At 38.2% G+C, this 121,896-nt stretch overlaps 2 protein-coding genes across 7 annotated transcripts; one reads left to right on the top strand and one right to left on the bottom strand.

The window, feature by feature from the left end:
- Window positions 1–554: 554 nt before the first annotated feature.
- Window positions 555–48,923, bottom strand: Kbtbd3 (kelch repeat and BTB domain containing 3). Of its 6 annotated transcripts, XM_057766702.1 has the most exons (6): window positions 48,704–48,923; window positions 48,212–48,321; window positions 24,737–24,822; window positions 21,261–21,405; window positions 17,581–17,822; window positions 555–7,070 (listed from the first exon to the last, which is right to left on the bottom strand). In XM_057766702.1, exons 5-6 carry the CDS (start codon window positions 17,796–17,798, stop codon window positions 5,468–5,470), a joined length of 1,821 nt encoding a protein of 606 aa, XP_057622685.1. In that variant the 5' UTR covers window positions 17,799–17,822; window positions 21,261–21,405; window positions 24,737–24,822; window positions 48,212–48,321; window positions 48,704–48,923; the 3' UTR covers window positions 555–5,467. The 6 variants fall into 6 exon arrangements, with proteins under 6 accessions (XP_057622685.1, XP_057622686.1, XP_057622689.1 ...); XM_057766703.1 differs by lacking the exon at window positions 48,212–48,321; XM_057766706.1 differs by lacking the exons at window positions 21,261–21,405; window positions 48,704–48,923 and adding an exon at window positions 17,134–17,236 and having other exon boundaries at window positions 17,581–17,775; window positions 48,212–48,693.
- Window positions 48,924–49,093: 170 nt separating this feature from the next.
- Window positions 49,094–60,871, top strand: Aasdhppt (aminoadipate-semialdehyde dehydrogenase-phosphopantetheinyl transferase). The gene is made up of 6 exons (XM_057768024.1): window positions 49,094–49,343; window positions 49,614–49,839; window positions 54,724–54,845; window positions 55,416–55,577; window positions 56,573–56,644; window positions 59,196–60,871. Exons 1-6 carry the CDS (start codon window positions 49,161–49,163, stop codon window positions 59,358–59,360), a joined length of 930 nt encoding a protein of 309 aa, XP_057624007.1. The 5' UTR covers window positions 49,094–49,160; the 3' UTR covers window positions 59,361–60,871.
- The last annotated feature ends 61,025 nt before the right edge of the window (window positions 60,872–121,896 follow it).

The following is a 121,896-nucleotide window of genomic DNA, read 5'->3' as shown; positions in this document are numbered from 1 at the left end:
AGTGCTGTCAGAAAGCAAATTATAGAAGCAAGAATAAAGATAACACTGTCCAAAGCTAGTAGAAAAAAAAAAAACAACAACAAAAAAAAAACAACAAAAAAAACCAACAAACTTCTTTGTAGTTCCATTTAGATGTTCAGGCTTTGGCTTTCTTTGCTAAGTCTATAGTATGAGTTTCTGGTATGAAGTACAATGGTCGCAATTAGAAGATGACTTGTGTGGGTCCCTGCAAATGTTTACTGCTGGTCAAGAAATGATCAATGAGAAGCAGGAAGGAAATCTAGTTCAACAAGACCTAGTTAGTTAGTACTGGTTCAAATATCTAGAGTGTGATATTGAACAGTTTGTTTTAGAAATATTTAAGTACAGTCTTGAAAAAAATCTTCTGCTTTCATCATCTCTGGCCCATAGATATTTGTTTTTTTTTCTCAAGCAAAGGCTGAGATTCTAACACCCTCCCCCTCAAATGCCATCATCTCAGTGGTCTGAGATCAGACTTGTTTACAGTCTAGACCATCTGGAAAAAGGTAAAAAAAGAGAAGAGTCTTGGCATCTACTTTTCTCTCTTTTATTTTTGATAACAATACAGAATTGTGACACATTTAAATAAATTAACACTTTATAGAACTGAGATATTTTACTACATTAATTATGAAGGTTAATACTAACCTGAAAAACGCTGATTTTATTTTTCATAGCATATGACAGAAGTCCCACATTTCACTAACAGACAAAATATACTACCCGTGAAATAGCATTGGGCATTACTTCCCCTAATTGGAAAAACCATCAGTGAAGCAATTGCACTGAGAAATGGGTTTTGCAGATATATTAATGGAATTTGTACTGAGTGTTTTACCCATTATCGCCACTTAAAGGAAATGAAGGATTAGCTGTTATAGTTACTATTATAGTTAAAATGTATGAAAATAAATAATTATCAACTACCTGAAAAATAGGGAGAGAATTACTTAGGGGTAATAACATCATCATCAGGAAAGAAGCTATAACATCACCTCCAAAAAAAATTATAAGAATTACTTAAAAGCTAGAACATCACCTTCAGGAAATAATTTGCCAAAGTTACAGAAGAATCACAGTCATGATATAACTAATAAATACATTTTGCTTTATATAAACACATTGCTCAATAGAATTAGGTTATTGGACAGATTTCTGTGACAGGCACTGAGCTAATTTCTGAGTTCTGAAATAAGTTATCTCTCAGTCTCTGAGCTACAGGTAGATGAGAAATATAAGGAAATATTTATTTAGTGTGATATTATTAATAGAAGGCTATACTCTGAGTTATTTCAGCCACTTCATTACCCTTAAGAACAATAGCACAAGTCGTTAAGCTAGTTAGACCTGTATGGTTGGGAAAATTCTCAAAGTTAGTGAGGTGAATAAAGTTTCATGGTTGAAAATTAGGGATTTGTGGCCTTGTTTTATCAAAATATCATGCTGTTATTATTATATGGCTAGTCTATATAGATCTATGAGTAAATTGTCCTCTGTTTAATAATGTAACTGTTATGATTTCTGTTTTGTATACTTTCTGGAGAACTCTTTTAAAGCATTTTTAAAATTTTGAAAATTGTATCTAATAACAAAAATTGTTATTAAAATTTTCCCTTAAATTTTTCCAGCAAAATATATGTTTATGATTATGTTGATGGGATGAGAGTTTACAGGATACACACCAAGGCTCTAGACCAGTGGTTCTAAACCTTCCCAATGCTATCACCTTTTAATATAGTTCCTTATGTTGTGGTGATCTCCAATCATAAAATTTTTGTTGCTACTTCATAACTGTAATTTTGCTACTATTATGAACTGACATGTAAATATTTGTGTTTTCTGATGGTCTTTGGTGACCCCTGTGAAATCGTCCCAATCCACAGTTTGGAAAGCTAGACTAGAATGAAATGCTTGAACCACCAAGTTCACTTGCACTAGACAGTAAAGTCCTCCTGTGAAAGATTCTAAAAAGGCTGTCAGGCTCAACCCAACAACATGGTACTACAATGAAGACAAATTCTCTGTGGCAATCTTACAAAGAGAAATCAAGCAACCTGGCCACAAACAGAAAAGCCAATATGTTAAGTTCTGCAACAAGAAGGAAAATAAGAATATACATTATACCAACAAGAGACATGGTGCTGCTCCAAGTACTTGGAATGACTGACAGGCAGAGACAACAACTTTAAGGCAAGAACTGAAGCTATTATTACAACTGTAAAAGATAATTTCACTGTTACAGCGCTTTCTAAGGTAACTGCTTGGAATCAGTACAGTACAGTAATTCTTTATCTCTGAAAGCACTGAACTATAAACTCTAAGACAAAATCATTTATCTGAAATGTTTGTTAGATTTTCCCCGTATTTTATTCCAAGATTATTTACACTTTGAATGTATAATTCTAACTTAGAAGAGTTAACATTTTGTAAACGAACAGTAGTATCACTCCTTGATTAAATTCTCAACTCTGTTATGAATTTGAGTAGGCATTAGGTCATCATATTTAATCTGTAAACATACTTTAAATTTTAAGATATAAAGGTAGGCAATCACCATTTCTGTTTATACAAGTTTTTAGAAGTACTGTGTCAGGGAAATAACTTGTAAAGTTTTGCTTCTTGTCTTTGTGTTTTTACTCAGTTTAATGTTTTTTTTTCTGTGTGGAAATAGGAAAGAAAAAATGGAAGAAACATGGAGGAGTGAGAGAAGGACAGAGAAAATTTCCCTTCCATAAAATCAAGTCCTATTTTTTAAAATTCTCAAGTATGTAAACAAGTTAAATCAGAATAGCTAAAATGTGTAGTAATAGTCTCAACCTTGGGACTTTATAAAGTGCAATTGCTGTTTCTTACAGTGAACAGAGGTCTGCTTTCCTATAGAGTCTAGCCCCTATTTTAAAGGGCTCACCTCTGAAGCTGCTTTCTTGGAGATGTTTTAAAAACTAATACTTTTAAATAATAATTTAAATATAATTTTATAATAATTTTAATAAAAATAATTTAAAATAACAATTTTAAATACAGCAGAAAAACTTCTAGAACAATAGACCCAATTAATCCGAGAACAATGATCCCAAAGTAATGTTCTGTATTCAAATATGCATGCAATCATTATAATATTTATTGCTTTCAAATATCAAAATACAAAACAGATCTATATTTCCGTCTTAGACTTTGGTTGTCAAATGTATCTTTGAGCCAAACACAATGACTCCATATTCAATTTTATATGAAATGATGGAATTTAGTTGCAATGTGTGGTTGCCCTCAAATAATCCAGCTTTCATGAGTAACGAATGCAATGAATGTTGCTCTGGTAAATATTTCTTTCCTTACCAATAGAGTTAAGTGTTATGAGATTTGTTAATTTTGGTTATGCAAATACTCTTCCTCAAGACTGTATATGAGGTACATTGCATTTTAACTTAAGTTCAAAGACCACAACAAGAATGTCCAATAATTCTAAATTTATTTCATATGTTAACCCTTTTCTGAATCTAACAATGCCATATACATGCTTTCAATTTTAAGAGATAATATTCAAATATTTCTGGATGCTTACTCCTAATGAGGTAAAGTAAGACAAAAATAATGGAGAAATGTTAAACCTTTTTTCCCCCACAAGAATGACAGCAGTCTGGATAGTGAGGTCAATTATTTAGCCATTACAATATACTCCTGGCTGAATGTCAACATGAAGGGAAGAGTGACTTTAAAAAGAAAGAAAAAAAAAGAGAACTAAAAGAAGACATCATAGAAGGGTGCTATATTCTGAGAATAGACTTCAGTGATCACAGAGATTTGCATATTAGAAAACCAGAATGAAGAAAGCCAGAGTGATACATTATGTTCTTAGGTTGCAAGGCCACAGTGCACTGGATGCACCAGTTTAGTCATGGAGCAAAGAATCCAGTATGGATAGAGTTCTAGAGATTCTGAACACAGGACCATTTTCGTCTTTGTGGCAGTTAGACGAAGTGAAAGCATGACAAGGAAACACAAAGTTAGGCGTTAGTTAGTAGAGCAAGCCTGCTGTGGTGATGATAAAGAAATGAAGAGCCTGGGTTTTATGACTGGACAAAGTATTTTCTTCATAATGAAAAATGGAAAAAAGCACAAGATGTAGATGTACAGAGATGGCAAGGAATGAACATATTTTTAAAAAAGGAAACACAGCAATATAACAAAGAACCCAAACCAGTACAAGGAAAAAACAAATACAAAGTAGACCAGTTGGGTCTTGATGTCAAGGACATTAACACAGAGAATAGCAGAAATAAAAAGGATTGGGGAATGTAACAGTGTTGGGAGGGGATTATTTTAATTTAGTTTCTCTCTCTCTCTCTCTCTCTCTCTCTCTCTCTCTATATATATATATATATATATATATATATATATATATATATATGTATATATATATGTATATATAAATGTGTGTGTGTATGGAAGAAATGAATAATTCCTAGATTTACTGATAACATTATTTAAGCATACTTTACTAAGAAATATGTAACAGCTCTGCATAGATTACTAATTGTTACCTGCTTTCTCAAAGAATGCCAGAGAAGCAACCCTTAAGTTTTTTTCTTAAGTAGACATGAAGGAAAATGGCAGAGCCAACCAGTCTGTTTGCTCAAAACTAGGTATTGATTGTTCTGAATACCCTGTAATTGATATCTGAGAGTCTGGTTTTGAAGCTGCATGCAAATATACTTTGAAAATACATCTGAAATTCGTGTGATAAAATCAAATAACTTTCATTTTGGATAATCTTAACTCTACACTTAGTACAAATTAATATTTATAATGTAGTGCAGGAAATCACACTAATTCTAAGTTGTTTGATCTACATAATGCCTGAGATATGAATCAGGTGTCTTAAAACCTAAACTGGCAGTATCTCTTAGGGCAATTAAACAAGCATGCCTCTTGCAAAACAGAATGACTTTGCTCAGGAACAAGGATGGTCATGCTCTGGTTGAAGTTGACAAAGACACAGATTTCTAAACTACTGATATCAGAAATTCTGTAATTTTTCGAATGATTCACTTAGAATTTACTAAGTTGTAAAACAACATGGTGCTTGATTAGAACCCATGGCAGGAAAATGGTAAGGTACTAATTAAATCCTGAAATTGTACTGAAGCTACCGGTTATATACAAAAATAATTCTCCATGAACATTTATGAACACCGACTTTTCTTTGCCAACTTTTACCTAAATCTGTAATTTTTATTTACATAAGAAAATACTAAGTATCCTGAACTATTCACATTCAATGTAACTTTGGTAAAATATACTTTATATTTTAATTTTCCGGAAACTGTCTACTTATAGACACCATACATCTATAGTCATTCTTCAATAGAAGGAATATTTTATTGTGCTAATTTGTTTTACTAATTCTCCTAGGTATCATTTTAGACTACTCAAGCAAATATTACTTTTAGAAATGATTAGAAAACCATGGGTCCCTATACTTGTTGAACTGAATAACTTGGCAGTAAAATTCAGTTAAGGCTCTTGGCATTGGTGACACCTCTTCCCACTCTGACTTGCTGCTGTGGTAAACTTGCACTTCATCTGTGATCTCATCTGGTGCATAATCTCCACCCAATATGTAAATCTTATCCTCAATCCCTATTGCACCTGCATTAAAGCCTGCACATTCAAAAGAGCCCTCTCCTTTCCAAACACAAGTATCCGGACAAAAACTGTATACTTTATAGGTGGAAAGGTCACATATATACAGGGTGCAGTTTACTGAGACAGCTTTAATTAAAGTAGCATGAAAGAACTGTCCAAACTCTGCTACTAGTTCAGACCACTGGTCAGTTGTAGCATTGTATTTAAAAAAACAATCAAGTGATGGGTTAAAAGCATCTGCAATCTCTACCTCGGATCCAAGAACATAAATGACATTCTGGCATGCACTGGCTTCTGGGTAATAGATACCTCTTGGTAAAGGGCTAACTGATATCCATTCTTTGGATAGTGGATCAAAAGATTCAACATCTAAAAGACTCTTAATGTCCCGGGATCCTCTAGTCTTTCCACCTATAACAAATAATCGACTAACAGCCATGACTGATGTATGCATGGTTCTTGGGGTTTTCATGGTTGAAACCAAGAAAAACTCATTTTTGACTGGACAGTAGCACCAGGTCTGGTCAGTGGCATCATGATAAGACTCAGCAATATGAAGTCGAATCTTCCTACAGCACTTCCCTTTGCAGCCACCCATCAAGAATATTTTCTCTCCATAGCTAGACAGACTAGATCCTGGCAAATCAATCAGATGTGATTGTGGCAGTATTTTCCATGAGTCGCTTTTAATGTTATAGCAAAATGTATGTTGATTTTCTCCATTTTCCTCAGTTTTATGGATGAATATATATTTTTCAGTTGTGGATGGTCGAGCATCAGTGAAGAGGCCACTAGAAACTTGCACACACTTAATGGCATCCACGATTATGTCAAAACAGTTTGTGCTTTTGAGTAAACACTCCTCATTCAGCAGATAGTCTTGAAGTGTGTCCTCGGATAACTGATGTAGCCTTACTTTTGTAATCAAGTGAGGCAGGTGCTTTCGCCTGGACTCTAAGTTGTATTTGATCCATGTAATGACAACCTTCAAGACCATTCCTTCTTCTGGCACATTTAACTCATCTGACTCCAGACACTTCTGCAGCACTCCAAAATTCATCTCTAAAAACTCTCTGGATTTAAATAACAAATGAAAGTGATGCTGTACAAAGCATAAAACCTGATTAAACAAATGTGTAGAGCCATAGTTGTCTGATAGAGATAACAAGTGCAAACAATTGACGAGACTGATGCTTTTTATTAAAAAGTCACTGCAAGCTTTTGATAAAAAGGGAACCTGAAGAAAGGAAGATAACTGAAAAAACATTTCTACATTATCATCTGTTATTCTTGCTTTTCCGGTATAGGCATAGTCAAGAAATGCCTTTATTGCTTTGGAGGACAAGTTAGTAATGGTAACACATCCATCATCTCTTTCTTTCATCTTTACTTCAAACATAGCCCTGAAAAAATAAAGAAGAAGCACTAGTGTTTTAGTCCACAATTATTAACAATATTACCATACAGATTTTTCTTTACCCTTTAGTTAACTTAAAATATGTTCATGAAATTACAATCAATGGCATCCTAATGAACTATTTTAGCATTTAAAATAATTATATGCCATAATAAACATCTGATATTGTATAACCTTCGTATTAAAAGCTTTACAATGTAGCTTAGACACAGTAAAAAATGAAAAAAGGCTATAAAGTGGTTCAAAGTTTTTGCATTGGTGAATTCTATAAAACTCAGTTTTCTTCAATGGCAAATTAATTACTATTGTGGTAATAACTAAAATTACATTTTTATCATAATTAAAGCTTATTTTATTTTTATTGTTTTTATTGAGCTATGTATTTTTTTCTGCTCCTCTCTCCTTCTCTCCACTCTACTTCTACCCTCTCCCATAATCCCCATGCTCCCAATTAACTCAGAAGATCTTGTCCTTTTCTACTTCCCATGTAGATTAGATCCATGTATGTCTCTCTGAGGGTCCTTGTCTAGATTCTCTGGGATTATGAACTGTAGGCTGGTTTTTCTTTGCTTTATGTAGAAAAGCCACTTATGAGTGAGTACATATGATATCAGTCTTGCTGGGTCTGGGTTGCCCCACTCAATATGATGTTTTCTAGATCCATGCATTTGCCCACAGATTTCAAGGTATCATGATTTTTATCTATTGTGTAGTACTCAACTGTGTAAATGTACCACATTTTCCTTATCCATTCTTTGATTGAAGGGCATTTAGGTTGTTTCTAGATTCTGGATATGACAAATAATGGTGCCATGAACATAGTTGAGCACATGTCTTTGGGTATGATTGAGCATCCTTTGGGTATATACCTAAAAGTGGTACTGCTGGGTCTTGAGGTAGGTTGTTTCCTAGTATTCTGAGAAATTGCCATACTGATGTTCAAAGGGGCTGTATCAGTTTGCACTCATACCAGCAATGGAGGAGTGTTCCTTTTACCCCACATTCTCTCCAGCATAAGTTGTCACCAGTGTTTTTATCTTAGCCATTCAGACAGGTGTAAAATGGCAGCTGAGTATTGTTTTAATTTGCATTTTTCTTGATGGCTAAGGATGTTGAACATTTCTTAAGTGTCTTTTAGTCATTTTTTGATTCCTTTGTTGAGTGTTCTCTCTTTAGGTCTGTACCCCATTTTTTTTTATAGGATTATTTGTTCTTTTGAAGACCAATTTCTTGAGTTCTTTGTATGTTTCGGAGATCGGCCCTCTGTCTGATGTGGGGCTGAAGATCTTTCCCCATTCTGTAAGCTGCCATTTTGTTGACTATTTCTTTTGCTTTAGAGAAGATTCTCAGTTTCAGGAGATCCCATTTTCTAATTGTTTCTCTCACTGTCTGTGCTATTGGGGTTCTATTTAGGAAGTAGTCCCCTGTGCCAACACATTCAAGTGTACTTCCCACTTTCTCTTCTATGAGGTTCAGTGTGGTTGGCTTTATTTATGTTCAGGTCTTTGATCCATTTGGACTTGACTCTTGGGCATGGTGATAAATACGCAACAATTTTTATTCTTCTACATGTTGATATCCAATTATTCCAGGACCATTTGTTGAATATGCTTCCTTATCTCCATTTTATATTTTTTGCTTCTTTGTCAAAAATCAGGTGTTCGTAGGTGTGTGTGGCTTGATATCTATATCTTCAATTCAGTTCTATTGGTCTTCCTGTTTGTTTTTATACCAACACTATGTTGTTTTCAGTACTGTATTCTATAATAGAGTTTGAAGTAAGGGGATTGTGATGCCTCCAGGAATTCCTTTATTGTATAGGACTGTTGTGGCTATCCTGGATTTTTTGCTATTTTATATGAAGTTGAGTATTGTTCTTTCGAGTTCTGTGAAATGCCAGAATTTTGCTGGGCATTGCATTGAATCTGGAGATTACTTTTGGTAGAATTACCATTATGTTAATTCTATGTTAATTCTAACTATCCAAGAGCATGGGAGATCTTTCCACTTCTTGGTGTCTTCTTCAACGATTTAAAGTTCTTGTCATACAGGTCTTCTACTTGTTAAACAAATATTTTATGCTATTTGTGGCTATTGTGAAGTGTGGTATTTCTCTGATTTCGTTCTCAGGCCACTTATCATTTGTGTAAAGGAAGGCTACCTTTTTTTTTTTTTTGAGTTAATCTTCTTTCCTGCTAAATTACTGAAAGGTTTTATGAGTTGTAGAAGTTCCTTGGTAGAAATTTGGGGTCGCTTGTGTAAACTATCATATCAGCAAATGGGGAAGAGTTTGACTTCTTTTCTGATTTGTATCCCCTTAATCTCCTTTTGTTGTTTTATTGCTCTAGATAGAACCTCAAGAACTATGTTGAATAGCTATGCAGAGAGTGGACAACCTTGTTTTGTTCCTGATTTCAGTGGGATTGCTGAGTTTCTCTCCATTTAGTTTGATGTTGGCTGTTGGACTGCTGTATATTGCCTTTATTATGTTTAGGTATGTTCCTTGTATCCCTGCTTTCTCCAAGACCCATATCATGAAGAGATGTATTTTTTTCAAAGGCTTTTTCAGTATCTAATGCGATTATCATGTTTTTTTTTTTTTTCAGTTTGTTTATATGGTGAATTACACTGACAGGTTTTCATTTGTTGAAACATCCCTGCATCTCTGGAATGAAGCTGACTTGATCATAGTGGATAATTTTTCTGATGTATTCTTGGATTCAATTTGCCAGTATTTTATTGAATATTTTTGTACCCATGTTCATGAGTGAGATTAGTTTGTAATCCTTTCTTAGTAATGTCTCTGTGTGGTTTTGGTATCAGGGTAATTGTAGCCTCTTAAAGAGTTTGGCAATGTTCCTTCTATTTCTATTGTGTGGAACAATTTGAGTATTGGCATTAGTTCTTTGAAAATCTTGTAGAATTCTGCGCTTAAACCATCTGGTCCTGGGCTTTTTTTTTTTTTTTTTTTTTTTTTTGGTTGGGGGACTTTTGATGACTGTTTCTATTTCTTTAGAGTTACAAGTCTATTTAATTTGCTTATCTGGTCTTTAACTTTGGTGATACTTATCCAGAAAATTGTCCACTTCCTTTATGCTTTCCAATTTTGTGGAATACAGGCTTCTGAAGTATGACCTGATGATTCTTTGGATTTCCTCCATGTCTGTTGTTATATCCTCCCCCTTTTTCCCCTAATTTTGTTAATTTGCATATTCTCTCTCTGCCTTTTGGTTAGTTTGGATAATGGCTTGTCTATTTTGTTGATTTTCTCGAAGAACCAACTCTTTGTCTCACTGATTCTTTGTATTGTTTTCTTTGTTTCTATTTTATTGATTTTGGCTCACAATTTGATTATTTCCTGCTGTCTAGCCCCCACTGGGTAAGTTTGCTTCTTTTTTTTTCTAGAGTTTTCAGGTGTTCTTTTAACTCATTAGTGTGAGATTTTTTTCAGCTTCTTTATTTAGGCATTTAGTGCTATGAACTTTCCTCTTAACACTGCTTTTATTTTGTCCCATAAATTTGGGTATGTTGTGTGGTCATTTTCATTGAATTTTAGGAAGCCTTTAATTTCTTATTTTATTTCTTCCTTGACCCACTGATGACTGAGGTGAGCATTGTTTAATTTCCTTGTGTTTGTGGGCTTTCTGAAATTAGTGTTGCTGTTGAATTCTAATTTTAAGTCATGGTGATCTGATAATATACATGGGGTTATCCCAATTATTATTATTTTTTATCTGTTAAGGTTTGCTTTGTTACCTAGTATGTTGTCAATTTTTGAGAAGGCTCCATGAGGTGCTGAGAAAGTATATTCTTTTATGTTTGGATCCATGTTCGATAGATGTCAGTTTAAGTCCATTTGAGTCATAACATGTGTTAGTTCCCTTATTTTTCTGTTAATTTTCTGTCTGAGAGACCTGTGAGTATTACGTGTTAAAGTCTCCTACTGTTATTATTGGGAGTTTAATGTGTGATTTAAGCTTTAGAAGTGTTTCTTTTACATATGAGGGTGTCCTTGTATTTGGGACATAGATGTTCAGTATTTTTTTTAAAAAAATTATTTATTCATTATATATATACAGTATTCTGCCTGCATGTATGCCTGTATGCCAGAAAAGGGCACCAGATATCATGACAGATGGTGATAAGTCACCATGTGGGTGCTGGGAATTGAACTCAGGACCTCTGGAAGAGTTGTCAGTGCTCTTAATAGCTGAGCCATCTCTTCTTGATGGATTTTTCCTGTGACTAATATGAGATTTCCTTCTTTGTCTCCTTTGATTGATTTTAGTTTGAAATCTATTTTGTTAGATATTAGGATAGGTATACCAGCTTGTTTCTTAGGCCCATTTGATTTGAATTTTTTTTCCCAATCCATTACTCTGAGGGATATCTGTCTTTGAGGTTGAGGTGTGTTTCTTGTATGAAGTAGAAGGATGGATTCTCTTTTCTTATCAAGTCTTTTAGCCTGTCTTTTTATAGGTGAGTTGAGTCCATTTATATTAAGGAATATTAATGACCAGTGATTGTGCTTCTGTTATTTTAGCTTTCATTTTTGGTGGTGATGTTATTTTATTGTGTGTGTTTTTCTCTTCTTTGGGACTTGCTGCTGTGAGATCATCTATTGTCTGTATTTTTGTGGATGTAGCCAACTTCCTTGGGTTGGAGTTTTACTTCTAGTACTTTGTGTAGAGCTGGGTTTGTTGCTAGGTATTGGTTAAATATGGTTCTGTTATGGAATATCATGTTTTGTCTGTCTATGGTGATTGAAAAGTTTGCTGAGTATAGTAATCTGGGGTGGCATCCAAGGTCTCTTAATGTCTGCATAACGCTTGACCAGGACCTTCTGACTTTTACTTTTCATTGAGAAGTCAGATGTAATTCTGATAGGTCTGGCTTTATAAGTTACTTGGCCTTTTTCCTTTTCAGCTCTTAAGATTCTTTTTTTATTCTGTATGTCTAGTGTTTTGATTATTATGTGGCAAGGGGACCTTTTTTTTTTGATTAGTGTTCTGTAAGCTTGTATCTTCATATGCATATCTTTCTTTAGGTTGGGTAAGTTTTCTACTATGATTTTGAGCTGGAATTCTTCTCTTTCTTCTATCCTTATTATTCCTAGGTTTGGTCTTTTCATGGTGTCCCATATTTCCTGGATATTTTGTGTTAATCTTTTGTTAAATTTAATGTCTATTTCCTCTATTGCATCTTCAGTTCTTGAGATTCTCTCTCCCATCTCTTGTATTCTGCTGTCCATGCTTCTATTTGTGGTTCTTGATCATTTTGTCATTATCTCTGTGTCAATAAAATAATTCCATTGGTTGTGTGTCCTTTATTGTTTCTATTTCTGTTTTCAAGTCTTGAATAGTTTCTTTCATCTGTTTGATTGCTTTTTCTTGGTTTTCTTTAAGGGATTTGTTGATTTCTTCCAATATTTTGTTTGTCTTCCATTTCTTTGAGGGAATTTTTCATTTCCTCTTTAAGGGCCTCAAACATTCTCCAAAAGTTATTATTTTCTTTTGCTTCATCAATATTTGGTTGTTCAAGTCTTGCTGTTTTAGGGTCACTAGTTTTTATTGGTGTCATGTTGCTCTTTGTGGTATTGTGTGTCTTCTTACCTTGTCTACCCATCTTTTCCTCTGGTGTGACTCTGGTGGTCAATCTTCCGGGTTCCAGTACATCTAAGGCTCAGATAGTTGTTCCTCGTGGTGCAGTCAGGACCATGGTTCCAGTCACCCTAGAGGATACTCCGTGTTCCTAGGGGTTTCTCAGAGCTCCTGGGGTTCCCTCTGCTCCAGTGGAGGTGGTTGCCTTGGGCTGGCTCTGGCAGAGGTCACTGACTCAATCCTGCTCCTACGGAGGACACTGCCTCAGGTTGTTTCCAGCTGATGTAGCTGGCTTAGGACTGCTCCCACAGATGTCCCTGGCTTGGGTATGCTCCCTCAGAGGTTCACAACTCGCACCCAGTCCTGTAGATGTCTCTTGCTTGGGCTTGTTCCCTCAGTGGTTGCTCCCTTGTACCTGCCCCTGCTTCTGGTAGTGGTCTCTGCCTTGGTCATGCTCCCATTGGGGTAGCGGCCTTGGGCCTGCTCCAATGAAAGTCACTGGCTCAGGCTGGCTCTGGCAGAGATTTCTATCTCAGGCCTTCTGCTGTAGTGGTCGCTGCCTTGGGCCTGCTCCTGTGGGAGATAGCTACCTTGGGCCTGCTCCAATGAAAGTCGCTGGCTCAGGCCTGCTCTGCAGACTTCGCTGCCTCAGGCCTGTTCCCACAGATGTCCCTTGCTTGGGTCTGTTCTCAAGGAGGTCCCTGACGCACCAATAACTGAAATTTTATAACATACAAATTCAAGGCTTTAGGTTTCAAAAATATACATTAAAAAACAGGGAACACAATAAGAGACCCACAGACACCAATGACTTTGTATGGCTGTGGAGAAATCTATAATATCAGACTCATGTTGTAAAAGGGACAAAAGAATATAATATCCAAAAACTGAGCTACACAAAGTCAAAAAAAGCCAAACCTACATTTGGGGGGTAACAATCACTAAGAGATAGATTGTTCTCTGAATTTAAATAATCAGGCCATCTTGGGGATAAAACTAAGAGATTGGGACTATTTTGAACTCAGGAAAGATAAAAAATAAAGGTTATTTGGAAGTGTCTGGTCAGAGAATGAAATGTACTTTACTGTTTATGTCGGTTTTATGAAAGCCTGCAGCTGTGCTGATAACATCAAAAAATTGTGGTGGTTTGAATTAGAATGATGCTCGTAGGCTCAAGTTTGTCTGCATAGTACCCAGATGGTGAAATAATCTGGGAGGGATTAAATGGGGTGGCCCTATGGAAATGTGTCATTGGGGACATCTGAGGTTTCAAAAGAGTGGTGGTCTCTGCCTCCTGCTTATGGACTAAGGTGTGACCTCTTAGCTAGCTGTTCTTAACACCATACTTTTGCTCTGCTATCATGGGACTCTAATCTTCTGACTTTAAGCCCAATTAAACACTTTCTTTTATAAGTTCGTTTGGTCATGGTGCCTCACAACAGCAACAGAAAAGCAACTAAGACAAATACTTTGTGTGCTATACCTGTGCTGTGCATATCTAAGTACTACTTGCTTGTACTTGGTAGTGTTGGGGTTGACTTTTTGTTTAGAGTCTGTCCCAGAGAGTAAATAAATCTATTAGTGAGCACAGGATCTACCTGAAGAATATGATGGGGTCTTTCAAATAAAGAAAGAAAAGAATGATAAAGAGACTTTTTATAAGGCTGCTCAATACTTCTTAATACGAAGGCAAGTAAATGTAGTAACAAAAATTATATACATGTTATATGTTACACAATGTATGCCAGCTTAGGAATAAAAAACAGCAATGATTATATTGTATACTATCTATGTACTATATTATTGGTTCAATGTAGTATTAAGTTCATGGTCCCTAGAGACAGCTATCTCAATGATACAGCTTCTTTACTTACTGGCTACATGACCAGCAGGAAGTTTCATTAATGATGAATATGAAAGTTATTCTATTAATGCTTACTGTTTTCCTGGATCACACATGAATAATATAAGAAGAGAAAAAAGCATGGCCAATGAATCTGAAAAAAATGAACTAGAATATTAATTTGTATTGTAATGGGAAGTTCTAAATAGATACATTATTTTACCTAAAGGATTATTAATATGCTACAAAATAACTCAGGTTACATACTCAAAAAAAAATCACCTCACTATCAACAAAATTACTTGAAAAATAAAGGGATTTAATGAGTTGTTTAGAAGAATAAATGACTTAATGTCTGCAAAGTATTAACTGCTACCACATTAAGAATTCAATAGCCCACCTCTCCCCACATCACTGTCTGTTTGTCTACCTACCTATCTATTAAGATTTTACTCATTTTATGTGTATGGGTGGTTTGACTGCATGTATATATGTGCAAAAGTATGTGCCTTTTACCTAAGAAAGACAGAAGAGGGAGTCAGATCCTCTGGAACTGAAGGTATAGATAGCTATAAGCTACCATATGGATGCTGGGAATTAAGGCTGGATCTTCTGGAAGAGCATGCACTTAACCACTGACCTATTTCTCCACTCCCAGGTTCTATATATTTTTAACTTGATCCTCACAGAAGGCACATATACAATCAAATTCCTATACGTTATCCTACTTTTTAAGTAATTGACATTTATCTCTGATTTGTCATGTTATCCTAAGTAGTTTTCTGTAAGACATATGATTCATTTTCAGTTCCTTGATTTTACATATTAATCATTTTTTGCTTTGTATTGCATGCTTTTCTGATATTTTCATCTTACATTATTCTTGCAATGTAGATGATTTTATCAAACTGCAAATAATAAGAATTAATGGTTTACCTTAAGAGTATAAATGATTAAATTTCTAGTCATATTTGTACACATCTGTACATATTTTCATGTGAGCTATGTATTCATTTATTAAAATCCAATAAAGAACTGTTGATATCTGCTATTTAAAACATTCTAAAATAAAAAAAATAACTATTATTCTATCTAATAGGAATTTTAAAGATGAAAAGCAGACTCAAAAAGCTTGGAGAGTACTTAGGTTCTTTCTGTGGTGCCATGTACTATTTACTAATACTACGAAAATTATTTAACTTTATAATTGATAACTGCCCACCCATCTGCAGAGCATTAAATCACTTGAGGAAAAAAAAGTTAAGAATAAACTGAACAAAAAACCGTATGTTAAAGCACTTAAATGCTCAATCCAGCAGTCACCAGCCCTTGTTAAACTAAATGGGTCACAAACAGTCACCACTGACAAGGGACAGGTTGGGAAGGGGCACTGATATAGGTAGAAAGAGAGACATTAAACAAGTAGAGAGCAAGCAGAATACATTATATACATGTCAAAAACTATCAACCAATTAACATACTAAAATAATGAATTAAAAATAAGTTTGATTAGAGAATAGGTTTGCAAATTCAAATGCTCACAAGAACTTTTTGTTGTATTAGCACAAAAACAATGCAGGGAAAACAAAATGTATGCTCAGAACAGGATTGTTCTGTTTTGTTACATTATGAAACAAAGAGTTTATTGACTAAGATGGACTGAATGTAAAATACAATATGCTAATCATTTATACATTATTTAATTTATAACCTCCTAAATGACCCTATGTATTAATTCTTATTTTTATTTTTCTAACTTCTTTGTCAATAGTGAAGAGACCTAGGTATGAAAAAGGTAAGTGAGTATCTAAGGTCACATGACTACTAAGCAGTAGATCTTGGATTTAGATTAGGGCATATATATTAAGAAACTAAGTATTTAGTCATTAATTGGACAGATGCCTATGAACAAAAAGTCACATTTATAAGGATAATGGTTACAAAAAGTTCTGGAAGGAAAGCTGTGTTCAAAAGGAGGCAAGACAAAGGTAGTTTGAAACTCTTAACACTGGGGTCTCCAACGGATGTAAAAGAATGCCTTAGAGGCTATGAAGAAACAAAAAGCAGAGAAGGAAAATTAGACATAACTAAGCAAACAGCTAATTCAAGACTGCTGGATCATCCCTGGCCAAGGACATTGCATACTGCGTTCCAAATTCAAAGCAAAACATCACACAGGCAGGTGTTCAGTCGGTAGCAAATTGCAAGAATTGCTTATTAAATAAAGTTTAGCCTATAAAATTTACTATAATGGCAGTACAAAAGGTCTTAAATTACATGTTCATAAAAAGCAGGTTTTGAATTAATGATTAAAATTGAAACAGAGCAAGGCCCTGGGTTCAGTTCCCAATTTAAAAATTATAAATGCAGTATAATTTCCACTTTGATTCATATATCATATCTTATCCAGTTGTTACCAAACTTGTTGAGAGATTAAAATCCTACTTAATTTTTACTCTAGAAGTGGACATAATGTTGAAGTGAGGATTTGAGTTTACTGCAGTATAACTAGGAGGCCTGACTACAGGATGACAGAAAAGATATCTATCTTTCTACTGGCCAGTAGACAATTGGCACAGTACTATGATAATACATCAGACCTTTACCTTATACATCAGAAACCCACTCTCATCACGACAATCCTTGTTCCTCATTCTCCTGGAGGTTGAGATTATAGGCATCAACCACTGGGATATGGCATGGACACAACTGAAATTATATTTTTCTTGGTCATTTTCTATAAATTCAGCTTCTATTTTTGTTCAACTTGTTATTTCAAACAATGCTGACCCCACATGTACCCCACCCCTACTCAGAAGAGCTCAAGGAAGTAATTTTAAGGAACTTTGGGAATAGTGTCCTGGGAAAACTTATTTTTTACAGCTGAAGCTTGAGATCCCTATTCAAACATTATTAACCAACTAGTTCTAATTAAGGCTTTTAATTAAAAACTAAAAATTACTATAGTATGTTCAGGGGGCAGTGAGTATATTTGTAAAATATAATGTAATTTTCCATATATAAAATCTAAAGTACAGATGGGGGTAGAGTACCTGAAAAAGTCGCTACAAGCCGCCAACACACACCGATGACATGGGATTATTTCTTCTTTCACAACTATGTTGAAATCATAAAAGATATTCTGTTCTCTAAAACTCTGTAGTACACTTAAAATTTTCTGTCCATGATCTTCTGATGCAAGGAAATTCTTCTTTTCAGATGAGATTCCATTCCATGAGTTTTGTTCACTGAAATCATATGAATTAGCCATATCCAATTCCACCTGTTCTTAAAACTGGAATAAAAAAAATTAATGCTGTAGAAAGCTAATGAATTTTTCAGACTTAATTTGCCCTCTTCAGGCTGGCAAAATAGTTTATCAGGTAAGAGCTCTTGCCTTGCAAGCATAGTGACCTAAATCAGGTTCACACAAAGACCCCACTTAAAAGTGGAAGAAGAGAACTGACTCCATAAAATTTTCTTCTGATATCCACATGCTTGTCACTCACACTTAATACTAAATAAAATGAATCATAAAAATGTACTCATGGTGTGATAATATTCAATAGCGCAATAACATAACAGTAAGCCTTACTTTAAACATGTTTTTATGAATTTCTTATTTGAATTGATAAATATATAATTAAGGCTTGATATCTATGGTAATAGGATTGACTGTACAGGCTGTATGAATGCCTACCCTTTTTAGGCCTTCACTACATGCCTCATCTTATTGTTATTAAACAAGTATTATTCCTGAAGTAGTTTTTCTTTTAGGGTACAGTATACAGTCTGTGTTCTTTTATGCATAATCTTTTGGGGAAAAAATCAGGACTAAAATGCTGAAGCTGACATGCCAGCTTCTTCCCTTAAAAACTCCTTCTCCCGGTCACTTGGGGTCGAACTCTTCCTCTGCGTGGGTTATGAGTCTCGGCCCCAGTGCACTGGTTCCCATCTCATCTCATCATTAAAGCCTCGTGTGATTGCAGCAAGGATGGTCTCTCATGAGTTACTGGGGGGTCGTGTTATCCCGAGACTTGAGTGAGAGTCTCCCCAGCACTAGGAATCTTTCAGCCTCAAATGTCTTGATAGAGTTTGTTGACTCCCCATGGGAGGCCTCACCCTCTCTGAGGAATGGGTGGGGTGGAGGGAAGGTGGGGGAGTCAGGGGGAGGGGAGGGAGAGGAACCTGGGATTGGTATTGTTTTTAAAAAAATTTTTTAAAAGGGAAAAAATTAGGAGAAGAAAACCCTTCAGAGACTGTAAGCTCCCCAGATCTTGAGAAGAGACAAAAGTTTTGGCTTGACAAAGGGTCTTTTCCTCTGTGTGTCTACTGCATACATGTGTTTCCTCACCCCCTATAAATGTCTTTACTCAACTACTGATGATTCTGTCTGCTCCTGTTTGAGCCCTGCATGAGATTTCTCAGCTGCTACCTGTTGCCCTTGAGATTTTCCCTGCCTTTTTATTTCTTTAATCCCTAGTCTGTATCATTAGGACTTTGGATAATCTCCATGGTTACCTCACTCAATGTTGATCATAACTTTTTAAAAAACATTTATTTTATTTATTATGTATACAATATTCTGTCTGTGTGCATGACTGCTGGCCAGAAGAGGGCACCAGACCTCATTACAGATGGTTGTAAGCCACCATGTGGTTGCTGGGAATTGAACTCAGGACCTTTGGAAGAGCAGGCAATGCTCTTAACCTCTGAGACATCTCTCCAGCCCCGATAATAACTCTTTAAGACTGTTATTGACAATGCTTTCTGCAAAACAATAAGCAAGTTGAGGTTCAGATTAAACAGTATTCCTAAGAATACAGAATGCACTCTGGTCTCTTAAAAAACGTTCTTTTCCCAAGGTCAGGCAAATTAGACAAAGGCCACCATTCCCTCAGAGGCTTAAAGAAAGGTCTAGATTGTTAAAAGGCAATCATTCTCCTTATCTCTGGCAAGAGGAACTTGTGTCTTTTCCTTTAACTTGTCAAGGTCACTGCTAGCCTCTAGGCACCTTCCTTCCTGTACACACAAGCCCCACCTCAGTTCACAAGCCTCATTTCTCTAGTTCCCATTTAACCCAGGAAATCTTTCTCCTGTCCTTTCACCTTGCTTTCTGGGAGACAATCTTGACGTGTTGAAATAACTCCCACCTCCCAGCAGCCCCAAAGAGTGGCTACTTTTTTTTTTCCTGCACCCATTTTCATTCAATATAGAAACAGGCTTGTTCACTTGAAGTTCATACTGTCTAGAACATTCCTACCCTCCAAAATCAATGCCAAACTTAAAGAGTAGCTCCTTTAATCCCAACACTTGGGAGGACAAGACAAGTGGATCTGAATGGGAGGCCAGCATGGTCTACAGTGCAAGTTACAGAACAGTCAAAGCTACACAGAGAAACCTTGTCTCTACAAATAAAACAAATAAACAAGCAAATAAACAAAGCAGTTTTACTTATAAGATCTTCATAAGGCAATGCTAAAAAAAAGTTGCTACAATAAATTGAGATCAATTTTGAGACAATGTTGGCTAGCTTTGAATTGAAGGAGGCTTCTACCTCTTCATATATTATAACATGATTGTCTGGTCTAAAGGAACTCCAATTTCCCAAACTATAAAAGGCAGTCCATAGTCCAGAAATGAGCTCAACCTGAGGATTTGTATTAGCTAGATAAAAGCCATCATCCATCATGAACTGCTAAGCCGGCTCCCATCTGTCATTTCCCTTACCTCTGGGAGAAGGAACATATGGCTACCTATCAGCATATCAAAATAACATGCTGGTCTCAGGTTCTTTCAATATCTCCTGTACCTTTCATATATTTCAAAGTCCACACTAGCATCTTAGTCCTTCTCATCTCCTCTACCCTAAACTCCCTCCAGCTCATGGGCTTCCCTTCCCTCAGAAACTCCTTGTAAGACACTTGAGGCACAGGAGAGGCCAGGCCCCTCCTCTGAAGACCTCCCACTGCCAGGTTCTACTCACAGAATACTCTAAATGTCCTAATGGCAGCACCCAAGAGAGTAAAAGGCCCAAACTCTACATGCAAAATCCTACCAATCTCCACCTTGGAAAGTTTCACCCTGAAAAGGTTCACTCCTCACCCAACCCAGAAGAAATTCTAGAAATTCTTTTTTTTTTAAATGTGTTTAGGCCTTTTCAAGAAAAGAATGAGAGATTCCAACAGGGTCACGAAAGTTAACTCAAGTAAAAAAATTTTTTAAAAAATCAAACATCATTTTGGCAGGATTTTTACACGGAATAATTCTATATACATGCTATACATTGTTTCTATAAAACACACTATCTACAATCTACTTACATTTAATTGTCCTGCTAGTTCTAGTTCACATGGGATTACCTGCAGTCACAAAGGAGGCGAGTCGGTTTCCCTGACTGTTCGACTGTGCCATCCCTTAACAAAGGCACTGGGTGAGCATAGACCTACCTTTTGCTCAGTTCTCTGCTGTTTCTCACCCAAGTAGAGGCAGCCCCCCCATTGGGTTTTTTCTCTCCCAATAAATCTCTTTTGTGAAGTTTGTTTTGTGCTGTGATATTGTGGTACTCTTTGGCTTCTCATTGCCAAGTCACCTTCCCATCAGAGATGTAATGCTTACATTTTTTTTTTTGCTGAAACCTGGGATAGGCTCTCCTAGTGCCTGCATTTCCCTTTTGGGTCTAAGGTGCACTGGGACCCTAGCTTCATCTCCAGTCCACCCACAACAGACTTACCTTCAGGCTCACCAATCTTTTGGCATCCCATTCACCAGTGGCAATTACATAAGTTTCCCCTTTGGTTGGTATAAACATTTCCCAATCTGAGGAAGTAACCATTGACCATCTGGTACTTCTCTGGCACTCTTGGAGGTAGAGGTACCTGTAATGGTAAAAGTAAAATGCTGCAGATCCCCGGCGGCAGCAGGCCATGAGCTATGTGATGGCAGACAGCAAGCAGGAGCGTCACAAGAAAAGACAGTCCCAGGCACAGATAGCACCTAAGACCACAAGGAAAGACAGACAAATGGGGTACACCACAAGAACACAGCGCAGATCTCCAAAGGCGGCTGGTTCTGGGCAGCGAGCCATGCGGCAGGCAAGAAACAGAGACATGGATTGGAATGCCATGAAGGGTGAGGTTGGATATTTATTTAGTGGGTTATGGAAGGAAGGGGAGACGAGAAGAAGAGCAGAGAGGCAGAGACAAAGAAGAGGGAATGGGGAGACGCTGCCTCTTCAAGAGAGAGATGGAAAAGGAAGGAACTCAAGCTGGAAGCTGAAGATCAGCTTGCTTGGCAGAAGGGAGATGGGAGTGGTCATGGCTTGTCTCTTAAAGGAACAGGACATATCATTACATTCCCATCTCTTTTTTATAATAAAAAGGCGGGAGGTTAGGTACCACAGGTTAAAGGAATTGGAACAGTGGATTCTCAAGACTGCTTCCTGTTTATTTGTGGGCATCGTCTTTGAGGGGGACCTGAGAAAGTTGGGTGCTGGTCACAACCTGGCATAGCTGGTTTCTTTGATCCTGTCTGGAAATTATGGTAACGAAATGTCTAGTGTTTCTTACACCTGTTTAAGGTATTGGCAGAAAAGAGGATAAAGTTAAGTTTTGGAAAATAAAATTATTAGGACAAGAGAATTGAGAGGGGTGTACCTGATCTGTTTAAGGTGGATCTTTCAATTCAGCTCCCTGGAATTCACAAAAATTCTTTGGGTTTGTGAAAACAGAAGTTTTAGATATATACATTGTATAAACAGTAGCATATTTATGTCAAAATGACTGTGACAGATATTTTTCCACAGTGAAAAGTATCTTTAAGACTATCAAAGGCAGTGGGAGAGAAATTTAATAGCATGCATTTGTCCTCATACCTTTATAACGTACAGGTACACATTTTAATAACTTGTATTTGTAATTTGCTGAAATTTGTTTGATGAGGTTGTCCTTTTAAACTGACAAAACCTCTCAGCTTTCAAACTGCATCAGAGATCTTTGAGGATAAAATTTTACTTGATTTATTGATTAAAAAACGACAGAGAACTTACTTGGTTGGCACCTAGAGCTACTCTTCAGGGTCCTCCATGGTCATGGAGGGTCGTATTTGCCTTTTGCTGTTTAGTGCAGGGCCTGTCAGGCTCCAGAAGATTTGGTGGGCTAAGAAATCTGTAGGAAGACAAGTCTACCTTGATCTGAGCAGCTAGGCTGTCAATTCCAGTGACTCTGTCCACTGTCTGGAGAGCTTCAGTTTAGATGAAAGGCAGTTTTTCCCAGTGGTAAGTGCTTGGCAGTTGAAGCAAATTGCGGATGCACATTGTTTTGTGCCCATTTGTCTTCTGTCTTCTTTGAAAGAGATGAGTGTTGCTGCTAAGGGCCAACCTGTCTCTTTTTGTTATAAAAAGTTTTTTAATAATTAAATATTTAAACACCACATTCCCTAGACTCTGAGCAGTTGAGGGCTGTTTATCAGGTAAAGCTACAGTATAGAATCTGCCTGGAGAGCTGGGCCCAAGCTTGACTGTACTGGCTTTCAACTTAACAGGTAAGACTTATAAAACAAGAAGAAAAAAGTGCTTGCAATAGAAGATTAACGGCAGAACTGACAATAATAGAGAATATCTTAATATATTTTAAATGAGGGTTGGATTAAATAGAAAGTATTTTTCTAAGAGACTTAAAAATAAATACCAATTTAAAATATGAGACCTATTGTTTTTGTAGTCTGAAATGAGATGCAATGAACAGACAATCTTAACATTCAACAGTAAACATAGGTGCATTTAAATTACATGTATGAACACATACACACAGAGTGAACAGAAATTGGATGAAGTGGATGCTCTTGATCGGCCCTACCAAAGGCATGTCACTGCACAAAACACACATGCAACAGAGTGAACAAGAGGAAATTTAGAGACAAAAACACAAGTAAATCGGGGGACAAGGCAGGGTACACTTCAGTAAAGATGGCAGGACTTGATCACCTAACCTGGCTCTCAGTTAAGATGGTGGTGAAGTCACCTGACCTCAGTTAAGATGCTGACAAGGTCACCTGACCTCAGTCAAAATGTTAGCAGTCACATGTCATATGGAAAAGCCACTCAGTTAAGATGGCAGTGAATTCAGCTAACCTCAGTCAAAATGGCAGTGGTCACATGTTGTATGAAAAAGCCACAATTTTTGAGCTGCAGAGATTTTAAGTATAATAATAAGAGAGAGGGACCTAGAGGTGTGATCTGTCCTGTTGCTGAGCCGCCATGCCACAAGCTATGGCAGAAAGCAAAAGGCTGGAACTGAAAACAGTCGCCTCATAGATCTGACCAATCTTGTTGGCAGCAGTAGCGGTGGCAGAGACAGTTTGAGGAAACTCTTTTCATTTGCCTGTGCGCTGGCAGTAGTTAGAAAGCTTCCATAAAAGTGGAGCGGGGCGGGGCTGGGGGGGGCAACATGGACACACACTGGCGAAGAAGTAAGGTCCCCTCCCTTCCACTTCCAGCCTGAGCCCCTTCCTTTCTGTCTCTCTTCCGAAGAGAAGAGGTAGCTTATCTTCTCTTCTCTCCTCTCTCCCCATTTCTCTCTCTGCTCTTTTCCCCACCTCTCCCCTTTCCCCTTCCATAACCCACTAAATAAACACCACTTTCTCTGCATGGCGTGCCTGTCCATCTCTGTCTCTCACCCATCATGGCTCCTCATGGGACTGGCTGACCCACCGAGATCCTTGCCTGGGACCTGCTGCTCCCCATGGCCCACTGTCGCTGGCCCTCAGGGAATGGCATTGTTTTATTTTTACCATTACATTTGGTGCCCATGACTCAGCCAGGTTCTCTCCACATTCCCTCCTGCCCGCAGGTGGGCCAGCTGAGGACACTTGGAACCATGAGCTTGGAAATCAGGTTTCTTTACAACAGCTCCCCTGTTCTATCTACCTGAACGCCGACCTCTACACACACCAGCAGCTTCACTGGTGAGTTTTCCTTTTAGTCAGCTTAACCATATTGCTCCCAACCACAGCCTTCATGGCTACGGTTGAGCCATTCACTGACATTCATCTATGGTTGCTTCCCACAGCTATGATTGGATGATCCAGGGTAGTCTACCCACACTAGCACTGCACATGCTGAACATTAAGTTCACTCTGGGGCCTGGGGTCCCTTGGATTATTCTTCCTTTCCTTTCCTTTTCCTTTGGACCACTCATAAGTAGTACCCACCATGAAAGACTACTTGGAGCGGCCTCTAGCGTCTCTGGATTCCGAGTAGCGTGGACGGGTGCCAGTCAGGTTCATCAACACCCAACCTGTAGAGAAAAGACATTTTCTCATAGGCTTTGTAGAGCCGTTGCTTTCTAGCCTCTGGCTTCCCAGTCGCCTGGACTGGGGCTAGTCAGCTTCATTAACACCCCTTCTGTAGATAGATGTTCGTCTACAGGCCTTGCAGTGTTCATTTGTTGTTTTCATGGGTTTTCACATTTTCAGCTATGGAATATAAACTCTGAAATTATCAGCCACCCACCTGTAAACACTGCTGGTGTCACGCTGGCTCTTCTTTTCCTCAAACTATCCCTGCCACCACTACCTCTGGTCCCGTGGAAACTGACAACACTAGTTGGGTCCTCCAGGCAGCTGTTTACAGTTCTAACCTTTGTTCCCCACCATAGGTTTTGGTGCATTGGCATGGCAACAGGATGAATCACATCTCTAGATCACTCTTGTTATTATGTTTAAAATTCCTGCGGCTCAAAAAATGTGGCTTTTCCATGCAACATGTGACCGCTGCCATTTTGACTGAGGTGAGGTGACCTTACTGCCATCTTAACTGAGGTCAGGTGACTTCACTGCTATTTTAACTGAAGGCCAGATCAGGTAACCAAGTCCTTCCAGCTTTACTGAGGTATTCCCTGCCTGATCCCCAGAGCTGACTCTGTTATATGTGTGTTTTGTGCAGTAGCATGCCCAATATTCTTCTTCGCCGAATTCCTGTTCGCTGTATGTGTGCATACATATAACTTAAATATACATACGTTTACTGTTAAATGTTATAATTGTCTGTTCATTGTATCTCATTTCAGACTATAAAAACAGTAAGTCTCATGTTTTAAATTGGTATATACTTTTAAGTCTCTTACAAAAATACAGTATAAAATATATTAAGCTGTTCTCTACTATTGTCAGTTCTACTGTTAACCTTCTATTGCAAGCAGCTTTTTCTTTCTGTGTTTTATAAGTGTAAATCTTACCTGTTAAGAGCCAGTACAGTCGAGCACAGACCCAGCTCTCTAGGCAGATTCTATACTATATTTAGAACTCATCTATATCCATTAAATAGCTCTCAACTGCTCAAAGATCTGGGGAATATGACATTTAAATATTTAACTATTAAAAGACTTTTCACAACAAAAAGAGACAGGCTGGCTCCTAGCAGCAGCACTCTATTTCCTCCAAAGAAGACAGAAGACAAATGGGCACAAAATAACATCCATCCGCTTCAACTGCAAAGCACTGACCACTGGGAAAAGCTGCCTTTCATCTAAACTGAAGATCTCCAGACAGTGGACAGAGTCACTGGAATTGACAGCCTAGCTGCTCAGGTCAAGGTAGGCTTGTCTTTCTACAGATTTCTTAGCCCACTGAATCTTCTGGAGCCTGGCAGACCCTGCACTAAACAGCAAAAGAAAAATTCAACCCTCAGTGACCATGGAGGACCCTAAGGAGTAGCTCTAGGTGCTAACCAAGTAAGTTCTCTGTCGTTTTTAAATCAATAACTCAAGTAAAATTTTATCCTTCTCAAAGATCTCTGATGTAGTCTGACAGCTAAAACTTGGTTTTTCACAAACCCAAAAAATTCTTGTGAGTTTCAGGGAGCCGAATTGAAGGATCCACCTTAAACAGGTCAGATATACCCCTCTCAATTCCCTGGTCCTAATTTTTTTCCCCTAAATGTAACTTTGTTCTCTGTTCTGCCAATACCTTAAATGGGTGTAAGAGTCCACCAAACACTGGACAGGAGCAAAGAGACCAGCTACGCCAGGATATGATCAGTCCCCAGCTTTCTTAGGTTCCCCTACCCCAAGATGATGCCCACAAATAAGCAGGAGGCAGTCTTGAGAATCCGCCGTCCCAATTCTTTTAACCTATTGTGCCTAACCTCCTGCCTTTTTATTATAAGAGGTGGGAATGTAATGGTTTGTCCTGTCCCTTTAAGAGACAAGCCCTGTCCACTTCCTTCCCTGCCCATCAAGGCAAGTGAATCTTCCTTCTGCTTTCAGCCTGAGCTCCTTCCTTTCTGTCTCTCTCCCAAAGCAGCTTCTTTTCTCCACTCTCCCCTCTTGTTTCTCTTCCTCTCTCTCTGCTCTTCCCCTTCTCCCTCCCTCTCCCCTTTTACCAACCCTTCCATAACCCACTAAATAAATACCCATTTTCTCTGCATAGTGTGTCTATCCGTTTCTGTCTCTCAGATACAGCAGCTCTTTGTGAAACTGGCTGAACCCCTGTGGTTTCCTACCTGCCACTGCCCTAAACTACCCACAGTTGCCTGCTGCCCCCCACCCGGGGAATGGAACCATTTTATAAAAATAAAACACCAGAGTTGGTAGTTAAAAAGCTATACATAGGTAATCTTAAAAGAAACATGTGGCTTGCTGTCATCTTAGCTGTTGTCCCCTCATTTGGGTGTCTGATAGTCATATTTTCTAGGGTTGGAAAGGATGATTTTGTCATGTCACTCATACCCAGCTTGATTAAAAGTGCCTACATGACATAAGCCAACCAAGAAAAAAAAAAAAAAAACTTCATCTAGCTGTGCGGCCTAAACCAGATGATGCCACTATTTTCAATCACACTAACAAGCCTCAGACCACAGTCCCTCATCTTCCTCTCCAGCCTAACATCCCCATCTCCCTCCTCAGCAACAGGCTGCCCACCCAGTCAGGACTGAGGATGTTTCCAACCAGCAACCTTGAATGGAATTACAGTAAAAAAAAAAATGGGGTATCCTTGCTATAGATTAATTTGCAACTTGCATCCTGGCTGGTCTTCACAAGGCCACCCTTAAACTGGTAAATCATGAAAAAATCCAAGAGGTCATCCAGGACAAACATGAAATCCCATCTCAATTCCTACACTGACTTACAAAGGTCCTCATAATATACCAACCTGGATCCTGAGACCTTAGATGAAAAACAACTCCTTATAATGTACTTCTCCCCAGAATTTTCCTACTATTTTAGGGCCTAATTTATACATCTAAAGAAAGTACCCATGACTCCACATGCAGAAGTCTTAGCAATGGCTTTCATGGGAGAGATGAAAAAGCCTGAAAGCAAAAATACCTGATTCTGGCTAAAGCCTTTCAAGGGGCCAATAACAACCACATAGGCTCCCTGATCTTCCAAACTCCTTGAACCTCAGGGTTCCTGTTTCAAAGGCAGTTAGGAAGGTCACAGAACCCAAGCCTGTCTGAACCCATGCCAATCACTTGAACTATCTTTAAGGTGCATCAAGAAGGGTACACGGGGTATTTACTGGTCTCATGTCCCTTGAGGCATGGGGGCATCAAGCCCAGGTGGCCCTTCAGATAACCTTCTAGATCTGGCAATGGACAACTGAGAGGCCTGTTGTTGGCTGACCACTGCCATCTCTGACTGGAAGCCTTGGCTAGATATAGTATCAGGGTGACTTAGCTCTCTCGTAGACACTGGGACCACCTACTTAGTGGAGTTTTAGGAACCCACCTCTCTTTCTTGTTCTTCTATTGCCAGAGTAGGGAAACAGTCTCACGAAACCACACCAAATATCACCAAGGGTCCATACCTACTCTCTCTGCACAGTCTCAGGGGACTTATGCCTCTTATTTTTGACCTCTAAGAAAGAATCTTCTGTAACCCATTTCTTCCTCCTTTCATATGTCCATATTCTTGGGACACGCGGTGGTGGTGGTGGGGAGATTATGACAATGGAACCTACCACTTGTTTCAGGATCTCTGACTAATCAACTCCACAGTGGTTCCCCTTTACCCCACAGTAGTAGCCCCTTATACTCTCCTCTCTACCATCCCCTCAGATACCTCCCACTTTTCTATCCTAGACCTCAAAGAACTCTTTTCCATTACCTCTTGTTCCCCAGTCAGAAATACCTTTGCCTTTACTTGGACTGATCTGGACACTCATCTTTCCATTCAACTTTCTGGACAGTCCTACCCTAGAGTTCTGGAATATTCCACATCTATTTGGTCAGGCTCGTGCCTCTGACTTATTCTCTCCAGGCTCTGTTCTGGAAGTCATAGATTCTCTATGCCCCTCTGCACAGAATTCTCTCTTGCCTTCCAGCTCCCACTTGGAGTTTATAGAAACTCCCTCCAGCAGAGTTTGTTTTGTGACCCTTCCTCTCTTCCCCCACATACTTCGGTTTATTAAAATCTCACTCTGATACTACAAACTTCTTGGTCTTAGAAAATTTGGTGGCCTAAATTGGCATGTTTAATTTTCAGTGGTGGCAACTTCTACCACTGCACTAACAAATGATCTGAAATTTTTTTATAACTAAAATTGCTCTCTTCTTTCTCTTCCTAACATATAGAAGGATAGCTCTTACATACAGATGTTTATTGTTCAACAGACCCCGCACCTTTAATCAAGAGCTTGTCCTAATAGGGTCAGAAATCTATATCAGGCTACCAAAGGCTGATTCAGTTCCCTATAACTTCCTTGTTTATCTCTCCTTTACCGGGACGTACCCCCATGCTTACTTTTTCTATATCTGTGTGATAATTCCTGTCCTGAAAATAAAAGTTAAAAAACCACATCAAACAGGGTTTATGATCAGATTTAAAAAACAATACTTGTTTAATAAAATATTAAAACTGTACCTCCATGTATTCATACAGGAATGTACTTCATACTGTAGCCAAACTTTGTAATATGAGTCAACTAGGTGGTAGTAGTTTTAAAAAGACATGAAGGGGTCATGGAGAGAAACTGAGACTTGGCACCATGTGGCAGGACTGAAGTTCCTAAAGAGAGCCCAAGGAAGCTACTAGTGAAAATGCACTCCATTTGCAATGAGGGTTGAAGACAGTGTTATGAATGTCTAAGAATACAAAAGCTTCAGTAAGTTCCAAGGGTCTAAGAAAGTGTATAAATGTCTGAGGATACAAAAGTTTAAGTTCTGAAGGTATAGGAAAGTATTTTAAGGCATGTAAATGAAGGTTCTGAAGGCACAGAAAGTGATTTAAGGTAACAAAAACTGTTGCAGATTTCTCCCCCACACCCCATGCTACTGTTATATTAATGTTTCAAAGGTTTAGGAAACCTATACTTAATTGTTCAAGAAGACCACTCACATGGTGGGGTATTGAGATTATTCACAAGCATCTTGCCAAAGGGAAATACTTGTCCCCATTGAAACCTAAATTGATGTCTAAAACACCTCTCCCCTGCGCTTGCTCTCTCTATGACCAAACTAGAGATTTTTGTGGATGTTGGCCAGAGACTTATGAAGGATGTCCTTATAGGTCCTGTAAGAGATATGATGCACAAAAGTATTCTACCTTTTATGCAAAAGAACCAATCTTTTATATTCTAATTAATGTTATTTATAACACTCCAGATGGGATACAGGAGTCTTGGTAAACTTTACTACACCATTTATCACAGGCATTCATTAAGTAAAATCAAAATATAGAGGGTACACATCCCATTCTCTTAACCCCTAAGTATAGACAGGTAGAAGAAGTGGTCCAAAGGTCCTCAGAGGTCCTTACATCCCTAATAACATCCCTCTTTGATGACACTAATCACACTTCCCTCGCATTTCAATCCTTAACCTCTACTTATCAGCTATTGAATAATGCTCTGCCTGACTGCTGTGGAGAATACTGGTTGTGTTCTCCTAGGTGACACTTATGACCATTTTTTGTGGCCGTAGTCATTATTAGACTTTCTCACCAATTCTTAACTGCTCTAAACCAAATATCATTACCATCCTTTATCCCCCATCTCTCTCCTTAGTATCACAGACTGCTTTAACTCTTTAGGAACATGGTTTGTGGGCACACTGGACTCTACAGACTGCAACAATTCCTTAATTCTTAGTACTATCACCCAGCCCCTAAGCCCAAACATTTACAGTGCCTCAATTCTCTGTGGCACCCACATTTATCACTGCCTGCCTGCTGGGTGGTCTGGGACTTGTGCCTTGAAGCTCCTGTTTCCAAACTAGAAGTGGTACCTTGTAGTACAATTAATAAAAACCCAGGGACAGAAATTGGGGTTCAATATGAAGGTCACAAAACAAAACAGCCACCGACTGTCTCTTACCTCTACCTCAGTCCAAAATGGTGATGCTGCCTCCAGGAATCTCAGAATAAGACTGTCTGTGAGAGCTGTCTCCTCCCATCTTATATTCATCGCTAGGGCTGGGATTAAAGGTGTGCATCACTACCACCTGGTGCTATGTCAAACTAGTGTGGCTACTGGGATTAAAGATGGAGTTCCTGTTCCTGCACTGAGGCTACCCACCCAGACGGGTGAGTGTGCACCCGCCCAGCCAGAGGGGAGTGCACAGCACCTCCACCTCCTGCTGCAGGGGCTTCTTGGCTCCGCACAACCCTCCCCTCGCCCCAAGTTCACTCTTTTGTCTGTGGGGTCCTTCGAACTCCAAGAGTCCTGTCCCTGGTTTCACTGAGCCTGCGAGCAGCAAGCTAGGCCTTACATCTGCGAGGTCCCTGGCCAGAAAGGGGCCCTGATCCTGTACTAGAAGATCCATCGGAGTGCATCTGATGGAAGAGATGGGCAGGTGTCAATACAAGAATTCTTCCAACAATCGGAAAAACAACATGGTAACACCAGAACCCAGCAAACATACAACAGGAAGACTTGAACACCCTAATCCAGAAGAAGTAGAAAAAAATTGACATTATGACAGCGATAGAGTCCCTTAAAAAGGATGTGAAAAACTCCCTTAAAGAAATGGATGAGAAGAATAACAAAAAGTATGAAGAACTGAGTAAATCCATAAAAGATACTCTAGGAAACCAAGAAAAAACAATCAAACAGATAATGGAAACGTTCAAGACTTGAAAATTGAAATGGAGGCAAGGAAGAAAACAAAAACCGAGGGCCAGCTGGATATGGAAAATCTAGGTAAAAGAACAGAGATGACAGAGACAAGCATAATCAACAGAATACAAGAGCTAGAAGAAAGAATCTCAGACTGAAGACACCATAGAGAAAATATATGCACTGATCAAAGAAAACAGCAAATCTAACAAATTCTCATCACAAAACATCCAGGAAATCTGGGACACAATAAAAAGACCAAACTTAAGAATAACAGGGGTAGAAGAAGGAGAAGAATTACAGCTCAACGGCCCAGAAAATATATTCAACAAAATTATAGAAGAAACTTTCCCAACCTAAAGAAGGATAATCCTATGAAGGTTCAAGAAGCATACAGAACACCGAACAGACTGGATCAAAAGAAAAACACACCCCCTCACCATATAATAATCAAAACGCAAAACATATAGAATAAAGAAAAAATATTAAGAGCTGCAAAGGAAAAAGGTCAAGTAACTTATAAAGGTAAACCGATCAGACTTACACCTGACTTCTCTATGGAAACCATGAATGTTAGGTCTTGGATAGATATGCTGCAGAAACTAAGAGACCAGGGATGCAAGGCCAGACTGCTGTACCCGGCCAAGCTTTCATTCACCATCAATGGAGAAAACAAAATATTCCAGGATAAAAACAAATTTAAACAATACGTAGCCACAAATCCAGCCTTACAGAAAGTAATAGATGGAAAATCACAAACCAAGAAATCCAGCAATGCCCACAATAACTCAGACATCTAGCGACCCTTCATCAGCACAACTAAAAGAAGGGAAACACACAAACTCTACTATCAAAAAAAAAAAAAATAACCAGAGAACCAGAGTTAACAACCATTGGTCATTAATATCACTTAATATCAATGGACTCAATTTACCTATAAAAAGACAAAAAGATTGGATACAAAATCAGGATCCAATATTCTGTTTACAAGAAACACACCTCAACCACAAAGACAGACATCTACTCAGAGTAAAGGGTTGGGAAAAGGTTTTTCAATCAAACGGACCTAAGAAACAAGCGGGTGTGGCTATACTAATTTCTAACAAAATTGACTTCAAGCTAAAATCAATCAGAAGAGATGGAGAAAGACAATTTATACTCATAACAGGAACAATCAATCAGGATGAAGTCTCAATCCTGAATATCTATGCCCCTAATAGAAAAGCACCCACGTATGTAAAAGTAACATTAATAGAACTCAAGGCAGACATCAAATCCCACACACTAATAGTAGGAGACTTCAACACTCCTCTCTCACCAATGGACAGGTCAATCAGACAGAAACCTAACAGAGAAATAAGAGAATAGAGGTAATGGATCAAATGGACTTAACAGACATCTATAGAACACTCCACCCAAATAGGAAAGAATATACCTTCTTCTCAGCATCTCACGGAACCTTCTCGAAAATTGACTACATACTTGGTAACAAAGCAAGCTTCCACAGATACAAAAAAATATTAGTAGCCACCTGTGTCTTATTGGATCACCATGGAATAAAGTTAGAATTTAACAATAATTCTACCCCCAGAAAGCCTACAAATTCATGGAAGCTGAATAGTCAACTACTGAACCACCCCTGGGTCAGGGAAGAAATAAAGGAAGAAATTAAAGTCTTCCTTGAATTCAATGAAAATGAAGACACAACATACCCAAACCTATGGGACACTATGAAAGCAGTGCTAAGTGGAAATTTCATAGCTCTAAGTGCCCACATTAAAAAAAAAAAAATGGAGAAAGCTCACATTGGAGACTTAACAGCACAGCTGAAAGCTCTAGGAAAAAAAGAAGCAGACGTACCCAGGAGGAGTAGAAGACTGGAAATAATCAAACTGAGGGCTGAAATCAACAAAATAGAAACACGGAAAACAATCCAAAGAATCAATGAAACAAAGAGCTGGTTCTTTGAGAAAGTCAACAAGACTGACAAACCTTTATCCAAACTAATCAAAAGGCAGAGAGAGAACATGGTAATTAACAAGATCAGAAATGAAAAGGGGGACATAACAACAGACACTGAGGAAATTCAGAGAATCATTAGGTCTTAACTACAAAAACTTATATGCCACAAAGTTGGAAAATGTAAAAGAAATGGACTTGTTTTTAGATAAGTACCACTTACCAAAATTAAATCAAGACCAGGTGAAAAATTTAAATAGACCTATAAGTCGTCAGGAAATAGAAGCTATCATAAAAAACCTCCCAACCATAAAAAGCCCAGGACCTGATGGTTTTAATGCAGAATTATATCAGAACTTTCAAGAAGAGCTGATACCTATATTTCTTAATGTGTTTCACATAATCAAAAGAGTCATTGCCAAACTCTTTTTATGAAGCGCCAGTCACCCTGATTCCAAAACCACACAAAGACTCAACCAAGAATGAGAATTACAGACCAATCTCACTCATGAACATCTATGCAAAAATTCTGAAGAAAATTCTGGCAAACAGAATCTAAGAACACATTTAAAAAATTATCCATTAGGGGTGGGAGTTCCTTTGTTTCACTGGCCTGCCTGCAACAAGCAAGGTAGGCACTTTGTTTACCAACTACCCAACCTGCACGGATCTGAGCTCGGTACCAGGAGAGCCATCATTGGGGTGAGCTTGTGACGCGGCAGCAGCCCCGGATAGGGAACTCAGAAGTTCCTCACACCCCCCCCCATCCCTCCTGGGCTCCCTGCAGAGACTCTACTCCCTGCAGACTGCCCCTCTGTTCCTATCCCACCCAGCTAGCATCCAGAACCCTTCTTCCTTCTGCCCCCTTCCTTCTTTGGGCACATAACACCACCTAGCTCAGCCTGTCTGGGCGCTGGGGGCGAATCCTCAGGGCAAACGGGCGGGCAAGAGTTCCTTTGCTTCACTGGCCTGCCTGCATCAAGCAAGGTAGGTGCTTTGTTTACGAACTACCCAACCAGCACGGAGATCTGAGCTGGGTACCAGGAGAGCCATCATTGGGGTGAGTTTGTAACCCACAGCAGCAGCCCCAGACAGGGATCTCAGAAGTTCCTCACACCCCCCCCCATCCCTCCTGGGCTCCCTGCAGAGACTCTACTCCCTGCAGACTGCCTCTCTGTTCCTATCCCACCCAGCTTGCATCCAGAACCCTTCTTCCTCCTGCCCCCTTCCTTCTTTGGGTACATAACACCACCTAGCTCAGCCTGTCTGGGCGCTGGGGGCGAATCCTCAGGGCAAACAGGCGGGAGGGAGTTCCTTTGTTTCACTGGCCTGTCTGGGCGCTGGGGGCGAATCCTCAGGGCAAGCAGGCGGGCGGGAGATCCTTTGTTTCACTGGCCTGCCTTCACCAAGCAAGGTAGGCGCTTTGTTTACGAACTACCCAACCAGCAAGGAGAGCTGATCTTGGCACCAGGAGAGCCATCATTGGGCACGGAGATCTGATATTGTCACCAGGAGAGACATCACTGGAGCACCAGGAGAACCATCACTGGGTAGTACCATCACTGGGAAGGTATATCAGTAGGCAAGGAGACCTGATCCTGTAAAAGAAGATCCATAGGAGAGCATTCGGAGGAAGAGATGGGCAGGCGCCAGTGCAAGAATTCACCCAATCTGAAAAATAATATGAAACCACCAGAACCCAGCAACCTCACAACAGGAGGACATGAACACCTTAATCATGAAGAAGTAGAAAAAATTGACTTTATGAAAGTGATTGACGCCCTTAAACAGCATGTAAAAAATGCCCTTATAGAAATGGATGAGAAGTATAACAGAAAGTTTGAAGAATTGAGTAAATCAGTGAATGATACCCTAGGAAACCAAGGAAAAACAATCAAACAGATAATGGAAACAGTTCAAATCTTGAAAACTGAATTGGAGGCAAAGAAGAAAACACAAACAGAAGGCTGGCTGGACATGGAAAATCTAGGTAAATGAACAGAGTCTACAGAAACAAGCATAAACAACAGAATACAAGAGATAGAAGAAAGAATCTCAGATTCTGAAGATACCATAGAGAAAATAAACACGCTGATCAAAGAAAACAGCAAGCCCAACAAACTCTCATCACAAAACATTCAGGAAATATGGGACACAATAAAAAGACCAAACCTAAGAATAATAGGAGTAGAAGAAGGGGAAGAAGTTCAGCTCAACAGTCCAGAAAATATATTTAATAAAATTATAGGAGAAAACTTTCCCAACCTAAAGAAAGATATACCTACGAAGGTTCAAGAAGCATACAGAACACCGAATAGGCTGGATCAAAAAAAAAAAACCATCCCCTGGCCATATAATAATCAAAACACAAAGCATACAGAACAAAGAAAGAATATTAAGAGCTGCAAAGGAAAAAGTCCAAGTTACTTATAAAGGTAAACCTATCAGACTTACACCTGACTTCTCTATGGAAACAATGAAAGCCAGAAGGTCCTGGATAGATGTACTGCAGAAAATAAGAGACTGTGGATGCAACCCCAGATTACTATACCCAGCCAAACTTCCGTTCACTATAAATGGAGAAAACAAAATTTTCCAGGATAATGAACTGGCTTTGTGGGAGCATAGCCTGTTTGGATGCTCACCTTCCTGGACCTAGATAGAAGTGGGAGGACCTTGGTCTTCCTGTAGAGCAGGGAATTTGGACTGCTCTTCAGTATCGAGAGGGAGGGGGAGTGGACTAGGGGGAGGAGAAGTGGAGTAGGGATAGGGGGAGGGGAGCGGGGGGAGGGGGCAATATGTGGGAGGAGGGGGAGGGAAATGGGAAACGGGGAGCAGTTGGAAATTTTAAGTAAAAAAGAAAAAAAAATTTAAACAATACGTAGCCACAAATCCAGCCTTACAGAAAGTAATAGAAGGAAAATCACTAAGCAAGGAGTCCAACAATGACCACAATATCTCAGACAACTAGAGACCCTTCACCAGCGCAAGACAAAGAAGGGAAACACACAAAATTTACTACTAAAAAATGACCGGAGTTAACAACCACTGGTCATTAATATCACTTAATGTCAATGGACTCAACTCACCTATAAAAAGGCACAGACTAAGAGATTGGATACGAAAACAGGATCCAACATTCTGCTGTTTACAAGAAATATACCTCAACTACAAAGACAGACACCTACTCAGAGAAAAGGGTTGGGAGAAGGCTTATCAAGTAAATGGACCTAAGAAACAAGCAGGTGTGGCCATACTAATTTCTAACAAAGTTGACTTCAAACTTAAATCAATCAGAAGAGATGGAGAGGGACATTTTCTACTCATAACAGGAACAATTCATCAGGATGAAGTCTCAATCCTGAATATCTATGCCCCTAATAGAAAAGCACCCACGTACGTAAAAGAAAGATTGCTAAAGCTCAAGGCAGCAATCAAACCACACACATTAATATTAGGAGACTTTAATACTCCTCTCTCACCAATGGACAAGTCAATTAGACAGAAACCTAACAGAGAAATAAGAGAATTAATGGAGGTAATGAATCAAATGGACTTAACAGACATCTATAGAATATTCCACCCAAATAGGAAAGAATATACCTTCTTCTCTGCAGCTCATGGAACCTTCTCGAAAATTGACCACATACTCGGTAACAAAGCAAACATCCACAGTTACAAAAAAATATCTGTAACCACCTGTATCTTATCAGATCACCATGGATTAAAGCTAGAATTCAACAATAATGCTACCCCGAAAAAGCCTACAAACTCATGGAAACTGAACAGTCAACTACTGAACCATACCTGGATTAAGGAAGAAATAAAGAAAGAAATTAAAGTCTTCCTTGAATTCAATGAAAATAAAGAAACAACATACTCAAACCTATGGGACACTATGAAAGCAGTCCTGAGAGGAAAGTTCATAGCACTAACTGCCCACTTAAAGAAAACAGAGAAAGCACACATTGGAGACTTAACAACCCACCTGAAAGCTCTAGAAAAAAAAGAAGCAGACTCACCTAGAAGGAGTAGAAGACTGGAAATAATCAAACTAAGGGCTGAAATCAACAAAATAGAAACACAGAAAACAATTGAAAGAATCAATGAAACAAAAAGCTGGTTCCTGGAGAAAATCACCAAGATTGATAAACCCCTATCCAAACTAGTCAAACGGCAGAGAGAGAATTTGCAAATTAATAAAATCAGAAATGAAAAGGGGGACATAAACACAGACACAGAGGAAATTCAGAGAATCATTAGATCTTACTACAAAAGCCTGTATGCCACAAAACTGGAAAATGTTAAAGAAATGGACACTTTTTTAGATGAATACCATATACCAAAGTTAAACCAGGACCAGGTAAACAACCTAAATAGACCTGTGAGTCGTGAAGAATTAGAAGCTGTTATCAAAAACCTCCCTTCCAAAAAAAGTCCAGGACCAGATGGTTTCAATGCAGAATTCTACCAGAACTTCCAAGAAGACCTAATACCTATACTCCTAAATGTATTTCACAATATAGAAACAGAAGAGTCATTGCCAAATTCCTTTTATGAAGCTACAGTAACTCTGATACCAAAACCACACAAAGACTCAACCAAGAAAGAGAATTACAGGCCAATCTCACTCATGAACATCGAGGCAAAAATCCTCAACAAAATACTGGCAAACCGAATCCAAGAACACATCAGAAAAAGTATCCATTATGATCAAGTAGGCTTCATCCCAGAGATGCAGGGCTGGTTTAACATACGCAAATATATCAATGTAATCAACCATATAAATAAACTGAAAGAAAAAAACCATATGATTGTTTCATTAGATGCTCAAAAAGCATTTGACAAAATTCAACATCCCTTTATGATAAAAGTCTTGGAGAGATTAGGGATACAAGGGTCATACCGCTATTTACAGCAAGCCGACAACTAACATCAAATTAAATGGAGAGAAACTTAAAGCCATCCCACTAAAATCAGGAACACGCCAAGGCTGTCCACTCTCCCCATACCTCTTCAATATAGTTCTTGAAGTCTTAGCAATAGCAATAAGACAACATAAGGGGATCAAGGGGATTCGAATTGGAAAGGAAGAAGTTAAACTTGCGTTATTTGTAGATGATAAGATAGTGTACTTAAGCAACCCCAAAAACTCCACCAAAGAACTTCTACAGCTGATAAATACCTTTAGTAATGTGGCAGGATACAAGATCAACTCCAAAAAATCAGTTGCCCTCTTATACACAAAGGATATGGAGGCAGAGAGGGAAATAAGAGAATCATCACCTTTCACGATAGCCACAAACAGCATAAAATATCTTGGGGTAACTCTAACCAAGGAAGTGAAAGATCTATTTGACAAGAACTTTAAGTCTTTGAAGAAAGAAATGAAGAGGATACCAGAAAATGGAAGGATCTCCCTTGCTCTTGGATTGGGAGGATCAACATAGTAAAAATGGCAATTCTACCAAAGGCAATTTATAGATTCAATGCAAACCCCATCAAGGTCCCATCAAAATTCTTCACAGATCTTGAGAGGACAATAATCAACTTTATATGGAAAAACAAAAAACCCAGGATAGCCAAAACAATCTTATACAATAAAGGAACTTCTGGAGGCATTACCATCCCTGACTTCAAACTCTATTACAGAGCTACAGTAATGAAAACAGCGTGGTACTGGCATAAAAGCAGAGAAGTCGACCAATGGAATCCTATAGAAGACCCGGATTTTAACCCACAAACCTATGAAAACCTCATTTTCGATAAAGGAGCTAAAAGTGTACAATGGAAGAAAGAAAGCATCTTCAACAAATGGTGCTGGCACAACTGGATGTCAACCTGTAGAAGAATGAAAATAACCCATATCTATCACCATGCACAAAACTCAAGTCCAAATGGATCAAAGACCTCAATATCAATCTGAACACACTCAACCTGATAGAAAAGAAAATGGGAAGTACCCTACAACATATGGGCACAGGAGATCGCTTCTAATGTATAACCCCAGCAGCACAGACATTAAGGGCAACATTGAATAAATGGGACCTCCTGAAACTGAGAAGCTTCTGTAAAGCAAAGGACACTGTCATTAAGACAAAAAAGCAACCTACTGACTGGGAGAAGATCTTCACCAACCCCGCAACAGACAAAGGTCTGATCTCCAAAATATATAAAGAACTCAAGAAACTAGACTTTAAAAGGATAATTAACCCAATTAAAAAATGGGGCACTGAACTGAACAGAGAATTCTCAACAGAAAAAGTTAAAATGGCCAAAAGATACTTAAGGTCATGCTCAACCTCCTTAGCGATCAGAGAAATGCAAATCAAAACAACTTTGAGATATCATCTTACACCTGTCAGAATGGCTAAAATCAAAAACACCAAGGATAGCCTTTGCTGGAGAGGTTGTGGAGAAAGGGGTACCCTCATCCATTGCTGGTGGGACTGCAAACTTGTGCAACCACTTTGGAAATCAGTGTGGCGGTTTCTCAGGAAATTGGGATCAACCTACCCCTGGACCCAGCAATACCACTCCTGCGAATATACCTAAGAGATTCCTTATTATATGACAAAAGCATTTGTTCAACTATGTTCATAGCAGCATTATTTGTAATAGCCAGAACCTGGAAGCATCCTAGGTGTCCTTCAATGGAAGAATGGATGAAGAAAGTGTGGAATATATACACATTAGAGTACTACTCTGCAGTAAAAAACAATGACTTCTCGAATTTTGCATGCAAATGGATGGAAATAGAAAATACTATCCTGAGTGAGGTAACCCAGACCCAAAAAGAAGATCATGGGATGTACTCACTCATAATTGGTTTCTAGCTATGGATAGGGGGCCTCTGAGTGTATAATATGTGGTCCTAAAGAAGCTAAACAAGAGGGCAAACCCAAGGAAAAACATATAGTTATCCTCCTGGCTATGGGAAGTAGACAAGATTGCTGGGCAAAAATTGGAATCTTGGGGGTAGGGTGGGATGGGGGTAAGGGGAGATGGAGAAAGAAAAGTGTGAAGGAGAGGATGAGGGGAACTTGGGGAAATGGGATGATTGGGGATATAGGAAGGTTGGATAGGGGAGCAGGGAAACTCATAGTTAAGGGAACCACCTAAGGGTTGGCAAGAGACTTGAACTTGGGGTGGCTACCAGATGCCCAGGGCAATGTCCCCAGTTAGTTCCTTGGGCACCGGAGGATAGGGCACCTGAAATGAACCTATCCTATAGCCATACTGATGAATATCTTGCATATCGCCATAGAACCTTCACCTAGTGATGGATGGAGATAGAGACAGAGACCCACACTGGAGCACCGGACTGAGCTCCCAAGGTCCTAATGAGGAGCAGAAGGAGGGAGAACATGTACAACGAAGTCAGGACCACGAGGGGTGCACCCACCCACTGAGACAGTCGGACCAATCTATTGGGAGCTCACCAAGGCCAGCTGGACTGTGACTGAAAAAGCATGGGATAAAACTGGACTCTCTGAACATGGCGGACAATGAGGGCTGATGAGAACCCAAGGACAATGGCACTGGGTTTTGATCCTATTTCATGTTCTGGCTTTGTGGGAGCCTAGGCAGTTTGGATGCTCACCTTCCTAGACCTGGATGGAGGGGGCAGGACCTTGGACTTTCCACAGGGCAGGGAACCCTGACTGCTCCTGGGACTGGAGAGGGAGGAGAAGAGGAGTGGGGGGAGGGGGAGAGGGGCGGGAGGAGGGGGAGGGAAATGGGAGGCGGGGAGGAGGCGGAAAATTTTTTTTCCAATAAAAAAAAATAAATAAATAAAAGAAAAAAATTATCCATTATGACCAAGTAGGCTTCATCTCAGAGATGCAGGGCTGGTTCAACATACGAAAATCTATCATTGTAATCCATCATATAACTGAAAGAAAAGAAACATATGATTATTTCATTAGATGCTGAAAAAGCATTTGACAAAATTCAACACCCCTTTATGATAAAGGTTTTGGAGAGGTTAGGGATACAAGGATCATACCTAAATATAATAAAAGCAATATATAGCAAGCCAACAGCTAACATCAAATTAAATGGAGAGAAACTCAAAGCTATTCTACTAAAATCAGGAACAAGACAAGAATGTCCACTCTTACCATATCTCTTCAACATAGTGCTTGAAGTTCTAGCAATAGCAATAAGACAACATAAGGAGATCAAGGGGATTTGAATCGGAAAGGAAGAAGTCAAACTTTCATTATTTGCAGATGATATGATAGTGTACATTAGTGACCCCCAAAACTCTACCAAAGAACTGCTACAGCTGATAAATAACTTCAGTGATGTGGCAGGTTACAAGATCAATTCAAAAAAATCAGTAGCCCTCCTATAGACAAAGGATAGAGAAGCAGAGAGGGAATTCAGAGAAACTTCACCTTTTATGATAGCCACAAATAGCATAAAGTATCTTGGGGTAATTCTAACCAAGGAAGAGAAAGATCTATTAAACAAGAACTTTAAGTCTTTGAAGAAAGAAATTGAAGAGGACACCAGAAAATGGAAGGATCTTCCATGCTCTTGGATGGGTAGAATCAACATAGTAAAAATGGCAATTCTACCAAAGGCAATCTATAAATTCAACGCAATCCCCATTAAAATACCAACATAATTCTTCACAGACCTTGAGAGAACAATAATCAACTTTATATGGAAAAACAAAAAACCCAGGATAGCCAAAACAATCTTATACAATAAAGGAACTTCTGGAGGCATTAAAGGTGTATGTCACCACTGCCTGGTCTGTAAGGGCGATCAGTGTGGCTGTTTTACTTTTTGAATTTCAGGCAAGCTTTATTTATTAAAAATACAAATGAAATGTCATTACAGTACATGATTAAGAACTTGCCAATTCCCATCACAGGGTTTATAGCTGCATGGGATGAAAATAAGCAGTTAAGGTCCTACCCTTTTTTACAGTTTTGTGTACAACCACTAGTGTCACCAATGGAACAGCAGGACTGACTACTTCCCTAGCTATTTACCATACATTTTCCTCTCAGTTCATCCAGGATATCCAATGGGTAGCTCTGATCATCTTTACTCTCCAGGGCCAAACAGACTAACTCGCCACCATAAGTGCTACAAAGTCAGCAAGGATGAGATTTACCAACAGCACAAAGAGGTGGTCCTTGTCTCTTCCTCAGGAGGAATGTTGTTTCTGTGTCAACCAATCAGGTATAGGAAGAGACATGCACTGACAACTCCAGATAGATCTCCAAAATATAACAGTTCGATGACTCTGGCCAGTGGATAACTGATAAGTATAATGTGGTCTTGGATACTACCGTTCTTAACCCCCCTTCTCCTCCTTTTCTTAATCATACTAGTCGAACCCTACCCTACAAAGTTCTTGTCTAGATTTCTTCAATAACAGATTCAAAAGATTTCTAACCAGACTTTTAATGTAGGGTTACAGGTCCCTAGCTACAGAGCGACAGGTCAATGACTCCCAATTATACCCTGATGGCTAAGATCAAGTTTGCCCAAAGGACTTCAATACCCCATCCAATAGGAAGTAGTGCACTGATAACATCACCCCTCTTTCCCGTAACCTGATTGTTTATCAATAATAAAAAATGGGGGGGGGGGGCATGTAAGCCACTTGAGGAACAGGAGTGGCCAGGCCACTCACCTAGGACCCCAACTGTCAGGTTCCACCCACAGAACACTCCAATTGTCCTAACAGTTGCACTGAGGCCCCACCCTACAGAGTAAAAAGCCCAAGTTCTAGACATGAAATCCCACCAATGCCACCAATGCCCACCTTGGAAAGCTTCATCCTGAAAAGGTCCCATCGCCCCCAAATACCTTCCCCAAAGAAAGTCTATAAGTCTTGCCTTCCTCTCAGTTCTCTGCTTTTTATTTTTGTCCTAGTAGAGGCAGCTACCCTCCTGGGTTTTTTCCTCCCAATAAATCTCTTGTGTGAGATTTGTTATGTGCTATGACTTTGTGGTATTCCTTAACTCCTGACTGCCAGGATAACCTTCCATCTGAGCTGTAACGCTTATATTCCTCACCCCTATAACCTGACTGTTCTCACTATTCTGGGCTTTGTCTATTCTCTGTCTCTGGTTAGTATCCCCTTTTTACTAGCCATGTCCAGTCTACTCCCTCCCCTCTCTGCTTTGAACTTTGGAAGATGCCTCTGTATATTTTCTCTCTTATGCACAATAAGAAACAAAAACACAGGCCGGGCGGTGGTGGCGCACATCTTTAATCCCAGCACTCGGGAGGCAGAGACAGGCGGATCTCTGTGAGTTCGAGACCAGCCTGGTCTACAAGAGCTAGTTCCAGGACAGGCTCCAAAACCACAGAGAAACCCTGTCTCAAAAAACCAAAAAAAAAAAAAAAGAAAGAAAGAAAAAGAAAAAGAAAGAAACAAAAACACACAAACAAAACAAAACAGACCAAAAAATCACTTTCCCCTTGAGCACACTGCAGAGTGCTTATGTCAGCAGTTTCTTTACTGCACCCCTTTCCGTATATCTGGTGTCAAACACTCATACATATCCCCAGTTTTCTGCACCAGATCCACTTGAGGGGGTGCAGTTAAAAAATTACCAACTTTACCACTCTACAATATGGTTTAGGTTTTTACTGTAATTAAGAGAGAGAGAACAGCCAGAGGCATCTGGAAGAACTCACTAAATATAGCAGCTGAGCTTCAATTGGCAATACTGTACATCAACCTCCAATATACAAGGATCACAGGAGTGATCTACTCTATGTTGCCTCTTAAAGCCAGATTCCAAATTCATACACTATGTGCTATTCCTTTATCATTAACTACTATGCGGAAGAACACATATTCTAAGTGGTTATGGAAGTAACTTTCAAACAGACTATACTGAAATTACAATAATCATTTTAAAAATTTAAAAGCTAAAGAATTAGGCTTAACAACAAATTCTTGTTATAAAGTAGTAACGTAAAAGCATTCAGGTGCTACCTGAAATAAACAAATTTAATTAAGGCTAAGCTGGGTTTAACCTCATTTGGGCTTTGTTTCATTAGAGCCTCCAGTCATTGAGATCTAAATATGGAATTTATCATAGAAGTTAGTTAACAAAAGTACTGTATTAGTCAGGGTTCTTTAGAATCACAGAACTTAGGGAATGAATCTCTCTCTCTCTAATATATGTAATGTGTACATATATAATATATTATCTACATAATATATACATTATATGTATGTTATATATTATATGTATAATATATACATGATGCATAACATTACATTTGCAATATATACATAAAATATATGTCATAACTGTCATTTATTGGATTGACTCACAGGCTGCAGTCCAGCTAATCCAACAATGGCTAGCTGTGAATGGGAAGTACAAATGTTAGAATTCAGGCATTACGCTGGCCTGGCCTGTCATCTGACAGGATGTACCCAGGCTCTATTCTGGCCAGCCCAAGGTCCTGGCTTGTGCTCAGGTGCAAAGATCCCTTTAGGAGTCAAGCTCTGCCCACTCCTGATCTTTTTCACTTCCTGATCATTCTTTTGAAGATGCAGATCTCTCTGCTTCTCACCTCCTCCCTCCTTGTCTCTCCTATTTTCTCTTCCCTTCCTTTTCCCTTTATCTCCACACTCAGGCTCTCTCTGCATGGTATATTCTATCACCTGTCACGGTCCTCACTCATCCCATTTTACAGTGTCAGTTGGTCTTCTGGATATGCTGGAATCCCCAAACAACTATTCTCCGATGCCAGTGAAGGAATGGATGTGCTAGTGAGGTGAAGGCAAGTGGGCAAAGAGCAAAAGCTTCCTTCTTCTATGTCCTTATATGAGCATCCAGAAGCAGGTATGAAGTATATTAAAGGGCTGTCTTCCCACCTTAAGACTAAAATTAAAGGCGTGCATCTTTCTGACTCAATATCTAGATCAAAGGTGCATGTCTTCCTACCTCAAACATCCTGACAAGAAGTCGATTCACTCACTTTAAACCAAGCAGAAAATGTCTCACAGGTGTGCCCTCCATTTCTGGGTTGTAGCTTAATCCAGATGTACTTAAGCTGACAACCAAGAACAACCATCACAAGTACTGAGTAGGAACTAGAGCTGTTTTGGAGAATATGGCAGATATAAAACTACACTTCCTGCATTTCCTTCCTTCCTTCCTTCCTTCCTTCCTTCCTTCCTTCCTTCCTTCCTTCCTTGCTCCCTCCCTCCCTCCCTCCCTCCCTTCTCTCCTTCCTTCCTTCCTTCCTTCCTTCCTTCCTTCCTTCCTTCCTTCCTTCCTTCCTTCCTTCCTTCCTTCCTTCCATCTTCCAGTGAGGATGTGCTGCCACTTGCTTTGCATGTCTTGTATCCTTTTTAACTCCTCTAGCTACTTATATAAAGCAAATACTATTATTATCCCTAACTTTATAGATGGGGAAATGAAGTTTTGCTAATTCAAGTATTAATCCAAGTCACATACAGTGAGTAAGTGGAAAGCCGGAATGTAAACCCAAATAGTAAGATTCTGGAGCCCTTGCTGTCATCAACTACACACTACAGCCTTTTTGTGGATGTGCTTGTTGAGACCTAAATGACGAAAAGTTAAATCACTGGTGGGAGAAAATATATAAAGCCCTCAAGTGAAAAGCGAGTTTTAGAAAATTATAGGTGGCCAGTACAATTGCCAGGAGACAGAGATGGCAGAAAGCAGGTAAAGTAGCTGTGATTCTAAAATCAAGAACCACTGACTTAAAACACGGTAGTATTTTGGTGCTATTGTCATTCTTAGAATATTTCTAGTTCATAAGTGACAGATAAGTTGAAGGAAGATTATTTGTTAGTATATTTACAGAGTAGTTATTATTGTGGAAGGCATTTTAAAAATGTATGACAACAAAGAGGTAGACATTTACTACTAAGCTGTATCTTTAGCCCAGGGACATGATAAAAAGCAACACTATCTACGACTCTAAAGTGATTGCCAGAATGGTAATCAGACCTCTAGCTCTACAGCACACACACAATTTTTCCTTCTCAGCTAGACACTGTGGTGAGTTTCTGCAGAGTTATGTAGCTGGTTTGATTCTGAAATATTAGTATTGGCCTTGATCTGTCTTTTGTGACTGCTACCTTTTGTCTGAAGTATGTAAATCTTATCTGAGAGTTTCTGAAGGGATTAAAGGCTATGCAAAATCTGGTTACAGGAGAATTCAGCAAACTGGGACTGTCCTGTGATTTTGGGAATTTGCATTGGCATTGTCTCTTTGGGGAGCATAGATAAGAGGTTTTAGTATATAGAAATTAACTTGCTTAAGGTGTGACTTGTATAACAATAAAAAAGCCCTTTGCAAAGCAGCAGGGGTAAGTTTGCCAGAGACCCACTTGCAGCTGGGAAGGCTGAAAATTCATTCCAGAGAGCCTCTATGTCTTCTTTATTTCACTGAGCTTGTGAACTCACACCCAATAAAAGACACTTTTCATAGCATGCATATTCCAGAACTCTCATCTTTAAAATCACATCAAACAAAATAAGAATAGTCCATACCTTGACTTCTTATTCTCCCTTAGGTACCACTGTATTTTTCTACTCCTTATCCAGAAAAACATGTTTGACAATACTCTAGTTCCATCATTTCCAGTCCTGATGAACCTAGTCATGTTCCTGTTTAGCCCTACTCAAGCTGCCCACACTATCATTAAAAACACATGCAATGATACACTGCAATACGATGCTTAATTACATAAGATGCAAAGCAGAAACCTGAATTATATTTACTGTCATGGGCTTTAGTACTTGCTTACTTATCTACTCATCCTCACATTGCTTACTGTAGCTTTTTCTGTATGCTGCACATACAGAAATTGTGAACTCTCTTCAATTCTTAAATACCATCCCATTCATGCTTTTAACAGGCAAGATGCTGTATCAAGATAGTACTGTCTGTAAGTACACACTCCAAAAAACCCAAGTCGAGGGGGCGTGTCGTATCACAAAAATGTTAATGTGAACAAGTAGGATCAGATTAAAGCCATCTTCAAGAGTACATAACTAATAGGCAGTGGTTGCGTAGATTAGAGTGCTGCTGGCCTTTCCAGATCCTTCCTGCAGTCTTAAGGGGGATGTTAGGAATATTTCTTAAGATGAGCCTCTCTGCCAATGCAAATAATTTCAATTAGACCAAACTAGACTGCGGGCTTTCTTGACCCTCCCTGGGGAGGGGTCACCTTTTGGCAGGCTTTCTTGGAGGTGGAGTATGGACTAAGGCAACTCCCAGGGGAGGGGGTTTGAAATGGAGTTTCCTGCCCAGTATTCCAAAGACGGATTCCAGGGCCTGGGATGAGGCTCCCACTATAACATTTACACAAATGTTTGGTCAAAAACATCACCTCAGTTCCCTAACATCCCTTTATACAAAGAGTCTGGAACATTATAGCCCACTTCTCCAGGGAAGGTCACGTCCACTCCCACAGGCTACTTAAACTGCCCACCAGAGAATGAAGATGTGGTCTCCTGGTTTCACGTGGTCACCTGTTTCCTCTCTTCCCCTCTCCATGCTTTCCCGGGGCCACCAAAAAACAATGCACTACACATGGGCATTCGGTCTAATTTGGTATGGTTGGAATTATTTGCGTCGGCGAGAGGCTTGTCTTAAGCAATAGTCCTAACAGGGGATAAGCTGAATCAGCATGGCACCTACCTACCATCAAATGCGGCGTCCATATTCATCTCCAGAGATCATCTTTTCCTTAAACTCTAACTCCGGGAAGTCTCTGCTCAAGTGTACGTTCACAGAAGAGCCGCCAACATCTATTTACAATAGTAACCAAGGAAACAGGAAAGCACCCCTGTGACTTTGTATCAAGTCTAAGAGCAGCCTGCGGACTTAAGGTGCACGGAGCCGTGACTTGAACTCTTGCGGGACTCGTGTGAAAGTAGAAGGGCCTGCACCCAAGCGGCTCTCGGAGGGCTTGGGGTAATAGGGAGGTACGGGGAGGGTCGTTTCGCAAATGGAGGAAAAGGATCACCTCCGAGTCGCGGCCACGCACAACTCCCGGGGCAGCAGATTCCTCACTGTAGACCCTCCCTTTTCGGAGCGCCCACGGGCTGCACCGAGGCCGGGGGTCGCAGGCCGCTTGCCCCGCCAGAAGACTCCACTGCCCTCTTTCTCAGACCCCCGCAGCTCACCCACCTGCAACCGCAGTGCGTGAAGTCTCCACCCAGGTCCAGCCTGAGAGCTCCGGCTGTGGTTGGCTCGTGCGACTGTCCCGTTAGCTCTTCCTCCACTGTGAGTGGCCTAACGGTACTGGGAGGCCTTGGTCCCGCTCTCCCCGAGGCTCCGGAGCCGCGTTCACCACACGTCACGCTGTGCGGCAGAACTCGGAGTCGCCTCTCCCCGACACCGCCCCCATCAGCCCGGCCCTCTTCCCGAGGCGACCTTCGGGCTGGGGGCGGAGCATCACAAGGCCACGCCCGGCGCCCATCTGCTCCAGGGGGAGGCTGTGGATACGTCACAATCAGGCGCCCAACTTCTTTGTGCGGACGCCAGAAAGGGGGTGGAGTCCCTCTGCGCAGACTCGGAAGCAGAGGCCTTGGTCACGCCAGCGCTCGCGCCATCGGCCTGGAGTGCGGCAGTTGCTGTGAGGCGCATGGTGTTCCCCGCCAAGAGGCTCTGCGTGGTGCCGTCCATGGAGGGCGTTCGCTGGGCCTTCTCCTGCGGCACCTGGCTGCCGAGTCGAGCCGAATGGCTGCTGGCGGTGCGGTCGATACAGCCCGAGGAGAAGGAGCGCATCGGCCAGTTCGTGTTTGCCCGTGACGCCAAGGCGGCCATGGTACTCGAGGCCTGCGGCTTTGGGGAGGCGGGCAGGGAGTCGCCAGCCGGGTGGGGGCTCTGGCGTGCGCGACCTGCTTCCGCCTTTGTCTCTGGGGCCTGGGCTCTCACAGCTGACTCCTCCCCCGGGATGTTGCCTGGGGAGGGCCCTCCACTTAAAACTGGAGTCCGTAGTAATCGTTTGTTTAGTAATACATATGCTTTAAAAGTTAAAAGCTTGGAAGTTACCAAATACACAGTATGTACCGTGGGTTTTTATGTCTTTTAACAGGCCGGTCGTTTGATGATAAGGAAATTAGTTGCAGAGAAATTGAATATCCCTTGGGATCATATTCGTCTGCAAAGAACTTCAAAAGGAAAGCCGGTTCTTGCAAAAGACTCTTTGAATCCCTATCCCAATTTCAACTTTAATATCTCTCATCAAGGGGACTTTGCAGTTCTTGCTGCAGAACCTGAGTTACAAGTTGGCATTGATATAATGAAGACTAGTTTCCCAGGTAATGGTTCATTTTTATATCGTAGTAAAGTGTGTCATGTCTCAGATCTTAACTATTAGACAATTGTACACCAGAATGCTTGTAAGTATAGACACTTGCCATACTTAATTTCTATAGTTACTGCACCATTTTAACCACCTACAGCTACATTTTCTCTATAGGCATGCACAAATTTTTCTTGGCATATTTCTTTTTTTCTTGCTGTTGCAGAATACCTGAGGCTGGTTTACAAAGAAAAAAATTTATTTAGGTTCATTTTTATGGGTTCAGGGAAATCCTGAGAACTGGGATAAAAATTGATTTATTCATGAAGGTGGTGCACCTATGGCCTTCCAATACTGTTGTATTTTGCAAGTAAATTTCAACATGAATTTTGAAGGTAACGCAACTCCAGAGAAATGACCTGGTATTATAGAAACCTTATTCAAAATTAACTGCTACTGCAAAGGAGTCAGGATAATAGAGGGGAAATCTTCACACTAGTTTTTCCTCTAACTAGAAGTTAGTGGAGAGGCCATTAACATTGAGAAGGAAGACAGCACAAGACAGTGTCTGCCTAGAAATAAACAGATTTTACAGCCAGTTTCATGCAGTGTTAACTGTGGTCAGTACTGAATAAGTCCTTACTAATAAACAGGGTCTGCCTGGAAACAAACAGATTTTACAACTGATTTCATCCAGTGTTAAGCCATTACTAATTGAAGTTTTTAATGGTGAGAAGGTAGTTCAGCAGAAGTTGAAAATTCTGCTAATGCTTTATTAAATCTTTGACCCCCAGCAAGTTTGATTAAAGCCTTTTTCTTCACGGGTTATTTGGCTCAAAGTTTATATGCCCATTATCACAAAGGAAGAAATAACATTCTGTTGGGACTAGGGTCATTACCATCCGACTGATTTTCAAATTGTGATTGAATCATCCTTTCTAAGTGAAGACGAAATAAACACCAGTTTGCTTCTCTGATTTATTAGACCAGAATAGGTGAAGCAGCTGATCAAGGAATGTTCTTCAGTCTTGTTAAAAGATGGAAGATGTAGTGTTGAATAGAAGGGAAACTACTCTTTACCAAGCATTGTTAACTCTTGAGATACAGTCACCATAGAGGAGTACCATTAGCATATCAAAAGAGACAATTCTATTATCCACATTTTGTGTCTATAATGTCAGATATAATGTGGGAAGTCATTTTCCGTATTACCTATGGTGGCTAAGTACAGCTCATTTCCTAAGTAGATTTAGACTTTGAGATCCTAGCACAAGTTGTGGAAATTCCAGTGCTTAGGGAGAATGTTGTTTGCCTGGTCAAGTTTTGTCCTCATTTCCTAATTTTAATTTACTGTTAAAAATGTTTGGAGGTTCAGGTGTAAAGAAGATAGTTTTATGAATTGTTCAGTTTGGCAGTATTTATAAAATAAAGTTTGGGAAGAAGAATTGTAATCGCATGGTTTTCATTTTCATGTATGAATTTATTATATAAAAATAAGTTAATATTTTGAGAAGCAATTCTAATTTTAAATAATTTAAATAATTAAAAATGACTGTTGCTAGTTGTACTAACACACATCTGTATTCTCTTACTCTGGAAGTAGAAGCAGACTGATTATGAGTTTAAGTCCATCCTGAACTACATTGCAAGACCTTGTCTGACACACATCCCAAAATAGATGTTGTTATAGGAATTGATCTCTAGAGGAGCTATTGGATTATAAGTATAAATTAATTGTAGTTGGTATAAAATAGGCCCGAATATTACTAAAGAGTCACAGCCTATTTCTTGTTTCCTCTCACATTCTTTCTTCCTCAGTATTAGTATACATTCCTAAGTGATTCTCCAGACAGAGCTGAGTGATTTTGAGATATGGACATCAGTTTTAAAATTTTGAAGTAAGTTCTCATTACACATATAATAGAATCAAAACTCCTGAACATAACCATGTTATCTTATTCTTTTCTGCTTTCTCTTCGTAGGCATCGACCATTTCTCATTTCTTTCTGTTTTCTCTGATCATCGTTTTCTGTCCATGCTGCTCTTTTATTGCTTCTAGTTAGATAGACATTGCTCATCCCTCCACCTTCCCTAAGTAGCTCCCATAGTCTTTGAGAAGTGTGAATAATTTTGTTTGAGGTTTTCTTTTTTTTTTTTTTGATTTTCGAGACAGGGTTTCTCTGTAGCTTTTTGGAGCCTGTCCTGGAACTAGCTCTTGTAGACCAGGCTGGCCTCGAACTCACAGGGATCCGCCTGCCTCTGCCTCCCGAGTACTGGGATTAAAGGCGTGCGCCATCACCGCCCAGCTTGTTTGAGTTTTTGTATATGTGTGCTTATGGTGCCAATATTATGTATGGAGGCCAGACAGCAACCCACAGCTGATGCTTCCCTCGGAAATGTCACCAGTCTTCTTTAAACAGAATCTTTTAAATCTGTAGCTCAGCAATGAAGTTTCATTGGTTCCTCCATTCTCCTCCTCAGCACTGGTACTCCAGGCCATACAGCCACACTTGGGATTTTCATGTGGGTTCTAATGGCTGAACTCAGTTTTCCATGATTTGGTGGTATGCACTTTGCTAATTTTGAACTTTCTTCATAGCTGAATGGTGAGTGTTAACTGAAATGCTAGTCTAATACATGGAGTACTGTACTGGAGATCCTGTTTGAGAGTGATGTAGATGGGCTCTGAGGTTCTGGTAGAACATTAGAATGTTTTTTAATAAGTCTAAGGGTTTTGTTGATGGTTTTTGTTTTGGGTTATTATGTTTACAACAATTTTTTAGTTGCGTGATCTTGATTACATAGAACAAGTTAGTAACTGACATTCTCCTTTAATAATTGCTCCTTTAATTAAACGCTTAAGAAGGATCAAGTTTTTCTAAACTTAACTGAGAGTTCACATGTTTTCCAGTCTTTCACCTTTCTTACATATGTTTTTAATATTCAGTAGGATGATTATTGTAGTAGATATCAGTATAGACAAGTAGTGTTAAGAATTTTCCTGCACGTATGCTCAGTAATTATGCTGATATTTTGAGGGACAAATTTGTATTTCTTTTGGGATTTTCTAATAGTTTTTCTTCTAATTTCCTATGTAAAGTGAAATAAAAAAAATACTTGGCTAATGTAAACCACAGGGTGGTGCTGCTGGCCGTTAGTTAAGTATTGCTTCCCATTGCTTGCTGTTTATCTTCTGCTTTAATATTTGGCAAACTATACTCATTGATATTTTTTCAGGCTTAAGTAATGATTTATATGATTGTTTGACTTCCTTGTATGTTAATAGTTTTTAAATATATTCCTATTTTTTATCTGATTGCCTTTATACTTAGGTAAAAATTAAAGGAATTCTTGTAGGTTCTAAGTGGAAAACTTAAAAAAAAAACAGACAAAATGACATGGTAAAAACAGGATTATCTTAAATTTATGAGTTTTGTTTATTACACCATTAAAACTAGTTTCATACAAAGAATGAAATATTCCAAATCCAAGTTAAAATGTTTCTCTCTTGATTTTATATATGCTACTTATGCCAGAGTTAATTAAAAAACAAATGTTTCTCTTTTTAATTTTGTGGTTTTGGATGGTGTGTGTGTGTGTGTGTGTGTGTGTGTGAGAGAGAGAGAGAGAGAGAGAGAGAGAGAGAGGAGAGAGAGAGAATTTGGAGGCCAGAGGTTGCCATCAGATGTGTTCTTTTGTCACTTTCCACCTTAATGTTTTTTGACATGGTCACTTGACTAAACCTGGAGACTGGTCATTGAGTTCCTGGGATCAGCTTCTTCTTACACCTTTACCGTGACAAGTGCTTTTTCCCCCAGCGTTGGGCTTACAGACACTGGTGACTTGCCTGTTTTTCACAGGGGCTGAGGATTGAAACTCAGGTTCCTATGCTTGCTAAGCAAGCTACCCATTGAGTCATCTCTGCTCCTTAACTTCTTTTTAAAGCTTTCTCTGGGATGGTATTTACGAAGCTAGTAAAGGCCAGAATCGGTGAATGAACTAGTTTTTATTGAAATGCTCTAGTAATTCTTAGTAAGGTGAAAATGAGCTTTAGGTTACTAAAAAGCTCCATCCACGTCCCCAAATGGTAATATTTCCCTGTTATAGGACTTTAAAGATCACATTATAATATTTCAGTGCTTGAAAATGAATGAGAATCATTGTTTCAATCTGAAGCACCACATATTTGTGGGTTAAGCAGAAAGGATCTATTTTTGAAGTGGGAGCACAGGGGATCCATAAACATCTTTACACAAGAACTGATTCGTAATGTTTTCTTCCCTGACTCACTATGGGAGAGATATTTGGTTAAATAGTGTGCATTGTTTAACTGACTTCTAGTTGCAAGCTATTATAAGACAGTTATTTTCTTTTCCCCCTAGTGATGTAATAGGTTAAAAATTTAAAAACCAAATATAGCATAGAAATTTTGTTTTGGTTTTCTGAAAAGTATTTGGTCAGATATAAGAAATTTTGTTTTACTTGTTTAATATTTATAACAAGTTTGACTGCCAAGTGTTAAGTTTTTGGGAGCATCTTTTGAAAAAATTGTTTTTTTTCTGCTTAATTACTTAATTCACAATTTCATGAACTCGTATTAAACTCTTCTAGGTTAACCCATGGTTGTCATGGTGAGTTATTTTTAATTCCTACCTAATTTTGATATGCTGATATTTTATGTAAGAGTATTTCTTATTGTTTTTGATGTTTATGGTAGTAGGAATTCATTTCAGGGTCTTGCATATGCCAGGCTTGCATTCTACCACTGGCCTGTATAAATTGACTTTCCTTTTTAAGTGCTCTTCAGTAGCTTCAGTGATAAACAGCTTATTAAATTCTGTTTTTATTTCCCTATTGAATAGAATGACTATTTTTATTTTTATATTCTCTGATTTGACAGGTCGTGGTTCTATTCCAGAATTCTTTCATATTATGAAAAGAAAGTTTACCAACAAGGAGTGGGAAACAATCAGAAGTTTTAGTAATGAATGGACTCAGCTGGATATGTTTTACCGGCACTGGGTATAATTTCTTTGTGATTTTAACAGTAATAATGTATAAAAATTTCCTTGTCTTCACTAGAAATAAGCATGAAAGACTTGGTTTCCTGATACTATTATACAATGCTTTATTTAAATGGACAAATTCCTTGAGAACTTTGGTATTTTTTATTATTTATATTATACTGTTATACCATTTATTTTGAGAAATTTTAACCTGTAATGTGCAATTAGAAGATAGCTTATTTTTAAAGCTAAAGTTTTATTTACTCATGATAATATGTTCTGCATTAAACCGATGCATATGAGCCTTACTTAACAGAAGATGTCACTTCAGTGTCTTTATAGTTTAGTTAATTCTTTTAGCAACCTGTTGAGGATGGCACTACTTGGTCATTATAGTTTACATTTGAGATATCATAAATAGTTTATCTGAATACTACTAACATTATTTGTTTCCAATTCTGTTATAATGAACAAAGCAAGGGAAAAATAAAAACATGGTTAGAAATGCAAATGTATTATATTTGTAAATGTTATGAAAAGTTTGTTATTGAATATTTCAAGGGAAAAGTGTCCATTTTCCTTGTAGGCACTAAAAGAAAGCTTCATAAAAGCTATTGGTGTTGGATTGGGATTTGAAATGCAGAGGCTTGAATTTGATATATCTCCATTAAACTTGGATATAGGCCAGGTTTATAAGGAAACACGTTTGTTCTTGGATGGGGAAGAAGAAAAAGAATGGGCTTTTGAGGTAAGAAATTTATTGTAATTATTATAGCTAAGACTTTGCATATTTATATGTGTGAGGAATCTATTATGTTCCTAATATTTACAAGAAGAATGTGAGCAGTTACGAGTGTATGTCTGTCTTGATTATGAATAGATTCAAAGTGTATAAAGTAAATCTAATTATTAAAACTCTTCTGTCCTAGCAAGGCATAGTAGTAGTGCTTGCTTTTAACCTAAGCATTTGGGATCTCTGTGAATTGGAGGCCAGCTCGTATACAGACCAGCCAGTTACTTGGTGAAACCTTGTCTCAAACAACAACAAAGAACCCAAAAAATGAGTATTAATATATTAATAAGAAGGATTGGGACTTGTGTTTTAAAATGTTACTGTCTGTCCTAGTTAGGGCTACTATTGCTATGATGAAACAGGGTGACCAAAAGCCAGCTGGGAAGAGAAAGGTTTGTTTGACTTACACTTCCATGTCTTAGTCCATTACTAAAAGAAGTCAGGATAGGGACTCAAGCAGAGGTCATGTAGGGGTGCTGCTTATTAGCTCCCCATGGCTTCCTCAGCCTGCTTTCTTAAAGAACCCAGAACCCTAACCCAGGGATGGCACCACCCACAATGGGCTGGGCCCTTTTATATCACTCATTAAGAATATGCCTTACAGGCTTACCTAAAGCTCAGTTTTATGGAGGTATTTTCTCGATTGTGGCACTCCCTCTACTCTGATGATTCTAGCTTGTGTCAAGTTCACAAAACTAGCCAGCACACTGTCACAATGGAGATTAACAAGGCATATACTTTGTTAGTGAATAAAGTACTTAATCTTGCTTACATGTTACATGGTTCCAAGAGAGGTGTGTGTGTGTGTGTGTGTGTGTGTGTGTGTGTGTGTTGGTATGTGTGTTGGAGGGAAGGTAGTAGAGGTATGTAGAAAGTAAATAAGATTTAGAAATGTAAAAAGAAGTCTTGATTTATGTTTTATAATTTGCATTTATCTTTTTTTTCTTTAGGAAAGTAAAATAGATGAGCACCATTTTGTTGCAGTGGCTGTTAGGAAACCTGATGGATCTAGACAACAGAATGTAAGCTTTTGTGGTCTTTTAAAAATCTTGCTAAAAATAAGAATGATTAAATGATGGTTTTGCTTTTATTGAAGAAAATTCTAATTTACTTAGTTGAGTTAGGGGGTCAGAAGTCTTGGGGTTTTGTTTGATTCACCAGCTTCTAGTTTACAAGGTTTTTTATTATCAAAATTTTTTAAATTATCTGGTATTTTATACACTCAAAAAAAACTTACAAGATCTTGTTAGCCTTACATTTAGATACCCTTAAACATTGCAAAGGAAAGTTTTTATAGTACTGTCAAATTTTCAGTAGAAATTCAGTATTATCACTATCCTAGTTATAACAAGAATTTATTTCTTGATGAATTGGGGGTGTATTGAATATGAAGGTCACCAGGTTGGTCGATAGTGGAATCATGTTACAAATTAAACTTACTCCTAGCATTATAAATTGTTTCCAGAGTTAATGTGAGACTTTGTATGATATTGGGACTTAAGTTGGTCTTCTGTATTTTCAGTCATAATCTGTATATTTCTAATGGTGAAAACTCCAAGACTAAATCTACATATAGGTGTAGTTGTGTGCAATTTCTTTGTGGAATAGTGTAACAAAATGTATGCCTTTGTTTTACATGCACACACACACGCCTTCATTATTACTTCTAGAAAAATGATGTAATCCACAGAGCATTTCTTTTATAAATAAATACTGAATTTTGTCTTGGACTGTCTTAAGAAGGCTAGAATGTTAGAATTGATACTTGATAGGAGCCAATGTGATTTGGGTTATTCATCTTATTCAGCTTCATGCTCCCTCTGAATACTTTTTTGAGTACATTTATATAGTTCTTTATTTTAATAATATGTTCTTTGAAAATGTGTATAGGATGTATTGTGATCATATCTATTACCTCTAATTTTCTCTTTGGTCCCCTACTCTGCCTTTTTTCCAGCTTCATGTGCTTTAGGGTAGGGTTTCTGTTGTTGCTGCCGTTATTGATAATCTCAAGTCCAGTTAGTGCTGCTCTATATAGGAATGGGGAGATCCACTGAGTATGAGCTATTTTACTGATAGCCATATCCCCAAAGTAGATTGTCTACCTCTCCCTGTAAGGATGGAGTTTCAGAGACCCTTATCTTACTCATGTAGGAATTTTGATGTGCTTGATTATGTGAAGGTCTTAAGAGTTGATGGGTGCAGTACCATATCGTGTCTTGAAGTCAGCATTTTACAGCTTTCTTCTTCATGTGCCAGCTTTTAATTTTTTTCTGTTCACTCTTTATGTTCCCTGAGCCTTAGATGAGGGGAGGTTATTGTAGAAGGCTTCATCCACAGCTGAGCACTCACTGTTATGTTTGGCACATGACCAGTTATGAGTCTGTTGGTTAACTGTTACCCATTACAGAAAAAAAGAAAAAAAAAAAAACTGATCAAAGGGGAAAGCAGTACTATGGGCATTAAAGTAATAGAAGGCAATTTCAGTACATGAGAGTTCAACATAACAATTGTAGGTCAGCCCCTAGGGCCTGTGCTGTCCCCAGTATGATCTTTTGACCCAGTTTTGCATTACCAGGTGTGAATTTCCTCCTGTGGATCAAGCCTCATATCTAGCAAGAAAGTGGTTGGTTACCACCATAATGATATGCCACTTTTGCAACATCAGTTAAATGTTTGTGCTTTCAGTACTTCTTCTTTCAGTAGAACCTCCTGCAGCAGTGCATAATGGGAAAACTAGGTTGTAAGTCAAAGTTTACCTTTTGACTTGTGTGGTCAGCTTTTCCTGACCCTCAGTTTCCCATCTGTAAAATTGAGATGACAATATTTTAGCATAGCCTAGAAACCATATAAATAAGTACTGAACTTTATTAATGTCTGAAGTTCAACTATTTAATATGAATTGAGAGCCCTCATTTGAAATGCTTTGTGCTGAAAGTGTTTTGGATTTTAAATTTTATCAGATTTTGTACTATTTTACTTATATATAATTATATTTTGGAGTTGACCCAATTTTAAATATGAACTTCATTTATGATTTTATATATACCACCTAGGTAATTCTATACAATGTTTTTAATGTTTCTGTGTTCTGATTAGCTTGTCACATGAAGTCAGGTGCCTTGTTGGTACTTAGTAATAATCTCTTGAATGAGTGTCATCCCTGTGTAGTTACAGCACATCTGTATAGCAGGCCTACACTTCAGTATTGTTTCAAAAATTTTGCCTGTGGCCCAATTCTTCTTCCCGAAATTACACATCTTCAGATTCCTTGTATGTATGTATGTCTGCTGGGTCAAACTTTGTGCATACAGATCTCATTATGTCTGTTTTAAGCAAATTTTGTAGGTGGTGGCTATATGTAACTTGAAAACCAAGTTCATATTTCACGTTTTTAAGTTGGTAACAATAGTATAAGGAGTAAAAACAATATTCTAGAAATTTTCCTAAGCCTTGATTTAATATTACTGAACTGAAATTATTTTATAATTATAAAACTAATCATTTAGTTAACATGAAGTATAAATAAAAACAAAGCAATCTATTTTTGTTTCTGTTTCTTTTCTCTCTTAGAGCTCATATCAAGATGATTCTAAACCATCCCAGAGGCAGTTTACCATTCTTAACTTTAATGATTTGATAGCATCTGCTATTCCTATGACACCTGAGGATCCTTCATTTTGGGACTGTTTCTGCTTTACAGAAGAAATTCTAGTACGAAATGGTACTAAGTCGTGATAGGTTCCCTGAGTAAGTGTCTGGGGGGGTGAAAATGGCAATCTGTGTTCATTAAAATAAAGTGCTAGATATGGTCAGATTTTATTAAAACATTTTTAAAGACCCAAAAGCTTTTTTAAGAGCAGATTTCCAGTTCAGTGGCTTCTTTGAATATGTTTACATCTTCCTTTCCAGAACTCTAATTGATAGAAATGATGACAGAATTTTCCAATGATAAATGTGTTTTATAGAAAGAAAACAGTAAAGTGTAAACATGCTGAAGTCAAGCATTTTTAGAGAATTACCCTAAAATGAGTTATTGTTCCAGAAACTATTATTTAAATAAATTCTATATTAACTTTTTAAAAAGTGATAACATGTTTTGTAGTTTTAAGAGAATACATCTGCTCTTCGTAACTATTGTTGCTGCATAAATTTGATTCTAAAATATTGTCTTCTGTGATATCTGTGTGGCATTAAGTTGTCATTAGTGTTACAGTACTAATTTTGCCTTAGCTGCAGTAACAGAAACTGCTGCTGGAGCTTCCAGGTTTATTTTTTATAAAGTTGTGACATTTGTTTTATTAAAGATGAATAACCCCCCCCAAAGATTTCATCAATCAAATGTGTTTGACATATTTTACCACTATTAAAAGGAAAAGCTAAGGCTGGCTTGGGAGAATTTCATTGAGGTAACACTACTGGGCTTAAGGAAGATGTACCATACTGTATTAATTTTCCTCTTAGAGGTTTTAATTGTATCATTAGTGTAAATGGTAGTGCAGTGAAAGCTCTGGCATTTTCTGTGACATGCTTAATTGTGTCTTGCAGATAGGTTTTAGAAATGGAATGATTGATTCAAAGGATTTAAACATATTGTTGATATGCGTTATTATAGTGCCCTTGAAAAATTGCAGTTTATACTTCAGTTAGTTGTGTATGCGTACCACATCTGTATACCCTCTGATCATCTGTAGATATTGCCTCAATTTTATTTTCTGAAGATTGGATGGGTTTTTTTGTTTTTTTATTCTTTCGTTTTGTTGGTCTGGATAACTGAAATTGATACCATATTTTAAGTTTGCATTTATGTCATTACAAATGAGGTTGATATGCTATCGTTACTTGTTATTTGTTTTTTTTTATGAACCTCTTGTTTATCTTCATCTGTTTTTACTTACTAAATAAACTTAAAGTGTGAACATATTAAGATGCCAAGACCATCATATTGATGAGAGAATCTACTATATGATTATAGTGCATGTCTTCAGGAATTAGTCTTATTACTGTTAAATATTAAGAAATAGAACAATGTTGTTGTTTTTATTACTAACATTAAAAATTGTGTAAGTTGTATAAAATTATTCAGTAAAAGTATTTTATACTTTTTATTTTATTGAGCATGCCTAATTTTACAAAACATAGAAAACCTTGTAGCATTTCTAATAGATGAAATATTGTTAACTCCTGCATGAGTATAATACTGAAATGAAAAATCATTTGTCTTATTAGAATAAAATGGCTTGATAGTGTGCCAGTAGTGTTAATAATTGGCCTGGCCAGATTCATGGACTACCTTCTGTGTAACTATACAGCTAGCATTGATACGGTCAATTTAAACTATCTTAAATAATGGTTCTTGAACAAATGGCTTTATTGTCTGGTCATTTTGCTTTCTGTGGCTGGTGTGCAGCAGAATTATGGTATCTCCCTCACTGTTAGCTTGGGGATTGTTTGCCTCTCTCCTGTGTTGACTTCCTTTGCCCAGTATGTATTCCATTATGTGACGTGTAATCTCAATTAACATCTTAATAACAAAGGCACTTGACAGAATGATAATTTGAAAGAAAAAGGGAAAGTTCCTTGAACAAAGTGATGTGAAGTTAGATGCTTTCATAAATAATTTACCTCTCTTTACTCCAAGCCCATCTTGTTTGTTAATAATTTTAATTTCCCCCTTTTTTTCCCAAGTATCCATGGTGTAGGAGGTTTTTCTGTTCATGTGTTGCTTTCATTGGCTAATGAATAAAGAAACTGCTTTGGGCCGAATAGGGCAGAACTTAGGTAGGCGGAGAAGACAGACGGAATGCTGGGAAGAAGGGCAGAGTGGGACACGCCATGGATCTTCTGACTGAGATTGACACTGGTTAGAATCTTGCCAGTAAGCCGCAGTTATGTGGTGATACACAGACTAATGGAAATGGGTTAAACTAATATGTGAGAGTTAGCTAATAAGATGTTAAAGCTAATGGGCCAGGCAGTGTTTAAAATAATACAGCTTCTGTGTGGTTATTTCAGGGGCTAAGCTAGCTGGGCTGGGCGGCAGGGATAAACAAGGGGCCCTGCTTCTTGAAACATATCCATGTCTCTTTGATCAAAAACCATTGTTTACATTGTACCATACTGCTCAATATATGCTTGATGGGTCTTCATTAACAATTTCTTACACAAGAATTTGGGTTAATTTAAGGGTGTATGTGTCTGTCTGTCTGTCCATCCAACCTTTGCAATTTTATACATTTGAGCAAATTTTCAGTTAAAAATTATCAAATTCTATTACTCAGTATTTAAAATCTGTTAAAGAATTAGGTTTACAAAACAGACTCGGTAGTTGAAATGTTGCCATCTAAACTTTGAGAACTAAACAGAAGAATGTACATAGAGCCAAAAAAAAATCCCTTAAAGCAATTCAGCTAATTATATTTTTAAATAAGAAGACATGAAGACAGCAAATGAAGTTCATCGGGGATAAGGGATAAATATACAACCATAGAATCTGTCAGTTTGAGTTTGGTAAAGATGGCTAGATAGATCTTCAGTTTATCAACTAAATATTAGCTGACTCTTGTATGTTTATGTAGATCACAGTTCCATATAACAGTTTATCATCAAAGGTTGTGAGGGAAGAACTCAAGGAGGACAAGAATCTGGAAGCAAGACCTGATGCTGAGGCCATGGAGGATTGCCACTTACTTCTTCTGTCTATGGCTTGCTACGCCTGGATTGTTTTGCTGCTGTTGTTTTATAGAATTTATGTCTACCAGCCCAGGGGTGGCTCTACTTATAATGGACTGGACTCTCCCACATCAGCCACTAATTAAGGAAATGCCCTACAGGCTTGCCTACAGTCTGACCTTATGAAAACATTTTCTTGAGATTTCCCTCTGATAACTCTAACTTGTGACAAGTTGACATAAAACTATCCAGTATAACCATACATCTATTGATTGGTGGGTAGATTTATTATTCAGGTTTGTTCAGTATATATGCCAATGCCTAAACTGAGCTACTATTGTAAACTTTGTGTTGTGTTGGTAAATAGTGAACAACCAACAATACTGGGGCAGACATGGTAGAATCTGGAAGACTCGTGTCCCATATGTAACCAACACATAATACCATATTTTTTTTAGATAGTGTTTTATTTTAGGAATAAAGAAGATACAGCCTGGTGGGCAATCGTGGTGCATACCTTTAATTCCAGTACTTGGGAGGCAGAGACATGCACATAGCCATGAGTTCGAGACCATCTTGGTCTATAGAGTGAGTTCCAGGACAGGCTCCAAACCTACTGAGAGAAACCCTGTCTAGGGGAGGAAAAGTAGCCAAGATCTGACTGATGTACAGGCAAAACACATTTTTTTTGTTTTTTGACTTTCTTATATACATGTAATGTATTGTAATCATATTCATAATGACTCCTTTCTAACAAGTCATCCTCCTATTTTGTGTTTTTTTACTTAGTGTCACTTTTATATATTTGGGGAAGTGGTTACTTCCTGGAGCATGGGCAGCTTACCAGTGAATTGTTGGCCTGAGAGCCCCCAGAGCCTTCCCAGATAGTATTGCCATTGCTCTTGGTTGCCTACAAGAATGAAATGGTTGTAAAATTCTATTGCTCAAGACACCATATACTTTGGATACATGGCTCAGAGAAATCAACCAGAACTCAGCTGTGAGCTTCCTGCCTGCTGGAAGTTCAGGAAAGTATGGTATGGTTGCTGAAGAGTTTTGCTCAGCACTTAAGAGCTCTGCTGCTCTTCCAGAGGACCTGGGTTCAATTCCCAGCACCCAAATGGCTGGTCAAAATTGTAACTTCAGTTCCAGGTAGTCTGACGCCTTCATATCAATGTACATTAAAAAAAAAAAAAAGCCCTATGCAGGTTGCTGGCTGAGATAAATCATAAATGACTGGTGGTTTGAATAGGCATGGACCTCATGGACTAATGTGTTTGTTTGGCTTATAGGTATGGCTCTGTAAAGAATAGGTGTGGCCTTATTGGGAGTATGTCACTGTGTCTGCTTTGAGGTCTCATGCCACACCCAGTGTGGTACACAGTTCACTGTTGCCTGCAGATCATGGTGTGAAACTCTCAGTTCCACCACCTGCATATCTGCCTGCATGCTTCCATGGTTTTTGCCATAATGATCATAAACTAAACTGCTGAAACTGTAAGCCAGTCCCAGTTAAATGTTTTCATTTATAAGAGTTGCTGTGGTCATGTCTCTTCATAGCAATAAAAACCCTAAGTAAGAATGACTTTCCCAGCTGTGGGTTCTGTGTGTTACAGTACCAATGTGCCAGGCAAGATGTATCTTCTGGTGTGATAGTAACATGACTGGGCAATAATCAACCACTTTTTACTTGAATTGGAGGCCATCTTCTTGTGAATGAATTTATGCCTGGTACTGTAAAAGCCTATGTCTGGTGAGATCATAGGCCCTAGGGCAAATGTATTACTGATATTTGGCTACATGGACATGTAGCAAAACTGCCCCCTAGATATTTATCTTTATATCCCTAGACTAGTACTACTCACAGAGTCAGAGAAGCTTTTTGTTTTGTTTTTTTCAGAGGACAATATATAATGCAGAGACTTGTAACTGTTGAAGTGCTGAGAATAACTGCTGAATGCTGAATGACATAAATGTCACCCCCTCAAGGCTTAGGAAACATCACAGAAGATAGGGTGGAAAGATTTTATAAGCTGGAAGATGGAAACAGAAGTACCATGAGATAGAGTCTTTTGGATATTGCATGGTCAGTGTAGCATCTGTGACTATTTGTTTAATACATACAGACCTACATACAAAGACGTGGACTCAGAATGGAGTTTACTTGTGAAGAACATCAGCAGGAGTTAAGAGATAAGAGGGTAATGGGATAAGAGATGAATATGACCACAATATATTCTATACGTATATGAAATGATCAAAAGTAAAATAACAAGTCCTTGTAAACACATCATTAGTAGACTGACACAAAATTAACATGGAATCACTTAGGATTACATTGTTTTTAATTATCTGTTGGAATAGAAATTTATTACTCTAGTCTACAAGCTCTCACCTTGTAGACCAGTCTGGCCTAAGACTCAGAGATCAGCCTGTTTGTCACTTGAGTGCTGGCTTTTTAATGAAAGGGCGATAAAGAGTCATTATGTCTATATCTGTACTGTCTCTTCAAGTGTAATCTAAAGCACTTTTAGAGTTTAATAGACAAGACATAATTCTAGAGGTATTGGTAGCTTTATAGGTCAATGGTTTATAAATTAAATAAATTCAGCCCACATTGTTGGGCATTTACCATGGATATAACTTGTGAGAATTTGCTTTACACTATGGAACAATTTCTTTGGTACAAGGCCCGTTACGTCTAAATGCCTATAAAATTTATGTAAAATGTTTGAATATACATGTTCTATTTGATGGTAATTGTATTAAATAGTTCTTCCCGCATGTCATCTCTAAAAGTGTGGTTGAAGACAAAAATAATACAAATAAATGCTGGAGGAAGAGGTGCAGAACATTACACAATCCTTGGCATGTGAAGTAGTCTAAGTATATTCCTCAAAAAGATATTTCAAAATACCATATGAATTAAATATTCCACTTCTGGGTATCTAGGCATGCTACAGATTTTTTAGGTTTTTATGAACCTATTCATAGTAATCAAGTTATGGATTTGGCCTGAGTGTCCACCAGCAAATAGATGAATACAAAATGTAGTATATGTATCCAATTAAGTTTTATTTAAGCATAGATAATAAAATTGTCACTGCAAGAAAATGTAATCAACTTAGAGATTATATTCACAGGCTTGTATTGCAGTTTGCTTTGAATTGGAACTTCCTGACATTGAGGAAGTAAACAAAATGTAAAACATCCCATATGAAACACAACAGTTAAAAGAAAATGCTGGGATGCAGAGACATTGACCAGCCCAGCTGCCAGATAGTTGTACAAGGACCTTCAAGGATACAGCTTTTAAATCTGTTGATACCCATGGTGATGTAGGGTTTTCGGTGATGCAGCTGTCTTAAAACATTAATACTCCTTGTCTTAGGGATTCTATTGCTATGAAGAGATACCGTGAGCACAGCAAGTCTTATAAACAAAAATATTTAACTGGAGCTGACACGCTTCAGAAGTTTTGTCATTGTCATCATTGTGGGAAGCATGATGGCACCAGGGCATACTTGGAGAGGTAGCTGAGAGTTCTGCATCCAGATCAGAAGGTAGCAGGAAGAGACTGAGACATTGGTCCTAGTTTAGGTGTCTGAAATCTCAAACCCGACTGCAGTGACATACTTACTCCAAGGCACCTCCTAATAGTGCCACTCCCGACATGCTTATGGGAGTCATTTTATTTCAAATCACCACACTTAAATAATTAGTAAGCTTACTGGTCTAGTAACCTAGATTGGAGTTGGATCATTTCTTTGGCCTGCCTTGAGATGTAGATATTTGCTAATGCCTCCACAGGAAATGACACACTTAAGACAAATATTTTCTCTTGTACATAGAGCCTAGATTTGTGTGTGTGAGTGTGGGGAGTAGAAGAGTAGAAGGAAAGCCAGAACCTTGAGAGTAATGGGAGGTTATAACCAAACTCTATTACTGAATAAAGAAAATGATGAACACTGAATATGTCCTAACAAAGAATGAAGATTACATGGTTTGGTCCAGTATAGTGACTCACTTCTATAATCCCAGTGTTCAACAGATGAAGGCAAGAGGATTGATATAAGTTGAAGACCTCCCTGACCTGTAAGATGAGTGCTTACCAGAGTTCCATGGCAAGAACCTGTCTCAAAAACAACACATGACACCTGATTTTTTTTACAAGTTTGTCAAACCACATCCACTGCCATCACTGTCATCTAAGCCACTTTCTTAGCTGAATGATCACCTCAGACTCCTTACTGTTTCCACTCTCCCCTCATCAGTTAATTCTTGACAGCCATTTTACTCAGGAAAAGCCAGAAATTTGTGTAGACTGGGTTAAGATACTTGCCTGACCCTACTTCCTATTGGTTTTCACTCATCTCTCCTGTAGCAACTCACCAATACCATATTCTTTGAGTCTTCCATTCACACTCCCCACCCTGTCTAGAATACTCTATATTTTTACACAGTACACTATTTCTATCAGATCTTCAAATAAAATCTCTTTAGTGGGTTACATTTTATCAAAATTTGTACAGCATTCTCTCCACAATCCCCACATAAGTGTGGCCACTCCACCTTGACTAAATATCAGAGAGCTTAAGCCTACTCTTGCTCTTTCAAAGTTATTGGCAAGAAATCTGACCTAAGGAGTGGCTCCAAACAAGATATCCTGACCTAGAGTGTGATAACTTGGTGTTGTAGCTATTGAGATGGTTAATAGAGAGGTAGATCCACTCCACTTTGACAGAAGGTCAGATAATTCCTGTTCCTTCATTTTTAAGACAGGAGGTTTGACCTAGGGAGTGACTGCCTACAAGATACTTGGTCTAAGGACCTGCCTAAAACATAGAATGCTTAATTCAGGAAATAGTTGCTTGAATTCTCAAGTTTTCAAACAAGTAATTATTCTGTTTTCCTTTGTGTCATGTTAAAAGTAATCTTTTGCCTTCTATACTTTTCGGATTGGAGTATATAAGCATATGGAACATAAATGTGGGTCTACTCGATATTCAGTATTCACTGGATAGCCCTCCCAGTTCTGTCCTATGTCTCTGTATTTCTTTTGTATCCCTGTTCCTCCTACCTAATTTTTTAAATTCACACACCCCTACCCTGGAGATTCTGGATGCTCACAGATGTTACCCCAACTAGTGGCTATGAAAAGACCTTCCTTGCCTTTTTATTCCTGCTGTATTGTAGAATATTATTTTTAAATGTTACATTTGTTTATGCTGTGGAACATGTGCTTTCATGATGTAAAGATGTGCTAAATTCTTTTATGTTGTTTTTGTTTAACTCTATGAAGTTGTGCTTCTTTACCTGTCTAAGCCACCTGATGGTATAGTAAAGTGCTGAATGGCAGGAGAAAGGATAGGTGGGGCTGGTCAGCAGAGAGAATAAAGAGGAGGTGAAATCTGGGAAGGAAATCAGTGAGTGAGAGAAGGAGGACATTGGGGCCAACCAACCAGTTATAAAACCCAGCCATGGAGAAATAGTGAAAGTAAGATATATATTAGTAAGAAAAGCCCAGATGCAAAATGTAAGTGGGATAATTTAAGAAAAGCTGGCTAAAAACAACCTACACTAAGACCAGGTATTAATAGGAAAGAATAAGACTCCATGTGTTATTTGGGAACTGGGTCATGGACCGCCCAAAAAAGTGAAAATCACTACAATGTATAATGTGACATATACTACTTCCCTCACATGCTGTGGGAACTTCTTCAGTCAATAGCCTTTAAGATACTGGCCCACTTTGGGCGAGGTCACATGTATTCTACATGAAGATGTAAAAGTATACCTGGCCCTTTTGCTGCTGAAAATGGTTCCAGTTCCCCCCTCATGCAGAGGACTGCTGAACTGTGAGTATATCCCCTAAAAATGAAACTTTTATTATATTCTATTCTGGGCTAATGTGGGATTATTTTATTATAATCTACAACAGAGTAGTGTTGAATTTTACAAAAAAGTACTGAAAGATTATCTAAAAGGATTCATACTTTTGGAATTGACAGTCAAAATCTGTTTAAAAGCTAGTTGATAAGTTAGCAGATAAAGTATCTCTTCAGGAAGGCAATCTGCATGCCATCCAAATAATATCCAAGGATGAGAAGTTATCATTAATGGAAAAATTTACTACCTGGGAATCACATGTGCACAACAAGGACCAGAAATTATTTGATTCGATGAAATCATTAGAAATATACACAGGTCAAGAGATTTAGGCTTTATAAAAGAAAATGGTAAGAAAAAGATTTGAAATGATTGAGGAAAGTATCAGAACTGGTGAGAAGGTACAAGCAAAGGATTTAGCATCACCAGTACCTCTTAAGAGTCAAGAGATGACGTATCAAGAGTTTTAGCTACCTATTCCATTATTACCTCTGACAAGCCACCAAACAATACACAAATGAATATAAATGGAAACCAATAGGTATGAAAGATCTAAAAAGTTATACAAGCAGTAGTACGTTCTGGCGTGCATTCACCATTTGTTACGGAAATGGTAAAGACATGGAATTCTAGCAATACGGCTACTCCACATTATTGGCTTCATTTAGTCTCTGGTTCTGGAAGTTGGGTGACAGTTGCAGTAGAAGTGCTGTTGGAGAGAGGAGGCTAAAGCCTTAGAACAGCAAGAAAGGATTAAAAGATTTGAGGCTTTTCAAGATCAAATTCTTGGCAATGGCTGTTATGCTGATCAACAGAGTCAAACTATTTATAATATCTTGTCCCTATGCCTTGTAGCACCCTTAAATGCTTGGGACAGGATTCAAGAACCAGAATGAAAAAGTGAATCATTAAAATTAAAGTTTAACAAGGCACAAGAGAACCCTTTAGTGACTTTTTACAAAGATTATTTATTTATTTATTTGGATTTTTTGAGACAGGGTTTCTCCGTAGCTTTTGGTTCCTGTCCTGAACTAGCTCTTGTAGACCAGGCTGGCCTCAAACTCAGAGATCTGCCTGCCTCTGCCTCTCAAGTTCTGGGATTAAAGGCCACCACCACCTGGCAACTTTTTACAAAGATTAAAGCTGAACAAATAGGAGTCACAAATCTAGAAGCTAGATAAATACTTATTGAATCTCTGCCTTTTGAAAATGTGAATTTAGAATGCAAAATAGTACTTGGGCCTTTAAAGGTTAGATCAGACCAATGGATGAATAGATCCTGCATACAGTAAACATTGAGGCATTTGACTATAATACTGAGGTTTGAGTATGAGCAACAATTTCCAAAGGTATGAAGACATATCAAACTGCCAAATGTTTTAATTGTGGTAGAATAGGACATCTGAGAAGGGATTATAGGCAAGCCATTCTTAGAAAAAAAAATGTGTTCTCTGGGAATGTCAAAATCAGAAGGTCTCAAACTTCTGGATTATGTAGAAGATATGGCAAAGACCAACATTGAACCAATGAATGTAGATCAACAAGAGACCAACAAGGCAACCTGTTAACCATTGGGAAACTCCTTGAAGGGCCTCTCATATGACTCCAGGTCAAACGTGGTCTAGTCATTCACAGTCACTGTGGAGGGCATGTCTCCCCAGGAAAATTTAAAAACTCTAGGGCCTATTGTAAGAAAAACCATACTGCTCTGGATGATAGAATAAACATGGAGGATGAATCGAAAATTTCAAGAGAAAATAGGAAACATATGTTTTGAAAGACTTCTATAAGTGATGAAGGACCAAAGCTGGGAATATGAATGAATAACATTGTAATCAAAGGATTACTGGACATGGATGCAGATGTGACTATTATTACTCTAGAATCTTGGCCTTCAAATTGGCCTCTTCAGGAGACAGATCTTCAATTCCTAGGAATTGGAACCTTATCTCAAGTAAAAGAAAGCACGAGATTGGTTGAATGCATAAGTACAAAAGGACAGAGAGGAAGGCTGAGACTATAGGTGGTTAATATAGCAGTGAATCTATGCAGCAATAGAGTATTCACATCAGCATTCCTGCAGTCTCACCAATGGGATCTAAACCAACTCATGTTTATGAGAAGGCTATTATAAGGTACTGTAAAAAACAGTTACCAACCATTCAGGCTGTACAAAAACACAAAGCAAGTAGCAAACCTTCAGAGGTAGTAATGGTCCTACCTTTAAAATGGTTAACTGAGGAGCCAATATAGATTAAATAAAGGCCTTTAAGAGAAGAGTATCTGCAGGCTTTAGAACAGTTGGTACAGGAGCAACTAGATGTTCACCACATTGAAGCATCAACCATCCCTTGGAATTCTCCTGTATTTGTTGTTAAAAAGAAGTCTAGAAAATGAAGAATGATAACAGATTTAAGATCTGTCAATAAGGTAATTAATTCAACCAATGGGACCTCTACAATCTGGAATTCCTTTGCCTTCCCTATTACTTAACAGTATAGTGATTGAATTAAAAGATTGTTTCTTCATTATACCTTTACAAGTAAAGGATAGATAAAAATTTGTCTTCACAGTACCTACCTAGTCATAACAATTCTCACCCTACTAGGAGATATCAATGGAGGGTCCTCCCACAGAAAATTGACATTAGCCACCCTTTGCCAATATTTTATAAGTCAGCCATTGGAAATAATATGTAAACAATTTTCTAAATCTATAATTTGACATTACATGGATGGCATTTTGCTATATAATTCAAATGTAGACACTTTAAAAAAGAATGCAAGTTTAAAGAAGTAAACAAAGTTTTCCCTAAATGGGGATTACAAAATGTTCCTGAAAAAAATACAAAGAGGAGATTCTATCAATTACCTAGGTAATAAAATAGGTTTACAGAAAATTAAAAGACAAAAAGCACAAATTAGGAGAAATTGATTATTGTGGACTCCCAATGACTTTCAAATATTGTTAGGAGACATTTCCAATCTATGACCAAATATTGGGATAACACCTGATTTAATTATTAATTTAAACAAAACCTTAGATGGTAACAAAGACATTAATAGTCCTAAGCAATTAACACTTGAAGTTGATAAGAATTGACTTTAAAGAGAAATTACAGGAGGCACATGTGGATTGGATGGATCTGAATCTTAACTGCAGTCACATTGCCCTCCAAAATTTCCCCTACAGGAATTTTAATGCAGAGGAAAGACATTATCTTAGAATGGATCTTTTTTAATCACACAAACTGAGTAAACAATTAAAAACATGTTGAAAAGGTCTTTGAATTAATTGTAAAAAAATTAAATTTCACCAATTAGCAGGAATAAATCCAGTAGAGATTATAATGATTAAATTAAAAAAAATGTTGAAAGACAATGAAGCCTGGCAAAGAGCTTGTGCTAATTAAGAGCAACTATCCCAAAAGCAATAGAAGTAACCTTTTAAAAAGAGCTACTTGGATTGTTCCCTGCACTGTACATGTCACATGAATAACTGGAGCCTTTACGTTCTGTACAGATGCAAATAAATCAGAAAAGGCAGATTACAAATCAGAAGATTTAACTAAAGTGGAACAAAGCCCTTATAGGTCTATCCAAAAGTCAGAATTATATGCTATTCTCATACTACTAAGGGATTCTGAAGAACCTCTCAATATAGTTACTGATTCACAATATGCAGAAAGTTGTTTTACCTATTGAAACTGTTGAATTTATATCAGATGATCCAGAATTGGCTTCCTTATTTATTCAGGTTCAAGATGTAATCAGAAGTAGGCATTGTCCCATATACATAACACATATCTGATCCCATATGGGTCTGTCAGGTCCTCTAGTACAAGATAATGTAGAAATTGACTGATTATTGGTTGGAATTGTGCTGAATGCCTTAGAGTTTCATAAAATCATGTCAATAGCAAAGATTTAAAGAAAAAGTTTTCTATTACATGGAAACAAGCTAAGGAGATGTATAAGGAGATGCCCTACTTGTTCTTTATATAACTAAACACCACTACCTATAGGGAGTAACCCAAAGGGTACTCAAAGAAATGAATTCTGGAAGATGGATATGTTTCTCTTTTTGGAATTTGAAAAATTAATAAATTATATCACTCCATTGACACCTAACTCCTGAGGTTTTCAATGGGTAACTGCTTTGAACTTGGAAAAGGTAATTCTGAATTTCATGCATTTTCTAGGAGTTATGGCCATCATGGTTATACCTGCACAAATAAACAGACAATGGTGCAGCATATGTCTCTAAGAAAATGAACCCTTTTTTTGTCATTATAATATAAAGAATATTATAGGTATACCAAATAATCCTATAGTCAGACTGTTATAGAAAGGTCAAATTGGACTATAAAGGATATGTTAAACAAATAGAAATGGGTGGAAAATACTTTCAGAAATGTAGGGGAAGCCCAACCAATCACCTTGCTTGAAGGGCGGGATCCCCTTAGGCTAATATTTACTTACAAATTTTGCGGGTGTGCTCCCCGCCTTCCCTTCTGTTTTCCTGCTCTCCGCTGGAACCTTGGCTTTGTAAGTCCTTCCCTTATGAAAAGCTGAATATTTTATAATAAATTCTATCTGCCGTTCTTTTATGCCATAACACAGAAATAGATTGTGTAATGATTTATTAATCTTGAACTTTTTAAAAGCTAATGAGAAAGGAAAAATGGCACCAGAGAGACATTGGATAATAGAAAAAATTCTGAATTGGATCAACTGGTGTATTTCAAGGATGTATTGACCTGAGAGGAGATGTGCTACACTTGAGAAGGGATTTTGCTCTTGTTTCCACTGGAGAAGAAAAGCCATAGATGCCATCAAAATTAATAAAGATTTAGTTTGAAAAAGGGAAACCTCTTGAGGAAAAATGACAACTCATCCTCAGAGGTGACAATCCTACTGTTGTGAAGAATACCTCATAAGATTTGGGGCAGGGTTCTCTTCTTGACTTTGCAGGAAAATACTAATTTTCATAAATTTTGACATAAAATACTAATGTCAAAAGACATTGGATGTCTAGATGCCTAAAGAAGAACAGATAATTATGCAGAAAAAAATTACCAACCAAAGAGAAATCTGACTATTTGTACCATATTCTCTGCAAGATAAAATGTTAGTAACACACACACACACACACACACACACTTCTCAGAATAATAATAAGCTTAAATCACTTAAAATCAAAGCTGGCTTTGGAGGTGGAAAATGACTATCCTTCTCTAAGTCCAAGCATGTTGTTATAAGAAAAAATCAGTTTCTGTCTCATTCAGGAGTCATCTGGTATGGGAAAGAAAGAAGAATTTAGGAAAAGTTTTAATTTCTCCCCATCTCTACTTTTGTCTCTATATTAAATTCCATTGACTATGTCTATATGAATAATGTTTAAATTTTCTACAATGAACAATAAACTTTACTCTAGTAATTTTTGAAGTTTCCAGGAAGAAGATGGGGACCCACAAAAACAATTCCACCTGGCTGACATGACATCAGTAGTGCTGATAGCACTATTTAAGATCGGTTTTTCGGTTATAAACTATTCAAGATAATTCTAGCTTTGGCTAGCAAGATGGTATACCTTCCTACAACGTTCTGGCTAGAACTTCAAATAAGAACTTCAAAAAAACCCTTCGACTACTCTGAGATTATTTACAATTATACCAGGCAGTTATCTTGAAACTTAACTGTTATTTTAGCTTTTACAGGATCCCATAGAAATAACATTGCCCCCATAACAGCTGGAAGTAATTCTAGAAGACAACGTTCACTCTCCCAACAAAGTTTGTCCTCAAGGTAAGGGACATCTATTAGGGGTTGATTATAAGTGGTATAGGGTTGAGGACTGGAGGTGAAAATTAGGTAGACTGAGGTGATGCTGTGAAACAATCCCACACCAGTTCAGAATTAGGATAATAAAATGGTTATTTATTTAAGAAGAAAACTACAAATCACCACCCTAAACAACAATCCTCAGAGCACAAATAGGGACAGAATCCAGCAACTGGAACAGGAGCCAGAAGCAAGAGATTAGGTGCATGGTTCCCACTGCTTTTTAAACTATAAGAGACCATACCCAAGTGGGCTGGTATCTTTTTTTAAAAATTTTTTAATTAATTAATTTATTAAAGATTTCTGCCTCCTCCCCACCACTGCCTCCCATTTCCCTCCCCCTCCCCCAATCAAGTCTCCCTCCCTCGTCAGCCCTAAGAGCAATCAGGGTTCCCTGCCCTGTGGGAAGTCCAAGGACCACCCACCTCCACCCAGGTCTAGTAAGGTGAGCATCCAAACTGCCTAGGCTCCCACAAAGCCAGTACGTGCAGTAGGAACAAAAACCCATTGCCATTGTTCTTTTTTTTTTTTTTGCCATTGTTCTTGAGTTCTCAGTAGTCCTCATTGTCCGCTATGTTCAGCGAGTCCAGTTTTATCCCATGCTTTTTCATACCCAGGCCAGCTGGCCTTGGTGAGTTCCTGATAGAACATCCCCATTATCTCAGTGTGTGGGTGCACCCCTCATGATCCTGAGTTCCTTGCTCATGCTCTCTCTCCTTCTGCTCCTGATTTGGACCTTGAGATTTCAGTCCGGTGCTCCAATGTGGGTCTCTGTCTCTGTCTCCTTTCATCGCCTGATGAAGGTTAATATTCAAGTGGATGCCTATATATTTTTCTTTGGGTTCACCTTCTTATTTAGCTTCTCTAGGATCACAAATTATAGGCTCAATGTCCTTTATTTATGGCTAGAAACCAAATATGAGTGAGTACATCCCATGTTCCTCTTTTTGGGTCTGGCTTACCTCACTCAGGATAGTGTTTTCTATTTCTGTCCATTTGCATACAAAATTTAAGAAGTCATTGTTTTTTACTGCTGAGTAGTATTCTAATATGTATATATTCCATACTTCATCCATTCTTCCATTGAAGGGCATCTGGGTTGTTTCTAGGTTCTGGCTATTACAAACAATGCTGCTATGAACATAGTTGAGCATATACTTTTGTTGTATGATAGGGCATCTCTTGGGTATATTCCCAAGAGTGGTATTGCTGAGTCCAGGGGTAGGTTGATCCCGAATTTCCTAAGAAACCAGGGGCTGGTATCTTAAAGGCTGTTGGCTGAAGGAGCAGAATATGCTGCCACAGTACCTCCCCTTTTTGTTTAAATAAGAGAGTTCCAAACCCAATACAAAACTATATGCACTAGGAACAGATATCAAGTATAATTAGAATTACAACAAGCATAAACAATATTAATCAAGGAACATATGCTAAATGTTTTAATAAACATTCTATCCTATGGATTCTAAGTCTCGTATAGGAAATGGCTTGGCTATATCATAAGAGTACAGTAACTATGACTATCTAATCTTCAACCCCATCAAAGGCCTGAGAAGGGAGATAATATTACTTGAGCAGGAAGAAAATACAATCAAGTAGCTTCCAAAGTTAGCAATATATGACAGAGACAATTAGCTACCCGAGAAATCACCCAAACTCTCATTTTGCAACGTTGAAGCAACCAAATTTGGCTAAAGCCTAGTGTAACTGACAGACCATTATCAGAGGCAGGAAAATTTTCAAAACTGTTTTACCCAGCCTTGGTAAGATTTGACAGTCCTGCTTATCCGTTTCCAGATACAATGTAACTTGTCAGTGGTTGAGGCATGGTCAGTTCCTTGCCCAAAGGCCAGTTTTTGCCAAGAAGAAAACAAGCTCCAAGTAGAGTGTCTTCGGTGCTCAACATTCTCTTGTTTTTTGGTGCTGTCAGAAGCAATCATGTCTCATGACAACAGAACCCTAAATTATTTCAATGCCATGTTCCACAGATCCTTGAAATGGTTGAAGAATATCTATCTAGAAAGAATACAATCTCTAGGTTTCTAAAGAACCTAAGTGATCTGACTGTATGTACAGCAAACATGAACAACTATTAACATGTAATAATTAATACCTGTATAATTTAAAGAATAAAACTTCATGTAAAAATATTAAATAAGAAACTTAAGGAAATGTTCAACATCCTTAGTCATCAGAGAAATGCAAATCAAAACAACTCTGAGATTCTATCTTACACCTGTAAGAATGGCCAAGATCAAAAACACTGATGCTGGAGAGGTTATGGGGGAAAGGGAGCACTTCTTCATTGCTGGTAGGAATGCAAGCTGGTACAACCACTTTGGATATCAGTGTGGTGATTCCTCAGAAAATAAGGAAACAACTTTCCTCAAGACCCAGTAATACCACCTTTGGATATATATCCAAAGAATGCTCAATTGTGCCACAAGGACACATGCTCAACTATGTTTATAGCAGCTTTGTTTGTCATAGCCAGGACCTGGAAATAACCTAAATTCCCCTCGACTGAAGAATGGATAAGAAAAATGTGGTACACAATGGAGTAATACACAGCAGAAAAAAATAATGACAGCTTAAATTTTGCAGGAAAATTGATGGAGCTAGAAAATATTATTTTGAGTGAGGTAACTCAGACCCAGAAAGACAATTATCACATGTACTCACTTATAGGTGGTTTTAAAACATAGTTTCTTTAAAACATGGTTTCTTTAAAGCAAAGAAAGCCAACCTACAAACCACAATCCCAGAGAACTTAGACAATAACAAGGTCACTAAGAGGGACTTACATTGATCTAATCTACATGGGAAGTATAAAGTAGAAAATGACAAGATCTGCTGAGTAAATTAGAAACATGAGGACTTTGATGAGGACTGAAAGGGGTAGGGGAGAGGTGGGGAGGGATGTGGAGAAAATTTAGAGCTCAATAAATATCAAAAAAAAAGAATATTAAATAATCTGTAAACAAATGTGCAAAAATGAGGACAATGACCTCAAAATGTAAAAAATCTATAAGTATCTTGATCAGAGGTAGGAGGAATATGTAATGCAATATGAAAATATACCCTAAAAGTTGTATAAATATACAAAATGTTCTACACTGATGTAGAAACATGCATATATACAATCTGACAAAATAACTGTATATATGTACACATAATAAAATCAAAAGTAACAAATATAATATGAACTTGTATCAATATACAAAAACTATTACCAAAGTAAATTATCCATAAATAATAGCTCTCAAGTATTTATTACTCCCTATTACTATCTTCTCCCCTTTTTTTTGAACAAATATAGTTTTCTCCCCAACTCTCTATCTAGTACAAGTATTGATCAACAACCCCTAAACAGTGTTCCCAACCGTATGGACAAACTTTTTTTTTTGGGGGGGGGGTAGGGGATGTCGTCTCCTACAGTTACTTCTTGCTCTCATGGGGCAATGTTCTTTTAATGGGATTCTGCAAAACTTAACTGGTGGTTAAGTTCCAAAATTACTGTCTAGTACTAGCAGTCAATAGTTTTTTTTTTTTTTCTTTCAAAGTTCTCATTTGAACTTCTGGCCAGAATATGAGAAGGTGCACCATTTCAGCAGCTGGTACCAAAAACTGTCTTATAGTAGCACCGTCTACATCATGATGTCATTTCAACTAGGTGGAGTGGTTGCTGTGGAGCCCCATCTTCTTCCTGGAAACTTCAAAGGTTACTGCAGGAAAAGGATCTATAGGAAAATCTATTGTTTGTTATGCAAACTCAAACATAATTCATATAAACATACATACAATGAATATGATATAGACAAAACAGGCATAAAGAAAGTAAATTTTTTCCTAAAGTCTTCCTTCTGTTCCATACCAGATGTCTCCCTAGGTGAGATAGAAACTCTGAATGTTCCTTTTAACAACATGTTTGGATTTAGAGAAGTACAGAGCCATTGTTCAAGTGCAAAACCAGCTCTCCCCGTCTTTCTCTCTCTCTCTCTCTCTCTCTCTCTCTCTCTCTCTCTCTCTCTCTCTCTCTCTCTCTCTCTCTCATATGTGTGTGTGTGTGTAAATGTAAGTGTAACCAGTACCTTTATATATAATTCATATTTCATCTAGATGATCCTTAGTGGATCGTTATTTTTTGTTCTGGCAGCATTAAAGCATCAAAACATCCAGGGTCTCTTGAATTTTTGACGATGTGTAATTTTCCTGCAAAGATAAGAACAGAACCCTGCCCCAACCTTATATGGCTTTTCTTACCATCTGCATGGTTGTCACCATTGTGGATGAGCTGTCTTTTCTCTGTTTTAATAGGTTTTCCTTTTTAAAACAAATCTTTATTAATTTTGATGGTATCCATATTTTTTTCTCCTGAAGAAACAAAAGCAAAACCCCTTCCCCAACATAGTACATTTCCTGGTTTCCACTGTGAAGTCAACACATCCTAGAAATATACTGGTTGATTTAGAAGTTTTTTTTCCATTACCCAATGACTCTTTGCTGCTGTTGTTCATTTCCAATTAGCATTAAGAAAATTCAAGGTTAATAAAGCATTATGCACTCTATTTCTGGGAGTATTTTCCATCCATTTCTGTTTGTTCAGCATATTTTTTATAGTATGTTTTGACCTTTTTATAACTTCCTGACCTGTAGGATTATTTGGTATACCTGTAGTGTGCTTTACATTATAATAAGCAAAAAATGTTTTATTTTTTGATATATATGTTGGACCATTGTCCATCTTTATTTGTGCAGGAATGCCCTTGATTGCCATAACTTCTAATAAATGTGTGATTATTAAAATAGCCTTTTCTGAGTTTAAGGCAGTTACCCTTTGAAAACCTGAATATGTGTCTATGGTGTAGTGTTCATATTTTAATTTACTAAATTCTGTAAAGTGGAACACAGCCATCTGCCAGATTTTATTCCTTTGAGTACCCTTAGGGTTACTCCCATCAGACAATGGTGTTTGATTATAGAAAGAGCAAGTAGGACAGCTCTTTATAATCTTAGCTTGTGGCCATGTAATAAAAAACCCTTTCTTTAAACTTATGCTATGAACATGATGTTTTTTAATGAAATTCAGAGACCTGCAACACATTTCCAATCAATAATTGATCAATTTTTGTGTTACCTTATGCTAGAGGATCTGGCAGACCTGTATGGGTTCAGATGTATTATGTATATAGGACAAAGCCTATTCCTGATCATGTCTTGCACCTGGATGAATAACAAAGTCAATTTTGTATCATCTGGTATAAATTGAGCAGTTTCAATATGTAAGACAACTCTGTATATTATGAATCAGTAACTATATTGAGAGGTTCTTTAAAATCCCATGGTACCATAAAAATAGCATATAATTCTGCCTTCTGTATTGAATTATAAGGCTTTTGGTTCTACCTTACTTAATTCTTCTGATTTATAAGTTGCCTTCCCTGTTTTATTTGCATCAGTATAAAATGTACAGGCTCCAGTTATTGGTGCATCATGTACAATTTGGGAAAGAATCCAAGAAGTTCTCTTCATAAGGTTAAGTCTATCGCTTTTGGGATAATTGCTATTAATTTTTCCAAAAAAAATTAGCACAAGCTCTTTGCCAGGGTTCATCGTCTTCTGATAACTTTCTTATTTCATTAGCAGTAAAAGACACTATAATCTCTTCTGGGTCTATACCTGCTAATTGATGAATTCTTAATTTACCTTTTATAATTAATTCATTTAATTAATAATTAAAAGAGGCTTTTTCCACATAAGTTTTTAATTTTTTACTTGGTTTATGTGGTAAAAAGATCCATTCTAAGATAATATTGCCCCTCTGCATTAAAATTCCTGCAGGAGAAATTCTGGAAGGCAATATGACTAGAATACAATTAAGATTTGGTTTCATTCTATCCACATATGCCTCCTGTAATTTCTCCTCAGCAATCGTCAATTCCTTTACCACTTCAGCTGTTAATTCTCTGGGACTTTTCAAGTTTTTATTACCATCTAAGCTTTTGTTTAAATGGATTATTAGATCAGGTGTTATCCCAACAGCCAGTTGTAGACTGGAAATGTCTTCCAATAATCTTTGAAAGTCATTAAGAGTCCAAAACCAGTCTCTTCTAATTTGTGCCTTTGTGTTCTAATTTTCTTTAAGCCTATTCTGTATCCTATGTAATTAAGAGAATCTCCTCTTTGAATCTTTTCAGGAACAATTTGTATTCCCCATTTAGGCAAGACTTTCTTTGTTCTTCAAACATCCTTTCTAAAGTATCTGTATTTGAATCAGATAACAAAAGGTCATCAATGTAATGGTAGATTACAGACTTAGGAAATGTCTTTTGTATTATTTCCAATGGCTTACTGACAAAGTATTGGCACAGGGTGGGACTATTGAGCATTCCCTGTGAGAGGAAGGTCCATTGGTATCTTCTAGTAGGCTGAGAATTATTATAAGCAGACACTGTGAAGGCAAACTTTTCTCTATCCTTTTCTTGTAAAGGTATAGTAAAGAAACAATCCTTTAAATCAATAATTATGAGAGTCCTTCCCTTTGCTAATGAAGAAAGCAGAGGAATCCCAGATTGTAGGTTGAATAAACTTGTTGATATCCCTTAGATCTGTCACCATTCTCCATTTTCCAGATTTTTTTTAACAAAAAATACAGGAGAATTCCAAGGGCTGGTAGATATTTCTATATTTTGAGCATCTAGTTTCTCTTATACCAGCTGTTCTAATTCCTGCAGCTTTTCCTCTGCTAGAGGCCATATTGGTTTCTCAGTTAACCATTTTAAAGGTAGGGATATTGGTATCTCTGAAGGTTTATCAATTGCTTTGTGTTCTTATACAGCCCGAATGGCTGGTGTCTGTCGTCTGTAATATCTTCTAATATTTTCCCCAGAAAATAAGTTTTTGGGGCTGCAGGAATGTTAATCTGGATATTCCATTGTTGCAATAAGTCATGAGCCCACAAATTCACTGCAATATTGGCTATATATGGCCTTAGTCTTCCTATTTGCCCTTCAGGCCCTATGCATTCAAAACATCTTATTCTTAGTTTTACCTGAGATAGGGTTTCAATTCCCAGGTAGTGAACATCTACCTTTTGAGGAGACCAATTCAGATACCAAGATTCTGGAGTAATGATGCTTACTTCTGTACCCATGCCTTCAATAAAAATGCCATTTATACAATCTCTTAGATTTTTGTCTGTGATCATTTATAGAAGTCTGCCAAAATATACGTTTCCTCTGTTCTACTGGAGTTTTTGACTCATCTTCCACATTTAACCCTTCATTCAGACCAGTATTGCTTTTTACAGCAGGCATTGGATTTTTTAATTTTCCTGGTGAGACATGTTCTCCATAAAAACTGAAAATGACTGGACCACATTTGTCATGACGTCCTGTGAGAGGGCCCCCGATGGCATTTCCCAATGATATTTGGGTTGCCTTGTTTATCTTTTGTTGACCTATATTCATTGGTCCAATGTTGACCTTTGCCACCCCTTCTACATATATCTGTATGTTGGATCCTCTTATTTCTGAACACACAAAACTGAGTTCAATTAGTGTTGACTATGTGTGTGTGTGTGTAGAATAATTATAGATGATGTCATGAATTTGAAAGGGAACGATGGAGTGGACTTGAAAGGAACTGGAGGGAATAGAGTGAAGGATGGAAATTATGAAAAAGTAAAAATTAAAAATACAGTTATACTTATCACAAATGTTCTTTTATTGACTTTCTTCAAACATTTCTCATTCTAATTCATCATACCTTTAATATCATCATGATTTATGTTTTTATTTTTTGGTTGATCTGTGTCTTCCCATCATACTATAAATCATTTAATGGCAGGAATCCTTCTTTGTTGATCTGCGTATACTGAGACTTCACTCTGCCTGACATGATGAGGATTTAAATATGTTTGATAACTAGATAGATCACTAAATAAGTTCACAGATGGAAAACAGCAAAAACTTTGTTTCCAGATTAACATGTCACTGCTGATTAAAATTAGGCTTCTAACAAAATTTCATCAAGGAATTGTGTCATAATTGAAAGAGGGTTTGTAGCAGACATTTTGGAATAATCTTTTATTTTTAAAGTTTTTTCATATGCCTAAAATGTTTTTCTTTTATATGAAGGAGGTGTTGAATATGTTTATGCCAATTAGTTGAGTCAAATATATGGACCAATAGAAAAAACAATGTAGAGATAACAGAGTTGGTTACAATTCTGTATTTTGCAGATGCCTTACTTGAACAGTGAGGTTAACTTTTAGTTTTCTCTTTTTGAGTTCTACAGTTTTATAAATACAAGGAAAGATTATCTAGTCTCTAATAAAATCTAAGAAGCACAAAGAATACATCCAGCATATTCAAAATACCATACATTTTTCACATAGGAATATAATGAGCAATGGCCCTTTGGCTGTATTTGAAATTTTCATTTGCAATTGTGACATTAGCCTTGGAAAAACTATTGCTCAATATTTTATTTTTGGTAAATATAAATAGAAGTGAATATGCTTTCTGTTGCTCAGATGATATTATTCTCCCTCATTCAGAAAGCTTCAGATTATTTGAAGACTTCTATGATTCTAGCAATAAGATCATAATGTAACTTTTGGCTAATCTGAGTCTCTTGTGGCTTTCAAAACTAAACGATGAACATATTTTGGTGAGCTGGATATATATGAGACTACTAACTCCTACATTTATATAAATTTGGCTGAAAATGCCAGATTTGAGGATTATAAAATATTGTATATTTGGGCTCTTAGCTTTGTATTATAAAAGAATCCTTAATTTTAAGAACTGTCAGGAAAAGAGGAGAAACAACCTCAGTCTCCAGCATACCTATAGCTGCTGCTGTAACCTATCCCACAATCATTGAAAAGTGATTGTCAAACCTCAGGAAGTGTGAAAGTTTAAATGTAATTTGCCCTTGTAAGTTCAGAAAGAATGGCACTATAGAAGATGTGGCTTTGTTGGAATAGGTCTGGCCTTGTTGGAGGAAATATGTTACTGTGAAGGCAAGTTTTGAGGTCTCATATGTGTGCAGGTCATGACCAGTGCCTCAGACCACTTTCTATTGCCTGTGAGTCAAGATATAGAGCTCTCATCTACAGCTACAGCACCATGTCTGCTTGCATGCTGCTATTTACCAACATGATGATAATGGACTGAACCTCTGAACTGTAAGACACCCAATTAAATGTTTTCCTTTATAACAGTTTCCATGGTCATGTTGTCTCCTCATAGCAATAGAAACCCTAATTAAGACAGAAGTTGGTACCAAGAAATGGGATATTGTGATATGCCTGACTTTGCTGTTCTTTGAAAAAATATGAACCTCACAAATGTAAATTAGAAAAGTGGTGGAATGCTCTAAGTGCTGCTTAATGGGCTATTCTGATAGAAGTATGAGAGACAGTGGTACTGAGTATGATTTGAACTGCAGATGTCTAGATCAAGAGGTTTCAGAAGGGAAGAATGTTTGTATGGTGCCTGTAAACTAGTCTGGTGATATTTTGGTGAAGAATGTGGCTGTACCATTTTGCTCCTCTCCAAAGAGCTTTCCTAAGGCTAAAGTGAAGAGATTTGGATTAATTGTTTTGACAGAGGAAATCTCAAAACAGTCTAGAATCATCTCTGTCAAGTGGTTACTAGTGTTCATACTTATAAAGCTTCATAATGAAAAGCAGCAAGCTGAAGACAAAAGAAGCACTAGGAAATAGATTCGAGTTAAATCACATGTTCAAGGACACAAACAGATTAAGACAAGGAATAAAGAAATTTTTGATCTCAGGGCAAAATCCCATCCAGCTAAATTTCCAGCTTGTGAAAAGAAATAAAAACATGAAGCCTGGTGGGTGTGGTGGTACACTGCAGTAATTTGGTGTTCTCTTGTTCTTTGGACTCTTTCGGGATGCCCACTACCCAGATCCCAATGAATTACACACACTGACTCTTATTCTTATTTATAAACACTTGGCCTTAGTTTGGCTTGCCTTTTGTCTGCTTTTCTTAACTTATATTTTCCTGTCTGCCTTTTGGCCTCTGTGTTTTTCTTATTCTCTTACTTCTTTAAATCTTACTCTTACTCTGTGGATTGCTGTGTATCTGGGTGCCTGGCCCCTAATGCCTTTCTCCTTCTCAGGCTACTACTCCAAACCCGTTTCCCAATGTTCTCCTTCTATATATTTTCTCTGTCTGCCAGCCCCGCCTATCCCTTTTCTTGCCTTGCTATTGAATGTTCAGCTCTTTATTAGACCATCAGGTATTCATGACAGGCAAAGTATCACAGCTTCACAGAATTAAACAAATACAACATAAACAAAAGTAACACATCTTAAAATAATCTTCACACATTTTGTACATTTATAAACAGTGCACACCTTTAATACCAGCACTCAGAGGGCAGAGGCTGATAGATCTCTGAGTTTGAGGTCAGCCTGATCTAGAGAGCAAGTTTAAGGACACCCAAGCTTAGGCAGTGAAGGTAGCCATCTTAAACAGAAAGCTAGTGAAGATGTAGTTAAACAAAGGGGCCATGCCTCATTGCTAGCAAGCACCAAATCTTGGCAGTTTTAGACATATAGATATGGTTTAAGAGATAAGAATAGAAGAAAGGGGCTATAGAATTTGCCTCTGTGTCTAAGAAAAGCCACTGAGATAAGGCATGTGTGAAGGGTGTTCCTAAAAGAAGGCCTAGAGAGGTCATTGCATGAAGCTGTGAAGGTAAAGCCTGGATTACCTTGGAGAACCCAAGATGTTGGAGATGCCAGAACTGTGGAATACCTGTCAAGTAAAACTGATAACAGGGAGTAGAAACAACTCAAGAGAAAGAAATGTGTTGCAGTCAACAAAACTGAAAGGAATTGGAGATCTGACAAGCATTTTGACAGCTAGTTTTTGGTCTTGCTTTGGTCCAGTATTTTCTTACTATGCTTTCTTCCCTACATTTTGACATGGTAATGTAAATCCTGTGCCATTTATGTTGGAAGTATGTGACCTACTTCTTTTTTAAATTGTTTTTATTGAGCTATGTTTTTCTCTACTATCCTTCCTTTCTTCCCCTCCTCCTTTACCTTCTCTCATGATCCCCATGCTCACAATTTACTTAGGAGATCTTGTCTTTTTCTACTTCCCATGTAGATTGCATCCATGTATGTCTCTCTTATCATCCTCTTTGTTGTCCAGGTTCTCTGGAATTGTAAATTGTAGGCTGGTTTTTCTTTGCTTTATGTCTAAAAGCCACTTATAAGTGAGTACATGTTATATTTGTCTTTCTGGGTCTGAGTTATCTCACTCAATATGATGTTTTCTAGAGTTATTCATTTTCCCACAAATTTCAAGATATTTTCCACTGTGTAGTACTTCATTACATAAATATACCAATTTCCTTATCCATTTTTAGTTGAGGGGCATTTAGGTTGTTTCCAGGTTCTGGCTATGACAAATAATGCTACTATGAACATAGTTGAGTGCATGTCCTTGTGGTGTGATCTGCTTTTTGATTTTGATTTTATAGGGAATGACAGCTAAAAGATTTTATGAATCTCAGAAGAGACTTTGAACTTTAAAGTTTTGATGAGACTATGATAGACTATGGAAACTTTTGAAGTTGGACAAAAATGCATTTTGCATTATGATGTTTTACAAGTTTATGGGGACCAAGGAGTGGATTGTGGTAGTTTGAATGTAATTGCTCCCCCCCATAAGCTCATAGGAAATGATATTACTGGGAATCATGATTTTTTTAAATATTTATTTATTATGTATACAATATTCTGTCTGTGTGTATGCCTGATTGCCAGAAAAGGGCACCAGACCCCGTTACAGATGGTTGTGAGCCACCATGTGGTTGCTGGGAATTGAACTCAGAACCTTTGGAAGAGCAGGCAATGCTCTTAACCTCTGAGCCATCTCTCCAGCCCCTGGGAATCATGATTTTGTTGGAGTAGGTATGACCTTGTTTAGGAAGTGTGTCACTGTGGAGGCAAGCTTTGAGTTCTCATATATGCTCAAGCCATGTCCAATATCTTGGTTCACTTCCTGTTGCCTATAGGAACAAGATGCAGCTCTACCTTTACTATCAGCTCCTTTTGAAGCACCATTTATTCTATATGCTGCTATGTCCTGTCATAATCATTATGGACTAAAACTGAAAGCCACCCATCCAATTAAATGTTTTCCTTTATAAAAGTTGTTCTTGTCATGATGTCTCTTCATAGCAATTGAAACCCCAAAACAATAAGTATTGTAGAACTTTAAGAATATACAATATTATAGCCTTCACCCTCAATTTTCAGATCATATCAGTGGGGCTAGTCTGAGACTAAGAATACTACATTTCAAACAAACAAACTGTTCAGTGGAAATTTTCTTTAAAATGAAATTTACCCCCTTTAAAAGAAATCAGTTATAATAATATCTCTTTAAGAGAGAATAAAGAGATGCTTCTCCTGTTTATCACCCCAGGCTTTAAGAACACTAGGTGCCCTGTTCTCAACTCAAAGGATGCTTGTATTGTCTTGGAGTTTAATGTCTTTGGTTTGGGGGGTTGAATCTATGAGGGTTAGCGTCCACAATGGCAAGAATACAATTCCTAATGTATGTACATATATATCCAGAGGTGAGTTAATTTTATTCTATTTATAATAGGAAGCAATTAGAGGGATTCTAAGCTGTGAACGACTTTGATGATTAACAAAGCTTATTATTACTCAAAAATCTTCTCTAGTCCATTGCCTGGTTTTTCTGAGTTGAGAAGGAAAACTTCATAAAGATACCTTGGAGAAACTGAATGAAATCAGTGCTGTTGAAGATGAGCTGATCCATTGATAAACTGGTCCTGTTTTCATTGGGTTACTTGGAGGTGGCCACATTTCCTGTATTTCATTTTCCCAAAATCATTGATTAGACATTTTTTCTAAAGGATAGTTATGTGGATTCATGAAAACATTTACAATTGTTTACAAAGCTCACAAATCTTAAGGAGGCTGACTTTGGAAGTGAGAAAATTCACTAAATGAAAATAAAGATATTTGTTTTCTAAAGCTTATTCCATGTACACCATACATCCAGTTCAACCTAACACAGTTTCTATTTGTATCAGTAAAATACATGGAAGATATTGGAAGTGCCATGGCACTTACACTTTAAGCTATTTTTTTAAAATTCAGGTCTAAGTGTTAAAAATTCAATGCAAACTATTAGAATCATAAAAAAGTCTATGTAAGCCTGCTCCCATGCTGAAGGGATCTGGAGAGGTGAGTAAGTGGCCACACTGCCAACAGCCTGAAGTGTCACTCTCTGGGACAGTCCAGGGGACTGAATCCCGGCCCCTCCCATTCTCTAAGATATTCTGGCCATCCAGTGGGGTGTGTTCCTTGTTGCTGGCTTTCTTTACCCCAATTCCACCCTTTCCCCAAGCCCGCCTTTTCATCTGGGAGGTCCTTGGATCCTCCAACACAGCATTATTCAGGGCAGAGTGGTCCAGGGAGCCAGCGGGGAGTGTTCCTGCTGTTGGGACTTCTTTCTATCATCCCTTCTGGCCTCCAAGCCAGACTTTTTGTCTGCAAGGTCCTTAGAACCCTGCAAGAGACCCTGCTCCCATGCTGAGGGGATCCTGACAGGTGAGTAAGTGGCCACAAAGCCAGGCAGCCTGAAATGCCACACTCTGGGACATTCTGGGGGACTGAATCCGGGACCCCTCCAATTCCCTAAACATTTCTGGCTATCCAGAGGGGTGTGTTCTCTCCTGCTGGCTTTCTTTACCCCATTCCACCCTGCTCCCAAGCCTGCCTTTTCATCTGCAAGGTCCTTGGATTCCCCAACACAGCGTGCTTCAGGGCTAGGGGATCTGAGAGTCTTCTCCAGTGCTGAGGGGACCTAAGAGAGGGCAGACTAAGAAAAGCTCCCAAGTACACAATCAGCCACAGCAAAAATTGAAATGATGGGCAGGTACCAATGCAAGAATTCCTCCAATATCCTAAAAAGCAATGTGGTAACACCAGAATCCAGCAAACACGCAACAGGAAGACTTGAACATCCAAACCCAGAAGAAGTAGAAGAAATTGACTTTAAACATAATCTTATGAAAATGATGAAGATGCTTAAACAGAAAGTGAAAAACTCCCTTAAAGAAATGGAAGAGAAGACAAACAAAAAGTTAGAAGAAATTAATAAATCCCTCAAAGATACCCAAGAAAACCAAGAAAAACAATCAAACAGGTAAAGGAAACAGTTCAAGACTTGAAGGATGAAATGGAGATAATAAAGAAAACACAAACTGAGGGATGGCTGGATATGCAAAATCTGAGTAAATGAACAGGAACTACAGAGACAAGTATAACCAACAGTATAAAAGAGAAGAATCTCAGGTGCTAAAAATACTTTAGAGGAAATAGACTCATAGATCAAAGAAAACATCAAATCCAACAAATTATTAACACAAAACATCCAGGAAATCTGAGACACCATGAAAAGACCAAACCTAAGGTCTAAATCAGGAGCAGAAAGAGAGAGAGCACGAGCAAGGAACTCAGGACCGCGAGGAGTGCACCCACATACTGAGACAATCGGGATGTTCTATCTGGAACTCACCAAGGCCAGCTGGCCTGGGTCTGAAAAAGCATGGGATAAAACCAGACTCGCTGAACATAACGGACAATGAGGACTACTGAGAAGTCAAGAACAATGGCACTGGGTTTTGATCCTACTGCACGTACTGGCTTTGTGGGAGCCTAGGTAGTTTGGATGCTCACCTTACTAGACCTGGAAGGAGGTGGGAGGTCCTTGCACTTCCCACAGGGCAGGGAACCCTGACTGCTCTTCGGGCTGATGAGGGAGGGGGACTTGATTGGGGGAGGGGGAGGGAAATGGGAGGTGGTAGCGGGGAGGAGTCAGAAATCTTTAATAATTAAATAAATAAATAATAAATAAATAAAGAAAAGACCAAGGAGAACTTCAGCTCAAAGACCCAGAAAATAGATTCAACAAATTTATAGAAGAAAACTCTCTCAACCTAAAGAAGGATATTCCTATGAAGGTACAAGAAACTTACAGAACACCAAATAAACTGGACAAAAAAAGATTCCCTCACTGTATAATAATCAAAACATAAAACATACAGAATAAAGAAAGAATATTAAGAGCTACAAAGGACAAAAGGTCAAGTAACATGAAGGTATACCTATCAGAATTACACCTGACTTACCAGTGGAAACAATGAATGCCAGGAAACAATGAAAGCCAGAAGGTCTTGGATAGATGTGCAACAAACACTAAAATACCATAGATTCAGCAAGCTCAGACTAAAAGCAAAACTTTCTTTCATCATTGATGGAGAAAACAAGATATTTCATAACAAAACCAGATTTTAAAAGTATGTATCAACAAACCCAGCCTTACAGAAAGCACTTGAAAGAAAACCTCAACACAAGGAAGCCAAAAACACCCACAATAGCACAGATATCTGATGACTCTCCACCAACAGAAATCAAAGAAAGGAAACACAAAAACACTACCACCAAAAAATAACTGGAGTCAATAACAACTGGTCATTAATATCACTTAATATCAATGGACTCACCTATAAAGAGGCACAGGTTAAGAGAATGGATACAAAAAGAGGATCCAGCATTCTGAAGTTTACAAGAAACACACTTCAATCACAAAGACAGACACTACCTCAGAGTATAGGGCTGAGAAAAGGTTTTCCAATCAAACAGACCTAAGAAACAAGTGGGTGTGGCTATGCCAATATCTAACAAAATTGATTTAAAATGAAAATCAATCAGAAGAGATGGAGAAAGACACTTTATACTCATAACAGGAACAATTCATCAAGATGAAGTCTCAATCCTGAATATTTTTGCCCCTAATATAAAAGTGCCTACATCCATAAAAGAAACATTACTAGAACTCAAATCACACATCAAACCCCACACACTAATAGGAGGAGATTTCAACACTCCTCTCTCACCAATGGACAGGTCAACCAGACAGAAACTTAAGAGAGAAATAAGAGAACTAACAGATGTAATGAATCAAATGAACTTAACAGACACCTAAAGAACATTCCACCCAAACCAGAAAGAATATACATTCTTCTCAGCACCTTATGGAACCTTCTCGAAAATTGATCACATACGCGGTAACAAAGCAAACATCCACAGATACAAAAAAATGAAGTAACCACCTGTGTCTTATTGGATCTCCATGGAGAATTTAGCAACAATACCCGACCCCAGAAAATCTACACACTTACTGAAATTGAACAGTCAACTACTAAACTACCCCTGGGTCAAGGAAGAAATAAAGAAATTAAAGTCTTCCTTGAATTCAACAAAAATGAAGACACAGCAGACTCACCCAGGTGGAGTAGAAGACTGGAAATAATCGAACTGAGGGCTGAAATCAACAAAATAGAAACACAGAAAACAATCCAAATAATCAATGAAACAAATAGCTGGTTCCTGGAGAAAATCAACAAGATTGACAAACCCCTATCCAAACTAAACAAAGTCAGAGAGAGAACACTCAAATTAACAATATCAGAAATGAAAAGAGGGACATAACAACAGACACTGAGGAAATTCAGAGAATCATTAGGTCTTACTACAAAAGCCTTCAGTAAAATGTAAAAGAAATGGACATGTTTTAGATAAATACCATATAACAAAATTAAATCAAGATCATGTGAACAATGTAAATAGACCTATTTGTCATGAGGAAATACAAGCTGTCATCAAAAACCTCCCAAACAAACAAACAAACAAAAACAAGCCCAGGTCCAGATGGTTTCAGTGCAGAATTCTACCAGAACTTCCAAGATGAGCTAATACCTATACTCCTTAATATGTTCCACATAATAGAAACAAAAGAGTCTATTTCCATCCATTTGCACGCAAAATTCGAGAAGTCATTGTTTTTACCGCTGAGTAGTACTCTAATGTGTATATATTCCACACTTTCTTTAACCATTCCTCCATTGAAGGGCATCTAGGTTGTTTCCAGGTTTTGGCTATTACAAACAATGCTGCTATGAACATAGTTGAACAGATACTTTTGTCATTTGATAGGGCATCTCTTGGGTATATTCCCAATAGTGGTATTACTGGATCTTGGGGTAGGTTGATCCCAAATTTCCTGAGACAGAGACTCAATTTGGAGCAACGGTCTGAGCTCTTAAGGTCCAAATAAGGAGCAGAAGGAGGGAGAACATGAGCAAGGAAATCAGGACCACAAGGGATGCACCCACCCACTGTGACAGTGGAACGGATTTATTGGGAGCTCACCAAGGCCAGCTGGTCTGGGACTGAATAAGCATGGGTTGAAACTGGACTCTCTGAGCATGGTGGACAATTAAGGCTGATGAGAAGCCAAGGACAATGGCACTAGGTTTCGATCCTAATACATGAACTGGCTTTGTGGGAGCTTAGCCTGTTTAGACGCACACCTTCCTGTACATAGATAGAAGACCTTCGTCTTCCTGCAGGGCAGGGAATTTGGACTGCTCTTCAGTATCGAGAGGGAGGGGGAATGGTGTGGGGGGAGGAGAAGAGGAGTGGGAATAGGGGGAGGGGAGTGGGGAGAGGGGGCAATATTTGGGAGGAGGGGAGGGAAATGGGAAACGGGGAGCAGGTGGAAATTTTAATTAAAAAAGAATAAAAAAAGAAAAAAACAAACAAAACAAAACAAAAAAAAAAACAAAAGAAACAAAAGAGTCATTACCAACCTCTTTTTCTGAAGCTACAGTTACCCTGATACCAAAACCACACACAGACTCAACCAAGATAGAGAATAGCAAACCAATCTCACTCATGAACATCGATGCAAAAATTCTCAATAAAATACTGGCAAACCAAATCAAAGAACACATCAAAACATCATCCAATATGATCAAGTAGGCTTCATCCCAGAAATGAAGAGCTGGTTCAACATACAAAAATCTATCAATGTAATCCACCATATAAATTGAAAGAAAAAACCATATGATCCTTTCATTAGGTGCTGAAAAAGCATTTGACAAAATTCAACACCCCTTTATTATGAAGGTCTGGGAGAGATTAGGGATACAAGGATCATATCTAAATATAATAAAAGCAATATACAGCAAGCAAACAGCTAACATCAAGTTAAATAGAGAGAAACTCAAAGTGATTCCAGTTAAAGCAAGAACAAAACAAGGCTGTCCACTATATTTCTTCAACATAGTACTTGAAGTTCTTGCAATAGCAATAAGACAACCTAGGGAGATCAAGGGGATTCGAATCGGAAAGGAAGAAGTCAAACTTTTGTTATTTGCAGATGATATGATAGTGTAAATCAGTGACCCCAAAAACTCTACCAAAAATTTCCTACAGTTGATAAATACCTTCCGTGATGTAGCAGGATACAAAATCAACTCCAAAAAAAGATCAGTAGCTCTCCTATACACAAAGGATAAAGTAGCTGAGTGGGAAAACAGAGAAACATCACCTTTCATGATAGCCAAAAATAACATAAAGTATCTCGGGGTAATACTAACCAAGGAAGTGAAAAATCTATTTGACAAGAACTTTAAGTCTTTGAAGAAAGAAATGGAAGAGAATACCAGGAAGTGGAAAGATCTCCCATGCCCTTGGATTGATATGATTAACATAGTAAAAATGGCAGTTCTACCAAAGCAATCTATATATTCAAAATCCAAACAAAATTCTTCACAGACCTTGAGAGAACAATAATCAACTTTATATGGGAAAAAAAAAACCAGGATAGCCCATCCTTCCTGGGCTCCCTGCAGGGACTCTACTCCCCGCAGACTGCCTCTCTCTTCCTATCCCACCCAGCTTGCATCCAGAACCCTTCTTCCTTCTGCCCCCTTCCCTCTTTGGGCACATAACACCACCTAGCTCAGCCTGTCTGGACCCTGGGGGCGAATCCTCAGGGCAAACAGGCGGGTGGGAGTTCCTTTGTTTCACTGGCCTGCCTGCACCAAGCAAGGTAGGCGCTTTGTTTACGAATTACCCAACCAGCAAGGAGATCTGATCTCGGTCCCAAGAGAGCCATCATTGGGATGAGTTTGTGACCCGCAGCAGCAGGCCGGGACAGGGAACTCAGAAGTTCCTCATCCCCGCCCCATCCTTCCTGGGCTCCCTGCAGAGACTCTACTCCCCGCAGACTGCCTCTCTCTTCCTATTCCACCCAGCTTGCATCCAGAACCCTTCTTCCTTCTGCCCCCTTCCCTCTTTGGGCATATAACACCACATAGCTCAGCCTTTCTGGGCGCTAGGAGCGAATCCTCAGGGCAAGCAGGCGGGCAGGAGTTCCTTTGTTACTCTGGCCTGCCTGCACCAAGCAAGGTAGGTGCTTTGTTTATGAACAACCCAACCAGCATGGAGAGCTAATCTTGGCACTAGGAGAGCCATCATTGGGCACAGAGATCTGATATTGTCACCAGGAGAGACATCACTGGAACACCAGGAAAACCATCACTGGGTAGTACCATCACTGGGAAGGTATATCAGTAGGCAAGGAGACCTGATCCTGTAAAAGAAGATCCATAGGAGAGCATTCGGAGGAAGAGATGGGCAGGCAGCAATGTAAGAATTCACCCAACAATCTGAAAAATAATATGAAACCATCAGAACCCAACGACCTCACAACAGGAGGACATGAACACCTTAATCATGAAGAAGTAGAAAAAATTGACTTTATGAAAGTGTTTGATGCCCTTAAACAGCATGTAAAAAATGCCCTTATAGAAATGGATGACAAGTATAACAGAAAGTTTGAAGAATTGAATAAATCAGTGAATGATACCCTAGGAAACCAAGGGAAAACAATCAAACAGATAATGGAAACAGTTCAAGTCTTGAAAACTGAAATGGAGGCAAAGAAGAAAACACAAACAGAAGGCTGGCTGGACATGGAAAATCTAGGTAAACGAATAGAGTCTACAGAAACAAGCATAACCAACAGAATACAAGAGATAGAAGAAAGAATCTCAGATTCTGAAGATACCATAGAGAAAATAAACACGCTGATCAAAGAAAACAGCAAGCCCAACAAACTCTCATCACAAAACATTCAGGAAATATGGGACACAATAAATGGACCAAATCTAAGTATAATAGGAGTAGAAGAAGGAGAAGAAGCACATCTCAATGGTCCAGAAAATATATTTAATAAAATTATAGAAGAAAACTTTCCCAACCTAAAGAAAGATAAACCTATGAAGGTTCAAGAAGCATACAAAACACCGAATAGGCTGGGTCAAAAAAAAAAATTCCCTTGCCACATAATAATCAAAACACAAAGCATACTGAACAAAGAAAGAATATTAAGAGCTGCAAAGGAAAAAGGCCAAGTTACTTATAAAGGTCAACCTATCAGACTTACACCTGACTTCTCTATGGAAACCATGAAAGCCAGAAGGTCCTGGATAAATGTACTGCAGAAACTAAGAGACCGTGGATGCAAGCCCAGACTACTATACTCAGCCAAGCATTCGTTCACTATAAATGGAGAAAACAAAATTTTCCAGGATAAAACCAAATTTAAACAATACGTAGCCACAAATCCAGCCTTACAGAAAGTAATAGAAGGAAAATCACTAACCAAGGAGTCCAACAATGACCACAATATTTCAGACATCTAGAGACCCTTCACCAGCGCAACTCAAAGAAGGGAAACACACAAAATTTAGTACTAAAAAAATGACCGGAGTTAACAACCACTGGTCATTAATATCACTTAATGTCAATGGACTCAACTCACCTATAAAAAGGCACAGACTAAGAGATTGGATACGAAAACAGGATCCAACATTCTGCTGTTTACAAGAAACACACCTCAACCACAAAGACAGACACCTACTCAGAGTAAAGGGTTGGGATAAGGCTTACCAAGTAAATGGACCTAAGAAACAAGCAGGCGTGGCCATACTAATTTCTAACAAAGTTGACTTCAAACTTAAATCAATCAGAAGAGATGGAGAGGGACATTTTCTACTCATAACAGGAACAATTCATCAGGATGAAATCTCAATCCTGAATATCTATGCCCCTAATATAAAAGCACCCACGTACGTAAAAGAAACATTGCTAAAACTCAAGGCAGCCATCAAACCGCACACATTAATAGTAGGAGACCTTAACACTCCTCTCTCACCAATGGACAGGTCAATTAGACAGAAACCTATGAGAGAAATGAGAATTAATGTAGGTAATGAATTAAATGGACTTAACAGACATCTATAGCATATTCCACCCAAATAGGAAAGAATATACCTTCTTCTCTGCAGCTCATGGAACCTTCTCGAAAATTGACCACATACTCGGTAACAAAGCAAACATCCACAGTTACAAAAAAATATCTGTAACCACCCGTATCTTATCAAATCACCATGGATTAAAGCTAGAATTTAACAACAATGCTACCCCCAGAAGGCCTACAAACTCATGGAAACTGAACAGTCAACTACTGAACCATACCTTGATTAAGGAAGAAATAAAGAAAGAAATTAAAGTCTTCCTTGAATTCAATGAAAATAAAGAAGCAACATACTCAAACCTATGGGACACTATGAAAGCAGTCCTGAGAGGAAAGTTCATAGAACTAAGTGCCCACTTAAAGAAACAGAGAAAGCACACATTGGAGACTTAACAGCCCACCTGAAAGCTCTAGAAAAAAAAGCAGCAGACTCACCTAGGAGGAGTAGAAGACTGGAAATAATCAAACTGAAGGCTGAAATCAACAAAATAGAAACACAGAAAACAAGTGAAAGAATCAATGAAACAAAAAGCTGGTTCCTGGAGAAAATCACCATGATTGATAAACCCCTATCCAAACTAATCAAACACAGAGAGAGAATTTGCAAATTAATAAAATCAGAAATGAAAAAAGGGACATAACCACAGACACAGAGGAAATTCAGAGAATCATTAGATCTTACTACAAAAGCCTGTATGCCACAAAACTGGAAAATGTAAAAGAAATGACACTTTTTTAGATGAATACCATATACCAAAGTTAAACCAGGACCACGTAAACAACCTAAATAGACCTGTTCGTCGTGAAGAATTAGAATCTGTTATCAAAAATCTCCCTTCCAAAAACAGTCCAGGACCAGATGGTTTCAATGCGGAATTCTACCAGAACTTCCAAGAAGACCTAATACCTATACTCCTTAATGTATTTCAAAATATAGAAATAGAGGAGTCATTGCCAAATTCCTTTTATGAAGCTACAATAACTCTGATACCAAAACCACACAAAGACTCAACCAAAAAAGAGAATTACAGGCCAATCTCACTCATGAACATCGACGCCAAAATCCTCAACAAAATACTGGCAAACCGAATCCAAGAACACATTAGAAAAATTATCCATTATGATCAAGTAGGCTTCATCCCAGAGATGCAGGGCTGGTTTAACATACGCAAATCTATCAATGTAATCAACCATATAAATAAACTGAAAGAAAAAAACCATATGATCGTTTCATTAGATGCTCAAAAAGCATTTGACAAATTCAACATCCCTTTATGATAAAAGTCTTGGAGAGATTAGGGATACAAGGGTCATACCTAAATATAATTAAAGTTATTTACAGCAAGCCAACAGTTAACATCAAATTAAATGGAGAGAAACTTAAAGCCATTCCACTAAAATCAGGAACACGCCAAGGCTGTCCACTCTCTCCATACCTCTTCAATATAGTTCTTGAAGTCTTAGCAATAGCAATAAGACAACATAAAGGGATAAAGGGGATTTGAATTGGAAACGAAGAAGTTAAACTTGCGTTATTTGCAGATGATATGATAGTGTACTTAAGCGACTCAAAAAACTCCACCAAAGAACTTCTACAGCTGATAAACACCTTTAGTAATGTGGCAGGATACAAGATCAACGCCAAAAAATCAGTCACCCTCTTATACACAAAGGATATGGAAGCAGAGAGGGAAATAAGAGAATCATCACCTTTCACAATAGCCACAAACAGCATAAAATATCTTGGGGTAACTCTAACCAAGGAAGTGAAAGATCTATTTGATAAGAACTTTAAGGCATTGAAGAAAGAAATTGAAGAGGATACCAGAAAATGGAAGGATCTCCCTTGCTCTTGGACTGGGAGGATCAACATAGTAAAAATGGCAATTCTACCAAGGGCAATCTATAGATTCAATGCAATCCCCACCAAGGTCCCATCAAAATTCTTCACAGATCTTGAGAGGATAATAATCAACTTTATATGGAAAAACAAAAGCCCAGGAGTCAAAACAATCTTATACAATAAAGGAACTTCTTGAGGCATTACCATCCCTGACTTCAAACTCTATTACAGAGCTACAGTAATGAAAACAGCGTCGTACTGGCATAAAAACAGAGAAGTCGATCAATGGAATCGTATAGAAGACCCGGATTTTAACCCACAAACCTATGAACACCTCATTTTCGATAAAGGTGCTAAAGGTATTCAATGGAAGAAAGAAAGCATCTTCAACAAATGGTGCTGGCACAACTGGATGTCAACCTGTAGAAGAATGAAAATAGACCCATATCTATCACCATGCACAAAAATCAAGTCTAAATGGATCAAAGACCTCAATATCAATCTGAACACACTGAACCTGATAGAAGAGAAAATGGGAAGTACCCTACAACATATGGGCCCAGGAGATTACTTCCTATGTATAACCCCAGCAGCACAGACATTAAGGGCAACATTGAATAAATGGGACCTCCTGAAACTGAGAAGCTTCTGTAAAGCAAAGGACACTGTCATTACGACAAAAAGGAAGCCTACTGACTGGGAGAAGATCTTCACCAACCCCGCAACAGACAAAGGTCTGATCTCCAAAATATATAAAGAACTCAAGAAACTAGACGTTAAAATGATAATTAACCCAATTAAAAAATGGGGCACTGAACTGTACAGAGAATTCTCAACAGAAGAAGTTCAAATGGCCAAAAGATACTTAAGGTCATGTTCAACCCCCTTAGCGATCAGAGAAATGCAAATCAAAACAACTTTGAGATATCATCTTACACCTGTCAGAATGGCTAAAATCAAAAATACCAAGGATAACCTTTGCTGGAGAGGTTGTGGAGAAAGGGGCACCCTCATCCATTGCTGGTGGGACTGCAAACTTTTGCAACCACTTTGGAAATCAGTGTGGCGGTTTCTCAGAAAAATTGGGATCAACCTCCCCCTGGACCCAGCAATACCACTCTTGGGAATATACCCAAGAGATGCCCTATCATATGACAAAAAGCATTTGTTCAAGTATGTTCATAGCAGTATTATTTGTAATAGCCAGAACCTGGAAGCCTCCTAGGTGTCCTTCAATGGAAGAATGGATGAAGAAAATGTGGAATATATACACATTAGAGTACTTCTCTGCGGTAAAAAACAATGACTTCTCAAATTTTGCGTGCAAATGGATGTTAATAGAAAATACTATCCTGAGTGAGGTAACCCAGACTTAAAAAGAAGATCATGGGATGTACTCACTCATAATTGGTTTCTAGCCATGGATAAGGGGCACTGAGTCTATAATTTGTGGTCCTAAAGAAGCTAAACAAGAGGGCAAACCCAAGGAAAAACATATAGTTATCCTCCTGGCTATGGGAAATAGACAAGATTGCCGGGCAAAAAATTGGAATCTTGGGTGTGGGGTGGGACGGGGGTAAGGGGAGATGGAGAGAGAAAAGTGTGATGGAGAGGATGAGGGGAACTTGGGGAAACGGGATGATTGGGGATATAGGAAGTTTGGATAGGAGAGCAGGGAAACTCATATCTTAGTTAAGGGAGCCACCTAAGGGTTGGCAAAAGACTTGAACTTGGAGTGGCTACCAGATGCCCAGGGCAATGTCCCCAGTTAGCTCCTTGGGCACCTGAGGATAGGGAACCTGAAATGAACTTATCCTATAGCCATACTGATGAATATCTTGCATATCACCTTAGAACCTTCATCTACCAATGGATGGAGATAGAGACAGAGACCCACACTGGAGCAATGGACTGAGCTCCCAAGGTCCTAATGAGGAGCAGAAGGAGGGAGAACATGAACAAGGAAGTCAGGACCACGAGCGGTGCACCCACCCACTGAGACAGTGGGGCTGATCTATTGGTAGCTCACCAATGCCAGCTGGACTGTGACTGAAAAAGCATGGGATAAAACCGGACTCCCTGAACATGGCAGACAATGAGAGCTGACGAGCGGCCAAGGACAATGGCATGGGGTTTTGATCCTTCATTTTCTCTCTTTGTGGAAGCCTAGACAGTTTGGATGTTCACCTTCCTAGACCTGGATGGAGGGGGGAGGACCTTGAACTTCCACAGGGCAGGGAACCCTGACTGCTCCTGGGACTGGAGAGGGAGGAGAAGAGGAGTGGGGGGAGGGGGAGAGTGGCGGGAAGAAGGGGAGGGAAATGAGAGGCAGGGAGGAGGTGGAAAATTTCTTTTCAATAAAAAATAAAATAAAATAAAATAAAATTTCAAAAAAAAAACCAGGATATCAAAAACAATCCTATACAATAAAGGAAATTCTGGAGGCATTTCCATCCCTGACATCAAACTCTATTACAGAACTATAGTAATGAAAACAGCTTGGTATTGGCATAAAAACAGAAATGTTGATCAATGGAATCTAATTGAAGACCCAACCCGGATATTAATCCAGAAACCTATGAACATTTGATTTTTGACAACGAAACTAAAATTATAGAATGGAAGACAGAAAGTATCTTTAACAAATGGTGCTGGCATAATTGGATGACAACTTGTAGAAGAATGAAAATAGATCCATTTGTATCCCCATGCACAAAACTCAAGACCAAATGGATTAATGACCTCAAAATAAATCTGACCACACTGAACCTCATAGAAGAGAAAGATCCATTTGTATCCCCATGCACAAAACTCAAGACCAAATGGATTAATGACCTCAAAATAAATCTGACCACACTGAACCTCATAGAAGAGAAAGTGGGAAGTAGCCTGCAATACATGGGTACATGAGACCACTTCCTACATATAACACCAGTAGCACAGACAATAAGAGCAACAATGAATAAATGGGACCTTCTGAAACTGAGAAGCTTCTGTAAAGCATGTGACACAGTCATTAAGACAAAAAGGCAACCTACTGAATGGGAGAAGATCTTCACCAACCCCACATCAGGCAAAGTCTGATCTCCAAAATATATAAAGAACTCAAGAAACTAGACATTAAAATTCTAAAAAGCCTATTTTAAAAATGGGGTATTGAACTGAACAGAGAATTCTCAACAAAGGAATTTCAAATGGCCAAAAGATACTTAAGGCCATGTTCAACTTCCTTAGCTATCAGGGAAATGCAAATCAAAACAACTTTGAGATACCATCTTACACCTGTCAGAATGGCTAAAATCAAAAACACCAATGATAGCATATGCTAAAGAGGATGTGGAGTAAGGGAAATACTCATACATTGCTGGTGGGAATGCAAGCTTGTGCAACCACTTTGGAAATCAGTGTGGTGGTTTCCCTGAAAATTGGGAGTCAACTTACATCAGGATCCAGCAATACCACTCTTGGAAATATACCCAAGAGATGCCCAATCATAGTACAAAACCATTTATTCAACTATGTTCATAGCAGCATTATTAGTAATAGCTAGAACCTGGAAACAACCTACATGCCCCTCAATGGAAGAATGGATAAACAAAGTGTGGCAATCTACACATTAGAGTACTACTCAGCAGTAAAAAACAATGACATTTTGAAATGTGCATGCAAATGGATGGAAGTCGAAAACACTATTTTGAGTGAGATAACCCAGACCCAAAAATATAAATATGGTTTGCACTCACTCACTCACTCACTCACTCACTCACTCACTCACTCACTCACTCACTCCACTCACATGTTCATTAGTGGATTCTAGCCATAAAAAAAGGACATTGGGCCTATAGTTTATGATCCTAGAGAAGCTAAGTAATACGGTCAACCCAAAGAAAAACATGTACATCCTCCTGGAAACTGGAAGCAGACAAGATGACCAGGCAAAAGTTTGGAGCATGTGGGTGGGGTGGGATGGGGGGAAGGGGAGAGGGGAAGAGAGAGGAGAGAAGGGGAGGGTTGGGGAGAGCTTGGGGAGTGGGATGTTTGAGATGGAGGAAGGATGGATATGGGAGCAGGGAAGGAGATATCTTAATTGAGGGAGACATTTTGGGGTTGGCAAGAGGCTTTGCTCTGGAGGGGTTCCCAGGAGTCCATGGGGACGACCCAAGCTAGGACCCTGGACAGTGGAGGATAGGGTACCTGAACTGGCCTTGTCCGACGGTCAGACTAATGACTATCTTGAATATCACCATAGAACCTTTTACCGACAACGGATGGAGATAGAGATAGAGACAGAGACCTACATCAGAGCACTGGACTGAGCTTCCAAGGTCCAGTTGAAGAGTGGAAGGAGGAATAACATGAGTAAGGAAGTCAGGACCATGAGGGTTTGATCCACCTACTGAGACAGTGTGCCTGAGCTAATGGGAGCTCACCAAATCCAGCTGGACTGGGTCTGAATGAGCATGGGATCAAATGGACCTTCTGAATGTGGCTGACAATTGGGGCAGACTGAGAAGTCAATGATAATTGCACTGGGATTTGTCTCTACTGCATGTACTGGCTTTTTGGGATCCTATTCCATTTGGATCCATACCTTCATAAGCCTGGATGGAGGAGGAGGGCCTTGGACTTCCCACAGGGCAGGGTTCCTTGCCCTCTCTCAGGACTGGAAGGGGTGGGGGATTAGGTGTTTGGGGGAGCGGGATGGTAGTGGAAGGAGAGGACGAAGTGGAATTTTTGATTGATATTATTTGTAAAGTAATAAAAAATGTGGAAAAATTCTATGTAAATGTATTATTTTGTGCCTGATTTGTGTTATAAGCAATAATCTATTTTTCTGTAATACATTTCTATAATGCTCTTCTAGCACATATCATCACTCTTACTGCATAGACTGTACTCAGGACTCCTGTACTGCATTTTTTGTTTACAATGTCAAGTAGAGCTGGAGCCGCTTAGATTAATGACATACTTCAGAAAGGAGTCCTTATGTGTAATTTGAAGCCTTAGGACACAAAGTTAAAAGATAAACCTGAACTCCTGGACAATGTTCTCTCACAGAGAAGTCATACAAATAAGACTCCCTGGATGAGAGTCTTGAAGTTTGGTTGTTAAAGTGCCTGTCACAGAAACATAGGACTGGTGCAAAGATCCCCAATACCCAGGTAAAAAGCTAGACATGGCTTCCAGTGTCTACAAACCCAGGCAAGGTGGATAGAGACAAGCAATTCCCTGGAACTCACTGGACAGCCATCCTAGCCCAAGTAGTGAGATCCAGGTTTAATGAAGAGACCACATGTAAAAACAAGTTTAAAGATACCTAATATCATCTTTGGGCCTTCATAGACTCATAGGTTCTAGTCCTTTCATGACAGGTTCCAACCAATTCTAACTCCATTTCCAAGGGAACCAATACTCTACTCTGGCTTCTGAAGACACTGGGCATGCAACTGGTGTATAAACATATACAAACACAAATACTACTAGATATAAAATGAAAGTAAACCTTTAAAAAATGAAGACTACTTTGAGGTACGCATCACATGGGAGAATCTAGAGAGGGTGGGAGAACCAGATGTAAATAAGTAGTAAATTATTGAGTGTTCAGGAAAGTTTGCTTCAGAAAGTCTGACAGTAGGAGGTAGAGATATTTATGAAAAAAAGGTGTAAGTTTCTTGTGGTAAGTGGAAAGACCAAGACTTTATCCAAGAAACCATACAATAGAATGCCTGTTAAGATGGAGGATCTTCTTGCATATTCATAAGCTGTGTGGAGGACCAAATAGAAAAGATAGTAAGCTTAGGATAGATTGTGAAGCTTTGAAGTATCTAGATGATGTCAATGAGGGTCAAATATTTTAAGTGTTGAATGGAGATCCGTAGTTCAGGAGACAGAACACATGACAATAACTCTTTATCAATTTTGCATCTCTCTCCCTCCTTATTCTTGAATGCCCACATTACCCCCTTCCTTTGAAGTTGCCAGTCCCCATTCAAGTACCTTATTATTCTCAGGAAGATGATCCTAGAGTTGTCCACTTCCCTTGCAGCATTCCTTCCTTCTCTGATATTTCCATACTGGTCCCAGCCTAAATGTATCAAATTTCAACTCCAATCATAACATACCTCCATTTTGGGGGCTCTAAAGCAATACAGAGGTTAGAAAAAGCCCATTTATCAACCATATACCCTATAAAAATCACTTACTACTTTCCAGTGCTTCCCTTCCTTGCCTCCTAATTTTTCCTACAGCAATAAAGGTCCAATCTCCCCTGAGTCAATCCTATAGCCCACGGTGGTAGAAAATTCAGGGCCAGTAAAGAAGGTTGTTTCCTTTTAGATCTATCTAGTGGAAACAATTATTTTTCCTCATACATAAAAAGAAATTTATTGCTCTACATGGAGTCATTTTACTTAGGAGAATGTTATTGAGACCATACATAATGCATGCTCATTTTTTTGAGACACATGCATTTCTGTGCATAGCAGCTCAATGTAGCAGCACCAGAAAGAAAGAAAAATAATAACTCAACAACCTTGGTACTATTTTAACAAAAAGCTTTAAATTACATTTCTTCCAGTTAATGGTTTAGAAATAAAAATGAGAAAAAGTACATGCATTTTATTGGAATGAGCCATTGAAGATCTGAATAAATGAACCAAATGAGTTTGGTTAAAATGTTTCCCATTTACACTGGATTACACATTCAAATGAAACTGTGTAAATTTATTTGAATATGTAATCAAGGCACTGAACAAAAGTGGCACTTACTTCCAAATATAGTTTTCCTGGTTTACATGTAGGGGTACCTTGCTGTGTTGTTAAAAAGCAGAAGCTGTGCTTTCTAAATACTATTTATGCAAATTTCAAAGTTAGTGTTATTGTTCATCATCCTCTTTGCTTATTATGCACAGGAGCACCTGCACATGTTATTAGCAATGCTGCTGCCAAGTAGAAGACTAACTTTAAGTATCTCTTGTTGAAAGAGAAAATCTGAGCTCATCTACTATTTCATTTTTTAATATTTATTTTTATGCTGTTTAAGTATGTTTGTGTGGGATTGGGTATTTGTAAAGGAGTATATGTGCATATATATATTGGAGTCTCTCTGGAGCTAGAGTTGCAGGAAGTTATTATGTGGGTGTTGAGTGCTGAAGTTGGGTTTTCTGTAAGAGCAGTATATGCTTTTAAGGGCTAAGATATACACAGCCCCCATGTCATTATTTTAATATGACAAATATTTGTATACCTCTAGGCAATGTGTTAAGATATAAAGACACTTTATTTAAGTATTTTAGTGAACTAGGTATTTTATTATATAATATTGCCATTTTAATATATAATCTTGCTGATTTTACAAATAGTATGGATAATCTTGTACTGGTTCATGACCTTTCATATCAATCATTTAAGTCATCAGTTGATTCTTAATTCTTAAGTAATAGAAAAGTGTAGAGGGTGCTTCAGAAGGATACATGATATAAGTATGTAAAGACAATATAAATATTCAAAAAGTTAGTGACTATATAAAATAATAAATAAGTACTATACTATCTTTTCAACTTGTTCCTGTCTTGACAATGGCTGAAAAGTCATTTGTTTATGCTGAGCACGATGAAGTCCAGCATCATGGTAGAGCTATCCCCTGGCCTTAAAGTCAAAGCCATAAACTTCTTTCATTCTTCACATGTACTTAATTCTGTCTGTCATCACAATATTCATATGGGTACACCATGGTCAACACATTTAAGCTCTGCCCACACCGCATAGACAGTTGCTCTGGATATAGTGAAGAAATTTATATACCCTTGAAGAGATATAAGGCCACTTTTGAAGGGAGATTTGAGGACCCACATATCTGGCAGGTGGTCTAGAAAAGGAAATGCATAAAGTCTGGGTTATACCCTGTTGTCTTAGTCCACAAAGAAAGGCGAGGAACTATTATGTACATATATAATTATATAATAATATATATATAATACGTAATAGTTAATATATAAAACTATTATATTACTAAGTAGATATTCAAATGGAGGCTTTTGCCTGGGCAGTATATACATGTCAGGAATTTTTGTATTTTTAATTTAAAACAAGTTATAAATTTAAATATATTTTGATCATATTCTTTCCCTTCTCCAATTCCTACTAGATCTCCCCTTCCCTACCCACTCAACTTTAAGTTTTTTCTCAAAAATCAGCAAAATGCCCAAGAACCAAGAAAACAAAATAAAGCAGCAACCCAAGCCTTTATTTTTCATCCTGTTCATTATTTTTGCCCACCATCCCAACCTATCCTTTTTTGCCTAGTTATTGGTCATTTAATTCTTTATCAGACTATCAGGTACCTTAGTCAAGCAAGGGGAAACAAATGCACCACATCTTTACATAATTAAACAAATGCAGTGTAAACAAAAATAACACACCGTTGCCAAAGTAAAATAATATTCCTCATCAAGTTTTTTGATGATGGTTAAACAAGGCACTAATCTATGAGTATAGCCATTAGGAGTAATTTTATTGTTACTTTTTTTCTTTATTTTTAGACCAGTATTAGTTGGCTTTACCCTAGGTATACCTAGGTTATATAATCTCTGGGTTTTGGTCATCCAAGCAGGATCAAATATGGGTTTCATCTCATGGAGTGGGCCTTAAATCAAATCAGTATTGACTTATTACTCCTATAAGCTTTGTGCCATCATTTCCCTAGCATATCTTGCAGGCAGTATACCATTGTAGATAAAACAGTTTGTGGCTGGCTTGGTGTTTATGCTTCTCTTTGGTAGAGTGCAGAATATTTTCTTATACCAAAGATGCTGGAATGTATTTATGAAGGTTCTATGTAGGTACCAGCTTAATATCTTCATGTTCAGTGAGTTTTGTAGTTGTCTTCAGCAATGACAACTTGCTGTCAGTTTGTGAAGAGCAACCTTTAGTTCTGACAACAGCCTGGGTTATTATTTAGGGGTTCACATGAGGCCCCTTTGGCCAACATTTCAATTACAGGTAATCCAATCTTGGTACTGGGAGCTTTGTTTGGTGTCAAGAGAACATCAGATTTTTTTTTATCACAAGTATATATTTATGATTTTCCTATACTTGTGTCTCTATATTCTCTGTAGTACAACTATATTTTAAGTGGGAGGCAAAAGAAAACAGTATAGAAGAGAAAAATTCTGATTACCCCCTTTCTTTTCAACTGCAACCCATCATGCTTATGTATATGTAGCATGAGGAAATAGTGTTGGAGGGGAGGAATTATACTGGCCCGAGTACTGCCAGGACAGTGTTGTTCTGAGCATTCACTCTCTAGTAGGAAACAGATTTTTGGAACATTAAGAGACTGCTGTCTAATTTCTTTGACTAATCCTGAACAAAATGTTGGTGAGGTGGTTGGAATTAGAATGGCTTCATATGTTTGAATATTTGATCTCCGGTTGTTGGAATTTTGGGGGAAGGATTAGGAGGTATGGCCTTGTTGGAAGAGGTGTGTCACTGAGATTGAGTGTGAAGTTTGAGGTTTCAAAAGCCTTTGCCATTTCTAGCTAGTTCTCTCCCTCCCTCCCTCCCTCCCTCCCTCCCTCCCTCCCTCCCTCCCTCCCTGTCTTCTTCCCTCCCTCTCCCTCTTCTCCCCCCCATATCACTCTATCTCTTTCTCTCTCTGGTGCTTGTGAATCAGATATCAGATGTATACTCTTAGCACATGCCTGCTTTCCTGCTGCCATGCTCCTCACCATGATGATCACCTACTATCAACAGTTTGAAACTGAAAGCAAACCCCAATATACTTTCTTCTCCAAGTGGCTTGGCTGTGGTATATCTTCACAGTAACAGAAAACTAATACAGAAGGGACTTGAAAGGGCAGAGGAGCATCAGATGGAAAGATGACACTAGAGAAGCACAGCCACAAAGTGCTTTTCAAGGTGAGAAGAGAAAGCACTTCATCTAGATATTGTTTTAAAATAATGTGAGCTGTCAATGTCAAGAAGAAAAATATGGTTGACTTAAGCATTAATATTAAAGACTTGAATGTTAACAAGAAAGGCAAATAACAAGCTGAACAATTTGTGAAAATATATCTACATAACAAAAATGTATGTGAATAAGTGGCATAATGTGACAAGATAAGGATGATCAAAAAGAAAAGTGGGAAGTTGAAAGTATTGGCACAGGAGACCACTTCCTAAATATAACCACAGTAGCACAGACACTGAGAGAAACAATTAATAAATGGGACCTCCTGAAATTGGAAGTTTCTGTAAAGCAAAGGACACAGTGAACAGACAAAAAAAAGCAGCCTACAGAATATGAAAAACATCTTCACCAACCTCACAGCAAACAGAGGGCTGATCTCCAATATATATATATATATATATATATATATTCAAGAAATTGGTCATCAAAAGAAACAAATAATCCAATAAAAAAATGGGCACAGACCTAAACAGAGAACTCTCAATGGATGAATCTGAAATGATTGAAAGACACTTAAGGAAATGCTTAACATCCTTAGGCATCAGAGAAATGCAAACCGAAACAACTCTGAGATTTTATCTTACACCTGTAAGAATGGCCAAGATCAAAAACACTGATGACAACTTATGCTGGAGAGGACATATGGAGAGGATGTGGATCAAAGGGAGCACTCCTCCATTGCTGGTGACAGTGCAAACTGGTATAGTCACTTTGGATATCAGTACGGAGATATCTCAGAAAAGTAGGAAAGAACCCACAACAATCCCAAAGGATGCTCAATCATACCACAAGGGCATGTGCTCAGTTATATTTGTAGCAGCATTATTTGTCATAGACAGAACCTGGAAACAATCTAAATGCCCCTTGACTGAAGTATGGATGAGGGAAATGTGGTACATTTAAAAAGTGGAGTAATACAAAGTGGAAAACAATGATGACATCTTGAAATTGGCAGGCAAATAGGTGGATCTAGAAAACATCATTTTGGATGAGGTAACCTAGACCCAAAAATACAAATATGATATGTTCTCACTTGTAAGTGACTTTTAGAAATAAAGCAAAGAAAAACCAGCCTACAGTTCACAATCCTAGAGAACCTAGACACAAAGAAGACCATAAGAGATACATACATGAATGAAATCTACATGGGAAGTAGGAAAAAACAAGATCTTCTGAGTAAATTGGGAGCATGAAGATCATTGGAAAAGGTAAAAGGGGAAGGGAGAGAAAGGAGGGGAGTGAAGAAAAAAATATATAGCTCAGTAAAAACAATTTTGAAAAGCATTGAATATCTAGTTCTAAATATTAATAAAAAGATAAGGATAATGATGATAATTGATATTTATTTGCTTTTCTCCAGGCACTAAAAATGTATTCATAGGATTATGAATGTATTAAATCACTTTTTACAAATTTCTTCAGGCAGATACAATTAGTAACCTCATTTTGTAAATGAAAAATTAGGTTCCCTCTCCTTAGTTGCCCAAGGTACCAGCTGGGGACATATTCCTGGACACCTGCGAACCCCTCTAGAGTCAAGTCTCTTGCCAACCCTAAGATGGCTCCCTTAGATAGGATATATACTTCGCTGCTCCCGTATCCATCCTTCCTATATCCCAACCATCCCAATCCCCCGAGCTCCTCCCATCCTCCCCTTCTCATATTTCTCATCCCATTTCCCCTTTGCCCCATGCCACCTCACCCGCAAGTTCCCAGTTTTTGCCCTGCAATCTTGTCTACTTCCCCCTCTCCATGCGGATGACTATATGATTTTCTTTGGGTTCACTTTCTTATTTACCTTCTATAGGATCACACATTATATGCTTAATGTCTTTTAATTATGGCTAGAAACCGATTATGAGTGAGTACATCCCATGTTCCTCTTTTTGGGTCTGGGATACCTCACTCAGGATAGTGTTTTCTATTTCCATCCATTTGCACACAAAATTCGAGAAGTCATTGTTTTTTACTGCTGAGTAGTACTCTAATATGTATATATTCCACACTTTCTTCATCCATTCCTCCATTGAAGGGCATCTTATCCTATACTGATGAATATCTTGCTTATCACCTTAGAAGCTTCATCTGGCGATGGATCGAGGTAGAGACAGATTCTTAATTTGGAGCAACGGTCTGAGCTCTTAAGGTCCAAATGAGGAGCAGAAGGAGGGAGAACAAGAGCAAAAAAATCAGGACCACGAGGGATGCACCCACCCACTGTGACAGTGGAACTGATTTATTAGGAGCCCACCAAGGCCAGCTGGTCTGGGACTGAATAAGCATGGGTTGATTCCGGACTCTCTGAGCATGGCGGTCAATGAAGACTGATGAGAAGCCAAGGACAATGGCACTAGGTTTCAATCCTAATACATGAACTGGCTTTGTGGGAGCTTAGCCTGTTTAGAAGCTCACCTTCCTGGACGTAGATAGAAGACCTTCGTCTTCCCGCAGGGCAGAGAATTTGGACTGCTCTTCAGTATCGAGAGGGAGGGGGAATGGTGTGGGGGGAGGAGAAGAGGAGTGGGGATAGGGGGAGGGGAGTGGGGGGAGGGGGCAATATTTGGGAGGAGGGGAGGGAAATGGGAAACGGGGAGCAGGTGGAAATTTTAATTAAAAAAGAATAAAAAATTAATAAAAGAAAAAAAAAAAAAAAAAAAAAAAAAAAAAAAAAAAAAGAAAAATTAGGCTGAGAGCAGCCCACTCATTTGGATGAATCATAGAGATCATGAACAGTAGAACCAGGGCTGGGATATGAAGCCTGTACTTTTAACCACTGTGTACACAATGGAAGTGTTTTTTTACCACCGAATTAGGCTGGGGTGGCTTTTGTTTTATGATGGTCTATTTTTATATTTTCTTGTTATATAATTCATGGAATGATGACATGTTAATCAAGAAAACAATTGATTTCTTTGAGTCACTGATATCTTAATAGTGATTTATTTTTTCCTTGGGATGGCTGTGGGGATAATGTGATGCTGATTGCTCCTCCTGGATGCCCTGGAAATTTCCACTTTACTTTTCACCTTTATTAGATGTTTTGCCAGAGGCGGTGACAGATCTCTCAATGCTTCTCATGCTTAAAGTGTGTGATCAAATTAGTTATTATATAAAAAAAAGTCTACTTAAGAGAAGATTGGAGTACGTGGCTGAAATAGGGACACAATGGCAGGAACACAGACTGGTCTAGGAAAAAAGAGTAATTTGTGGATCACCATGGATTGAAGTTAGAATTCAACAACAATGCTACCCCAAGAAAGCCTACAAACACATGGAAACTGAACAGTCAACTACTGAACCACACCTGGATCAGGGAAAAAATAAAGAAAGAAATTAAAGTCTTCCTTAAATTCAATGAAAATAAGACACAACATACTCAAACCTATGGGACACTATGAAAGCAGTCCTGAGAGGAAAGTTCAAAGCACTAAGTGCCCACTTAAAGAAAACAGAAAAAGCACACATTGGAGACTTAACAGCCCACCTGAAAGCTCTAGAAAAAAAGAAGCAGACTCACCTAGGAGGAGTAGAACTGGCAATCATCAAACTGAAGGCTGAAATCAACAAAATAGAAACACAAAAAACAATCCAAAGCTGGTTCTTGGAGAAAATCAACAAGATTGATAAACCCCTATCCAAACTAATCAAATGGCAGAGAGAGAATATGCAATTTAATAAGATCAGAAACGAAAAGGGAGACATAACCACAGACACAGAGGACATTCAGAATATCATTATATCTTACTTCAAAAGCCTGTATGTCACAAAACTGGAAAATGTAAAAGAAATGGACACTTTTTTAGATAAGTACTATATATCAAAGTTAAACCAGGACCAGGTGAACAATCTAAATAGACCTGTTAGTTGTGAAGAATTAGAAGCTGTTATCAAAAACCTCCCTTCCAAAAAAAGCCCAGGACCAGATGGTTTCAATGCGGAATTCTACCAGAACTTCCAAGAAGACCTAATACCTATACTTCTTAATGTATTTCACAATATAGGAACAAAAGAGTCATTGCCAAATTCCTTTTATGAAGCTACAGTTACCCTGATACCAAAACCACACAAAGACTCAACCAAGAAAGAGAATTACAGGCCAATCTCACTCATGAACATCGACACAAAAATCTTCATAAAATACTGGCAAACCAAATCCAAGAACACATTAGAAAAATTATCCATTATGATCAAGTAGGCTTCATTCTAGAGATGCAGTTCTAGTTCAACATACAAAAATCTATCAATGTAATCCATCATATAAATAAAATGAAAAAAAAACATATGATAGTTTCATTAGATGCTCAAAAAGCATTTGACAAAATTCAACATGCCTTTATGATAAAAGTCTTGGAGAGATTAGGGATACAAGGGTCATACCTAAATATAATTAAAGCTATTTACAACAAGCCAACAGCTAACATCAAATTAAATGGAGAGAAACTCAAAGCCATCTCACTAAAATCAGGAACACGACAAGGCTGTCCACTCTCTCCATACCTTTTCAATATAGTGCTTGAAGTTCTAGCAATAGCAATAAGACCACATAAGGGGATCAAGGGGATTTGAATTGCAAAGGAAGAAGTCAAACTTTCATTATTTGCAGATGATATGATAGTGTACATAAGCGACCCCAAAAACTCCACCAAAGAACTCCTATAGCTGATAAACACCTTTAGTGATGTGGCAGGATACAAGATTAACTTCAAAAAATCAGTTGCCCTTCTATACACAAAAGATAAGGAAGTAGAGCGGGAAATCAGAGAAGCATCACTTTTCATGATAGCCACAAACAGCATAAAATATCTTGGGGTAACTCTAACCAAAAAAAGTGTAAGATCTATTTGACAAGAACTTTAAGTCTTTGAAGAAAGAAATTGAAGAGGATACCAGAAAATGGAAGGATCTCCCTTGCTCTTGGATTGGGAGGATCAACATAGTAAAAATGGCAATTCTACCAAAGGCAATTTATAGATTCAATGCAATCCCCATCAAGGTCCCATCAAAATTCTTCACAGATCATGAGAGGACAATAATCAACTTTATATGGAAAAACAAAAAAACAGGATAGTCAAAACAATTTTATACAATAAAGGAACTTCTGGAGGCATTACCATCCCTGACTTCAAACTCTCTTACAGAGCTATAGTAATGAGAACAGCATGGTATTGGCATAAAAACAAAGAAGTTGACCAATGGAATCAAATAGAAGACCCGGATTTTAACCCACAAACCTATGAACACCTCATTTTTGATAACAGAGCTAAAAATATACAATGGAAGAAAGAAAGAATCTTCTACAAATGGAGCTGGCACAACTGGATGTCAACCTGTAGAAGAATGAAAATAGACCCATATCTATCACCATGCACAAAACTCAAGTCCAAATGGATCAAAGACCTCAATATCAATCTGAACACACTCAACCTGATAGAAGAGAAAGTGGGAAGTACCCTACAACATATGGGCACAGGAGATCGCTTCCTATGTATAACCCCAGCAGCTCAGACATTAAGGGCAACATTGAATAAATGGGACCTACTGAAACTGAGAAGCTTCTGCAAAGCAAAGGAAACTGCCACTAAGACACAAAGACAACCTACTGACTGGGAGAAGATCTTCACCAACCCCACAACAGACAAAGGTCTGATCTCCAAAATATAGAAAGAACTCAAGAAACTAGACTTTAAAATGCTAATTAACCCAGTAAAAATGGGGCACTGAACTGAACAGAGAATTCTCAAAAGAAGAAGTTCAAATGGTCAAAAGATACTTAAGGTCATGCTCAACCTCCTTAGCGATAAGGGAAATGCAAATTAAAACAACTTTGTGATATCATCTTACACCTGTCAGAATGGCTACAATCAAAAACACCAATGATAGCCTTTGCTGGAGAGTTTGTGGAGTAAGGGAAATACTCATACATTGCTGATGGGAATGCAAACTTGTACAACCACTTTGGAAATCAGTGTGGCGATTTCTCAGGAAATTTGGGATCAACCTACCCCAGGACCCAGCAATACCACTCTTGGGAATATACCCAAGAGATGCCACATCAAATGACAAAAGCATCTGTTCAACTATGTTCATAGCAGCATTATTTGTAATAGCCAGAACCTGGAAACAACCTAGATATCCTTCAATGGGAGAATGGATGAAGAAAGTATGGAATATATACATATTAGAGTACTACTCAGTGCTAAAAAAACAATGGCATCTTGAATTTTGCATGCAAATGGATGGAAATAGAAAACACTATCCTGAGTGAGGTAACCCAGACCCAAAAAGATGAACATCAGGTATACTCACTCATAATTGGTTTCTAGCCATAAATAAAGGACATTGATCCTATAATTTGTGATCCTAAAGAAGCTAAATAAGAAGGTGAACCCAAAGAAAAACATATAGTTATCCTCCTGGATATGGAAAGTAGACAAGATTGCTGGGCAAAAAATTGGGATCTTGGTGGTGGGGTGGGATAGGGGTAAGGGGAGATGGGGAGAGAAAAGTGAGAAGGGGTGCATGGGGGGAGCTTGGGGAAATGGGATTGTAGGGATAAAGGAAGGATGGATATGGGAGCAGGGAATTATATATCTTAATTAAGGGAGCCATCGTAGGGTTGGCAAGAACTTGAACCTAGAGTGGCTCCCAGGTGCCCAGGGCGATGTCCCCAGTTAGTTCCTTGGGCAGCTGAAGATAGGGAACCTGAAATGGCCCTATCCTATAACCATATAGATGAATATCTTGCATATCACCATAGAACCTTCATCTGATGATGGATGGAGATAGAGACAGAGACTCACATTGAAGCACCGGAATGAACTCTGAAGGTCATACCCATCATGGTCTTGACCTCTTTGCTCATATGTTCACTCCTTTTACTCTTCAACTGGTCTTTTGGAGCTCAGTCCAAAGCTCTGATGCAGGTCTCTGCCTCTGTTTCTATCAGTTGCTGGATGAAGGTTCTATGGTGATATTTAAGATATTTATCAGTCTGACTACTAGGCAAGTCAAGATCGGGCCTCTTATCTTTTATTACTTAGAGTCTTAGCTGGGGCCATCCTAATGGATTCCTGGGAATTTCTCTAGAGCCAGATTTTTGCTAACCCTATAATGGCTCCCTCAATCACAATATCTCTTTCCTTGCTCTCATCTCTGTTTTTCCTCCTTCTCGACTATCCCATTCCCTCAAGTTCTCCTCAGGCCTCCCATTCTCCTCTTCTCTTCTCCTTTCAACCAACCCCCATGCTCCAAATTCTGTCAGGCGATCTTGTCTGATTCAACTTTCCAGATGGATGTATATATGCTTTTCTTAGGGTTCACCTTATTACTTAGTTTTTCTAGGATCTTGAAATATAGGCTCAATATACTTTGTATAGCTAGTATCCACTTATGAGTGAGTACATACCATATTCATCTTTTTGGGTCTGGGTTACCTCACTTAGGATAGTGTTTTCTAATTCCATCTATTTGCATGCCAAATTCACGATGTAAAAATTTTTTTTTACAGCTGAGTAGTACGCTAATGTGTAAGTGTGCATCATTTCTTTATTCTTCAGTTGAGGGGCATCTAGGTTGTTTTCAAGTTCTGGCTATTACAAATAATTCTGCTATGAACATAGTTGAACAAATGCCTTTGTAGTATAAGTTTCTTTTGGTTTATGCTCATGAGTGGTTTTGCTGAATCCTGAGGTAGGTTGATTCCCAATTTTCTGAGCAACTACCATACTGATTTCCAAAGTGGTTGCACAAGTCTACATTCCCACCAGCAATGAATGAGTGTTCCCCCCTACTCCACATCCTGTCCAGCATGAGCTATCCTTGCTGTTTTTGATCTTAGCCATTCTTACAAGTGTAAGTTGGTATCTCAGAATTGTTTTGATTTGCATTTTCTTGATGGCTAAGGATGTTGAACATTTCCTCAAGTATCTTTTGGTCATTGGAGATTCTTCTGTTGGGAATTCTGTTTACTTCTGTACCCCATTTTTCTTGGGTTATTTAGAATTTTGATGTATAATTTCTTGAGTTCTTTATATATTTTGGAGATCAGTCCTCTGTTTGTGGTGAAGATCTTTGCCCATTCATTGGGCTGCCTTTTTGTGCTTCTCAGTTTCAAAAGGTCCTTTTTTTGTTGTCAGTGTCTATGATACTGTGGTTATAAATAGGAAATCTCCTGTGCCCATGCATTGAAGACTACTTCCCACTTTTTCTTCTATTAGGTTACTGTGGTCGGATTTATACTGAGGTCTTTAATCCATTTTGACTTGAGTTTTGTGCATGGGGTTAGATATGGATCTATTTTTATTCTTCTACTTGTTGACATCCAGTTTTGTTAGCACCATTTGTTGAAGATACTTTCCTTTGTTCCATTGTATACTTTCAGCTTCTTTGTCGAAAATCAGGTGTTCATAGGTGTGTTGATTAAGTTTGATGTCAGGAATGGTGATCCCTCCAGAAGTTCCTTTATTGTACAGGATGGTTTTGGCTATCCCAGGTTTATTGCTTTTCCATAAGAACATAATTGTTTTTTCAAGGTCTTTGAAGAATTGTCTTGGGATTTTGATGGGAATTTCATTGAATCTATAGATTGCTTTTTGTAGGATTGCCATTTTTACTATTTTGACCCTACCATTTCAAGAGCATGGGCGATATTTACATTTTATGGTATCTTCTTTAATTTCTTTTTTCAAAGACTTAAAGTTCTTGTCAAATAGGTCTTTCACTTCTTTGGTTAATTTTATCCCAAGATAGTTTATGTTATTTGTGGCTATTGTGAAAGGTGATGTCTTTCTGATTTCCCTCTCAGTTTCTTTATCATTTTTATATAGGAGGGCTATTGATTTTTTTGAGTTGATTTTGTATCCTGCCACATCTCTGAAGGTATTTGTGAGCTGTATGAGTTTCCTGATAAAGGTTTTTGGGGATATATATATATATATACATTATATATATTATCATATCATCTGCAAATAATAGGGACTGAAGAAGAATACCTGTTGAAATGGGAGCGGCGGGGCTGCTTCCCACCACTACCCTGATAGCTTTACCCGAAATAATTACACGGAAACTGTATTTTTTTAAACACTGCTTGGCCCATTAGCTCCAGCCTCTTATTGGCTAGCTCTTACATATTGATCTAACCCATTTCTAATATTCTATGTAACACCATGATCTGGCTTACCAAAAAAGATCTTAACCTGCGTCAGCCTAAAATAAAAAAATCATAACAACTCCCTGACTCAGCTTCTTTCTCCCAACTTTCTGTTCTGCTTACTCCACCCACTTAAGGGTTGGCCTATCAAATGGGCCTAGACAGTTTCTTTATTAATTAACCAATAAAAACAACAAATTAATACAAAACCCACCTCCATCAAATACCACATCAAAGGCACAGATATATCATATCTTCATTTTCATTGAATTCTTATATTTCTTTATTTCTTCTTTGACCCAGGGGTGGTTCAGTAGTTCACTGTTGAATTTCCATGAGTTCGTAGGCTTTTTGAGATTGGTGTTGTTATGAACTTCTAACTTTAATCCATGGTGATCCAATAAGACTCAGAGGGTTACTCTAATATTTTTGTATCTGTGGAGGTTTGCTTTGTTACTGAGGATGTGATCAATTTTCGAGAAGGTTCCATGAGGAGCTGAGAAGAAGCTATATTCTTTTGTGTTTTTGTGTAATATTCTATAGATGTCTATTAACTTCATTTGATTCATTACATCTGTTAGTTCTCTTATTTCTCAGTTAAGTTTCTGTGTGGTTGACCTGTTTATTGGTGAGAATGGAGTGTTGAAGTCTCCTACTATTAGTGTGTAGGGTTTCATATGAGATTTAAGTTTTAGTAATGTTTCTTTTACATATGTGGTTGCTCTTGTATTAGTGGCATAGATGTTCAGGATTGAGATTACATCTTGATGGATTGTTCCTGTTATGTGTAAAAAGTGTCCTTCTCCATCTCTTCTGATTGATTTTCACTTTAATTTTATTTTGTTAGATATTAGGATAGCAACACCTGCTTGTTTCTTATATTCATTGGACTGGAAAACTTCTAATTTTTGTTCTGATCCAGATTACTATTCACAAAATACAGCTTCTGATGTGTGGTTCTTTGGTTGAAAGTATGTCAGTTATTCTCAGTACTTATATCTCAATCTAAATCATGTACTGCATTTCAAAGAGTCTCTCTCTCTCTCTCTTTTTTTTTTTTTTTTTTTTTTTGATTTTTTGAGACAGGGTTTCTCTGTAGCTTTTGGTTCCTGCCCTGGAACTAGCTCTTGTAGACCATGCTGGCCTCTATCTCACAGAGATCCTCCTGCCTCTGCCTCCTGAGTGCTGGGATTAAAGGCGTGCGCCACCACCAGCCAGCTCAAAGAGTCTCTTTTAAACTTACTTTGTCATGGAAACTTTTTATACCCTCCTTATTATCTTTTTACTTTAAATAGCGAAAACTTACTGCTTTTTATTGTATTGCCTGTCATTCTACACCTGAAGTACCTCTGTAAATCCCACTCTTGATTTTACAAGTTCAGATTTTAAGGTTAAATACTGTTATGTCTATGACAATATTTCTAATTTATTAGGTGGTAGGAAACAAGGTCTTTTTTCTCTGAATTCTTAAAAATTTGTTTATGCCTTTTATTATAAATATCAGTTTTTACATTACACATTTGGTCATCATTTCTCCATCTTGTCTTCTTGAGAACTTGGTATCTAAGACAATTTCATATTTCCCATGGTGCTTTATGTAATATTGACCACATTAGAGAGTTAAATATGTGTCACAAAGAATTGAGATAATGGATAGAACATATGTTCTCACATTCTATTTGAAACAAATTTAAGTCCCTTTGGTTAATGGTAAACATTGCAGTAGAGGCTTTGTCACCACCTATTGACTCCTGCAGAACCAAGGCACTAGTTTCTTCATTTGAGAATATTGGTTCCCATTGGAAGAGTTATCTTATTCAAGGTTGTACAACTTTCTACTGGGATTATTCAGCATCTAGTTTAGGAGGTTTAGATGGTTTTCAAGACCTACCCTCCAATCTAAGGTTGAAACATCTGTGCCTGAGTTTTTCATTGCAACTGAATAATAATTCAGCTTCTGCCTCTGTCCATTATGTACTGGCTTCATATGAGAATTCCATGATAGATTTTTATTCACACTCCAAAATTACAACTCAGAGTCAGTCCCTGAGTAACCAATTTAACAACTCCTTCCACCTATCAATTCTCACTGAATTACCATTCCAAGCATCTGTCTGTACAAGCTTTCAGCTTTGATTTTGATCATGTTGACCTTGGCATAAATGTTTACCACATTGCTAAACTTGGGTCCAATATGTTTTCTTATAGTTGCATTTTTTTGTTTATGATCAGAATGACTTTTCTATTCATAAAAATTCCAATGCTGGCTAAATTATGTATATTTTTGTTTAATTATTTTGTATGTATGTTTTTCCTGCATGTATGTCTGCATATGGCATGTGTGCAGTACTCACATAATTCAGAAACAGGTATCAATTTCCTGGGACTGGAATTACAAATGGCTGTGAGCTGCAATGTGGATGCTGGGAACTGAACCGTGATCCTCTGGAAGAGTAACCAGTGCTCTTAGCTGTTGAGCCATTGCTCCAACACCTCAAGTTGTATTTTTAAAGTCTGATTTTTTTTCATACAAGAGTAGACAGGGTATATGCTTATAAAGCCTTTATGTAGCCAAAGCTGGATTTCAATTCATTATTCTCCCACCTTAGACTTACACGCTAGAGCACAACTATGCTCAGTTTATATCTTGATATTTATATTATGTTATAAATACATGGTCAGGTTAGGAAAATCTATTTTTATCAGTAAGATGAGATAATGATGATTATCTTTAAAAAAAAATCTATTGAAATGAATTCTAATATTTCTTAGTTTATTGAATCTTACATTCCCAGACAAACCTGCTTCTACTCAATAACATGGCTTTTAAATATATATATATATATATATATATATATATATATATATATATTTGGTTTACTAAAGCTGTTCTACAAGTTAGCTCGCTCTTTATGTACATTTTTAAGGAAGGGAGACCTGGTGTGTGTGTATGTGTGTCTGTGTGTCTGTGTGTATGTTGTATGTGTATTTTTCCTCAAAGCTGAGATTAGAATTAAGATTCTGTTAGACTATAGCTAGGGAGATGGCTCAATGGGTAAAAGCACTTCCTGTGCAATAATGACGACCCAAGTTCAAATCTGTAGTACCCATACAAACTTTGTATCTCTAGAGCTGTGGAATTTGAGACAGGTAGATCCCTGGGGGCATTTTAGTCTCAGTAAAAAACTTTGTGTCAAAAGAATAGAGAGTGCCCACATTTTTCAATGGATGTGTACCCCATAATGAAGGTGTTCATATACATCCCAGCCCCTCCCACAAACTTCTTATAGGAATACACACACACAAGGTTATGCAAATTTAACAAAAATTATAGGTATGATGGAGGAGGGTCTATGTGTTGATTTCATTGGTTAAATAAAGAAACTGCCTTCGCCCTTTAATAGGACAGAAAATTAGGTAGGCAGAGTAAACAGAACAGAATGCTGGGAGAAAGAAGCCAAGTCAGGCAGTCATCATGATTCTCCTCTCTGAGACAGATGCAGGTTAAGATCTTTCCTGGTAAATTACTACCACTTGGTGCTACACAGATTACTAGAAATGGGCTAATCGAGATGTGAGAGTTAGCCAATAAGAAGATGGAACTAATGGGCCAGGCAGTGTTTAAAAGAATACAGTTTCTGTGTGATTATTTCTGGGCATAAGTTAGCCAGGTGACTGGGAGCTGAGAGGCAGGAAGCAGCCCACTGCTCCCACTACAGAGTGGCTGCCCAATGTGGTAACAATCTCCACATAAAACCTGAGAGAGCTTAATTTTAAACACACACACACACAAAACAGTTTAATACAGTTTTTTGCTATTTGCTAGGGCATGCTGTAGAGAGATTTCCTGATTCAACAACAGCAGCAGAAAAAAAGCACAGCTTCCTGGGGCTGTGCCGCCAGTGCAAACTCTGGCTTTAAAGCATTTCAATGGCTTTTATGAGACTGGATGTTTGTGTTCCCTCTCGGGATCAGGAGGAAAGTAGCTGAGACCATGCCCTTGGCTCAGCTCTTCCTGCCTGGGCAGACAGCAAAATCAGACTTGGTCAGGTGGGAGAGCATGGCAGATTTCTGCCAACATACAGAGAGATGTTTCCAGGCTGCACAGTGCTCTACCTGTCAGATTTGGCTGTAACATGGATGAAACGAGTTTCTGTGCTGCACGCTCAGTCTCAGAGTTAAAGTGCTGAGTGTGGCTCCTACCTGGCCGCCCCAGAGCTAGTAGGAAATTTTATGTCCTCCATTTTCAAATTGGAGAGAGGTGGAGCCTACATTCAGAGAAGCCTGCCACTCCAGAGCCACAAGAAACTGATTCAGAGTCACAAGCGGCTCTGCCATGTTTGACTGGGTGGAGCAAGCCCACAGTAGCTGTTTTTGACCTAGGAATGTCACAGCTTAGATTCTTAAGTGCTTAGCATTTTAAAGGTGCAAAAAAAAGTGCTCCTGGATAGTAAAAAATTACAGTTTCACAATAGGACAGATTCAGACATAAAAGACCTCTCTAAATGGGTCACAATGGTTGATGAGTGTATGTAGGCTTGGGAGAGAGGAAAGAAAAATAATATAGAGAAGTTAATGCCTTAAAAAAGGGTAAAGTCTTTAAAGAGGCAGAATAAAGATAGTTATAGACTAAAATAAAGAAAAATAAGCCACGTAAAAATGGAAAATTCACAGAGAGTCTGGATTATCTACATTGTGTTTTCTTTACAATTTTTGACTGTGAAGGAGCTAAATACAGAGAGACATTTCATTATATGGACTTCCAAGCTAAATCAGAATGGATATCATAAGGGTATGGCTGCAGAATTTGGGTCTAAGGATATGATGCTTTGGAGAGGGTCTTCTTTTGTTTTCACAGAGGATGAGAACCTGTGGATTGCTTCTATCCCAATATGGTATGAGAGACCACTCCCTCCTGAAAGATAACCATGAACACCTTCAGAAAATTACTTCATGCAACTGCCAGGTTATACCATGAAAGACCTGAATAACAGTGCCCCCATTCAGCACGAAGCAGTTTGGAGAGAAATAACTATGCCCATATTCCCAAATATTGCTTATAAATGTTCTTTTACATTTAAAGGGGGATATGATATAGATATGAATAATTTGCATTGGTATAGATTTTAAGGTCAGTTTTGTTATATGTATATGCATATTTCTAATCTTGATTAAGGCATGTGATCGTGTAGTTCATTTAAAAATGTAATGTATATAGGTTGTTAATAGATAATCATCTATAATAGTCAAATTTGTAGTCATGTTAGTTAGATTTTCTAGATATATAGATATATATTTCAGTTAGATAGGCATTCTTCATATCTTTCAAAGACTACAAAATATGGCATTTAAAATATTTTAATTACTTAGGGCTTTTCATAACAATGAGACACGTCTGCTCCTGGCAGCACCAATCTACTTCGAGAGGAAGGTGGGCATCGAAGAGGCTCCTTATGGAGTTTGATAGCCATTTGGTCAATAAACTGCTCTTGCCTGGACTGTTGCATAAACTGGACACAGAGAACCCTCAGAGAGAGGACTGCTGAACTTGCCTAAAAGTGAGATGGTCTTTTGGGGTTCCTGATACATGAAAGAGTCTGTGAGACATTCTGCAGGATACAGCATAAAGTGACTGAACTGTTTTTGAAA

The sequence above is a fragment of the Chionomys nivalis genome, chromosome 4 (genome assembly GCF_950005125.1).
Source record: "Chionomys nivalis chromosome 4, mChiNiv1.1, whole genome shotgun sequence".
Lineage (NCBI taxonomy): Eukaryota > Metazoa > Chordata > Mammalia > Rodentia > Cricetidae > Chionomys > Chionomys nivalis.
This window is presented reverse-complemented; position numbering and strand designations above follow the sequence as displayed.

Bases quoted from the DNA above. Each gene is read 5' to 3' on its own strand.
- Kbtbd3 (XM_057766702.1), bottom strand. From the start codon at position 17,798: ATGGCTAATTCATATGATTTCAGTGAACAAAACTCATGGAATGGAATC. The intron at 7,071-17,580 runs GTACTCTACCCC...TTATTTTTTCAG, and splicing joins GCTTGTAGCGACTTTTTCAG to GGCTATGTTTGAAGTAAAGA.
- Aasdhppt (XM_057768024.1), top strand. From the start codon at position 49,161: ATGGTGTTCCCCGCCAAGAGGCTCTGCGTGGTGCCGTCCATGGAGGGC. The intron at 49,840-54,723 runs GTAATGGTTCAT...CTGATTTGACAG, and splicing joins AATGAAGACTAGTTTCCCAG to GTCGTGGTTCTATTCCAGAA. The intron at 55,578-56,572 runs GTAAGAAATTTA...TTTTTTCTTTAG, and splicing joins AAAAAGAATGGGCTTTTGAG to GAAAGTAAAATAGATGAGCA.